The 144179-nt window shown below is 43.2% G+C and overlaps 1 protein-coding gene across 2 annotated transcripts; it reads left to right on the top strand.

The window, feature by feature from the left end:
- Positions 1-25946: 25946 nt before the first annotated feature.
- Positions 25947-121675, top strand: LOC147429057 (Formyl transferase). 2 transcript variants are annotated; one of them, XR_015185792.1, is made up of 5 exons: positions 25947-26582; positions 76453-76564; positions 105197-105366; positions 120642-120768; positions 121014-121675. XR_015185792.1 is itself a non-coding variant. In XM_086494924.1 (5 exons), exons 1-5 carry the CDS (start codon positions 26195-26197, stop codon positions 121125-121127), a joined length of 918 nt encoding a protein of 305 aa, XP_086351050.1. In that variant the 5' UTR covers positions 25950-26194; the 3' UTR covers positions 121128-121675. The 2 variants fall into 2 exon arrangements, 1 of the variants encoding a protein (XP_086351050.1); XM_086494924.1 differs by having other exon boundaries at positions 25950-26582; positions 105197-105373.
- Positions 121676-144179: the final 22504 nt, after the last annotated feature.

The following is a 144179-nucleotide window of genomic DNA, read 5'->3' as shown; positions in this document are numbered from 1 at the left end:
AAATTGAAAGGATTGCTTCACTCAATCACGCATTTCTCTCTCAATCTATCAACAATTGTCCTATAGTCAAAATTGGAATTATACTCTTACTCCACCTAGGTATCATTTCTAAGTTAAAGAGATATTCATATGGCAAGTCATCTTCAACTTCTTTTGGGTTCTCTCCGTTTACTAGCCGAGCAAGGTGATCAACCCGTTGATGGGTTGTCCCCTTCTTTTCCACAACTCTAAAATCAAATTCAAGCAAGATGATGAACCATCTCATAATTTGGCATGTGTTGCATGGATTGTTAACAAGATACAACAGTGCTTGATGATCCACAAAGAAAATGAATTGATTGGCTAGAAGATAATTCCTAAATTTCTTCACAACATCAACCATTTTGAATACTTCCCTTTCCGTACATGTGTAATTTCATTCAGCATTGTTCAATTGAAGGCTGGCATAGCATATGGGAAAGTCCATAGTCCCTCCACCAAGTTGTGCCAGGATAATGGCAAAAGCAAAGGTATCCACATGTACATGAAAGATCTTGCTCCAATCTGGTGCTTTAAGGATTGGCGCCAACACCAATGCTTGCTTTAATTTTGAAATGATTCCTCACAATCTTCTGTCCAATCAAAGGTCACAATCAAACCATAAAGAGGCTTATCAATGACTGCATACATGTAGATAAACTTCCTATAATATCCATAATGTCCCATGAATGATTGAACCTCTCTCATTGTGTTTGGGCATGGCATGCTACAATCACCTTGATTTTATCCATTACTGTGGATATCCCGTTGGTGAGTCCCATGATTTTTCCCTCTCTAACCATGAAAACACATTTTTCTGGATTAAGGTAAATCTGGTAGGTGCAATATTTCCCGAATACTTTTTTTAAATGTGGTCTTTGTGTAACACTGAGTGCACACATAGATCATCCATATATATTTCTAAAAATATACACAAGTATTTCCAGAAAGCATGAGCCATGCGTCTTTTGAAGGTGGCAGATGCATTCATTAGCCCAAAAGGCATCACACAATATGCAAAAATGTCCCATTTAGTAGCAAAGGTGGTTTTGTGTTGATCTTCAGGTTTAATAGCCAATTAATTATAACCTAAAAACCCATCCAAAAATCTATGTGAGCACTTCCCTGCTACTCTTTCTAGGGCACAGTCTTTAATAAGAAGAGGATAATTGTCAAGGTGATCGCTATGTTCACTTTTTTTAGACTGATGCACACTCTTAACTTTCCATTATTCTCCGGTATCACCACAATTAGGGACACCCAAACTGTGTTTTCAATTTTGTAAATGAATTTAGCTTCCTTTAGCTTATCGATATCCTCTTTGATTTTCTTTACAAAACATTCATTGTAAGTATAAGGGCGTTGTCTTCTTGGCTAAGCATCAGATTTTAAGGAATTGTATGTTGACAGATGGTACAACCCCCTTCAAGTCCTTATAAGACAAAGCAAACACATCCTTATACTCTTTTGGCATTTGAATCAATAATTCATCTTCATTTGGAGATGATGCATAGCAATATAAGCAGGTTTGGGCTTTTCTCCTAGCTCTGCTAGATCTATTCTCTTAGCATCCTCAGGTACATCATAAAGTTTCCTTGGTTCAGCCTTCTTCCTTATTGGTTGTTCAATAACGAGTTTACAATCCTAAATAGTGTACTTCTTGTAATGAGATAGTACACTTATTTCGTCCCTTTCTGAATCTTCCCCGTTTTTGTTTTCACTCTCCATTTTTTTCATCCATACAACTCTTTCAACGTCCAGTTCAATTCTCAATATTTCTTTTTTCACTCCACCTTTGTCCATCAAGGCTTGCTAGAAACATCCTTGAGAGGTATTGTCGTTTGTCCTTTTGTTGGTTTCAATTTACTTGGTTGAGGAGGTATTGTGGGTTTTCCAATTGCTTTTTCCTTTATGCAATGAAGGGCTTCCACAAATCTCAAGTACGAATGTTTCTCGTCAATACGTTGGCGTTGGGTTGTTCTTTACTCCCCCCCCAGTTTATGCATTTGTTCTTGTAACATTGTTGTCTCCTGGGTTTTTGATTTGGGAAATCAAAAAAAAAAATCAATTTTTGTTTCAGGATCACTGTCATGATCTTCTAATTTTTCATCATCATCTGCACCAAGGTCTAAGTATCCCCAAGTGGTAAGGGTGTCATGGTAACATTCATTACTTGACTCCCTATGCTCCTTTAGGATATTTCTCAAATCATTTTTCATGGTAAGATCTTGAATAGAAATCTCATCTTGGATACACAAGCACTGTATTTCAATCTCTAATTCTGGTGTCTCTTTATTATACCCGGTTGTTTTTTTATTATCTCTTTCTAGGTTCACCCTGATCATGCGAAGAGGAACCAAGTCTAGGCCATTCTCATTGCAAAAACTGGTAGGTGTGATCTCATTGGCACACATATCTAAGGTGGCCAAAATTTGAGTCCACTCCAAGGGTTCCATTCTTTCTTCAAGAAAACGTTCAGGTATATAGTTGAAATCTTCAAATGATCTATCTTGCTTGCACCCGTCTTGTACAGAGCTGTCACAATCTGAAGCTTCACACATCCACATGTGAGCTTTAGAGTTCAACCATGCAGGTAATTCAGAATCTGTAGTAGTTTTTGAATCAAAATCCTCTACAGGCATTCTTTGTAAATCTTTGTAGTCGTGGTTTCTTAAATTGATGCAGGTACTGGTCTCCATGTGGTGCAAGGAGAGATAATTATAGCCCCAATCCTGAACCATCTTTAATTGGTCCATGAACAACCTTCCTTGAATAACATCATAGTTATTCTTAGCACCAAAATCTAACTATCGCCAACGTATCTTCATACTCAATTGCATAAAAAGTCATTACCACCTGTTCCACTATACCAATAGGCTTTGCAATATAGCCATCAGCTAACTGTAATTCCATCCATGTCCTTTGAAGGAAAAAAATTTCTCATTTTTCCCAAATCAGTTTAGTAGAAATGGCAACCCACGCTCCACTGTTCTCAGTATAGAAATGGTTTCTATTCCTTTGTACTCTATGGGCAATGTGGTGTTTCCCTCTTTGCCCTCGCAATAATCACCAACTTTGTTTATTGGAACTAGTTTTGCATCCTTTTTGGCTTAATTCCAATCCTCCAATTCTTGATTTAGGGTTTTAAGTGACTATCAAAGCCCATCAAATGGCAACCCTCTTCATTTCACAAATCTTCAAGTACCATGGCTTGCCTATGTCCATAGTGTCGGAAAGAGATCCTAGAATGACCAGTAATTTTTGGAAGGGTCTCGTTGAGAATTTAGGGACAAGGCTAAATTTCTCTTCGGCCTATCACCCGCAAACGGATGGCCAAAGTGAAATAGCTAACCTAACAATTCTTGATGTACTAAAAGCCTATGTAATGGAAGTAAATCAAATGTCCCAATGGGAGAAGTACTTACCCTTAGTGGAGTATGCCTACAATAACATTGTAATACTTCCACAGAAAAATCACCTTTTGAGGTAATTGAGGGAAGATCAAAAAGTCCCCTGCTACTTAAGGTACACGGGAAGATCTTCGTTGCAGATGAGTATAGCCGAGACCTACAAGAATCTTTCTAGAAGATTAAGGATGTTATCTCTATCTCACAGCAAAGGCAAAAGGCTACTGCTAATAAACACAAAAGAGCCCAAGACTTTAAAGAAAATGATTGGGTCTTACTTAAATTTCCCAAGGCTCGATTAAGGCTCACAATAGGCAAGAATCCTATGGGACACAAAAAGTACTATGCTAAGTTAGCAAAAAGGTACTATGGTCCCTTCTAGATTTTTAGGCCAATCAATGAGATGGCCTATCAACTCAAGTTTCCCAGCCATTGGCTCATACACAATGCTTTCCATGTGAGCCTACTAAAGCCTTACAAAGGAGAGCCGCCTCAAGAACCTACTATTGAAGACCCACCGGAGATCGGGGACCAAGAAGAGGTGTTGCAGCCCGCGTCCATTCTCTGACATGAAGACAAGGTATTAAGAGGCGGTAAGACTATCCAACGATATCTTATTAAGTTTAAGAATTATTCTTTTGAAGATGCTAGATGGATGCAAGGCATACAATTAAAGGTTAACCTAAACCTGGTCAATGCTTACAATGCTTCCCTAGAGTAAGCAAATGTACAAATGTTAAAAATGAAAGTTTTTGTCTTATAAGACTCTCTTTTTCTTTATTGTGCATAAAAATGAAGTAGTATGCATGCTTAGATCAAGTTTGCGAAGACAACGTCTCCCAAACACCAAGTAGAGCTTGTCACTCTACTATGGAAGATTGATAGGACTAATATGCAGACATGCTTGCGGAAGCTTAGGCTCTCAAGCGCCAAATGGACTAGTCATCCATTTTGGAACGATGTCGTATGGTAACATAGGGATCCTCTACCCGCTAGAAAAAGGACTAATGAATTCTTTATCTTCTCTACCCCATAGTCGAGGACGACTATGATTTCAAGAGAGAGGTAATGTCATAATAACTAATATCTAGTTCTCCTAAATGATTTTCTCATGTTAAACTGATCATTTAATATGGGGAAGTGCCAGGGGGAAAAATCTAGAATATTGGTTAAGCTGGCGGACCGGCCACATTAGGGATCCAAAGGAGGGAAAATAGGGATCCAAAGGGGGTTCCATCTGCAAAAGAGCAATGTGCAACAATGGGCTTTAAAGACCCTAAGGTTCAGCCCATTAAGACTTCCAAAATGCTAAGGTTCCAAAATTCAAAGGTTATGTCCAAAGGTCAAACACTAGGAAAATTGGATGCTTTGTGTGTGTTCAAAAAGACTTCATAGTTCCTAGATAGGAGGGGGCAAGCCCTGGAAGTAGGGAATGAGAGAGAAACACACACACACACACACACACACAAGCCTCCTTTACACAAAGGGAATGAGGGACACATGTCAGCTCCCTAGCCCAGATGCCCACAAGGTGTACTCAAATCCTATTGGATGGCCATGGAGGTGGACCAATGAGAATTAGGCTAGAGTAAATCTAGTTTAATAATTTAAAAACACTTAAAAAAATAACCAATAAGAATTAAGCTCTATAGAAGACTATTGGATAGTCTCCCAAAGGGTCCAATGAGCATTCAACAGTCCAATGGCTTGCCTGATTCCTATTGGCCAGGAGACAAAGGGATCCAATGAGAGTTTAGTTGCATTAATTAATTACCTAAATCTCTCACAAAAGGGGAAAGGGTGACACATGTCAGAAGGCCATCACTTATTCTCCTTAAATCCTATTGGCTAAGCCTGGAGAGGTCCAATGGGGTGGTAGCATGAGCAAAGAGCAAGAGGGTCGACCAAGAGAGAGGGGGCTGAATTTGCAAAGGCATTATTGCATACACACTCACACTAACTCATGTGTGAAGCAAGAAGACTCTCTCTCCTTCTCAAGCTTTAATGGAAAGCTTATCACCTACTCCAAGCTTGTGAGAAGGGAGGCCTACACCAACAACTCTTGGCTTTGTGATGTAAATCCAACCAAGAGCCAAGCTTATCACCTACTCTCTCTCTCTCTCTCTCTCTCTCTCTCTCTCTCTCTCTCTCTCTCTCTCTCTCTCTCTCTCTCTCAAGCTTTAATGGAAAGCTTATCACCTACTCCAAGCTTGTGAGAAGGGAGGCCTACACCAACAACTCTTGATTTTGTGATGCAAATCCAACTAAGAGCCAAGCTTCAATGCATGCTCATCTCCTCTACCATGCTAATTACTAAGCTATGCTATGCTTATATGAGTGATTATGTGAGGAGATGTACATCTTTCTCATAAGACTACTCCTTTTTCCTCTCAATCTACTCTCATACCCCGCTAGCTCTCACCATCTTCAAAGGTGTGTGAGGTCTTGGGTCTGAGATCGTGAGGGAATTGATGTTGTGTTTGATAAGTGTTTTGCTTAGTGCTTGAAGTTTCCATCTTCATTGCACTAGCTAGTATTGAAGGAACACAAAGAATTGTATTGTAAAATGTCTCTCTTGTTGGGAGAAACCATAATACAAAGGCTTTTGGAGGGGGGACCGGCTCCATGTAAATCCGGTCCTCAACTGTTGTCAATAGAGTAATTTCTCTCTCTTTTGAAGTATTGTTCATGCTATCTAACTAGGTGTTATGCTTTTTGTTTCTCTCTCCACCCAAGCACTCTTGTTATTCTCATTAGGAATCTATTCTAATGAAATGCTCACTATGTTCATGCTATTTTCCGCTACACACAAGTTACTAGGCCATTAAATGTGACATTGGTATCAAAGCACAAGGTTTCTCTTTTCTTGCTCAAGAAGGGAGGTCCTCAAGTTAGCTATAAATGATTGTTATTATTAATTGCAAATGAGTAAGTAGAATAGGGATTTTTTAGCCTTGTAGTGCCCCTGTCTTCATGCAGATAACGGGGCATCACCATCGAGAGCTATGGTCTTAATAGTGGAGTTCTACGGGGCTTGCCTACGGCTTAACCACTATTGAGCTATTAGAAGCTTGACAGGAGCTGGTGTTGTTTTGGTGTTGAAAGACCCTCTCTTCTATTCCTCACAATTAATGGTATTCGAGCCACAGGTACAGTAGCTTGAGTGCTTTTTTAAAGGGGTAAAGAGGAGTAGCAACTATGCTTGAAGTGCCAAAGTACACCTTAAAATTTTACACATAAAAGTTGTTAGAATGGCTGACAATAGTAAAGAGAGTGAAATTAATGTTGATAGCTTTGATTTTGCTAATGAGTAGGCTACTAATGATGCCCCTATGCTTGTTAACTACCTTGTTTCTGGGCTTCAACAAGCCATGGGCAATCCATCCCTCCAAAGTGAAGTGCAACGGCAGCTTTGTGCTCATGGGATTCTCCAAGCTCCTCACCATGACGAGAGAGTACCTAGGAAGCCTCCTTATGAGACTCCCAAAAGAGGCCTCTCTCCGATTCGGGAAGAAGAAGAGGATAAATACAAAGGGCTCAAAAATTTGCTTCTTGATGATGCATCTCCTTCTCAAAGGAGAACTCAAGAGCCCCCATCGAAGGAATGAGAAAGAAGTGAGTCTCCTGCCACCTTGATGGAGATGGCTCCACAAAGACAACAGACTAAACGCTCTCCATCACTCCCTAAATGCAGAAGACCATAGCACACTTCTCCACACCATAATTCAAAGAGGGATGAAAAAAAGCAAGAGAAGAAAAAGGCGAGAAAGAGGACACCCTCTTCTCCATCTTCTTCATCCTCTTCCTCTTATGAAAGTGATGGTGCTGACAAAGAGGATCAAGGCAAGAAAAAGGCGAGAAAGAGGTCACCCTCTTCTCCATCTTCTGAAGAAAGTGATGGATCAACTTTTGAACCATAAAAAAGAAGAGGCCATAGGAAATCGTATGCCGTGTGGAAGAGGTCATCCAAGCTCAAGAAGTTCAAAGAGGGAGGGAAGAGCATCTCTTTCCTTACCTATGATGGCACCTTTGGTGCTACGGACAAAGTCTTGGCCTTTATCCAACAATCCGATGCAGTGTTTGGAGATGAGGGCTTCACGGAGTCCTCTAAGCTACACCATGTAGCTATGCACTTTCAAAAGTCCGCTAGGCAATGGTGGTCTAACCTATGGTCCAACAGTGAAGCTCCACAAACATGGAAAGATTTAAGAGCTTCCATTATGAAGCAATTTTTGGCCACTGATGCCAAAGACAAAGTACTCACCGAATGGCGAATCTTGAAGCTCTCTCCCTATCCATTCACAAATATGTAGACAAGTTTTGGGACCTATATCTCAAAGCCACTATCTTCAAAAAGTTGGATTTTGGAGAGCAAAAGCAACAATGCGGGCTTAATTGAAGAAATGGCGGAGTATGTCAACTCCCAAAGGCCACGCACCATATTTGCAGTCATACACCATACTATGGTGGCTTCTCGAATCAATTTCCAAACAAGGGCTAAAAGAAATTGTAAGCCCACGGAAAACAAGGGTTCTAATGAGCCTAAGGGGAAGGACAATGTCCAAAAGTCTCCTAAGGGCAATTCCAACAAAGCTAAGGAGAAGGGAGTTTACAAAGGCAAGAACAAACTCTCTCTTGAAGAGCTCGAGCGTAATCGCAAGGATAACCGTTGTTTCAAGTGCGGCGAGCAAGGGCATGCGTACCACGCTTGTCCCCAAAAGAACACCCACCATGAGCCTCCTAGAGCTACCTTGGTCGAAATCCAAGAGGAGGAGACTCACCACAAAGGATCTCCTCTATGCCATGCTTTGGGAAAGGTAAGAGAACATGATGCTTTTATTCTCTTTGACCCTGGTTCTACTCACAATTTTATATCCACAAAGTTGGCCACCAAGCTAGGCATCCAAGCTTATGAGATGGGAGATGCCCTACCTGCCCCCGCAGATGGTGCTTTCAAGGGGCAAGAAGCTTCAGTCACTCCCTTAATCGGGAAATTGAGGCTCCATGTCCAAAGCTATGTGTACAAAGAGGACTTCTTTATCTCTCCTTTCAAGCATGAGGATGTAATCCTAGGGGCACCATGGTTTGATTGCATGGCTACCAATGCTAAATTCCCTGAAAGGAGAATCTACTTTAAGTTCAAGGAAAAAGATATGTACATAGATGCTAAGCAAATGGGTAACACCATACCCATTGTACATACAAAATAAGTCAAAACAGAGCTCTATTTGTGTGTACATGATTTTTGTTAAAGATTCTCAAAAATGAACCTAATGCTTTAGCAAAAGAAAATATAAACAATCACAAGGAATTAGAGTTATCCAATTTTCTCAAGGGGTTTCAAGATGTCTTTATTGATGACATCCCTTGTGAGCTACCTCCTAAACGAGGAAATGATGACCATGCAATTGAACTTCTTCCAGGAATTTCACCACCTAATAACCTCCTTATAGAGTTTCTCAAGCTGGACAAGAGGAGATTATGTGGCAAGTGCATGAGTTAGTTGAGAAGGGCATGGTTAGGCCTAGCTCATCTCCATTTTGTTCACATGTGCTATTAGTGCAAAAGAAAGACGGCACATATTGTATGTGTGTTGACTATAGAGCACTAAATAGGATCACTATCAAGAATAGGTTTCCCGTTCCACGGGTAGAAGACCTATTTGATAAGCTACAAGGGTCCACCCACTTCAGTAGGATTGACCTAAAAAGTGGCTATCATCAAATAAGGATAGTTGATCAAGACATTGTAAAGACCCCATTTCACACTACATTTGGTCTTTACAAATATATTTTCATGCCTTTTGGCTTGATCAATGCACTAGCCACATTCAATCACTTGATGGAGAAGCTATTCAGGCCTCATCGAACCTTTACTGGAGTATTCTTTGATGATATCATCATCTACTCTAATTCACTAGATGAACACAAGCAACACCTCCAAATAATATTTCCAAGCTCTAAGAGAGAATAAAATTCTTGCAAGAGATTCAGTATTTAGGTCATATTATCTCTCAAGATGGCATCCAAATGGATCCATCAAAGTTAGAGGTAATAAAAGGATGGCATAAACCAAGGAATCTTCGTGAACTAAAAAGCTTTATAGGTATGTGTGCATACTATAGATACTTCATAGAAAAGTTCTCACAAATTGCAGGACCATTACATGACCTCACAAAGAAAAACGTTAGGTATACATGGTCTGCCAAGGAGAACAATGCTTTCAAAAAGCTTAAAGGAAAGCTTATCTCTCAACCTATGCTTACACTACCGGATCTCTCAAATCCATTTGAGGTCCAATGTGACGCTTGTGGTGATTGCCTTGGAGCTGTCTTGCTCCAAGAAGGGCACGCCATAGCCTATGAAAGTTGAAGGCTCGGCCCTATTGAGCAAGCTCTAGGCATATATGAAAAAGAACTCCTCACAGTTCTACATGCCTTAGACTCATGGAAGCATTATTTATTGGGGACTCCTTTCATTCTGCGAACGCATCACCAAGTCTTAAGTACTTCATGACGCAGACCAAGCTCTTGGACAAACAAATGAGGTGGGTAAATTTCCTTTCGTAATTTCATTTTCATATTGATCACGTTGTTGGCAAGCATAGTCAAGTAGCCAATGCACTCTCAAGACGGCCGAGAGTGAATGCGGTTTCCATAGCAACTCACAATGATCTATCTTCTATGATAGATGAGTATGCTATTAATCTCAATTTTAAAGATGTCATTTCAGCCCTTGCACTAGGGAAGAAAGAGGAACCATTTACTTTACAAGATGGTTATCTTCTCTATGGCAATAGACTATTCGTTACTAACTCACTACGTGAGAAAGTAATGTATGAATCTCATGCTCCACCTTATGCAGGGCATAGAGGGATTCAGTCTACCCTAAAACGGATTGAAACATATTTCTATTGGCCTACCATAAAAGAAAACATACAAGAGTATGTTTCTAAATGTGTGATATGCCAAAAGACGAAGTTTAATAGAGGGAAGCAACGTGGATTTCTTCAACCTTTGTCAATCCCTAATTCACCATGGGAGAGCATATCCATGGATTTTATCTTTGGATTGCCTAAGTCTATCCATGAGAATACAGGAATATGGACGATAGTGGACAAGTTCAACAAACAAGCTCATTTTATACATGTCAAAAAGACTATCAAATCCCATCAAATGGCAACCCTCTTCATTTCACAAATCTTCAAGTACCATGGCTTGCCAACGTCCATAGTGTCGGATAGAGATCCTAGAATGACCAGTAATTTCTGGAAGGGTCTCTTTGAGAATTTAGGGACAAGGCTAAATTTCTCTTTGGCCTATCACCCGCAAATGAATGGCCAAAGTGAAATAGCTAACCTACCAATTCTTGATCTACTAAAACCCTATGTGACGGAAGTAGATCAGAGGTCCCAATGGGAGAAGTACTTACCCTTAGTGGAGTATGCCTACAATAACACTGTACATACTTCCACGGGAAAAGCATCTTTTGAGTAATTGAGGGAAGATCAAAAAGTACCCTACTACTTCAGGTACAGGGGAAGATCTTCGCTGCAGATGAGTATAGCCGAGACCTACAAGAATATTTCCAAAAGATTAAGGATTCTATCTCTATCTCACAACAAAGGCAAAAGGCTGCTGCTGATAAGCACATAAGAGCCCAAGCCTTTAAAGCAAATGATTGGGTCTTACTTAATTTTCCCAAGGCTCAATTAAGGCACAGGACGGGCAAGAATCCTATGGGACACCAAAAGTACTATGCTAAGTTAGCAAAAAGGTACTATGTTCCCTTCTAGATTCTTAGGCCAATCAATGAGATGGCCTATCAACTCAAGTTGCCCAGCCATTGGCTCATACACAATGCTTTCCATGTGAGCCTACTAAAGCCTTACAAAGGAGAGCCACTCTCAAGAACCTACTATTGAAGACCCACCGGAGATCGGGGACCAAGAAGAGGTGCTGCAGGACGAGTCTATTCTCCGACATGAAGACAAGGTATTAAGAGGCGGTAAGACTACCCGACGATATCTTATTAAGTTTAAGAATTATCCTTTTGAAGATGCTAGATGGATGCAAGGCATACAATTAAAGGCATACAGTTAAAATGTTAAAAATAAACAAAGTTTTTGTCTTATAAGACTCTCTTTTTCTTAATTGTGCACAAAAATGAAGTAGTATTCATGCTTAGATCAAGTTTGCGGAGACGACGTCTCGCAAACACCAAGTAGAGCTTGTCACTCTACTATGGAAGATTGATTGGACTAATGTGCAGACATGCTTGCGGCAGCTTAGGCTCTCGAGCGCCAAATGGACTAGTCATCCATCCTGGAACGATGTCATAGGGTAACATAGGGATCCTCTACCCGCTAGAAAAAGGACTAATGAATAGGCTTTATCTTCTCTACCCCATAGTCGAGGACGACTATGATTTCAAGAGAGAGGTAATGTCATATAACTAATATCTAATTCTCCTAAATGATTTTCTCATGTTAAACTGATCATTTGATATGGAGAAGTGCCAGGGGAGAAAAAGCTAGAATATTGGTTAAGCTGGCAAACCAGCCACAGTAGGGATCCAAAGGAGGGAAAATAGGGATCCAAAGGGGGAGCCATCTGCAAAAGAGCAATGTGCAACAATGGGCTTTAAAGACCCTAAGGTTCAGTCCAGTAAGACTTCTAAAATGCTAAGGTTCCAAAATTCAAAGGTTATGTCCAAAGGTCAAACACTAGGAAAATTGAATGCTTTGTGTGTATTCAAAAAGTCTTCATAGTTCCTACATAGGAGGGGGCGAGCCCTAGAAGTAGGGAATGAGAGAGAAACACACACACACACACACACACACCCACTCATAAGCCTCCTTTACACAAAGGGAATGAGGGACACATGTCAACTCCCTAGCCTAGATGCCCACAAGGATGGCCATGGAGGTGGACCATGAGAATTAGGCTAGAGTAAATCTAGTTTAATTAATTTAAAAACACTTAATAAAAGAACCAATAAGAATTAAGATCTCTAGAAAACTATTGGACAATCTCCCAAGGGGTCCAATGAGCATTCAGCAGTCCAATGGCTTGCCTGATTCCTATTGGCCAGGAGACAAAGGGATCCAATGAGAGTTTAGTTACATTCATTAATTACCTAAATCTCTCACAAAAGGGGAAAGGGTGACACATGTCAGAAGCCCATCACTTATTCTCCTTAAATCCTATTGGCTAAGCCTGGAGAGGTCCAATGGGGTGGTAGCATGAGCAAAGAGCAAGAGGGTCGACCAAGAGAGAGGGGGCTGAATTTGCAAAGGCATTATTGCATACACACTCACACTAACTCATGTGTGAAGCAAGAAGACTCTCTCTCCTTCTCAAGCTTTAATGGAAAGCTTATCACCTACTCCAAGCTTGTGAGAAGGGAGGCCTACACCAACAACTCTTGGCTTTGTGATGTAAATCCAACCAAAGCCAAGCTTCAATGCATGCTCATCTCCTCTACCATGCTAATTACTAAGCTATGCTATGCTAATATGAGTGATGATGTGAGGAGATGTACATCTTTCTCATACCCCGCTAGCTTTCACCATCTTCAAAGGTGTGTGAGGTCTTGGGATTGAGACCGTGAGGGAATTGATGTTGTGTTTGATAAGTGTTTTGCTTAGTGCTTGAAGTTTCCATCTTCATTGTACTAGCTAGTATTGAAGGAACACAAAGAATTGTATTGTAAAATGTCTCTCTTGATGGGAGAAACCATAATACAAAGGCTTTTGGAGGGGGGACCGGCTCCATGTAAATCCGGTCCTCAATTGTTGTCAATAGCTTAATTTTTCTCTCTTTTGAAGTGTTGTTCATGCTATCTAACTGGGTGTTATGCTTTTTGTTGCTCTCTCCACCTAAGCACTCTTGTTATTCTCATTAGGAATCTATTCTAATGAAATGCTCACTATGCTCATGCTATTTTCTGCTACACACAAGTTACTAGGCCATTAAATGTTACAAGAGTAATATCTTCTTGATATCAATCTGGATATATGTCATAAAATATAATATCTAACTTTACCAAATTATTTTCTCATATTATATTGGTCATTTAATATGGGAAGATAAAAGGGGAATACGAGTTAGGATATAGATATATGCTTCTAGACCTATCTGAATAGGGGACCAAAAGGAGAAATGGTTGCATCTCAATAGGGGTCCAAAAGGAGACGGTCTACCAAAGAGCAATGTGTACTAACTGCTTCTAAATTTACCACAGCAAGGGACCAAGAGGAGAGACGATTATATGTCAATAGGGGTTCAAAAGGAGGTAGTCTATCAAAGAGCAACGTGCATCTAACGGAGCTTAAAAGACCTTAGGGTTAGCTTCATTAAAGACCTCCAAAAGGTAGTGTTAAGAAGTCCTTTGACCTTAGGCACGCTAGGCTGACCTTGAGGTGGGATTCCTACCCAAGCATGAGGTGCTTGTTGGCTTGCTAAGTGTTTGTGGGAACCTTGCCCAAAAGCTTGAGGTGATTTTTATGCTTAAATGACTAAGGTTCTTGAAGTGTTCAATTCAAAGATAAACTCTCAAGAGGCATAAACGGTTTCAATGCTTGAAAGACTAGGTACTTGAAGTGTTCAAGTCAAACAAAATGACTTAAGAAACATAAAAGACACATGCTAAGATATCCTCCACATGTGGCCCTCATGATGTGGTTAAATCCTATTGGATAGGCTTTAAAGGGGTCCAATGAGAATTTAGATGCATAAAAATAAAAAGTTAAGTTCTTTCTCTCAAAGAAAAAAAAGAGGACACATGTCCAAATGATATAATTAAAAAATACGAGAGAGAGAGAGAGAGAGAGGTGGACCAAACTTAAGAGGGGTTATACTCTCCCACACACACACACACATTCTCTCATTGTGTGGAGTGCAAAGTGCAAGAGCTCCATCTCCTTCTCCAAGCTTGTTGAGAAGTGGAGAGCCTACACCAACACTCTTGGCTATGGAATGCAAATCTAACAAAGAGCCATGCTTCAATGCTTAAGCTTGCTATCTTCTTCATCTTCATTACTATGCTATTATGATATGCTAAGCAAGAAGAGTGATGATAAGTAAGGAGCTATTTCTTTCTCCTATGAATGATTCTTCTTCCTCTTTTCTACCCTCATTCCCCCGCTAGCTCTCTCCACCTTCGAATGTGTTTGAGGCCTTAGAACTGAGGCTTGAGATAGTTAATGCTTTGTTTATGTTATGCTCGTGATGCGTGAAGCTTTCCATCTTCATAGCATCACCAAGGTCACAAGTAACAAAAAGATTGTATTGTACCAAGTCTCTCTTGATGGGAGAATCTATAATACAAACGCCTTTTGGAGGGGGGACTGGCTCCAAGTAAATCCGATCCTCAACTATTGTTATGTTCTCTAATACTCTCTCTCTTGCAAAAGTATTTTCATGCCAAGTTAATTAAGCAGCATGTTCATGTTGTTACCATCATTTAAGTTCACCCTCTATGTTCTCAAAGCAATCTCACAAAAATACTCACTCTAATTCTCTTAATTCCGCTATCCTCAAAGTTCATAGGCCATTCCCATCACATTGGTATCAAAGCATTTGGTTTCTCTTTTTTTTCTTAGGAAGAAAGGTCCTTAAGTAGCCTATTAATGGTTGATTTTGTTAATTATATTAGGGTAAGTGGGTTTGGGATCTATTATTGGTTTTATTGAGCCCACTATGTGAAATATGGTGCACACCTCGGGAGCTTCGGTCTTAATAATGGGGTCTTTCTAAACTTGACTACGGCTTTACCATTTTTGATCCATAAGAAGTCCAAAAGGAGCTATCTCTCGGCATTCTGCTATGTTAGACCCACCCCACTACTCTCTATAATTAACCAATTCGAGCCGTGGGTGTAGATACTTAAGTGCTTATTTTCAAAGGCTAAGAGGAGTAGCAACTAAGGTTTTGAATTGCCAAAGGATACACTAAGTAAACACATAAGTATAATTAGCATGGCTGGCAATAACCAAGAGTAGAATAAACTTTGATAACTTTGATTTTGCACATGAAGGTGCTAATGATGATGCCCCATGTTTATCAATTATCTTATTCCTAGGTTGCTTCAAGCTAAGGGCAACCCTACTTTGCAAGCCGAAGTTACTCAACAAATTCGTGCTTATGGGATTTCATTTCCTCTCCAAGAGAGGAGAGAGCTTAGGAGGCCTCTTGATGATACCCCCAAAAGAAGCCTCTCTCCCATACGAGAGGAGCAATTCAAAGAACAAGAAAGTAATGAATCCCTAAGTTCCTCTGAAGATGTGGCTCCACGAAGACAACGATCTAGACTGTCGCCAACTCCTCCCAAGAGGAAACAGTCAACCCATAGTCCTTCTCCTCGTCATTCCAAAAGGGTAGAGAGGAAACAAAAGAAGAAAAAGGCAAGAAAGAGGTCACCCTCTTCTCCTTCTTCTTCACCTTCCTCCTCTTCCAACGAAAGCAATAGTTATTCTCCTAGAGAATACAAAAGGAGAGGACATCACAAAACTTACCCTGCATGGCGAACATCCCAAAAGCTCAAGAAATTCAAAGAGAGAGGAAAGAGTATCTCTTTTCTCACCTATGATGGCAGATTTGGTGCCACAAACAAAGTATTGGCCTTCATCCAACAATTTGATGCGGCCTTTGGAGACGAGGGCTTCATGGAGTCCTCCAAGCTACACCATGTAGCTATGCACTTCCAAAACTCTGCTCGTCAATGGTGGGCTAGCCTTCGTGGCAATGGCGAGGCCCCAAAGACATGGAAAACTCTATAAGTTTCCATCATGAAGCAATTCTTTGTAAGCGATGCAAAGGACAAAGTGCTTACCGAATGGTGGAGCTTGAAGCTACTCTTCAATGAGTCTAGCCACAAATATGTAGACAAGTTTTGGGATTTACATCTCAAATCTACAGTCTTTCAAATGATAGACTTCACCGAACAAAAACAATAATTTTGTGTGGGACTACCTAAAGAAATGGCCAAGTATGTCAACTCACAACGGCCTAGCGCTACACTATGATTGCTTCAAGGATCAATTTCCAACAAGGGGCATGAAGAAATTTCAAGCCCATGGAAAACAAGGATCAAAATGAAGCTAAAGGAAGAGCAATGCTCAAAACTCTTCCCAAAGCAACACCAACACCAACAACAACAATCGATCCAAGGAGAAGGGAGTTTACAACGGTAAAAACAAACTCTCTCATGAAGAGCTTGAAGCTTTTTGCAAGGACCATAAGTGTTTTAAGTGTTGGAAGCAAGGACATGGCTATCGTTCTTGCCCCAAGAGAAATGCCCACAGCAAGACTCCTAGAGCTTCCACCATCGAAGCTCCAAAAGAGGATGCTCATTGCAAAGTATCATCTCTCTCCTATGCTTGGGAAAAAGTAAGGGAGCATGATGCCCTTATTCTCTTTGACCCTGGTTCTACCACAACTTCATATCAACGGAGTTGGCCACTAAGTTGGGCATTCAAGCTTTTGAGATGGGAGATACTGAAACTGCTGACACAGCTTTCATGAGACAACGAGCCTCCGTTACTTCCTTGATTGGAAAGTTGAGATTTCATGTCCAAAGCTATGTCGACAAAGAAGACTTTTTTTTATCTCTCCTCTCCAACATGAGGATGTTATCCCAGGGGCACCATGGTTCAACTGCATGGCTGTCAACTTGAAATTCCTTGAAAGGAGAATCTATTTCACCTACTACAGGGAAAAGAGTATGTACATAGATGCTAATGAGTCGAGGAACACCATATCCCTGTTAAATACGCTTGCTTTTGATAAGTCAACGAAAAGCTCTATTTTTACGTATATGATTTTTGTTAGAGAATTTGTAAATGATTCTAATGTATTCACAAGTAGCAATAAAGGGAATCAAGAGGGTTTAGAGTTGTCTAATTTCCTAAATGGATTCTAAGACGTTTTCATTGATGCAATCCCTACTGAGCCACCTCCAAAACGAGGGGATGATGACCATGCAATAGAGCTTCTACTAGGAAGCTCAACACGAGGAGATCATGAGGCAAGTGCATGAATCGGTGAAAAAAGGGATGGTGAGGCCTAGCTCCTCTCCATTTTGTTCTTAATACTTTTAGTGCAAAAGAAAGGGCACATATCACGTGTGTGTCAACTATAGAGCACTAAATAGGATCACTATAAAAAAAAATTTCCCATGCCGCGGGTAGAAGATCTATTTGATAAGTTATAAGTTTTGGCCTGACAAATGCTCCGGCCACATTCAAACTCACGATGGGCAAAAATATTCAGGCCACTCAAATTCTCTTGAGGAGTACAAGTGACACCTCCAGGTAATCTTTCAAGTTATGAGAGAGAATAAGCTTTTCATAATCAAAAGAAAAGTGAATTTTTTTTACAAGAGATTCAATATTCATGTCACATTATCTCTCAAGATGGTATCCGTAAGGATCCATCAAAGTTGGAGGCAATAAAAGCATGGCCTAATCCAAGGAATCTACATGAGCTAAGAAGCTTTATTGGTATGTCTGCATACTATAGACGCTTCATAGCAAAATTCTCTCAAATAGCAGGACCATTGCATGACTTAACGAAGAAGAATGTTAAGTACTCATGAACTGCTAAAGGACAAAATGCTTTTGACAAGCTCAAAGGGAAGCTTACCTCTCAACCAACCCTCGTGCGTCTGGATCTCTCAAAGCCATTTGAGGTCCAATGTGATGCTTGTGGTGATTGCCTTGGAGCAGTTTTGCTTCAATAAGGGCATGCCATAGCATATGAGAGCCGAAGGCTCAATGCCGATGAACGGGTCTTGGGCATATACGTAAAAGAGCTTTTAGCTAGTCTACATGTCCTAGACATGTGGAAGCACTATCTCTTGGAGGCTCCATTCATCCAATGAATGGATCACATAGCCTCAAGAAATTCATGACGCAAACAAGCTATCCGACAAACAAATGAGGTGGGCAAATTTTCTTTCACAATTTAAATTTCATATTGCTCACGTTGCTGGCAAGCACAATCAAGTGGTCGATGCACTTTCACAATGGCTAAGGGTAAATGTGGTGTCTATAGCAACTCACAATCATCTATCTTTTATGATAGATGAGTATGCTACTGACCAAGACTTTAAGTGGGTAATTACATCTTTTGCATTAGGGAAGAAAAAAAGAACCATTCACCTTGAAGGATGGTTATCTTCCAAACGGCAATAGGCTATGTGTTACTCACCAATACAACAAAAAACTCATGTATGAATCCCATGCTTCTCCTTATGCGGGGCAAAGAGGGATTCCATAATCTACTCTTTGAGGAGTAGAAATGTATTTTTGTTGGTTTACCATGAAAAGTAAACATACAAGAGTATGTTTCAAAATGCGTGGTATACCAAAAATTGAAATTTGATCGAGGGAAGCAACTTGGATTGTTTCAGTCAACAGGCTTAGCAAGAAAACATGATCTATGCCTATCAAAAAGACTATTAAGGCACATCAAATGGCAACTCTCTTTAGATCCCAAATTTTCAAGTAATGGCTTGACAACAACCATAGTGTCGGACAAAGATCCTAGAATGACCAGTAATTTCTAGAAGGGTCTCTTTGAGAATCTAGGAAGCAGATTAAAATTCTCTTTTGGCCTATCATCCACAAACGGATGACCAAAGTGAAATAACTAATCTAACGATTCTTGAATCTACTAAAAGCCTATGTCGTGGAAGTAGATCAACGTTCTCAATGAGAGAAGTACTTACCTCTTATAGAGTATGCGTACAATGACATTGTACATACTTCTATGGGGAAAGCAGGTACCTTTTGAGGTTAAAGATGGAAGATCCAAAAGTCCCTTACTACTTAAAGTACATGGAAAGATCTTCACTCTGCTGATGAATATAGCTAAGACTCACAAGAATCTTTTCCAAAGATTAAAAGAGGCTATATTCATCTCAAAGCAAGCAAAACAGCATGCTTCTAATAAGCACAGAAGAGCCTTAGCCTTTAAGAAAAATGATTGGTTCTTGCTAAAGTTTCTCAAGGCTCATCTAAGGCATACTACATGCAAGAATCCTATGGGCCACCAAGAGTATTATGCTAAACTAGCATAATACTCTTGGTGGCCCATAGGATGGCTTTCTTTTAAAATTCTTAAGCCAATCAATGAGATGGATTATTAGTTAAAGTTGCCCAACCATTGGCTCATTCACAATGCTAACCATGTGAGCCTACTCAAGCCTTACAAAGAAGAGCCACCAAGAGAACCAATAATGGTGGACCCGCCAGAGATCGAAGATCAAGGTGTTGCAGTCCGAATTGATTCTTCAACACGAAGACAAGGTACTAAGAAACAGTAATGTTATCCAATGATATCTTGCTAAGTTTAAGGATTATCCTTTTAAATATGTTAGATGGATGCAAGAAACCTAGCTTAAGGATAATATGAACCTTGTCAATGCTTACAATGCTACACTGGAGTAAGCAAATGAAAATGCATTTTAAATGAACACTGTTTTTGTTTTATAAAACTCGTTCTCTTTCTTATATTGTGCACAAGATTTAAGAATTATGCATGCTTAGGATCATGTTTGTGTTGATGACGCCTCCTAAACACCAAGTAGAACTTGTCACTCTACTTTAGAAGTATGATATAGACTAAAGAGCAGACATGCTTGCGGCAGCTAAGTCTCATGAGCACCAAATGGATTAGTCATCCATTCTGGAATGATCACTTAAGAAGCATAAAAGACACATGTTAAGATATCCTCCACATGTGGCTCTCGTGATGTGTTTAAATCCTATTGGATAGAATTTAAAAGGGTCCATTGAGAATTTAGATGCATAAAAATAAATAATTAAGTTCCTTCTCTCAAAGAGAAAAAAGAGGACACATGTCCAAATGATATAATTAAATAATATGAGAGAGAGAGAGAGAGGTGGACCAAACTTGAGAGGGGGTATACTCTCTCACACACACACACATTCTCTCGTTGTGTGGAGTGCAAAGTGCAAGAGCTCCATCTCCTTCTCCAAGCTTGTTGAGAAGTGGAGAGCCTACATCGACACTTTTGGCTATGGAATGAAAATCCAGCCAAGAGCCATGATTCAATGCTTAATCTTGCCATCTTCTTCATCTTCATTACTATGCAATTATGCTATGCTAAGCAAGAAGAGTGATGATAAGTGAGAAACTATTTCTTTCTCCTATGAATGATTCTTCTTCCTCTTCCCTATCCTCATTCTCCGCTAGATCTCTCCACCTGTGAAGGTGTTTGAGGCCTCGGGATAGTTAATGTTTTTTGCAAAGTTTATGTTATGCTCGTGAGGCATGAAGCTTTCGATATTCATAGCATCACCAAGGTCACAAGGAGCACAAAAATTGTATTGTACCGTCTCTCTTGATGGGAGAATCTATATTACAAACGCCTTTCGGAGGGGGGACCGGCTCCTAGTAAAACCGGTCCTCAACTACTGTCATGTTCTTTAATACTCTCTCTCTTGCAAAAGTATTGTTCATGCCAAGTTAATTAAGTACTATGTTCATGTTGCTACCATCAATTAAGTTCACCCTCTAGGTTCAAAAAGTAACCTCACAAAAATGCTCACTATAATTCTCTTAATTCTGCTATTGTCAAAGTTTATAGGTCATTTCCATTACACACATATCTTATTGCATCATGATCTTCTCCAGGTAGTGGCGGTTGATGGCCTAACATTGGTCTTGGAATTTCTACTCCTATTTGTGGGTTTTACTGGTCCTAATGCTACCTCGGTAATGGTGGTGTCTGTTTGTTTGGTTGATAGTGAGGATTTACAAGCATGTTCTAATATTACTGAGGGTTAGGATCATAGTGAGACTAATTAATTAGACAACAATCGAGTAAAAAAGAGATCTATGTCAAATAACATGCCAAGTGCTGAGCAAAAAATCCAAAAGCATTTGGAAATTGAGAAGAAGTGCACAACAATTACATACCCACAAGCATGGCACGATAAACTCGGGCAAACCAACAAGGAGAAGGTGAGTGATGGTAAAAATTACATGGGTACAAATATATGGGTTGATGCCAAGACATCGGACATGCATTGCCCACCAATGAATCTCAAGACAAGAGAACGTTCATCATCTCATTTGGGCCACATACCATAGACTTAATGATGCATTGATAAGCATTGGATCCATCAAATATGGTGGCTTGTCGGCCTTTCAATGCATCCAACGTATCTTGCACAACCCATCATTGAGTAAGTGGAAACAATGTAGAAAAGCTTTACATGTTTCAACACCCTCATCCACCAAGAGAGTCCTTGTGCAACAATGATGACAGTAAACCCACTTTTGCACTGCAAACCAAACTCGCTTACGAGCACTTTGATGCTTCCTTTGTACCACACCCGTTTGCATTGTAGCTAAGCAAGCACTCTGTTTTGGGTGTTTACCTCTTGTGCCTTAGTACGGCCATGCCCTAGTGGTCACATGTGCTTAAACTTGTGCTACATTTCCCTTTTTTGGCAAAGAGATCTCTGCAGGTGCTCTTCCATCACAAAGACCAACATATGCTGCTTGTACTTGCCTTGTCAATGATATGATTTGTGACTCATTATAGGATGTCATGTCCTCTTCAATATTTTGCAAGAGGATTATTAACTTGCTGATGCATTGGGTTAAGGCTTGACTTGGTGCCGACTCTTGCACATCGACATGAGGGATAGGATCCACCTCCAAGGAAGGAGGGTCAAAGATGTCATCTTGTCATGTCCATACATATTGTGCTTCCTAGAGTCAACTACAAAAAAAATTACACTCCCATATCAAGAAATGCATGATAATTTTACATAGGTAAACCCAAACACTCACAAGTAAACCCATATCCACACACACGTAAACCCAAACACACACATATAAACCCAAACACAATAAGCTAGATTGAAGTAAACACATTAGGATGTACCAATCTCTTGCTTTGCCTGAAGAACTTGATTGCCACCCATCCATGGCCATGTGCTCGAGTCACCCATAAGTGCATGCAACATATCCAAGGATGATTGATTGATATGTCCATCTAGGAGCCTACATTTCACATATTGTCATAGTCTCTCTATTATTGGTTGTATCTACATGCTTGTGTGGAAAGAGTCATCTATGTTTTGGCGACATGTGGCGCCATTCACATGTCTTTGCAGCCCAACCATTACTAATGTACCTAATAATATTACTATGGCATGCGTAGTCCATGAGCAAGTGAACATATCTAGCTTCAAACTCCTCCTCATAAACCACATTGCATTAGATTCTTCATTGATGTATACACACCGTCAGGTGATTCCTTAAGAACATGTAGACACAAGTCCAAAATATATCAGATAATCTGAACCATATTAATGTACTTTGCTTCCCAGATCCAACTTAATCAGTTAATTTACGTTACAAACTTGCGAAAGAAAATGCTGTACCCATGCTTTCTTGGTGTGGAACTGTCATACAAAGACACTACATGCAACTTATTGTATTGTCCCTTCTTAACCCACATCCCAACAAAACTGATCGCTCTTGATGACTTTATTAATGGCTTGCAATGAAGTGATGCACTTGTCAATCACCATTTCTCAAGGGAGAATTTTGTTCATTCTTTGAAAAGCTTGCCTCAATGTGACTGGCAAGGCAATGCTTTCTATGCTTGTTCCTACATCGTGGGTACATAGCATGAACCACAATGGTAAGCCAACTCCATGTTGATTTGGCAACACTGATGCGCATAATGGCATCCCAAAACATTGGTTTTGAACGTGGAGTCTATTGCCCAAGCATTGTTTCTTGAGAAACGCATGCACATGTTGTGCATCCAACAATCTTGGATAATGAGGATGAATGGTTTATCCTTCTCATCTAAGGTGTCAAGGTTGTAGCGTTGACAATATAGCACCTTCCTTTGTTCTTTCAATTTAAGTGCTTCATGTTCATTAAGGACCAATCATCACTTCTTAGTTGCTTGTAGAGTAAACAATAAGTCAACCACAAGGCAATCAAAGCATCTTAGTAAAAGTGGGCTCACAGACATTAACCTAGACATATGTAAACCCTGACATCACTGGCACCAAAAATATAATCCTCATGGATTGAATGGATATACTTATGGTCAAAGAGTACCTTTAACATGAAGCTGATATGAAATTATTCAAATTTCCTTTGGTATCATTAAGAATCTATACGACACAATCTGTCGGTAATGCCATCTTGATATGGAACGGTTCCTTAGAAACACTTATCTTGGCAACAAGGCAACACGTACTAGCATCGAACAAATCCGCTATGCATCGTTTCTTCATAGTAGAATGCACTGGCAAGTGATAAAGATCCTCCCATGATTCTGGCATGTGACCCTTGTGACCAACATGCACTCTTATTCTTATGCTATTCATGGTGTTTCAGGGATATTGAATCACAATCATAGAGGGACAATCACACTTCTTGAACATACATAGTCTTCTATGATCATGACTTGCTCTTCGTGTCGCTTTCCATTCTCAACAGCAAGAAACATGGAGCCACCTTCTTTCATTTTTACCAACTTCCTCAACTCCAATAAGCCTTGCTTGTCCCCAGCTTTGAGAGCACCTATGGTAATTGCTTGCCCATACTGGATGCATGCTATGATGAGGTTGTATATTAACCTATCAAACACGAAATACCTACACGATGCAAAAGAAAAGACATCCAATCATGAATGCTGAGTTTCTTCAAAGAACTCCTCCATCTCGTGGATGTCACATGAGTCATCATCTGCCTTTTGAGGATCATCTCCATTAGCCTCCGAGTTGTTAAAAGCATAATCCAGCACGTAGTCATTTTCCTGCAGTAGTTGCTCCAAAGGAGTCATTCAAATCTTGCTGGATGTTTCTCCTCCCCCATCCCTTTCAATAGCCTCCATTTTCGCCTTCAAATCTATGCTCGGCTTTATCCTCCTACGTAGACCTATGTCCCTTCGAGAAAAACAATCACAAGCCCTCTTAGCTAACCGCTCTTCCATTTTTGTATGCATGTGGCACATTTTCAAATTTGAAATCGCCAAAAATAATTTATTGCAGGGTTAATTCCCTTCCAATCACGCACAAGGCCAACCATTGTCCGAATAAATGATAACGTGACAATTCCCTTCACGTGGTGTAACCATTCCCCGACAACACTACGACATCAATGCCCCTCTACCAGTGACAAAATTGTCACGTCGATGCTCCTCAATCTTATGATTTTTTCAGAGTTTATGTTTGGGTAAACCCTAAACACGATCCTTGTCATGTGGATGTTCGCAATGCGCTCCTTCTAAAATGATATAGGTCGAGTAGGTGCTACGATTTTTGCAAAAAAAGTCGGAGGCGAATCTCGAGAGATGCGCAGGAAAGCGAGACTGGCGTCATGATGTCCCGATTGCAGCGCGTAAAGGGGAGAGAGAGAGAGAGAGAGAGAGAGAGAGAGAGAGAGAGAGAGAGAGAGAGAGAGAGAGAGAGAGAGAGAGAGAGAGAGAGAGAGAGAGAGAGAGAGAGAGAGAGAGAGAGAGAGAGGACGCAACACAAAGCAAGCAACTATGGGTGGGGCGATGCAACAGGCGGTGCATGCTTAGGCAAGGCGATGGGCAAGCACAATTTTTTATTTTTTAATAAAAAAATGGCTCAAGGGAGCAAGTTGACTTGCTCGTTGAAGTAGTTACGGGAGCACACATAAGGTATTTCTTGGTTAGATGGAGGTTCAAATCCGTATTACCCTTTTGTAAAGGTAGTGAATCATTGTGACTTGTGAGGAGAGAGTAGAAGAATCAAAGAATCTCAACAATTAATTGAGTAGAATAAAAGAAAAGCGAGTAGGGGGCCCCAACTGACGTAAAATCATTAAAAAAACCGAGTTTGAGTCGATACCCTCTGGCAGCAAACATGATTGGTGCACTCACCAAAGAGGCACTGATGACGGACGTATGTGCGACATCTAATTCCATGCGAACAAGACAAAGGGAGCAATAGCGTGTGTGCTGAATCTGTACATGCAGCAGAAGAAGAAGAAGAAGAAGAAGAAAGGGGGGGGGGGGTATGTTCAACAATAAAAAGCACAGGAGGGTAGCACCGTGAGCATTCGTGTGCATGGTGTAGTGCAACAGCACTGGGTTAAAATTTGAGTTGGCGAGAGTTCAAATAGCAATCCCCCTTTTGAGTTGGTCATGACTTCTCCTGCTGGTTGATTAGCTTAGGAATAAAGGTGAGGAAGGGGGATCTCTTGGAGATTCCTCGTGATATCTAGAGTACGAGTATGTGCTAACGATTTAAAAAAAATGCCTATTGATATGAATCTTAGGAGATCCTTTGAGACTGCAGGGTTGCGATGCGATGGTAGGAGGGAAGAATAAAGCCAAGTGCGACACGAGCAAGGAATGGCGATGGCGGCAGGAGCAACAGGGGTTGGAGTAAGTCGCAACAGGAGTGAGCACGGGATGGCGACAGGCGAGGAGGGACTCTGGTGTTCTTTTTGTGTTTTATAAAATACATGTCTGGTATCAGCGTTTCAGGAAAGTGTAGTGGCTAGGCAAGCTGCTCTCTACATCCCCGTCTGTCCTGCCCGTGCTCGATCACTGGTTTTGGAATGTGCAGATGGGATTTTAGAGCGCGCAATAGGATTTAGGTATTGGCGAAGATTCTGCTAATAAAATAAGAACCGAGCTTCAGAGGCTTCAGGAATTAAACAAGTCCCAAGTTCCCGGTTGGAAAGCAATGGCGCGGGAATTATAATCTCTCTCTCCCCCTCTGCTGTGAGCATGACAGGACATATGCTACGAGCAAATGAGTTCTCAGCTGCAGATTCACCTCGTCCTCTATCTCCCCTAGCCATCAAGCTGCACCCACCTGGGTACCTGAGTGCGGTCAAGACTCTGCACACACCTCCTTCTCGAGGCTTTCCTTCGGTTGCATTAGACTGCAAGCTCGTATGTCTTCCAAGGCTGGCAGAAGAATCGTGGGCTCCTGCAGGTGTTTGTGTAAGCGCTTTCAGTAGTGAGAGCGGGCAAGCTAAAGATACGGGTTTCCAGAGAAAGAGGCTCGCGGTCTTTGTCTCGGGAGGTGGCTCCAACTTCCGGAGTCTTCACGAAGCCACTTTGCAAAACAAGGTTTTTGGAGACTTTGAACTGGTGGTCTCAGACAAGCCCGGTACTCTTGTTTGGTATACTTTCATAATTGCCTGTACACACCCCCCCCCCCCCCCCCCCCCCCCCCCCCCCCCCCCACCCCAAACCACCACCACCACCACCACACGCACGTACATATAACAATGCCAATGCCTCCATAAATATTGAAATTTTTTCTTTTTTGAGCCTTTGATCGGTTGAGACCTCAAGATTGACTAAAGCAACAACAATTCTAACACAGAGATCGTCACATAAAGTGAGTGATCATCTTTACTCTTGTCAGAGTTTCATCTTATGTCCGGTGGTGGCTCTGACAACTCTTAGGAGCAGCTTAAGGAGTGAGGGCTGCTTTATAGCTATGCCCGGCCATAACTTGCACGATGCCTGTTTAACCATGTATGCCCCCTGGTAAGTTGGGCTAGAGGCAATGAGTCTCATTGTCCGCATATGGATGACATTTGGCATTTTTGCCGATGTGGCATGGCACATTTCAAATGTGGCATTTTTATGAGGGTGTCCCCCCTTCTTCTATGGTCACACAACCATATTTTTGTTTTCCTTAAAAGCTTTTGAGCCTATGATCGGTTGAGAGCTCAAGATTGACTAGAGCAACAACAATTCTAACACAGAGATTGTCACATAAAGTGAGTGATCATCTTTACTCTTGTCAGAGTTTCATCTTATGTCCGGTGGTGGCTCTGACAACTCTTAGGAGCAGCTTAAGGAGTGAGGGCTGTTTTATAGCTATGCCCGGCCATAACCTGCATGATGCCTATTTAACCATGTATGCCCCCTGGTAAGTTGGGCTAGAGGCAAGATTACTGTTCCTTGGTCTCTATGGGGTTTTAGTCTCATTGTCCGCATATGGATGACATTTGGCATTTTTGCCGATGTGGCATGGCACATTTCAAATGTGGCATTTTGTGGCATTTTTATGAGGGTGTCCCCCCTCCTCTATGGTCATGGGTGTAGATGTGTGAGTCAAGCAGCCAGGGGGATCTCCTGTATTGGGACCCCCTGCCCACTCTTTAGAGTAGTTTCACATGCAAGCGCAATGGGGTAGAGGTGACGCCAGTTGAATGGGCTGCTCCTTTTAAAGGCTCATTTTGTCCTCTTCCTCTAAAGGCTATGGGTAGAGGAGTGAGTTTCCCAACTCTGCCAAAATCAGTAGAGTTGAAAGGGCAGGCAGGGGTACATGTGATGATAGCCGAGCGGACTGCTACCCCCACGTGCAAAACTCCCATCATTGTAGTATAGGTTTTGAGGTATCAATGTTCTTGGACTGTCACCCTTCACACACTCTCTCCCTTTGGCATTTTCTTTCTCCTCTGTGTTGTGATTGCGTCCTCTCTCTACCTTTTTGCGATATCCTTCTGCACAAGAGGGAGATCCTTCCGCACGCCCTCTCGTGTCTCTCCATAGAAACATGATGTCAAAGGCGACGATGCACAAGCGTAGAGCAATGGAGAGAATACACAAGAGAGAGAAAGAGAGAGACTTTACTGAACTAACCAACCTTGGCAATGAATTGATACAATGTACAATGGGGGCAAGGGGTCACATATATACGCACCTCAATAAATTGCCCTACCCAGACTTTGACAAATAAGTAAAATAAATACCTAAAAGCAAAAATAAATAATGGGATCACTTTGGGTAGTTCACTCGAGATGCCAAAACTCTAACACCCTCTCTGCAGCTCATAGTGGATATAAATAGTGAGACCAAGTCGATGTAGAAGATACCATGGACACCCTAGAAGCGGCCGACTACTAGGTACACGTCGGTTTTTCTACCCTCAACTTTTTACCTTAGAAGAATGCCATCTTGAGCATCAATTCCCTTTAGAAAATTGAATTGTAGACCACACTACGTCCAAGAATCCCCATTCGTGAACTGCAAACACATCACCTCCATACTCTCCAGACAATGAACTTCGAAACACATCCTGTCCACAATCTGACCAATAACTATGGATTGGTGCGCACTCATCCATAGTGTTTTAGATACTTTTGATTGGTTCCCCGCCAAGGTGGAAAGGTACGTAGTGTACAACATGTTCTAGGTACGTACGAAACGTACTATCATGATGAACCACCTTTCAAGTATGTAATAAGTACGTACCATTTGTAAAAAACCCATTTTTAGTGAAAAACCCAAAGTGTACTAGCGTTATGGTACTAGTGTGCTAGACCCCGCAATACTTGCATTGCCATAAGCGTGTGTCGGAACCTTGCTGGGAAGCAGTCGTGATTACTCTCAACACATTAGTGTGGAGCTGCGAGTTGGGGTTGGTCTTGCGTGGCATGATGATTCCTACGAAGAGTGCAAACACATGAGGAGTATGCGAAGAGGGGGGTCGCGAAGAGTACACCCAACGTACGAAGAAAGAGTGGAAGGAGCATACGAGAGAGTGGAGCTTACCTTTCTATGCGGGAAAGTCTCAGGTAGAAGTCTCTGTGTGACTGTCTATGAAGTTCTCTGCAGAAACTTGCTTTCTGGAAATCAAGAAATTGTAAGGTGGAGTAACCCTTGGCAATTTACTCTCCAGACCACACAAAAGGCCCAAAACGGCTTGCGTTATATGTCCGCTCCTGAATGTTGAAATTTCGCCTAAATTGAAGCCCACTGACCGTACGGTACATACGGTACTGTACGTACGGAAAGGTACCGTACGTACATATAGATGCAACCTTGTTCCCTACCAGGTGCATGTGCCTTGACCTCTGACCCATTGGTTCAAACACCGATAACTTGAACTCCAACACAAGGGTCCAAATTGATTATAGGGAGCATTGTTTGTCCCTCTGCAACTCACAAGCCTCTCTTTGGCTGAAGCTAGTGGTGGCAACTGCCCCTTGACTAGAAGGCTGCTGTCGTGGCCACTGTGGTCGCCACCACCTGTGCCATGCCGATCTCCTCTGTCAAATCTTTATCATCGTTATCTTTGTCCAGCTTGCCTTTGCCGTTGTCTCTTTGTGAGTTCTTGCTTTTGTCTTTGGCTTCAAACTCCCGAGCCAAACAAAACGCCGTGTCACATTTATAACGATTGTTGTCGGACCTCGTGGGTAACGAGGCAGCTAATTGAGTATTGGTATTGTCGACCTTGTCAAGCGCCTTTGTCTCTGTCCTCTAGCGAACTCGTCCATTTGCTTTTGGCTTCACAATCCCGAGCCAAACAAGTTGACGGTTTCCTTGAGAGCTTTGGTCGAGCATAGGCCGCTAATTGGGTGACGATTGATGACCTTTCTAGAGCCGTGTCACGCGACACATCCAACCCTATGTGTCCGTGGACAAGCTACAGCTCGACAAGGGTTCAGTCAGTCCAGTCAGTCTAGATTTAGAAGCGTTCTGGCACTTTTGTGAGTCTGTTCGCAGACCGTGCATGCCCAGACACTTAGTATAGATGCATATCCTCTGGTTCACAGCATGATCATAAGCATTCCCATCAGAATCCTTCAGGGGAATTTTCCAGTGCATTTAGCCTATTTTCCCTATTTTTGACATTTTTCACTTATTATTTTTAAGTGACTTTTGTTGGAAAGTAGGTAGGGCAAATTGAGTAAGTTTGTATATAAGCAAACCTAGACTAGCACTATTTGGCAGAAGAGGCAACAGGAGCACCTTGCTCAACAGGCAACTTCTCAGCATGACCCACCCTCGTGACTACTCTGGCGTTTTCTTTTCTCCACAGAAGACCTAGCGTTTTTGCATCAGATCAGCCTTGGCGATTTGTGCACAGCAGGTCAGCCTCGGCGTCGTCAAGACACAGCAGATCAGCCTAGCGTTTTGCATTTGCAGAACAACCGGCGACGGCAGCAGATTTTCAGGCCTACCGTTTTTGGTTTGCATCACAACCTCAGCGTTTTTGCAGATCACCGCGACGGAACCTCAAGCAACACCAGTGTTTTCAGTTTTCAGCCCTTAGCACTCGTAGAAGAACCCCCGAACTTCGCAGATCTCACCTTCCCGCAGTCGATCCTCGCCGCACGGTCAGTTTCCGCAAGGTTTACAGTTTCAGCCCGGAAAACGCAGATTTCAGCATCTGCGTTTTCAGCGCCTCGTCGTCGCATCGTCGCCATCGACATTGTAGAGTCAGAATTCAGCAGATACCAGATTTGCTGATTTCAGCCCTTAGAGTTTTTAGATATTTCAGCCTGTCTCGTGGTCGTCTTCATCGTCGGCAAGTCCAAGCATTGTAGAGATTTGTGCAATCATAAGTAGACCACTCTCGCCATAGAGAGTGGGGCCTTCGGAGGAGGGTTTTACAATGTCTCTGGTGTCGTATTCCCTTCTCTATCTCTCAGTCTCATACACTTCCATTCACAGTGTCCATTCACTTTGTTTGTGTCCATTGCACTCTCTCACTAAAGGAACGAAAGGCTCTCCCTTCCGTAAGTAAAAGGAACCTTGTAAAAGGAACCTTGAGCACAGTTTGGAGCACTCATCTTGAGAAAAGTTCAAACATTCATTTCCGTTGCACCTTACAAGCCGTGTGTTGGTTTTGGTTTATCTTTGTTTCTCGAGACCGCCTCAGGATCAGCCGCTTTGTCTCGCCTCAGGATCAGCCTCTTGCCAAGCCGAAGACTTGCTTAGAGTCCGTAGCATAAGACTTCCTACACGACTAGCCATTTCAATATGCATACAAAAATCAGCTTTGAAGGGTCTAGATTCCCTACAACGTTTCAAAACTCTGTCTGAAATTGCAGCCTTGAAGCTTGTTTTCCCTAGCATATCAAAACGCCATGGGAAAACTGTCCTTGGAGCCTTCAATTGACCGGCTTCTTAAAACATTGCGTCACAAAGCTGTTGGAGAAGCACTGCCTGTAAGAGCCTCTGCAATGGATTCAAAACACTACCTTGCAAGGTGCCACACTACCTGTCCACTGCAGCCGGTGCCCAATGTTGCTAAGGGAGCCGATAGACGACGTGGGTCAAAAACGCCACCAAAAAACATTGCCTTTTGAAATGCTACCAAAAATGCCAATGTTTTTGACGGTGGCCGGCTTCTCTTCTTTGTGCCGATTCCCTCTCGCGATCAAGGAGGACGAGGCTTTGATACCATGTCAAAGTCGACGAGGTGGAAGCGTAGAGCAATGGGGAGAATACGAGCGAGAGAGAGAGAGAGAGAGAGAGAGAGAGAGAGAGAGAGAGAGAGAGAGAGAGAGAGAGAGAGAGAGAGAGAGAGAAGAAGAAGAAGAAGAAGAGAGTTTTAACGTCGTAGGAAACTATCCCAAGAGACCTTAAAGATCTAGCCGACGAGGAGTTGAACTCAAGACCTGTTATTCAAGAGGGAAATGGCATAACCAATCTACCACACTTGGGTGATAGAAAGGTTATACCATTTTCCTCTTTTTATTAGCACACACACCCACACCCACACCCATACACACACCTGAGAAGAAGAGAGTTTTAACGTCGTAGGAAACTATCCCAAGAGACCTTAAAGATCTAGCCGACGAGGAGTTGAACTCAAGACCTGTTATTCAAGAGGGAAATGGCATAACCAATCTACCACACTTGGGTGATAGAAAGGTTATACCATTTTCCTCTGAACCAACCAACCTTGGCAATGAATTGATACAATGTACAATGGGGGCAAGGGGTCACATATATACTCACCTCAGTAAATTGCTCTGCCTAGACTTTGAGAAATAAGTAAAATAAATACCTAAAAGCCAAAATAAATAATGGGATCACTTTGGGCAGTTCACTTGAGATGCCAAAACTCTATGAAACACGAAACGGAAACGGGAATGGCCAAGGGGAGGGGGGAATGGGGGACCTCGAAATAGAAATAGAAATGTTGTATCAATGTTTGCAAAAGGCCATGTTGGCCTATGAGACAAACAATATACAATGATGTCCATGTCCATGGAATATCATGCATGAACTACAAAGAAAGAAAGTCGGTAGATGGCGGCATTGAACAAAATTGGAAGTTGGGGCATATACAATTGTGGTGTCCTCCGCTAAAGCCGTGTATATAGGGGCTCCAAAAATGCATTCTAACCCTAGCATGGTATAGGTGTACAATATGCTCTCTATGAAAGAAAAGTTAAAACTACTCCCATCCCAAGGATATGGGATTAAGGATAAAATACATGTGAGATGGCCGCTTTGAGTAGAGCTAAGAAAGGGGTCTAGTGATGCCTATTCTCTTTCTCCGTGTTGTCTATCTGGTATGAATCTTTGTTGCCTGCATGAGAGTCCAATGTTGACGCAGAGGGCGAGGCAAGCGTCTCCATAGACACATGTAGCGGGAAATGGGAACAGGGGACTGCATGAAGTGCCATTCCTTGTGATTATATAGTCACATGGAATGGGGACTATAACGGAAAATAGGGAACGGATGTGGTAGACCAAAAATGGTAATTCCCTCTGACTATGGTAGTCTCCGTCGGGCTTGGGCCTCCAATACTTCTTTGATCTTGTGGTAGATGCCTGGATTTGCGAGGCTAAGGCTGAAGACTGAAAATGCTGGGCTGCTTTGACTTGGATCTGCAAACTGACGACGAGGCTAGGGCTGAAATCTGAAAACGCTGGGCTGATTCTGTTGACGAAGCTGGTGATGGGCTGATGGCTGAAAACCCTTGAAGGTGCTTGTGCTGCGAGTACTGGATGTGTTTGGAGAGGTGACCCCCGGGGTCACCTATATAGGGATTTTAAGCTGGGTAGAGCAGGCTGATTTGACATCACACGACTTACAAATGCAGATAAAAGTCACTTATTAGTAAGTTAAAAACCTACTAATAAGAGGTGCATTGTATGTAGTAAACTGCCTAGGCTTGGTACTAATGATTTGTATGGGAACACTCCCCAATGCCTACACCTAGCAAACACTGGCTGTGCTCATGTGCAATATGAGGGTATGCAACTACTTTAGGGTGCTTGGACATGCACGTCTTGTGTACAGGCTCACAATGGTATCAAAACACTTCCTAGGTTGTCCTAAACCCTAGAAGTAGGAGTTATAGTTTGTCCACATGCACATAGGGTTAGATGTGCACGTGACACTTCACTTTAGCATGGTTAACGAAAGAATATGAAGAAGATGTCATCACAACTTGGCATCATCGGAGGATGAAAAAGGAAGACACTAGATCTAGTTGCCTATTTCTAGAGGTTTTGGGATACCTTTTTGCTAGTGTTCTCGTTTTGGAGTGTCACAAACTGTTGACGTGGCAAACCTTGAAGATTTGACCAACTTAGTCCGAGGGGCCTAACCGTAACAGATGAAGAAGAAGACCAAACCCACTTACTGAATCCTGTTGAGGGGCCTAATACTAAACAGAATTAGGACTTTAAAATCGCAATAAACTTGGACACTTATCACATGTATTTGGCTCTGTGTGCCACATGGATATGCTTCATCAACTTACCGAGAAATTCTGTACCTATCCTTGGATAGGAGTGTTTAGAATCCTAGGAGGATTAGTACCGGCAATTTTGTGAGCCTGCTCGCAGGACCTGCATGTCCGACGAGTCCATTTTGACAGATGTTATTACAGGCATCTTACATGATGTGTATGTTGGTCTAGGTTAGAGCAACGTGTTGGTCTAGTTTGTTCATCAAATGGGTTACAAAATAGCGAGTTATTGTCATAAGCTCTCGTGTGCACACATTTGCACATTTTTCTTGACTTGGACCTAAAATTCCCGACCTGGCACTTAGCCAATGTTTTTGCATAGTCTGGGAGCGCAAGCATAAATCCAGCCCTAGTGTTTTGCATCCATATGCTCTGGCGTTTTTGCTCCTCATCGCAGATCAGCCCTAGCAGCTCTACGTATTTAGTTTTCAGTTTGTGCCATCGCCGGAAAGTAGTGGATTTGCGGATGCTATCTTCCTTGCTGCAGCCCGGACCTTCGGCAGCCAATTGAGCCTCTTCTCGGCCATTTCCTCATTACATCGAGTGCTCCCATTGCTGTCCATCATCGGCTCCATCATCATGTGTGTTTTCAGCCCTGCTTTGCGGACGGATCGGCTGCATTTTTGCAGCCAGCTCTCAGCCCTTCATTCTTCTCACATCGGGAGCGCAAATCAGTCCCAGATCTACCCCTTGGTGGCCATCAACAACCCCTCATCGAGACGGATCCAAAGGTGTATCAAATTAGCCCGGGAGGTGCTTCATTTCAAAGAGTTACCGCGGCGACATTTCCCATTTAAGTCAGTAGAGTGTGCATTGAGGTATTGCATGTGTGTACATTCCATCTACGCATTCAAAAGCAAATACCACATCGGCAATGGTGTGAGGGGACCCTTGAGAGGGTTGGTTGGGACCCCATCAGGTGTCATTCTCCTCTCTCTCTTTACACATCTCTACCTTTCTCTCTCTACAAGGAAATGAAAGGAACCATCTTTTGTATTAAGTAGCATACATTCAAGCAAGGAAAGTGTCACGTGCACATGTCACCCTATGTGCATGTGGACAAGCTACTTCATGACAAGGGTTTAGTCAGCCTAGCTTAGGACTCATCAACTCCTGAATGAAAGCTGACTTGAAGTGTTCTGGGCCCTGGCACTTTTGTGAGTTTGTTCGCAGACTGTGCATGTCCAGACACTTAGAGTAGATGCATATCCTCTGGTAGCACACATCATGATCATGAGCAATACCATCAGATTCCATCAGGAGCATTTTACAGTGCAGAAAACCTATTTTCCCTATTTTAGCAATTTGTCACTTATTATTAATAAGTGACTTTGTTGGGAAACTGGGTAGGGCAAATTGGCTAAGCCAATATATAAGAAAACCTAGCGCCAACACTTTTTGGCAGACGAGGCAGCAGCCACCCACTTAAATGCACCTTCTCAGCAAGACCGGCAAGAGGACCTAGCGTTTTCAGCCACCAAAGACCAGCTAGTGTTTTTCATCAATAGCAGAAGAAGCCTAGCGTTTTCAGCAATTGCAGATCAACTTGGTGATAGCAGATTCAAAAGCGTTTTTGCAGCGGATACTCAATTCAGCCTAGCGTTTTTGCACCAGCAATTCAACCTAGCGTTTTGCAGTTTCTTTGCGTCAGTTCAGCCTTAGCACCAACGTTTTGCATTTCCAGCAGATAGACTCCGTACTGCAGCCCCCAAACCTCGCAGATCTCACCGTCCCGCAGTAGATCCTCGCCGCACGGTCAGATCAGCCAGCGTTTGTAGATTCAGCCTTCTATTTTTAGCATCTGCGTTTTCAGTACGTCGTCGTCATCGCCGTCGTCACCGACATAGAGTCAGAATTGAGCAGATACAAGATTTGCAGATTTTTCAGCCCTTCGCGTTTTCAGATTTCAGCCCGTCTCGTCACTGTCCTCATCGTCGTCGACAGCGTCGGCAAGTCCATTGCATTGTAGAGATTTGTGCAATCAATAGTAGACCGCTCTCGCCGTAGAGAGTGGGGCCCTTGGAGGAGGGTTTGACAACATTCTGGTGTTGTATTCTTCTCTCTCTATCTCTCAGTCTCAGCACCTTCATTCACAATGTTTAGCACTTTTTTTTGATCATTTACACTCTCACTAAAGGAACGGAAGGCTCTCCCTTCCGTAAGTAAAAGGAACCCTTGAGCACAGTTTGGAGCACTCATCTTGAGCAAAGTTCAACATTCACTTCCGCTGCACCTTACATTTGTATCAGAGCTTTGGTAGTGTTCTGTATCACTCAAGGAAAGAACCACAAGAATTTTTTTTGCTTGTTGCGATTGCACGTAGCCCAAGTCCAGTTGGGCATGTCGATTCCTAATCGTGTTTTTGAAGAGTGACAAGAAACCCAAGAACGAAGGGCTTGTCCAACCTCCCCTTGTGTCTCTTTTCGCTCATTGAGAGCGGACTGTGCACTTAGCGGCCGGCCAATCGATGTGAGGTGGGAAAAAGCAACCTTGGTGTGAGCGCAAGGCCGCCAAGGGGTGCGCCCTCAAGAAAGAGAAGAGCTCGGGTAAGAGAAGATTCTTCTCTAACAGAGATTGCAAGCGAAAGAAGAACCTCAAGAACCCAAGAACCACAAGAACCCAAGTTCCTCGTGAACTTAAGAACCAAAGACTTCAGTGTATGGTCATCACCCGAAGCGAAATGGATACTTCGCGTGGAGGTGATGAGCATGGAAGTGGCGAAGAAGAATTTTCCCCACTAGGAGGTTTGTTCGACCCTCCCCCCTCCCCATCTACGCCAAGGATTGCACCAGAGGCTTTGGTCAAGACGATGTTGGACATGATGATACGACAAAAAGCGCAACGCGTCGCCTTGGAGCGCGAGCACGAAGAAAGAACGGTAGCCTTGAAGCGTGAGCGTGAGCAAGCGCGCTTGGCGGCCGAAGAAAGAACGACAGCCTTAGAGCGTGAGCGCGAGCAAGTGCGCTTGGCGGCCGAAGAAAGAAAGGCAGAACTGGATTGCAAGCGCAAAGAAAGGCAGAATTGGATCGCGAATGCGAAGAAAGACGAGCAGCCTTGGAGTTAGAGTGTGAGGCGCAGAGAGACCAACGCATTCAAGAGTTGGTCCTACAGGTACTCACCTCGAAACCCGAGCCGGCCAAAGATGTTGGTGGTTCATCAAGTGGTACAAGCCGAGACTCGGACTCCAACAACCCCTTCACCGAGAAGTTGACATTCAGTAAGTATGACGGTAAGATGGATGCTAATGCTATTTATTCTTGGTTGCATCAATTTAATGCTTATTTTGCGACAACTAAGAAGATAGGAAATAGTAAAGTTTTGACGGCAGCCGTGTATCTTGCCGGTGATGTCATTAATTGGTATCAAGTGTGGCAAGAGGAGCAATTGGCCGCGCACCTAGAGGAAGCCAAGGTAGGCGTGCCCCTTTCTTTCAGTTGGGCCGACTTCCAAGACAAGCTCAAGGCGCGGTTCTTGCCACCTCAGTACCTACTGCGGTTAAAGGAAGATTGGCGCAATCTTAAGTATAATGGTACTGTTATGTCTTTTTCTAACCGTGTTTTGCAGCTTGGTACCCAATTACGCAAATCGGATGTGAAGCGCTAAGAGGCTTTCATTTTCGGGTTGGACGACTATATCAGGTTTGATGTGGAAGTCTTCGATCCCGTAGATCTCAACAAGGCGGTAGTGATTGCTCTCGCACAAGAGATGAAGCACAATAAGGGAAAGCCTAAGGAAAACAAGACTTCTCCAAGTACCACTCAAACTTCTCAGAACCCTTTGAATAATAAGAACGGTAAGACAGTAACTCTTCTAACCAATCTTCCTCTGGTCTTTGAGAAAAGATTTCACAAAATGAATCTAAGGGTAAAGCTAACACAATTGCTAAACCTAAGCTCACCCCAAATGAAAAAGTAGCACAAGGAATTTTAGGAGGATAGATCACGTCAGGAGAACAAAGCATTTATTCTAAGGAAGGTCGATCTTATCATTGTCACATCAAGGGTCACATAAAAAGAACATGTCCTAAGATTGAATCTAACAAATCTAAAGAACCTACAGAACCCACATTCTCTGTTAATGCCATAAATGAGAACACTAGGGTGTCCCATGTTTCTCATGATCCTCCCATTGATGAGTCTCTCATGAAGTGCTATGGTCATGTGAATGGTCAACACATGGTGGTCTTGTTTGATTATGGTAGTATGCATGATGTGATTAGTTCCTCTCTTGTCGAAAGAGCCCGCTTGGAGGTTAGCAAGACATCTCCTTTCGAGGCATCTCCTTTCGAGGTGTCGGGCTTCGCTCCCGGTATGGACTCTGTCATTACATGAGAGTGTCTTAATGTGTTGTTTACTGTTCAACAAGCGTCCTTCCGCAAAAAATTTGTAGTATCTTCTCTTTCAAGATGTGGTATGCTTTTAGGCATTCGATGGTTTCGTGAGCATAACCCTCTCATTGATTGGGTGGAATATACTCACTTTCAATACCAAAAGTGACTCTCCCATTGTCATTCGTGGGGAGGGAGGAAGTTCATTCTTCATCTCTCTTTCCTAATGTGTAGACGAAGCTCAAAAAGAAAAAGGAGAAGGAGACTCTCTCAGTTTTTTCTTCTCCAAAGCACGACACACATGATTTGCATGATATAAATGTGATTATTGACAAGCATGATGATTTGCAGGATAAAGATGTGAGTGTTCAAAAGGGTGATGGTTTAGTTGATGCTTTTTCTAGTGAAGCTAACCTCATTGCAGATTCGATCAATCACGAAGAACCGATCGTGTCACAAATTGGTGACGTGGCTGCTCGGTACACACAACAGACAAGCCGGAAATGCTGACGTGGCTGGCTGTACGACAATCCCGAAAATTGCGGCGCCAATTGCGGAAAAGCTGACACGTGGCAGCATGTACGGACCTCTGGTTTTACGGAAAGGTGAGGGCTGCTTTTGGCTACGCAATACTAGCTGAAAACTTATGTTGGCAGTTTTTTGGGAATTGATTTATTTTCCATAGTTTGAGAGAGCTCTTTTGCTTTATTTTTCAGAGCTTTTAACTTTGAATGCTTTTGGGGCTCTGCTTTTGGCATCCCTTGTAAGATCTATAAATTAGTGGCGTGGCCACTCACTTCTTAGAGCATCTGGACGTAGAGTCTGAGAGTGAGCGCTCGGCTACTCGCTTGTACTTTGAGTTGCAGATTAATACAAAAAGAAATACCGAAAGGGGCACCAGTCTTTGGGGCCAATATCTCTAGGCACGGAACTCCGCCGGGCTAGTGTCGAATCAATTGTGAACTGTGAACTGTTTTGAAGTGATTATTTGTGGTGTCGTGGTAGATTCTCTACTTGGAGTGTCCAAGTCTGTTACAATGGTATCAGAGCACAACCGATTTCTCTCCTACGGGAAATCCGATCCTTTTTACGCGGCACTTATGGCTTCAGGCAGAGATCAGTCGACTTCCTCTGCATCCGGAGATGTGGGAAGGCATCACAATGAAGATTCATGCGAGGAGTACGGTCAGGCGGAGCTCGAAGAGATGGAGCGTCGACGATTGATCGGTGATGCAGCAAAGATGATGCTTAATTTTGCGAAGGACCCAAAATTTGCAAAATATATGAGCTAGACTTCTTTCGATGAGGTGCACACACAGTGGCAGCAGACCACAGAGCCACCCCTCAAACCGGCTCTCAAGAAACCTCCTACTCCCAGGATGTACACAGAGCAAGAATTAGAAGAGGTGGTTGATGCACGAATTGCTTAGCTTTTTGAAGCGCAGAACAAAGCTTAAAAGCATGACAAAAAGCAAAAGAAAGGCACTGACTTCCCGGGTTATTTGGGTCGTCAGTCTACTTTTGAATCGGCAAGAAAGCAGAAGAAGCGTGTTCGTTTTGAAGGAGTACCCAGTTCTTCTTCTTCTTCTTCTTCTTCTTCTTCTCTGAGAGCTCTTCTAGCTCCTTTCACTCGAGCGAAGAAGACAGAAAAGGCAAAAAGCGAAGCAAAAAAGACAAAGAAGCCTAAATCTCACCCTGTGGTTGACAGTTCTACAGAGGACTCGTCTTCAGATAGTTCGGACTCTGACGACAACAGCTTTTACGCAAAGAAGAGGAATTTTTATAAAGCCAACCAATATGACTTTTTGGAAGACAAAAGTAAGAAAGTCCGAGAGTTTAAGGAAGGTGGATAGTCAATAAAATTTGACACATATTCTGGTTATAGAGATGCCATACTTTGGAAGAGAAAAGTAAGAAAGTCCGAGAGTTTAAGGAAGGTGGACAGTCAATAAAATTTGACACATATTCTGGTTATAGAGATGCTTCGAAGGCTTTGTCTTTTATACAACAGTTTGACATTGCTTTCTCAAGAGGGCGTTACTCAGAGCACTCTAAGATTTGGAGGGTTGCCTCTTACTTTAAGGGGAATGTGGAACTTGGTGGTCCTCGCTTCTATTAAACAAGACAGCGCCAGTTAAATGGCTGAAATTCAAAAGGCTTTTTATTTCTTCTTGGTTGACTCGAGAGTATGAACGCGATATGCGAACGGCTTGGAACCATCTTCGGATGACCAAGAAGGATACAATAGACACTTATTGCGAGAGATTTTGGAGCTCTTTTCTACCCAAGGTAAACCACTCAATTTGTTCAAGGAACAAATTGAGTGGTTTACCTTGGGTCTTCCTAGAGAGATCCGAGATCATTGCTTGGAACAAAAGTCAGCTTCCTTTAGGAGTTGATGAGTCATGCGAAACGGGGTTTTGCCATTCACTTAGGCAGTTTGACCTACCCCACAGATGAACAAGGGCCGAATAGACTTCGAAAAATGAAAGTAGAAAGAGGAAGAGCAACCCAAAAAAGAAAGAAAAGGATGCACGACCCAAACTCACTTCTCAAGAGAGAGCTCTCTACATCAAGAAGGGGAAGTGCTTTGGATGCGGGCAAACTAGGCATATCTCCGCGAAGTGCCCTAAAAAGGCACAGAAAAAACAGAACGACAAGGACGACGAAAGGCCCGAGTGTTCGGGAGCAGCTGAGGACCGTGGAAGAAAAGGCAAGATGAAAACAGGACTTGTTCCAGATTGCATGGGTACTGATCCCAGCACGATGGATGAGAGTACAGAACTTTGCCGAGCTTGGGGCAAAGTAAAAGACCAAGAAGCCCCGATCTTCTTTGATGGAGGAGCCAAGCCCAACTTCATTTCACCGGAATTGGCGGCGCGGCTCGAGAGCACTCGCGATTGGATGGGACCATTTGCAGAGGCAGTTCTAGGGGCACCCGGCAAGGACGTAGCCATTATACCTGTCATTGGCAAACTTCGGTTGCATTGTCAGTGGTATTTGGGGCATGAGGACTTTTATATAATGCCTTTGGAAGGTTGTGATGTCCTCTTGGGAATTCCTTGGTACCACAAGAACAACGCCGTGGTCGACTATCGGGCGAGGAAAGCGACTTTGACCATAGAGAAGGGTAGAACCATTGTACTCGATGTAAAACTTAAGGGCGAGTCTGTCCCTATTGTATCGGCTTTGGCCATTTCTAAATTAATGAAATCCAGTCTGTTTGTTTACTCGATCTTTTTGAAAGAGTTAGAGTGATGAGGATAGGACAAATATGTCTGAACTTGATAAAGAACGCCAAGATTTTCTCCACACTCATGCCGATTGCTTCTCAGAGGGCGTGCCAAGCGAGTTACCACCCGCTCGTCTTGAAGATGTCACGTGACACATCCAACCCTATGTGTCTGTGGACAAGCTACAACATGATCATGGTTCAGTCAGTCCAGTCAGTCTAGATTTAGAAGTGATCTGGCACTTTTGTGAGTCTATTCGTAGACCGTGCATGCCTAGTCACTTAGTGTAGATGCATATCCTCTGGTTGCACACAACATGATCATCAGTATTCCCATTAGAATCTATCAGATTCCATCAAGGGAATTTTCTACTGCATTTAGCCTATTTTACCTATTTTTGGCATTTTTCACTTATTAATTTAAGTGACTTTCCAACAAAAGTAGGTAGGGCAATTGTGCTAAGTTTGTATATAAGCAAACTAAGAGCTGGCACTATTTGGCAGAAGAGGCAGCAGGAGCACCTTGCTCAACAGGCAACTTCTCAGCAAGACCAACCCCCGCGACTACTCTTGCGTTTTCTACACAGAAGACCTAGCGTTTTTGCATCAGATCAGCCTTGGCGATTTGTGCACAGCAGATCAGGCCCGACGTCGTCAAGACACAACAGATCAGCCTAGCGTTTTGCATTTGCAGAACAACTGGCGACAGAAAGACCAATTTCAGCCCCTAGCGTTTTTGATTTGCAGCACCACCTCAGCGTTTTTGCAGATCATCGCGACGGAAAGTCAAGGATCATCAGTGTTTTTAGTGTTCAGCAGTTAGCACCCGCAGATCAAGTCCTGAACCTCTCAGATCTCACCTTCCTGCAGCAGTTCCTCGCCGCACGGTCAATTTCTGCCAGGTTTATAGTTTCAGCCTGGAAAACGCAGATTTCAACATCTGCTTTTTCAGCGCGTCGTCGTCGCATCGTCGCCATCGACATTATCATCGACATAAGAGTTAGAATTCAGCAGATAGAAGATTTGTAGATTTCAGCCCATAGCGATTTTGGACAGCAGTAGAAAGATTGCAGATTTCAGCCCTTAGGTCGACTTCGTCATCACCGTCGTCATCATTGACATAGCCTAGACTTGCATCAGTCTCATCCATTCCATTTGTACCAGATTGTGTAATCAATAAGTAGACCACTCTCGCCTACGAGAGTGGGGCCTTCGGAGGAGGGTTTTACTACGTCTCTGGTGTCGTATCTCTCTTCTCTCTCTATCTCTCAGTCTCATACACTTGCACGCACAGTGTCTGTTCAGTTTGTTTGTGATCATAGCATTCTCTCATTAAGAACGGAAGGCTCTCTCTGCCACAAGAATCACAAGAATTTTTTTTGCTTTTTGCGGTCGCACGAACCTAAGTTCGCTTGGGCGTGTCGATTCCTAATCGTGTTTTGAAGAGTGACAAGAATCCCAGGAAAGAAGGGCTTGTCCAACCTCCCCTTGTGTCTCTTTTCACTCATTGAGAGCGGACCGTGCACTTAGCGGCCGGCCAATCGACGTGAGGTGGGAAAAAGCAACCTTGGTGTGAGCGCAAGGCCGCCAAGTGGTGCGCCCACGGAAAGGAGTAGAACTCGGGTGAAGAGAAGATCCTTCTCAAACGCGGTTTGCAAGCGAAAGAAACCTCAAGACCCTCAAGAACCTCAAGACCCTCAAGAACCCATGACCCCCAAGAACCCAAGTTCCTCGTGAACTTAAGAACCCACTACTTTAGAATGGTCATCACTCGAAGCGGAATGGATACTTCGCTTGGAGGTGATGAGCATGAGAGAGGCGAAAAAGAATTTTCCCCACGAGGAGGTTTTTTTGACCCTTCCCCATCTACGTCAAGGATTGCACTAACTCCTATGGAGGCTTTGAACCTGATGTTTATGGAAAGGAAGTTAGAATGCGAAGCAAGAAATGCAGAAAGAAAAGCAGAAATGGATGGTCGAAATGCAGAAAGAATGGCAGAAATGGAACGCAGACACGCAGAAAGAAGAGCAGAACGAGAAGTAGCAAGGAAGGAAGCCAAAGCAATACAAGAACAGAGCGATCGGCAAAACAAAGTGTTCTGGCAACTCTATTCTCAAGTTAAGGCACAGATGCAAGAGATTTGGGGAAAGGAGACTCTCAGTCTCTTCTTCTCCCAAGCATGACACACAGGATTTGCATGATTATGAGAAGCATGATGAATTGAATGATAATGATGAGCATGATGACAAGCATGATGAGGATTGGAATGACGATGATTTGCATGATGATTTGGATGACAATGATAAGCATGATGATTTGCATGATCAAGATGTGATTTTTCACAAGCATGATGAGTTGCATGAAGATGATGTGATTGTTCACAAGGATGATGTGTTAGTGGATGCTTTTTTTAGCGAAGCTAACCTCGTTGTAGATTCGATCAATCACGAAGAACCGATCTTGGCTTTTGAGTCGAGGTCCAAAGAACCCCCACAGGACGATTCGATCATTCAAGAAGGACCGATCTTGGCTCTTGAGCCTAGGTCTAAAGAACCCTCACAAGAAGTATTATGTGTTCGCATGATTGGTCAACATGCATTGTTTGAGTGTTTCATTCATGAACGTTTCTTGTATTTTAGTCAGCGTCTTTATGTGATCCCTTTTCCTAGGCATGACATATTGTACGTTGAGCACGTTTCACTCATGAATGAGCACGAATGTACGCGGATTGTTCATGAAAAGCTGAAAAGTATGCATGTAAGGAAGTCACATTGCATGTCTTTTCCTTGGCATGACACATTTGTAGAAAGAGCACATGAACGTATGAGCACCAAGCATGGGCATTTTTGTTGTGAATTGCCACAGTTGATGCATTTAAATCATAAGAGAAAGATTCGATCTCATTGTTTGCGTGTGTGTGGTGAACGGTTTGGCACTCCGTCTATTTGTTCATCTACATTGCATGCACAGTCTGTGAGTTAAACAAGATTTTTTCCATTCACTTTACATGGAATAGATATGTTCATGGTTTTGTGTTGGAAATGGTTTCAGGAATTTTCAGCCATGGAGATTCTTGAAGACGAAAGAAGCATGACTCTCGACAAAGTTGAAGCATTGAAGGAGCCATAGAAGACTTTGTGTCGCTTTCGGCGCGGCCCAAAGAAGAAGGTATTGCAGACCTTTATGAAGTTCAAGCACCGCACGACCCACACATCAGAGTGGGCCGGCGAAGAGTCCCTTCCAGGATTCCGGATGCTATTGGCGATCTCCCTCGACGCCATACAGTTCGGTATCAGTACCTCACTTTGAAAAGGAGGAGATGCCATGTGACACATCCAACCCTATGTGTTCGTGGACAAGCTACAACATGATCAGGGTTCAGTCAGTCTAGTCAGTCTAGATTTAGAAGTGATCTGGCACTTTTGTGAGTCTATTTGTAGACCGTGCATGCCCAGTCACTTAGTGTAGATGCATATCTTCTGGTTGCACACAACATGATCATCAATATTCCCATTAAAATCCATCAGATTCCATCAAGGGAATTTTCTAGTGCATTTAGCCTATTTTACCTATTTTTGGCATTTTTTACTTATTAATTTAAGTGACTTCAACAAAAGTAGGTAGGGCAATTTTGCTAAGTTTGTATATAAGCAAACTAGAGCTAGCACTATTTGGCAAAAGAGGAAGCAGGAGCACCTTGCTCAACAGGCAACTTCTCAGCAAGACCAACCCCTGCGACTACTCTGGCGTTTTCTCCACAGAAGACCTGAATTGCCACAGTTGATGCATTTAAATCATAAGAGAAAGATTCGATCTCATTGTTTGTGTGTGTGTGGTGAACGGTTTGGCACTCCGTCTATTTGTTCATCTACATTGCATGCATAGTCTGTGAGTTAAACAAGATTTTTTCCATTCACTTTACATGGAATAGATATGTTCATGGTTTTGTGTTGGAAATGGTTTTAGGAATTTTCAGCCATGGAGATTCTTGAAGACGAAAGAAGCATGACTCTCGACAAAGTTGAAGCATTGAAGGAGCCATAGAAGACTTTGTGTCGCTTTCGGCGCGGCCCAAAGAAGAAGGTATTGCAGATTTTTATGAAGTTCAAGCACCGCACGACCCACACATCAGAGTGGGCCGGCGAAGAGTCCCTTCCAGGATTCCGGATGCTATTGGCGATCTCCCTCGACGCCATACAGTTCGGTATCAGTACCTCACTTTGAAAAGGAAGAGATGCCATGTGACACATCCAACCCTATGTGTTCGTGGACAAGCTACAACATGATCAGGGTTCAGTTAGTCTAGTCAGTCTAGATTTAGAAGTGATCTGGCACTTTTGTGAGTCTATTTGTAGACCGTGCATGCCCAGTCACTTAGTGTAGATGCATATCCTCTGGTTGCACACAGCATGATCATCAGTATTCCCATTAGAATCCATCAGATTCCATCAAGGGAATTTTCTAGTGCATTTAGCCTATTTTACCTATTTTTGGCAATTTTCACTTATTAATTTAAGTGACTTCAACAAAAGTAGGTAGGGCAATTTTGCTAAGTTTGTATATAAGCAAACTAGAGCTAGCACTATTTGGCAAAAGAGGAAGCAGGAGCACCTTGCTCAATAGGCAACTTCTCAGCAAGACCAACCCTCGCGACTACTCTGGCGTTTTCTCCACAGAAGACCTAGCGTTTTTGCATTAGATCAGCCTTGGCGATTTGTGCACAGCAGATCAGCCTCGGCGTCGTCAAGACACAACAAATCAGCGTAGCATTTTGCATTTGCAGAACAACTGGCGACAGAAAGACCAATTTCAGCCCCTAGCGTTTTTGATTTGCAACACCACCTCAGCGTTTTTGCAGATCATCGCGATGGAAAGTCAAGGATCATCAGTGTTTTCAGTTTTCAGCAGTTAGCACCCGCAGATCAAGTCCCAAACCTTGTAGATCTCACCTTCCCGCAGCAGTTCCTCGCCGCACGGTCAGTTTTCGCCATATTTACAGTTTCAGCCCGGAAAACGCAGATTTCAGCATCTGCGTTTTCAGCGCGTCGTCGTCGCATCGTCGCCATCGACATCGTCATCGACATAGAGTTAGAATTCAACAGATAGAAGATTTGCAGATTTCAGCCCATAGCGATTTTGGACAGCAGTAGAAAGATTGCAGATTTCAGCCCTTAGGTCGACTTCGTCATCACCGTCGTCATCAACGACATAGCCTAGACTTGCATCAGTCTCATGCATTCCATTTGTACCAGATTGTGCAATCAATAAGTAGACCACTCTCGCCGACGAGAGTGGGGCCTTCGGAGGAGGGTTTTACTACGTCTCTGGTGTCGTATCTCTCTTCTCTCTCTATCTCTCAGTCTCATACACTTGCACGCACAGTTTCCATTCACTTTGTTTGAGATCATAGCATTCTCTCATTAAGAACGGAAGGCTCTCTCTTTCATAAGAACAAAAGGAACCTTGAGCACAGTTCGGAGTACTCATCTTGAGCAAAGCGCAAACATTCATTCCGTTGCATCTAACAGAAGATCATACTAGTGATCTGATACCTGGAAGCACAACACCGAATCGGCCACCTTATCGTGTGAGCCGAGCCTAGAACGAAGAGATTATGAACAAAGTGAAAGACCTCTTGGAAAAGGGTCTTGTCCATCTTAGTACTTCACCGTACTGCTCTCTTGGTGTTGTTGGTTTTGAAGAAAGACGGATCTTGGAGAATGTGCATCGATTATAGAGCTCTCAACAAAATCACCATCAAGAACAGATTTCCGATTCCTAGAATCGATGATATACTTGACTGACTTCAGGGATCCTCGTGCTTTAGCATAATCGACTTGAAAAGTGGATATCATCAGATCCGAATCACGCCGAGAGACGTCTACAAGACAGTCTTTCGGACGACTTTTGTGTTATTTAAGTTTTTGGTGATGCCTTTTGGCCTAACCAATGCTCCTGCGACATTTAACCGGATGATGGACACGATTTTTCGAGAGTACAGACTATTCATTGGCACTTTCTTTGACGACATCATTGTTTTCTCCAAGGATGAGGCACAACATAGAGATCATCTGCTTTAAGTCTTTCAGGCATTACGAGATCACAAGTTAGTGATTAACACGAAGAAAAGTGAAATTTTTCTACCAGAAATACACTTTTTGGGACACATTGTGTCAGCAGCAAGAGTGCAAATGGATCCGGCCAAGATAGAGACGTGATTGGCCCGATTCAAAGAATGTCCATGAAGTTAGAAGCTTCTTTTGATTGTGTTTGTACTATAGGCGGTTCATTCGAAAGTTTGCAGAGGTTGCTTCCCCTATGTATATCTTGACACAAAAAGGAGTCCCTTTCTCGTTGGGACCCACAGAGGTGAGTGCCTTTCAGACTTTGAAAGAGAAATTGACTACGGGACCAGTTTTGACTTTCTCGGACTTGCAGAAGTTATTTCAAGTATATTATGATGCTTGTGGTTGTAGTCTGGCTGCGGTCTTAATGCAAGAAGGGCATGTCATTGCTTACGAGAGCCGGTTGTTCTCGAGGCCGGAATTGACAGCACAGATTTATGAGAAAGAGCTTTTGGCGGTTATCCATGCTCTTACTCAGTGGCGGCACTACCTACTCGGAGTGGATTTTACTGTCTTTACAGACCATCAAAGTTTACGCTACTTCTTGTCAGAGAAGCAGCTATCGGAAAAGCAGATGCGGTGGGCGAACATCTTGTCACAGTTTCACTTCCAGATTATCCTTGTTCAGGGACATAAGAATTTGCTAGCAGATCCTTTGTCTCGGAAGCCGTTGGTTCTGGCTATTTCCGCGATACACCATAGGAGCTTCGAGGATATGGTCGACCAATATGCCATAGATACGGATTTTGTAGACGTTTTCATACGGACACGGGATGGGGAGACAGTAGCAGGATATTCCATTCGGGAGGGCTACTGGATGAGGAAAACCATGTTGGGTGTTACACAGCCGTTGGGGGAAAAGGTTATGACTGAATGCCACTGTCCGCCTTCTACGGGTCGCCGCGACATTGCTATCACCATGAAAGGGGTAGAGAGATATTTCTTTTGGCCGAGACTCAAGAAGGATGTGTACGAGTTTGTGCGCAGGTGCTTGGTATGCCAGAAGGTCAAGTTTGACAGGCATAAAGCATAGGGATTGTTACAGCCTTTGCCCATACCCACTCGTCCTTGGGAAAGTATTGCAATGGATTTCATTTTTGATCTCCTGAGAACACAGAGTGGTCACGATGGTATCTGGACTGTTATTGACAGACTTAGCAAGCAGGCTCATTTCATTCTAGTGAAGAAAACAGTCAAGCCGGATCACTTAGCGAGACTGTTTGTGGCCCAGATTTTCAGATTACATGGCATGCCTAAGACGATTGTCTCCGACAGGGGCTGTAGATTTACGAGTTTGTTTTGGAAGGCAATTTGGGAGAACATTGGCATGCGGTTGCAGTTCTCGTCATCTTTCCACCTGCACACCTACGGGCAATCTGAGATTGCCAAAGCAAGAATCCCACCGGGCCCGTCGTGTACCCCCTCCATATTTGGCGGCTCTATATAACCCTTCACATCACATCACCTCTTCCTCGGGTAGACAATGGTAGTTACTTGGTCAAATACCCATTGGTTTTGTGACACTAGAATACCATCTACTACCAAGGTATCATTTGGATCCTCTATTCCTATGAAAAAGTACACTTCAATTACTCGAAGCTCCTTAGCCCACTTAAGTCTTTTGAGATTAAAAGCAAAACCTTCCAACTCTTCCGCATCTATGAGAAAGACTCCACAGATCCTCCCCAGCTAATTCCCCAAGTGGGTGGGGAAAACATGTATAGCTTCATTACACTCTTTTGTATTGTGTATCTTCGAGCCGTACATGCTCCCATATGATGTTGCCATCGAAAAACATTAAACCCACGATATGTCGTAGATGAGGGGTGTACATTCAAGGTCCACCACTTGTCCAAGCTATTATTGCTAGTAGCATGAGTGGTTTGGTTTCAAGATTCACCACTTTTCCACTCTATGTCATTATATTAAGAATATGTGCGTGTTAAGGTCCACCACTTGTCCAACCTATAAGGCCCCTCATAGATTGTGATTGTGATTTTATGGTGGAAGTCGATGTGCCTCCTGGTTTTGTTTTTTGGATAAAGTCTTATATCTCGTATTAGAAGACTCAATGGGAAAAGTATCTACCTTTGGTGGAATTTGCCTACAACAACACGATGGACCTAGCAGATGCTCCTCAGATTGTGAACCTTTACCTTGAAGCTTTTGGTTTAGCATATTCTACTCCAAATGGAACCCCGAATTCAACTTGGCCGGAGATCTGGTGCACTGGGTATGCACAAGAGGGGAGTTACTTCGCTCCTTTGTCAACAAATGCCTCGATTTTTGAATACTAGAGTCACTGATGTCTCTTTGAGCTTCAGGGATATTGAGAGCTGATAGTATTCTGCTGTATGACTTTGTGAAATGGCATTTCGGAAAATATGAAACTGATTTGTTCTTGACTTGTTTAAGTGCAGGAACTGATAGACGAAATGACTGCAGCATTTGGTTTGAATGATCTCGATAGACATGGTTGCAATAGGGATTAGTCAATCGGGCATCTATGAGGTCTTGAGTGGATCTATATGCGATTGCTAATTGCATGGCCGACAAATCACGGTTTAAGATCCGAATGAATGTTGAATGTGATTTGTCATGTGATGTCGTGTGATGTGACTGTCGATTGGTACATGTGCTAGATGTGTGTTCCTAGTGTGTTGGTACTAACAATCGGTGTCTGTTAAGACAATTTATGGCTGCTGTCTATTTTGCAGGCGTAATCGAGGGCGATTACAATGCTTTCAAGAGAGAGGTATGTCACAAATTGGTGACGTGGCTTCCCGGTACACACAACAGACAAGCCGGAAATGTTGACGTGGTTGGTTGTACGGCAGCCCCAAAAATTGCGGCGCCAATTGCGGAAAAGCTGACACGTGGCAGCATGTACGGACCTCCGCGTTTTACGGAAAGGTGAGGGTTGCTTTTGGCTATGCAATACTGGCTGAAAACTTACGTTGATAGTTTTTTGGGAATTGCCTTATTTTCCACTTAGAGAGCTCTTTTGCTTTATTTTTAAGAGCTTTTAACTTTGAATGATTTTGGGGCTCTGCTTTTGGCATCCCTTGTAAGATCTATAAATTAGTGGCTTGGCCACTCACTTCTCATAGCATTTGGACGCAGAGTCTGAGAGTGAGCGCCCGGCCACTCGCTTGTACTTTGAGTTGCAGATTAATACAAAAAGAAATACCGAAAGGGGCGCAAGTCTTTGGGGCCAATATCTCTAGGCACGGAACTCCGCCGGGCCAGTGTCGAATCAACTTTGAATTGTTTTGAAGTGATTATTTGTGGTGTCGCGGTAGATTCTTGACTTGGAGTGTCCAAGTCTGTTACATCTTGGCTCTCGAGTCAAGATCTAAGGAACCCCCACAGGAAGTATTGTGTATGCGCATGATTAGTCAGTACGCATTGTTCGAGTGTTTCATTCGTGACGGTTTCCAGTATTTTAGTCACCGTCTTTATGTGTTCCCTTTTCATAGGCTGCCATATTGTACGATGAACACGATTCACTCATGAATGAGCACGGATGTATGCGGATTACTCATGAAAAGAAGAAATGTTTGCATTCAAGGAATTCACATTCCATGTCTCTTCCTTGGCATGACACAGTCTTAGAAAGAGCACAAGAAATTTTTTCCATCACGCATTGGCATTTTTATTGTGATTTGTCACAGTTGATAGATTTAGATCAAAAAGACAAGTTTTGATTCCAATTTTTGCGTGTGTTTGATGAACGGTTTGGCACTCCGTCTCCTTGTTCACATCTACATCGCATGCATAGTCTTTAACGATGACTATAATTTTTCCAGTCACTTTACATGGAATGGGTATGTTCATGTTTTTGTGTTGGAAGTGGTTTCATGAATTTTCCTCCTCGGAGATTCTTGAAGAAGGAAGATTCACGACTATAGCCGAAGTTGGAGCTTTAACGCAGTCACAGATGACTTTGTGTCGCTTTTGGCGCGGCCCAAAGAAGCAAGCGTTGTAGACCTTTATGAAGTTCAAGTATCGCACGACCCACACATCCGGCGAAGAGTCTTTCCCAGGATTCATCCAGACGTTGTTGGCGATCTCCCTCGATACCATACAGTTCGGTAACCAATACCTCACTTTAAAAAGGAGGGGATGTCACGTGCACATTTAACCCTATGTGCATGTGGACAAGCTACTTCATGACAAGGGTTCAGTCAGCCTAGCCTAGGAAGTGTTTTGGCACTTTTGTGAGTCTGTTTGCAGACCGTGCATGTCCAGGCACTTAGAGTAGATGCATATCCTCTGGTTGCACACAACATGATCATGAGCAGTACCATTAGATTCCATCAGGAGCATTTTACAGTGCAAAAAACCTATTTTCCCTATTTTGGCCATTTTTCACTTATTATTGATAAGTGACTTTGTTGGGAAACAGGGTAGGGCAAATTGGCTAAGCCAATATATAAGAAAACCTAGCACTAGCACTTTCGGTATTGAGCAAGATCTTTCGTGACAATACAAGATCAGGTGGCTGTTTATAAATAGAGGGACTCATCATTGCATTGATTGCTATCCAATTCATCATTTGCGACCACTTTGACAGATTTCGTGCGTGGGCACAAGCTTCTCCATGCACATTCTCACCATTCAACCCTTCGTCAACCCTGGTGAAACCTCTCCAAAAGTAGTCAAACATCCTTCATACTCTTTCCTTTCATCATTTGCTATCATATGTATATTAAAAATTCATAATTCTTTGTAGAAACCTCTTGATTGTTTTGCTTCTCTCTGTGTATGACACATAGCGATTAGTCTTTATCTTCTTCGTCCACCTTTCTTTGTATTATCTTTGTCTTATGCAAGATGATGATTCGCTTTGATGTCAAAAGTATGTGTGAAATAGTGCACAAGAGAACAATTGCAAGAGACACATTAGAGGCATAGTTCCTTTGGAAGATGATTTGCTTGTAGAGTATAGGTGCCTCTTGTTGTATTGCTTCATTCGATTTCAAGCGAACATAGTACAATTGCTCTCTGCTTGGAGAGGCCATGGTCTCAGGATTTGGCTACATGAGGCTTAACTTAGGGACATGAAATGAAACTTTGTATTGTTTCTCCTCTCCCTGGGCTGTTGTAAATGTTGCAAAGAGGTAAATTATGACACACTGGCCTCTCATTTATAAGTTTTGGGTGAACATTTTAGCATTTTTGCATGGTGCTTTTTAAGCAGATGCGTTTGGGATGTAGTGCTTTTGGATCTGATGCTTTTGGGGCTCCGGTTTTGGTATCCCTTGTATTGTTTATAAGTGCCCTAGGGGCCACTCCTTGAGAGAATCTGGATGCAAAGTCTTGGAGAGAGTTGGACCCTCAGGAGTTGTACTTGTGCGAAGTATTGATAAAGAAATACTGAAAGGGGTGCCAGTCTTTGGGGCTAGTGTGTCTTGGCTTGGAACCCCGTCGTGTCATGTCGTATCTTCTTCTCTCTCTCTCTCTCTCTCTCTAATTTCGACGATTTTTTGCAGTTTCTGTTGTTGCTATTGGTTTCTCGCTTGGAGTGGCCAAGCTTTTAACAGCTCAGAATGATTCTTCTCCTATGGAGGATCCGATCCTTTCTGCAACACACATGGGTTCTCGCGGAGAATCCGATAGAGATGACACTCCTTTGCGGGGAGATGAAGAAAAGCTGAAACCCAGTGTGGGAACTGAAGAAACCAACGGAGATTTAAGCGAATTTCCGGCACGGAATTTTACCAGAGTAGAGTACAAACGTCAGCTGCATGTTTGATATGTTGTAAAAAGATCGATCAAGTACTCCAGAAACCCGAAATTTGTGAAGCATCTGAAGGATTATTTGATTGATGAGATTCACTCGAGATGGCGAGGGGCCATCGATTCTCCTCTCAAGGTGGGTGCTCAGCGGCGCTGTTTGTTGTGTCTGTAACATGCATATGTGAGCATTTGTGTTGCATTGTGATTGTTTGGGTATGTAATTTTAGTGCATCAAGACACTCATGGAAGATCAGTGCGGTCTGGGTGTGATGGCTAATTTTACTACGCCGGAATATCAAGAGTTCTGATTTGGACGAAGGGAGAAGCCAACTCCTTAACAAAAGAGCCGAAAGGAGAAGCCAACTCCTTAACAAAAAAAAGAGCAAACTGAGTCCCTCAGAAATTCTTGAGCAAACTTGAGTTGTTTTGCAGATATGTTGTAATCGCGGACTTTAAGAAGGGGGGATGTCACAAACTGCTGACGTGTCAAGCCACTGAAGAACGGAGCCAACCTTCAAATCCCAACCAAGGGCCAAAACCCTAAGAAGAAGCAATAGCAAAAGAAGAAGAAGTTTTACAGACTTACAAAGTCTTGACGAGTGGCCTATTTTTAAAGAAGAGTTCCCACCAACTTACAGGATGGGGCCCAAGTGACATAAAGGCATTAAAAATAAAGTAGAACACATTCAGAAGACTTTGCACAACAAAATATGATGACGTGGCACCTATACGGACGCTCCGCAATTCGTGGCGGATTTTTAGAAAAATCCCGAAATTTTAGGAAAGCATATTTTTGGGGTCAACTTTTCATATGATGCTTTTAGCCTTTGGGCCTTCAAATATGAACCTTGGGGGCCCTTTTGGCACTCTTCAGTGCGCAGATTGCAGAGGAGGTGCTCCTTGACTGTTGTACTTTGTGAATTAGTAATAATAAAGAAATACCGAAAGGGACGCCAGTGTTTGGGGCCAGTGCTCTCTTGGGGTAGAACTTCACCACTCCCCATCTGGTGTCGTGCATTTCTTTTAGTTTAGTTGTTATTGAAGTGCTAAAAGTTTGTTCAGGCTGTTCTTTTCTATTGGCACGTGGTGCACGTCTTGTGACAAGAAGCGGAGAAAAAGCTAGAAAAGCAGATTTTTGAAAAACTCTAGAAGACATAGAAGGCCATCTAGCAGGTTAGAGGGGAAGAGTTCGTCCTCTTTTGATAGTGAGAAAAAGAACACGAAGATCAAGGAGTTCAAGGATGGGGGTGTGAGGATTCTAGGTGCTAATCCTTAATTAAGTACTTAAACTCATGATTAAGACTTAAGAAATTGAAACTGAACTTAGAACAAGACTTAGAAGACTCTGTGTTTGATTGATTGAATGTGTGATACAAGGGCTCCTTATATAGGAGACGAAGAGACATAAATGAAAAGACACGTTTCTTGGTGAAGAGACACGACTTTAGACGTAAAGACACATCCTTTCGGTGAAGAGTTGCAACCATTGGGCGAAGAGTCGCACTCGTAGAGCGAAGGGGTGTGACCAGTCGTCGAAGGAGTGTGGCTTTTGGCGAAGAGACACGTCCTTTGGGCGAAGGGGTGTGACCATCCAAGCGCAGGGGTCCTCCTTGGCATGGCACTTCGCGTATCTACAACTAGGAGTAGATGTATTGCTGTTAACATAGTCACAATCGTGACATTCCCTCCCATTTAAAATGAGAGCCCGTGTCAAAGAAATGACTTTTGATGTTGATAGAACTCTGGAAAAGCATTGAATCTTCGAAAATCTTCAGTCTTTGAGTTATCTGAAGTCTTTGTTTTGAACCTTTGCTTCTTGCGAAACCTTTTTGCTTTGACTGCTAAATCCCATGTCATTGCATTATTCAAAGACTTTTTAGAGGAATTTGGCATAATCAGGTTGACTGCAACAAGAGGTTGATCTTCAAAATCCTTCATGTGATGTAAGATTTCTAGTTCAAAATCTTCCAATAACTGTGAAATATTTGGGGAAGAGGAAATCTTCTCAAGGTACTCTTCAGATGAGATGACTTCAACTTTAGTAATCTTTGGAGAGGATTTTGGTTTGAGACTGTAATTATCTTCCAATAATGAATCCCAAAATTCTTCAGAATCATCTTCTGGAACTGTAACTTCATGACTTTTAATTGGCATATCATCATCCAATAAAGAATCAAAGAAAGCATTGTCGTCTTCAGACTCGGAATCTGCAACTATATTTTTATCTTTGTCCTCATCAATTGATTCAGGAGAAGTTAATGAATTCAAAAATTCATCAATAATAATATCTGCATCTGCATCGGAAATCATATTCTCTTCATAATCCACTTTATCATGCTGTTTGACTAGTACACGTGAGGCTTGAATCACTCTTTCCGCATGAGAAAGCGCGTGTAAAGTCAATTCACGTCCATCTTTGAACAAATTGATAGTATGTCCTTGAAAGCTAATTGCTGGATCATATTGAAATAACCAATGCTGACCAAGAATCATGTCGTAATAAGATAAAGGCATGACTTCAAAATCCAGTTGATCTGCATAAGTTTGAATCTCGAACTGCAACTGTCGAACTGTCTGATCACAAGTCAAAATTGATCCATCTGCTAATTCCACATCATATAAGTGAGATGTCTTCTGAGTTGGTAAGCCGAGCTGTTGAACTATGTGAGTGCTGACGAAATTATTTGAGCATCCGCTGTCCACCAAAATATTGATGGAGCGACCATTGAGTAGTCCAAGAAGGCTCAAAACTTGCTTTGAGAGAGGCTCCAAAATTGAAGAATTGCACTGAGCATGCTTCATAAGAATACTCGTATCCTCTGAGACACGAATGATATTGACCACAGATTTTCCTTCATCCTTAGCAGATTCTGGTTGTTCAAGATTCGATGATGTTTCCGCGTTGGAATTTCTTTTCGAATTAGACGGATTTGGTCTCTTTGGACATTGATACCATCTATGGTCACCACTGCAAATTGTACATAATCCTTCCTTCTTTGAAGTCGAAGATCCATTTGACGAAGAGCCTTGCTGAGTATTGGAATGTCCATCTTGAGAAAAATCACATCCTTTACCACGATCAAGTGGAGGAACATGTGAAGAAGATCTGCTTTGAGATTGTCGATCTTGATAATAGAACTTTGAAGTTGAATAAGGTTGCGTTGCGTGCTGTCTGAACTGAGACTGATGTTGCTGACTTTGGCTATAGTTGTCTCTGCGATCGCGCTTTGAAAAGCGAGCGCTATTTGAAGATTTGTTACCAGGGAGAAAATTCCGTGTAGGGCGTCGATTATCGCCAAGACGCTCCACATAGGCAATTGCAGTATCCAAGTTGGTAGGGTTGTATTTGTGCACATCATCCTTCAGGTTGAGTTCGAGTCCATCGATAAAGCTGTGAAGTTTATCAGAGGAACTAAGGGTCTCTATCTCCAAAGTTAGCCTTTGGAACTCTGTGATGTACGCGGCCAAGGAACCTGTCTGGCTCAGGCGGCGAAGAGAGGACCGGGCATGAAAATCCGCATTGGCAGGTTCGAACGCCTTGCGAATAGCACGCCGAAATTTATCCCAAGAAGGTGTGTGTTTACCATCAGCAACCCGTCGTTGCCACCAAAGAAATACTGTGTCCTTGAGCAAAGAACTAGCAAGTGTAACTTTTTTACTCTCGACCAAGTCTGTGTTTGATAAGTAAATCTCCATTTTGAACAGCCATTGGTCCAGCACGTGCTTGTCGTGGCGACCATTATACAGTTCCGGCAGTTTAGCATCAAGCTTCTTCTTTTGTGCAACATTAAAAATTTTATAAAGTAATTGAAGTTCGCGATTGTCTACCTCTTCAGTTGGATCTGGTTCGTTGGGTTCATCCAGTGAAGCTTCGGAAGAATGTGTTGAAGATGCTGCATTAGTAGTTCGAGAAACGGTAGGTCCACTTCGAGAAGTGTTTTCCGTGTGCATCTCATCCAAGCGAGTGTGAAGTGATGCGAGGCTTATGGAAAGTGTGGTCATTTGCTCCTTGATAAGAGTAAGGGCATCGTCAGATTGACCACCTCCATCTTGAGAATTTGGCATGGTGCTCGAAACGAGTTCCAGCTCTAGAGTATCCGGGATAATGATCTATTCACGTTCCTACAGAACCTCTTCAGGAATCTCGTTCAAGTACGAGAGGTAGGAACCTGTCTGTGGCGTCCGTCAACCATAGAGCGCGTGGGGGAATGCGTGTGCGAGTGCCGGCGCGAAGGGGAGGAGCGTAAGAAGAAACCTCCAAGAATCTCAATACCGGGAACAAGTTGCCTGATGGCTGAAGACTTTGGCTGGGCCTTATTTGTTTTAATGTAAGTTTCTTTTAATGTATTTGTTTTAGTGTGGTTTCACATGGGGCTTAATTTAGGGGCTGGTCGGTCATTGTAAATTATTAAAATTGAGGTTTATGTATAATTGAAATGCCTTGCGCTGCTGGTCTTTCTTACGTAAAAACATAATCCAGCGAAGAAGTGCAGCGTTTCAGCCAGCGCTTCAGCCCAGCGATTCCAGAAATTCAGTCATGTGCAAAGAGGCAGATCACGGGGGGAAGGGATGTGGCGTGAGTGAAGGGGTGCCCGTGCCCTTTCATGAAGAGGGGCGTCCGTTGAGGTGCAGCAGCCAGCAAAATTTCAGCATACTGAGCCCAGCGTTTGCAGCATAAGCATACTCAGCCTTGGCAGGAATTGGAAAAAGGATGCTCAAACGGGCATTTCCAAGGGGTGCGAGCATTGGGAAGAGGTGGCAGCCTGTCGGCGTGGTACCCTTTCGCATGAAGGGGTGCGACCACGGGTTCGAAGGGGTACTACCCGAGGAAAGGGCGCTCGAAGAGGCTCCAACAGAAGTTGTCCCGAAAGTCACCGGGTACGCCACACTCGCACACACTGCTGTCCCGTTGTGTTTATGCTGCTTTTATATGTGTAGAGTTCAGCAGTTACCTCAGACCATCGGCGAAGAAGTTGAATTCCATCTTTCTTCTGCTTCCATACAACTCCGGGAAAGGGGGGGGGAGAGGGTAGCGGCGAGGGTGAGAGGCTCACAACCTTCGGGTCTCGGAAAAAATTTGCTTTGATACCACTGTGAGGATTCTAGGTGCTAATCCTTAATTAAGTGCCTAAACTCATGATTAAGACTTAAGAAACTGAAACTGAACTTAGAACAAGACTTAGAAGACTCTGTGTTTGATTGATTGAATGTGTGATACAAGGGCTCCTTATATAGGAGACGAAGAGACATAAATGAAAAGACACGTCTCTTGGTGAAGAGACACGACTTTAGACGTAAAGACACATCCTTTCGGTGAAGAGCTGCAACCATTGGGCGAAGAGTCGCACCCGTAGAGCGAAGGGGTGTGACCAGTCGTCGAAGGAGTGTGGCTTTTGGCGAAGAGACACGTCCTTTGGGCGAAGGGGTGTGACCATCCAAGCGCAGGGGTCCTCCTTGGCATGGCACTTCGCGTATCTGCAACTAGGAGTAGATGTATTGTTGTTAACATAGTCACAATTGTGACAGGGGGGTCAAGCCGTCAGGTTTGACATGTTTTCAGGCTACGAGGACACTCATCGAGCCCTTGAGTTCATACAATAGTTTGACGTTGCCTTTTTGAGAGGTCGGTTCTCGGAACGCTCCAAGGTGCGAAGGGCGTCATCTTAGTTGAAAGGAAATGCATAGACATGGTGGTCTACTTTGTTGTTACGTAGAGAAGCACCTACTACGAAGTGGGTAAAATTCAAGAGAATTTTCACTTCAACTTGGATATCAGAAGAATATGAAGAAGATTTTATCACGGATTTGCATCATTTGAGAATGACGAAGAAAGACACATTGGATGACTACTGCAACAGGTTTTGGGATACTTTTTTGCGAGTGCTCGTTTCGGAGGGTCACTTTGAGGGATTAGATTGAGCGGTTTTGTTGTGGTTTGCCAAAAGAGATTTGATAGTGTTATCTGCAACGTAAGTGACTCTATTCAGAGACTTATGGGACATGCCAAGCAAGGTTTTGGAATGCATGCTGGCTCCTTGACTTAACCTATGGACAAGCTAGTGTCCACCTCAACAAGGCGAGAGTCTTCAAGTGAAGAGAATGAACCAGGGGAACTGGATGAAAGTTCATCAAAGGATTCCGGAGAAGTAAGGGAATGAGATGATAGTGCATCCAAGGGTTCCGACGAACGAAGGGAACCAAATGCAAGTTCATCAGAGAATTTCGGAGAAGAAAGGGATTCAGATGAGAGTGCATTTGAGGGTCGACGAAACAAGGGAATCAGCTGATGGTTCATCAGAGAATTTTGATGACTTAGAGTGAGGTGCCAAATGACAAAGGAGGCCAGTATTGCTACCAATAGGTCATAGGGCACAAGAAAAGAACAGAAAGGTAAGCTAGGTCCACTAGATAATTTGGTCAAGGGTACTTTTTGGCCCTCGATGCAAAGTGGATGGAGGAGGAGAACATCACAAATTCTTTTTAGAGAAAGCTTTACCTTGAAGCTTTGGGATTATTAGCAGTGTTTATGCCAAAAGTTATCGATGAATCAACAGGTTGAATCTGGTGCGGTGCGGACTGCCCAAGAGGGGAGCCACTCCACTCCTTTGTCACATATTGCCTAGATTGAATAAAGTCACTAATTTCTCTTTGAGCTTTTATGGATATTGACGGGCTTGCAGTATTTTGTGGAACAACTTTATGAAAATATGTGATCGAGAACCTCATGTTGAGAGGGAGGCGGGCTATAGCCACTGGGGAGGCCATGTGAAAGGGGTCAATGGGTAGCCCTATGGAGGGCCATGTAATGGGTAGCCCAAAGTACCTAAACTATGGTGTGCGAGAGAGAGAAAGAGAGAACTATAGTGTAACCCAATCTACTGCTGTGAAACCCTAACGACCGTTTCTTGCTATCGTGAAACCCTAAAAAAGCCCTATCTCTTGTTGGCGCGCAACCCTAACGCACTGTTTCTACCATCGTGAAACCCTAAAAACGCGTTGATCTTGTTGGCGTGCAACCCTTATGGGACCTATTGTAGGTGTTGTGCACTGCCTTGGCGCTTGTTGCTGCTGCGCATTGCCTGTTGTGGATGAGGCTGCACCCTTTGTTGTATGAGTTGCGCGGCCAGTTGCTGTTGCTGCACGCCTTTTGGCCCTGCACACACACACACACACACATAGAGAGAGAGAGAGAGAGAGAGAGAGAGAGAGAGAGAGAGAGAGAGAGAGAGAGAGAGAGAGAGAGAGAGAGAGAGAGAGAGAGAGAGAGAGAGAGAGAGAGAGAGAGAGAGAGAGTCACGAGGACGTGGCAATTGCTAACTTGAGGAGTTGGTTTCTTTCTGATCATTTTTGTTTAATTTTTGGGACCCTCTTTTTGAAGTTGCAAATGGCCGGACATTGTATGGCCAGCGTGAAACGACCGATGACCGAGAGTTTCACGCGCAATCGAGAAGGGCAGGTCACCACGAGTTGGTCGGGCCAATCGGCACTGGAATCCGAGCAGTAAAAGGGTATCTAGGCTCAGTTTGAAGTCATTTAGGCCCCTTGCTACACATATAAGTTGGTGGGTACTAGGAAATTAACTCAAAAGAGGCAAACTGGACACATGGTGGCTCCAAATGCATCTGCGAGAAGCATCAGCAAGAGGGGGCGCCCATTTCAAGAGGGGGCTGATTTGACTTGAGAAGTGTGCTATGGTGTGTGTGAGTAGTGGGTACAGGTGATCACAACTTTAATGGAAAGCTTGCCTTCTCCCTTGCTCTAGGTAGCGCAACGATTTGCTCTCGCGCATCTCTCCCCTCTTTTGCACATATACCCCACTAGTTGGGCTTCTCAGATGACCATGTACAGTTCTGGGGGTTTTATGCGCGTTTGCCAAGGCAAGAGCCTTCTGTACAGGAGCCGGATTAGTTAATTGCTAATCCCTTTCGGGTGTGCACAGTTCCATCGCGAAGGAATGTGAAAACAGAGGGTTTTCTCGCGTGAAAACTTGTCCGATTTACAGGGGAACTGTCCCATTGCGTGCAGGAGCAGTTGAGACACGCGTAGGCGTGCTCGCTCCGTTGGAAACGTTCCAAAACAGAGAATTACAGCCTGTTGTGTTTTTCTGCAGGTTTAGGGTTTCGCACCTAAACTGCAGGGATTCGCCAAGGGAGCCTCAGAAAGGCCTTGGGATGCGTGTACAGGGCAATAGGCACCTAACAATGGAAAAACAGAAAATTACAGCATGCTGAAATTGACCTGCAGCTCACTAGAAAGCTTCCATACCGCAAGGGAAAGTGTCCTTGACGTGTACTTTTGACCTACAGGGATATTTGCGTTGTTATGTTGGCGAAATTGGGTCAAAAACCTGCAATTACAGCCATGGACAGGTTTTGATAGCTTGGTGAGGGTTAGGTTGAAGTGTTCAGATTGTTTATTTGACAGGGGAGCCTCGGGAAAGCATTGGGTGCTTGTACAAGACAATTTAGAGAGATTTCCCGTGAGGAATCTCGACTAATTCAAGGAGCAAGTGACCCTATAGGTGTGAGAGCTCGAGGGCTATCCACAGAAGTGATCGGCACACAAATCGGAGCGCAAAAAAGAGAATTCAGCGTGCTGCAATTTTTTGCCAGGTTTTGCAAAGTGCTCTAAAGTGCGTGGAAAGTCAATGTTTACTTGGGATTTTGTCCGTGGAGAATACTACTGTGGTTATGTTGCCGAAATTGGGTTAGAGTAGAGGAATTTCAGCTCGATAAAAGTGGGACAGCTTGTAGAAGTTTACAGGTTTTTCTCAAGTATAATAATAATAAAGAGATACCGAAAGGGGTGCTAGTCTTTGGGGCTAACAGGGTGTCGTTGTTTGCTTGGTAGCGCTCTAGTTGCCAAGATGTGGTTTGTCTTGAAGTGTTGAATTCCATTCACAGGCTTATTCATGAAGTTCCTTTGTGTTGTAGAGTTAAAGTAGAGTTATCGGTTGAAAGTCAAAGTCCACTGTCCTACGGGCCGGTTTCAGAGAGAGAGAAGATCGACACCAGATGGGGTCCCAAACTCTCCTCCAAAGGCCCTCCTCTCTATTGCTAGAGAGGTATTTGCTTTAGATTGCACAAAGTCTAGTACAATGGTTCTAGATCCTGAGATGCTCGACGACGACGACGATGCTTGCGGTAAGTGTTGAGACTGCGAGGCTAATGGACTGAAATCTGGAAACACTATGGCTATTGAATGAGATCTGCTACCCCGGCGAGGCGAAGGGCTGATCTGCTATTGTCGTACCTACAATGGCTGGAAACTGAAAAACGCTGGCTGTTTTGAGGGCTGAAAACTGGAAAGGCTGAGGCGACTATGGGCTGAAATCTGACCGTTGGTGAACTGCTGCAGTGACGGGGTATTGACGGCGATGACTTGGCTGAAAACGCTGATCAAGGCTGAGGTGAATGCTGGTGTTTTGTTGGCTGAAAACGCTGATGCTATGGCTGAGAAAATGTTGATGTTGATGACCATCACCAGGTGAATTGGTACTGTTGGTACCGAGAGGTTCTGGTACCGAGAGGTTCTGCTTCTCTGATCCTGTGCTCTAATCTAGCGCTCAAGAGCTCCTTTTGAATCTGTAGCTGGGTTGAGCAGCCTCCAATAAGCCCCCACGATTTGGGAATTCCAAGGGTCATTTATTAATTAAATGCTCTGTAAGAGGTGGTTCACGCACAGTTGGGAAAATGGTTCCATGCGGTGAAAATGCTTATGGTTGGTGCTAGGTACTGATGCTAATGCTAATGGGTTGTGCAATCAGAGGGTATGCAACTACTCTTAAGTGGCTGGACATGCATGTCCTGCGTACAGGCTCACAAAGGTGCCAGAACACTTCCTATGCCGACCTAAACCCTAGAAATAGGAGTTACAACTTGTCCACATGCACATAGGGTTAGATGTGGACGTGACAGTAATGCCATGTGACCTCTAACAAAACTGAAAAACATCTGGGAGTGAGCCTATCATTTGAGAAAAACAAGCCCGTGCTCTCTGGCTGCCCTCGAGGAACTTGTTGTTGAATCCCATTGGCTATGTAGAGTGTGGATAATATCCACCCAAATGTTTGTGAGGATGTCCACAGTAGGACTGAGCAACACTACAAACGTGACGGCAACAAGCTCGCCAAAACATACTAGAAATGTAATGGCAACTACCAGCATGCAAAACACCTCATGTAGGAACCGAGGAGCAGCATGCTGTGCATCCCTCTGGGTATCATACTCAAGGTACCCCTGAGATACCCTGAGGTTGTCAGCATAAAAACCGGATCTGTGGCAACACTCTCAAAAAACAAATGATTGCCACGACAATGCATCAACCATGAGACTATTCCCCTTGTAAGAAAGCCAAAGTGGACTCCTACTTTGGAAAGAAGTAATGCAAGAGCTCTCCAAACAAGGAGTGATGGGAAGCATCCCCAAAGGCAATGGTTGGGAGTCTCCACAATCCTACCTATACAATGTCTACATAGAGGATTGAAGCCTAGCTGATCACTCCAAGAGCCAATTGGAAGACCACCATGAGTAAGCAAGCAACCAATGGAAATAAGGAATCCTCTGTGCCACTTGCAAAGCCCACAATGCAAACCAAAACTAATATATGAAAGCATGCGATAAACCTGAATGTAACCACACTCAATGTCGTTTAGGCATCTGAGAATTCTTATCCACAAGTAATGTGCAACTAATCCTGAAAAAATACTCAAAAAAGGTGATTAGAGCATGTCTCTATTCCCTTGACGCTGTACTAGAGTCACATATGGATGTGATCTTTTGGTATTGTATGTGATTTTGGCCTTTTGAACATGTTAATATAACATCCATCTCGTCCATCTCTCTCTCTCTCTCTCTCTCTCTCTCTCTCTCTCTCTCTCTCTCTCTCTCAGATTATGCACAGATAGAGTGATAGAGGTGCCCAGCTGGCGGGGACGTGGATCCCATTGCTATTATATGTTGATGTTTATCTCAGATTCTCCAGAGGGGACGCAACGTCATTTGGATGCATTGTATGTATTTGCACATGACAGTGGATTGTCTGTGAACCTTAGTAAGACCAAGGTAATGGTGTTCAAAACTACGGCGCAGTGGGTAAGGAGGTCCGCCCCCACCTTTACATATGGTCGAGAGACTATGGAGTATGCAAATGCATATACTTAAGTTGGGGCGGTTTTCAGTGGTCCAATATTTTCCCTGAGGCGGGCATCATTTACGAGATTGACCAGAGCCTATGAAGCATTGAGGAGACTTGAGAGGATATGTTCGCAGGTTCAGTTCCAAGAACCTCAGACAAAGCTTTGGCTCTTTTGACACTTTGGTCACTTCGGCCATGCTGTATGGAGTGGAGATATGGGGTCCCTCAATTGATCATCATAGTAGAGCTGACAATATTGATGGATGGAGATGTATGGAGAGGCCCTTGGTGTTTATGATTTCTTGGATGATTAGGGCCAAGGCCTTAGTACCACATAACATTGTTAGGGTGGAGCTCGCTACTCCTCCATTGGTAGTGGAGGCAGTCACTCCATCAGTTTCATTTATGCATAGCACCTGGGCTCTCCCTAGAGACAAATATGCTCGATTAGCACTAGAGTCTTCACGACAGTTGGCTTGCAGGGAGATAGATCATGTTGGTATGCAGAGATGGCATCTTGGTTTCAGTTACATGGCTTTAGTATGGATCGGCTACCCCCATTTCAGTACTCTCTAGATACACCCTCCATCCCCCTCACTAGGACAGAGATTACCAGGCTCATCAGACAAGACTTGATTTAGCTGGATATGAAGAGGGCATGGATACAACCTACACATGAGTTGGGTACGAAGATGGCTTTCTATAGAGAGCATCTTCTCCAGCTTATAGAGGATGGTTTTGTGATCAGACCAGGATACATGGATACTCATCTATCCCATGGGATACATTGTGCTATCGGTCATATACACACATCCACATATCAGCTAGAGATCGAGGCAAGCAGATTTAGAGGAGTATCCGCTGAGTCCAGGATTTGTTAAGTGTGCCAAATAGAGCCCGAGACAGAGCTACATTGCATATGTCACTACCCAATATACTATGAGATACGAGGCCGCTTTCACTGTCTATTTAGAGAGGGTTTTGGACGAGTTTCTAGAGTCATGAGATACAAGGATCAGATATGCCTCAGATTATACTTACTGGAGATTCTTAGACACAAAGAGGATATCACGAGGACGTGGCAACTACTAACCTTAGTTGTTGGTTTCTTTCCAATGATTTTTGTTTAATTTTGTCAGGTGCAACGAAATGAATGTTTGCGCTTTGCTCAAGATGAGTGCTCTGAATTGTGCTCAAGGTTCCTTTTAGTTCTTATGGAAGGGAGAGCCTTCCGTTCTTTATGGAGAGTGCTATGATCACGAACAAAGTGAGTGGATATTGTGTGTGCAAGTGTATGAGACTGAGAGAAAGAGAGAAGAGAGATACGACACCAGAGACGACGTAAAACCCTCCTCCGAAGGCCCCACTCTCGTCGGCGAGAGTGGTCTACTTATGATTGCACAAAGTGGTACACTGATGATGCATGGAAACTGATGCAACTTGTGACTATGTGGGTGACGACGACGGCGACTTGAGGGCTGAAGTCTGCGACCTTCTAATGGCTGAAAATCTGCTGAATTTGGGGCTGTTTTGGGTGGCTGAAAAATGCAGGTTTTAGGGCTGTAAACGCTGATCTCTTGCATGCATCTAGGGCTGAATCTGCTGGTTTCCTAATGGCTGAAAACGCTGTTCCATCTGCTGCCAATGAGGCTGAAAATGAAAAACGCTGATGTTCCTTGTAGCGTTAGTGAGAACGCTGGTACCTGGGGGATCTTGGCGATGATAGCAAGGCTGAAAAATGCCAGGCTAGGGGACTGTGAGGCAGGCTTGCGGTGGCAATCTGCTGGAAACAGAAAATGCTAGGCTTGGAGGAAACGCCAAGGCAAGGAGTTCTTGATGAGAAGGTGCTTGTTGAGCGGGGAGCTCCTGCTGCCTCTTCTGCCATTGAGTGCTAACTTGGGTTTGCTTATATACAAATTTAGCAAAATTGCCCTACCTACTTTTGTTGGGAAGTCACTTAAATTTTTTGAGTGAAAAATGTCAAAAATAGGGAAAATAGGCTAAAATCACTGGAAAATTCCCCTAACTGATTCTAATGGATTCTGATGAGAATATTGATGATCATGCTGTGTGCAACCAGAGGATATGCATCTATGCTAAGTGACTGGGCATGCACGATCTGCGAATAGACTCACAAAAGTGCCAGATCATTGCTAAATCTAGATTTATTGGATTGACTGAACCCTGATCATGTTGTAGCTTGTCCACGGACACATAGGGTTGGATGTGTCACGTGATATCCCCTCCTTTTCAAAGTGAGGTACTGGTACCGAAGTGTATGGCGTCGAGCGAGATCGCCAATAACATCCGGAATCCTGGAAGGGACTCTTCGTCGGCCCACTCTGATGTGTGGGTCGTGCGGTACTTGAACTTCATAAAGGTCTGCAACGCTTGCTTCTCTGGGCCGCGCCGAAAGCTACACAAAGTCTTCTTTGGCTCCTTCGATGCTTCAACCTCGTCTAGAGTCGTGCTTCTTCCAAGAATCTCCATGGCTGAAAGTTCCTGAAACCATTTCCAACACAAAAACATGAACATACCCATTCCATGTAAAGTGAGTGGAAAAAATCTTGTCTTCTCTAATGACTGTGTATGCAATGTAGATGAACATAGAGATGGAGTACCAAACCGTTCATCCAACACATGCAAACAATGAGATCGAATCTTTCTCTTATGATCTAGGGCAATCAACTATGGCAAAACACAATGGACATGCCAACGCTTGGTGCTCATACTTCCATGTGCTCGTTCGGAAACTGTGTCATGCCAAGGAAGAGACATGGAATGTGAGTTCCTGACATATATACTTTTCAGCTTTTCATGAGAAATCCGCATACATTCGTGCTCATCCATGAGAGAAACGTGCTCAACATACAATATGTCATGCCTAGGAAAAGGGATCACATAACGATACTGACTAAAATACAGGAAACGATCACGAATGAAACACTCGAACAATGCGTGCGTATCAATCATGCGAACATATAATACTTCCTGTGAGGGTTCTTTGGACCTAGGCTCGAGAACCAAGATCAATCCTTCGTGATTGATCGAATCTGCAACGAGGATGGCTTCGCTAGGAAAAGCATCAACTAACACATCATCCTTGTGAACAATCACATCTTCTTCATGCAACTCATCATGCTTGTGAGAAATCACATCTTGATCATCCAAATCATCATGCTTGTCTTTATCATCCAAATCATGATGCTCATCACAATCATGCAAACCCTGTGTGTCATGCTTTGGAGAAAAAGAGATTGAGAGAGTCTCCTTCTCCTGAATCCTTTCAATCTTGTCTTGTATATTAGCAATGAGAGATGGAGAATGAACAATGTCCTCTCCATGAATGACAATGGGAGAATCACTTTTGGCATTGAGAGTGAAAATGTTAGCCTCCCTATCAATGAGAGGGTTAGCATCTCGAAACCATCGAATGCCCAAAATCATATCACATCCTGAGAGAGGAGAGAGAACAAATCTTGTAGTGAAGGCAGCTTGTTGAATTGCAAACAACACATCAAGGCACTTCTTCGTGATGGGAGCGTCCTTAGCGGGAAGAAAACCAGAGACCTCAATAGGAGATCTCTGACTAACTTCGAGGCAGACTCTCTCAACAAGAGAGAGACTGATCACATCAAACATACTACCTGGGTCAAACAATATGACAAAACGCTGTCCCGACGTACGACCATAACATTTAATGAGAGAATCATCAATGGGAGGGTCATGAGAGACTTGGGACACACGTGTTATCATTAATTGCATTGACAGAGGAAGTGGGTTCTGTGGATTCTTTAGATTCATTTGATTCAAGCTTAGGACATGTTCTTTTTATGTGACTCTTAATGTGACAATGAAAACACGACCTTCCTTAGAATAAGTGCTTTGCTCTTCCGACGTGATGTATCCTCCTACAATTCCTTGTGCTATCTTTTCATCTGGAGTAAGCTTAGGTTTAGCAATTGTGTTAGCCTTACCCTTAGATTCATTGGAAGAATGCTTTTCTGAGAGACTGTTGGAAGATTGGTTAGAAGAGTTACCATTCTTACCGTTCTTACCGTTCTGAGGGTTCTGAGAAGTTTGCGAGGTACTTGCGGACGTCTTGTTCTCCTTAGGCTTTCCCTTGTTGTGCTTCATCTCTTGTGCGAGAGCAATCGCTACCGCCTTGTTGAGATCGATTGGATCGAAGACTTCTACATCAAACTTGATATAGTCGTCTAATCCAAAAAAGGAATGCCTCTTTGTGTTCATCATCCGACTTGCGTAATTGGGTACCTAGCTGCAAAACACGATAAAAAAAAGACATAACTGGCATACCATTTTTCTTGAGAGCGCGCCAATCGTCCTTCAATCATGCGAGGTACTGAGGTGGCTTAAACTGCGCCTTGAGCTTGTCTTGGAAATCAACCCAATTAAAAGAGGGGGGCGTGAATTCGTCGGCTTCCTCTAGGTGCGCGGCTAGCTGTGCCTCTTGCCATGCGTGGTACCAATTTATGGCATCATCGGCAAGGTACATAGTTGTCGTCAAAACTTTGCTATTTCTTGTCTTGTTAGTTGTCGCAAAATAAGCATTAAATTGATGCAACCAAGAATGAATAACCGTAGCATCCATCTTACCATCATACTTACTCAAAGTCAATTTCTCTGTGACTGGATGGTTGGAATCCGCATCGTGGCTTGCGTCACTTGATGAACTCCCACGATCCTTGGGTGGTTCAGATTTTGAGGCAAGTACCTGTCGAACCAATTCTTGAGTTCGTAGTTCTCTTTGAGCCTCGCGCTCGATCTCCAAGGCTGCGCTTCGTGCTGCCGCTTCCTCCTTTCTTAGTTCTTTTCTTTCTTTTGGTGCGTCGCGTTTGCGTTCTAAAGCAAGGCGATTTTCTTCTTGTTCTGCGGCAAGTCTTGCGTTTCTTTCATCGCGCTCACGGTCCTTAGCTGCTTGTTCTGCGACAAGTCTTACGTGTTTTTCGTCGCACTCAAGGTCCTTAGCTGCTTGTTTTGGGGCAAGTCTTGCGTGTATTTCGTCACGCTCACGGTCCTTAGCTTCTTGTTGTTCTACTTTGCTTGCGAGTTGTGCCAATGCAACTCGATTCGTTTCTTGTTGTTGTGCCATCATGTCCAAGATCGACTTGACCATCGCTTCCATAGACGTGGGTCCAACTCGTGGTGTAGATGGCGAAGGGGGAGGGTTGGAAAAATCTCCTGGTGGGGAGAATCCTTCATCGCCTCTCTCATGCTCATCACCTGTATGCGAAGTATCCATTCCGCTTCGGGTGACGACCATGCACTATGATCTTCGGTTCTTAAGTTCACGAGGAACTTGGGTACTTGAGGTTCTTGAGGTTTTCTTTCGCTTGCAAACCGTGTTGAGAAGGATCTTCTCTTCACGTGAGTTCTACTCCTTTCCGCGGGCGCACCCCTTAGCGGCCGGCCACTCGACGTGAGGTGGGAAAAAGCAACCTTGGTGTGAGCTGGACAAGCCCGTATTTCTTGGGATTCCTGTCACTTTTCAACAAACACGATTAGGAATCGACACACCCAAGCGAACTTGGGTTCGTGCGACCGCAACAAGCAAAAAAAATTCTTGTGATTCTTTCCTTGAGTGATACAGAACACCGCCAAAGCTCTGATACCAATGTCACGTGCAGCGGAATGAATGTTTGCGCTTTGCTCAAGATGAGTGCTCCGACCTGTGCTCAAGGTTCCTTTTAGTTCTTATGGAAGAGAGAGCCTTCCGTTCTTTATGGAGAGTGCTATGATCAGGAACAAAGTTAGTGGATATTGTGCATGCAAATGTATGAGACTGAGAGAAAGAGAGAAGAGAGATACGACACTAGAGACGTTGTAAAACCCTCCTCCGAAGGCCCCACTCTCGTGGGCGAGAGTGGTCTACTTATGATTGCACAAAGTGGTACAATGATGATGCATGGAAACTGATGCAACTTGTGACTATGTCGGTGACGACGACGGCGACTTAAGGGCTGAAATTTGTGACCTTCTAATGGCTGAAAATCTGCTGAATCTGGGGCTGTTTTGGGTGGCTGAAAAACGCAGGTTTTAGGGCTGCAAACGCTGATCTCTTGCATGCATCTAGGGCCGAATCTGTTGGTTTCCTAATGGCTGAAAACACTGGTCTATCTGCTGCCAATGAGGCTGAAAATGAAAAACGCTGATGTTCCTTGTAGCGTTAGTGAAAATTTTGGTGCCTGGGGGATCTTGGCGACGATAGCAAGGCTGAAAAACGCCAAGCTAGGGGACTGTGAGGCAGGCTTGCGGTGGCAATTTGCTGGAAACAGAAAACGCTTGGAGGAAACGCCAAGGTAAGGGAGAGGGAAATCGCCAAGGCAAGGAGTTCTTGCTGAGAAGGTGCCTGTTGACCGGGGAGCTCTTGCTGCCTCTTCTGCCATTGAGTGCTAACTTGGGTTTGCTTATATACAAATTTAGCAAAATTGCCCTACCTACTTTTGTTGGGAAGTCACTTAAGTTTTTTGAGTGAAAAATGTCAAAAATAGGGAAAATAGGCTAAAATCACTCGAAAATTCCCCTAATTGATTCGAATGAGAATACTGATGATTGTGTGCAACCAGAGGATATTCATCTATGCTAAGTGACTGGGCATGCACGATCTACGAATAGACTCACAAAAGTGCCAGATCATTGCTAAATCTAGACTGACTGGACTGATTGAACCTTGATCATGCTGTAGCTTGTCCACGGACACATAGGGTTGGATGTGTCACGTGACAAATTTTTGAGACCCTCTTTTTGAAGTTGCAAATGGTCGGACATTCTATGGTCAATGTGAACGGTAGTTTTGCCCGCAGATGGAAAGTTGGTCGGCACTGGAACTCGTAAAAAGTAAAAGGATGTCTAGGCTCAGTTCAAGATCATGTAGGTCCCCCCGTCGCACTTAGCAAGTTGGTGGATACTAGGAAGTGAACCTATGGATGCAAAGTGGATGGAAGAGCATGAACTGTCTGAGTCACCAAATGTATTGCAGCTTTATCTTGAGGCCTTTGGGTTACAGCCTACGTATGCCCCAACCCAATGTCTGCAAAGGAGGGATAATGATAGAGCTAGCACATCAAATGTACTCATGGATTCAGTGCAATAGCAGTGTACACTTTGACAAAAGTATGAAGGTCTCATTAAGTCATTTGTACACATGTTTTGACAGTCTTTCTTGCGGATACATGCGATGATAAAAGGGTGCTTACCACACAAGATCATCTATGGCATGTATTTATGGTATGCAATCGAGGACGTTTGCGATTTCAAGAGGGGGGTATGTCACGAGGACGTAGCAACTGCTAACCTTAGTTTTTGGTTTCTTTTCAATGATTTTTGTTTAAACTTTTTGACACCCTCTTTTTGAAGTTGCAAATGGTCGGACATTGTATGGCCAATGTGAACGGTAGTTTCACCCGCAGACGGAAAGTTTGTCGGCAGTGGAACTCGTAAAGTAAAAGGATGTCTAGGCTCAGTTCAAGATCATGTAGGTCCCCCCGTCACAGTTAGCAAGTTGGTGGATACTAGGAAGTAAACTCAATAAAGACATAAAGTCAAGGTGAGATCACCAACGGAAAGTATCCGACAGTTGGGCCACATTGCACTTTTGGACGCGGTCCCAATGAGGATAGATGGTCAGATGACCAGTGGGAGCCCAACGAAAACATCTCCTAAAATTTAGGGAACTGCTATTTTGGGCCGTGAAATGTGTTTGTGTCATTACCTTCGGTATGACAAGGGGAACATTTTATTACTTTGCTGCAAAGTCAACTGATGCACCAGTTGAGAGATTTTTAAGCAGGAAGCCCAATACGGGGAAATTGCATGCATGAGTGCCAAGTGGCACTTTTTGGTCAATTTACCAAGTTTGGGAGAACAGAACTCGTAACTGACTTTTTGGAGCAGTTTTGGAGGCTGTTCACTCTGATTTTCAGCCATTTCTCTCCATTTTTGAGCTTCCCATGACTTTGCCTAGGTCCAAGGAGCTCATTTTCAGCATTGGAAGGCATCAGATGCGTGTTTACAGGGCTGTTTTGCTGCGTTTTCAGTGATACGTAGGTTTTGGCACCATGGAAATCTTCCTCTTTTTGCATCTATTTGTTGACAGATGCATTACAGGTCGAGGGCAGCAGAGGGGGCGCTCGATTTATACTGGGGTGATGCTTCATTGAGAACCGGCCCAGGTTAAGAGCTATGGAGTGCTTTCTTTCCCTCCCATGTACAGTGTGGTGCTAGGAGTGATGCCCTGCACACTACACACTGCTCTCTCTCTCCCCTACATGCTGTTATGTGATGCCTCACAAGAGGGCTCTTCATTTGACTGATGTACAACTGTGTGGGTTCATGCTTTTGTGCTGAGGCAAGAGCCTCCTTGAGCAGGAACAGGGGTAGCTAGCTGCTACTCCAAAGTAGGCACCGGTGAGGGTCATAACCTCACCGTACAGGTGCAAATTCAGCGGTGTGTATGCGCTGTAAATTGACTGTTTTTCAGCCATACGGACGCCAGACTCATTGGAAATAGTATCCCACTGGCAAAGGACAGTTAGGGGACTGTTTGGGTCTGAAAACAAGGCAAAAACGAGTAAATACAGCGTGTTGAATTTACTATTTTTGAGCAGGAATCAGAGGGTTTATGCCAGTGCAAGAGAGTTCCAGCAGGGGAATTGGTTTCGCGCAAGTTTTGGGGTTGTTATGCTATCCAAATTTGGCCAAAAGAGGTGGTTTCTAGCTCGATACAGATAAAGGATTCCCAGGACGCTTCTTTGTAATTTACCCTCCTAAAGAATAAAGAAATACCGAAAGGGGGCGCCAATTTTGGGGCCTACAGGTTCTCGGCATCTGCTCGGAGCATTCTAGCTTCCGAGCCGTGTGTGTACATAGGTGTTAATCCCCGTTATAGGTTACCTTTGCAAAGTACTTTGTGTGTGTCTAAAGTAAAGAATTTCGGGTGAAAGCCAACGCCTACCGCCCCACCACGGGCCGGTTTTAGAGGACCTCTTGAAGAGGGGCACAATGAGAGAGAACCAGCGACAATTGCAGATTATAGATTTCTTTCAATGACAGACAGACAGGAGTTCGAGAAGCCCCCACAACATAGCAACACGAAAGGCATACTGCTTGAATCGGCGATAGAGTTTGGGCGGTCCCGTCGCCCATAGATGAGGGGACCCTCTCGACATCGACGCAGATTGTGAGGGAGGATCTATACAAAATTGGCAAGACATAGGAGCTGTCTCGACAGAGTGCTTACCATGGAGGACATTGAACCTCTACAGCCTTTTGGATATCGGTGTCTCTACTGTTAGAGAGCTCCACTGTATTAGCCCCCCCCCCCCCCCCCTCTTGTATTAGCTTTCACCCTACCCCTATCCACTATTTTCTTTTCTTTTCAGTTCTTTGTACTTTTTGTACCCAGACCTGGTATTAGATTCACCACATGTAACTTTTTGGTCTCATAGGTCATTTTTGCCTTTCGAAGACGTTAATATTACATTTCATTTTATTACATTCTCTCTCTCTCTCTTTCTCATTGCGGCATGTTCGACATGGTTCACTCCACCATTGGGGTGAAGCAGGGTTGTCCTCTATCTCCGACTCTCTTTGGGGTATATGTAGATGATTTTTCAGATTATGTACAGGCAGAGGGTGATAGAGGTGATCAGCTTGCAGGGACATGGATTCCGTTGCTATTATATGCTAATGATATTGTTTTGATCTCAGATTCTCAAGAGGGGATGCAACATGCATTGCATGTATTTGCATGGGACAGTGGATTGTCTGTGAACCTTGGTAAGCCCAAGGTAATGGTGTTTAACACCACGGTGCAGTGGGTAAGGAGGTCCGTCCCACTTTTACATATGGTCGAGAGACTGTGGAGTATGCAGAAACATACACTTATCTTGGGGCGGTTTTTAGTGGTCCAATATTTTCCATGAGGCGTGCAACAGATACGCGATTGAACAGAGCCTATGCAACATTGGGGAGACTTGAGAGGATATGTTCGCAGGTTCAGTTCCAGGAACCTCGGACAAAGCTTTGGCTCTTTGACACTTTGGTCACTTCGGCCATGCTGTACGGAGTGGAGATATGGGGCCCCTTAGTTGATCATCATAACAGAGCTGGCAGTACTGATGGATGGAGATGTGAGAAGCCCTTGGTGTCTATGATTTCTTGGATGATTAGAGCCAAGGCCTCAATACCACATGACATTGTTAGGGCAGAGCTCGTTGCTCCTCCATTGGTAGTGGAGGCAGTCACTCCATCAGTTTCATTTATGCATAGCACCTGGGCCCTCGCACTAGAGTCTTTGCGACATCTGGCATTGCAGGGAGATAGATCATGTTGGTATGCAGAGATGGCATCTTGGTTTCAGTTACATGTCTTTAGTATGGATCGGCTACCCCCATTTCAGTACTCTCTGGATGCACCCTCCATCCCCCTCACTAGGACAGAGATTACCAGGCTCATCAGATAGGACTTGATTCAGCTGGATACGAAGAGGGCATGGATACAGCCTACACATGAGTTGGGTTCGAAGATGGCTTTCTATAGAGAGCATCTTCTCCAGCTTATGAAGGATGGTTTTGTGATCAGGCCAGGATACATGGATACTCACTCATCCCACGGGATACGATGCGCTATCGGTCAGATACGCACATCCTCACATCAGCTAGAAATCGAGACAAGCAGATTTAGAGGAGTACCCGTTGAGTCTAGGATTTATCTGGTGTGCCAGATAGAGCGAGACACAGAGCTACATTACATACGTCACTGCCCAATATACTATGAGATACGAGGCCGCTTTCACTATCTATTCAGAGAGGGTTTTGGGCCATTTTCTAGAGTCATGAGATACCAGGATCAGAGATGCCTCTGATTATACTTACTGGAGATTCGCAGACACAGAGAGGACCTCTTGAAGAGGGGCACAATGAGGGGGGAACAATGAGAGAGATCCAACAACAGTGGAAGATTATAGATTTCTTTCAGTCACAGGCAGAGGAGTTCGAGCAGCCCCAATAGCATAACAACGCCAGAGGCACCAGAGGCATACTGCTTGATCGGGCGATAGAGTTGGGGCAGTCTCGTCGCCCACGGATGAGGGGGCCCTCTCGACATTGAGCAGACTGCGATCCATACTGGCGCGACATAGGAGCCATCCTGACAGAGTGCCTACCTTGGAGGACATAGCCTTTTGGATACTAATGTATATGTATATGATGCCTCGAGTGGCAGAGAGCTCCACTGTATCAGCTCACCCTTTGTATTCCCCTTGTATCAGCTTTCACCCCACCCCTACCCACTATTTTCTTTTCAGCTCTTTGTACTTTTTGTACCCAGACCTGGTATTAGATTCACCACATGTAACCTTTTGGTCTCATAGATCATTTTGGCATTTTGAAGACGTTAATATTACATTTCATTTTCATTTCTCTGTGTGTGTGTGTGTGTGTGTGTGTGTGTCTCATATAAAGCTCTAGTCACACATAACTAGAGCCTAACTATCTAGTATGTCCCACCTTTCACGGTGCGGGAATAATGAGCTTGGGAATCGTGTGTCATTGTGCCCCAGGTTTGTATGCAGGACTTTGTAATGTGAAGTTTTAACGTATCTTGTGTAAAGGCGATGGCTTAGTCTAGAAGAAAAGTCAAGAAAAAAATGTATTTTAGTGGCATTCAAGTTTGTTTTGTTCTTGTATTATGATTATTTAATGAGCCATTGGACATTTCAAAGGTTAGTAAGAGATTTAAAAAATGTTTTTGTGAATACTGAGTTTTTCTGGATTACAATTTGGAGAAGAGGAGACTTCCATTTAGTTGCAGTGTGTAGTACTAGAATCTCATCTCATTACAAAATAGGGCCTTCCTTTTAATTTGGATTCCAACAATAATAGAATCAATTCTCTCATTGCAAAGATTTACTATTACCTGAAAGGCTTTTCTTTTTGCAGCTTGCAAGGCCTGTGACTATGCAAAAAACAACAATATTCCAGTTGCTCAGTATCCTCACAGTAAAGTGTTGGACTCTGGACTGTCTGCAGCGGAACTTGTGGCTTTGCTCAGGTTCATTTTTAATAACAGCTGTCTTTGACACTTTTACTTCAGCATTGCTGTCTATCAATTCTAGTTTTCATTGTCCATCTTGCAGAACTTGCTAGTCTGTAGAAATGTTTTTTTAACAAGTTATAGTTTCTGTTATGTTAATTCTGAACTTGCTCATGTATCTAATTTTTGGATACTTTTAGGATATTTGCTTCAAATATGCATCTGATTGTCTCTAAGTTAAACACAAAAATCTCTTATGTTTGCAGTGTTTTCTCTCAAATAGCTTTACCTGAGAAGTGACTCTTATGCTAGTCATGCTACAATGTGTCATCGAACGATTTAAGGCACCATGTTCTTGGCAACAGCTGTAGAACTATGGTTGTCCGGAAGGAAGAAGTGTAAATGGAAGAGCTCGCTGCTGCTGTACGACGATCGCTGATCACCCCCCCCTGCTTCGCCCTCGCCCTCGCGCGCAGCCCGTTTCCCCCCTCGCTCCTCTGCCCCCGCGCGCCAGCCTCCAGATCGCTGCCTCCAGCTTCCCCCCCCCTCCGCCATCGCTGATCACCCCCACTCGTTGCCTCCAGCTCCCCCTCCCGCTCCCCCCTTGCCCCCCCCCCCCCCCCCCCCCGGGCCGTCGGTTTCTCTTGCGCCTCGTCCTTGAGGGCTTGTCCTTCACCGTCGGAGGTCCGCGAAGTCGTCTGGTTCTTGTCATTTGCCGCACTCACAGCAGTAGACACAGATGGAGGCTCATGCTCCGCCCCAGAGGGACTCTCTAGAAGCCCCCTTGCCCGACCCTGCAGAGCCCACCGTCCACCTTGCTCTCTCGCCGACGGCCAGGGGGCTCATCTCAATGACCTTGGACGCCATTTCGGGAGTCTCAAACTCTATCTAGTATTAGCCACGCGCGAGAAACTGAACATTGAGAATCTTGCCCACCTCTACTAAAAGGCGGGCCTGGAGGAGATCACGCACCTCAAAAATCAAAACAAGAAAAAACAAAAGACCCAGAGTGGACCAAATTGGAGCGTAAAAAGAAATACCAAGAACTAAAACGGTTTTTAAGAGAGGTATGGACTACTGGGGGAGAAAGTGATGGTAAGGACGAGTCCAAAAAAGGAAACATGAATGTACCATCGCACCATCGAAAATTCACCATCCAGGACAGAAAAATCATAATGACACCACCAGTCAGGGAAAGAACAAACCAAGAATCGTACGATGGGTCGAAAAATGCAAAACGGATAGACCTCGCTGAGCCAGGTGAAAAGCCTCCGCCGGTCTATATCGCAATTGATTTAGAGCCTGAAGAAGAAGGACTGCTAACACAACTTCTCAAAAAGTATAAAGATGTGTTTGCATGGTCTTACAAAGACCTCAAAGGAGTTGATCCATCGATATGTCAACATACAATTCCTTTGAAATCAGATGCCAAACCTAGCAAACAACGTCCTTATACATATAATGACACATTTGCTAATGGAATCAAAGAGGAAATTGACAAGCTGATGGATGCTGATTGGGTGTCACCCATTGTGGTTGTCCCCAAAAAGAACGGAAAGCTGCGAGTGTGTGTGAACCTCAAAAAGGTAAATGTAGCCACCATAAGGGATAATTATCCCTTGCCGATCACAGAACATGTACTTGAGAGGGTGGTCGGGAAACGAGCTTATTGCTTTCTAGATGGGTTTTCAAGGTATAACCAACTGACAATTGCAATAGAGGATCAACACAAAACAACGTTTGCCACAGAATGGGGAATATATGCGTATCGAGTTATGCCTTTCGGTTTAACTAATGCCCCAGCTACCTTTCAAAGGTTAATGACTCATGCGTTCAAAGAATACCTGAGAATATTCTTAGAAATATATATGGATGATCTTTGTGTACCCTCTCTTCTACGAGAAGAACATATTGACCATTTACAAAAGGTATTTGAGAAGTGCAGAACATATCGAAGCTGTCTTAACCCGAAAAAGTGCATTTTTATGGTTAAGCAAGGCCGCATCTTAGGACACATTGTCTCAAGCAATGGCATAACCACTGACTTAGACAAAATCAAAGTCATAGTAGACCTGCCCAGGTCTACTAACGCGAAACAAGTGCAATCCTTCACGGGACACTGCGGATATTATCAAAGATTCATATACATGTATGCAGTCATCGCACAACCTCTGTATCGTTTGTTAGTCAGTTTCGACTGGACTGAGGAGTGTGAAACTTCATTCCAAAAGCTTAAGAAAAACCTTGTATCAACATCTGTACTTAAGGCACCAGATTAGGAAAAGATATTCCATGTTCACATTGATGCATCTGCATATGCAATTGGGAGTATTCTTGCTCAACCTGGAGACGGAACAATGGATTTCCCAGTTTGTTATGCAAGCCGACAGTTAAACAGTGTAGGAAAGAACTACACAACCATTGAAAGAGAGGTGTTAGGAATGATTTATGCTGTAAAGAAATTTTGGCATTATTTGCTCGCAAACAAATTTGTGTTCTTCACAGATCATCAAGCTCTTTTGTATTTGGTAAATAAACCATGCAATACCGGGAGAATTGTACGCTAGTTTATTATATTGCTAGAGTTTGATTTCACAATGGTGGTCAAAAAGGGTAAAACTTATCTACGGGCGGATCATCTTTCAAGGTTACAAAATGGAGAAGCTCTTGAAGGAGTAGATGATGACATACCTGATACGTATCTTTTCAATATTGAAATGATACCCAAATGGTCTCAGGAAATTGTTAGCATTCTTTCCTTTGGAGGTAGGTTTGATAACAAAGAAGACAGATCCAAACAACAAACAATTCGACAAACAAAAAACTTCCAGTTGATTGCAGGTTGACTGTATCACCTAAGCTCGGACCAAATTCTACGATTGTGTATAAATCCGAAGGAATTCGAGTGTTATCTTGAAGAAGCACACGTCCAGGATTGTGCATTTCATTGTTCAACAACGAAAACACACTAGAGATTGAAACAATTAGGGATTTATTGGCTAACTATGTATGCTGACACACATGCTTATGTTAACAATTGTACTACATGTAGTGCCAAACGACCAGTGGATCACGCAACATTGTTTCAGGTAAACATTGCACCTGCATGGAGTCAATATATCATTGATTTCTTAACCACAAGAACGTTTTTTGAAAACATAACAAAAGCACGGAAAAGGGCTATAGAGCTGGAGGCTCGCGACTATAATTTAATTGGGAACCAACTCTATAAGCGAGGAAAGGACAATCAACTTAGAATCTGTGCAAGTGAAAGTGTATACCTGCTGATTCTAGAACACGCACATGGAGGCATAAGTGGAGGTCATTTTTCAGGCGATAAGACGGCAAAAATTGTCTTAATTGCAGGAATATAGCGGCCTACATTGCATATGGATGCTGAGGAATTTGTAAAGCGTTGTGATGCATGTCAGCGCACCAAGGTGCCGATAAAGAGAGATGAGATGCCACTACGGCCAATGATGGGAGCAAGGGCATTTGCAAAATGGGGCATTGATTTTGTGGTGCCTATTTCACCCCCTGCATATCGTACCCATACCCAATATATCATTGTGGCTACGGACTATCTCACAAAATGGGCGGAAGCTAAGGCAACACAAAAAGCAGATGCACGAACCACTGCACAATTTTTGTATGAGAATGTCTTTGTACGATATGGATTACCAATAGAAATTGTCAGTGATCGAGGAACACATTTTCTTAATGAAGTCATTGAATATCTGTTAGAGGAATTCATGGTCATACATAAAAAATCTACTCCATATCATCCACAGGCAAATGGACAAGCTGAGGCCACAAATAAAACACTATGCACGGTTCTCACTAAAATTGTATTAGAGTTAAGAACAAATTGGGATCAGCAGCTACACTCAACACTATGGGCATACAAGGTAGCGTACAAAACATCAATAGGAACAACACCGTATAACATGGTGTTTGGCCTAAATGCTATATTACCCATAGAGTTTTTAATTCCAACTCTACGAGTAGCGAGACGCTCAGAATGGATAGAGCATGAGCTCTCTTCAAGAATAGATGATCTTGAAAGCTAGATGAACTTCACTTGAGAGCTGTAGCTTCAATCTATGCTAAAAAGAGAAGACAAAAAGAGTTTTTTGACAAGCATGTGCGCACAAAAGAGTTCAACAGGTGATTATGTATTTGTTTATACCTTGAAACAACATGCCAAGAAACTTAAAAAGCGGGGGATGGGACCCTTTGTGATTAGTGACCTATCACAAAGTGGAGCTGTCAAGCTTGCTACATTAGCAGGTGAAGAAATGCGAAATTGGATTAGTGGGTGTCGATTAAAAAAATATCATTTACCACTAACACAGGATATGCTTCAACAAATCCATCAAGAAAAACAACGGATGAAGGAGAAACAGAGGATACGCTAAGAGGTCCAAGCAGAAGCAAAAGAATGCATCGCAAAAAGAAGACTTCTACAACAACAACAACAATGTGGCTCACCTTTTCGAATAAATGCTATTCGACTAAAGAATTTTGATGAAGACATAGTGGAGCCAATAATTGCAGTCAAAGTGGGTAGCAATCAAGTTGAATTGACGGCATTGCTTGATTCTGGAGCTCAAGCAAATCTAATCTCATACAGATTATACAAACAGCTCGAGCCCAACGGTCAACTACATCCTACTCCACAAGTGCTGGAAAGTAGTACATCACATTCACTGAAAACATTGGGCTGGATTATATTGCATGTACAAGTACATCAATATATTTACCCACACAAGTTTTATGTGGTTGAAGATGAAAGTACACAACACCCCATGTTGTTGGGACAACCTTGGTAAAAAGAATATAAAGTACAGATAGATTGGAATGCGGATGCAGTCAAAATTCAGCATGCACAAGAACAACAGGTGATAGCCTTTGCTCAGCAACCACGGAAGAACCAGATGGCAGCAACACAATCACTGGAGAAAGAGCCAAAAGGATGGGTACCACTAAAGAAGAACATGGCGAACAAACAGGGAACTGCAACCCATGTTCAATCCAACCATAAAACAACATCGACCGCAATCAAAAGATCAAGGTTAGCAACCCGTGAAAAACAAGTATGGGCGCGGAAGGATAGATGTGACATGGCAAACAAACCACAATACAACCAAAGAAGTCAACAGAAGCATACAGTTCAACCAAAAACCAAGGGAATAAAACAGATATGGATCTCAAAGAAAATGCTCAGCAACAACTTAAATGCGACTCGCATTTGGATCCCAAAACCGAAGCAAAAGGAACTCCCTTCAGTACAAGCAAAATTGGCATATAGACATACACTACATTTGAAACCGACAAACCGATGTATGTGGGTGGCAATCAGCAGCAAAACAATGACAACTGCAGAAGTAGCAATAAACCTACAAAAACCTCCAAAGCAAAGCTACAAGTGGAAAGCAAAAGAGACAAAGTCTATGGCCAATTCCGCTACGAAAATTCTCTCCAAGGAGACGACTACGGCCATATCGACACTAGCGGCAAACCAAGCAACTTTTGCAAGAAAGACGATCAAACAGAGAGCGATAGAGTTACAACTTTTACTTGCAAAGAAAAGCTACCGACCAAATCAACAACAAACTCTGCTAGGTCGGATGCAGATGATCTTGCAGATGACAGAGGTCGCTTGGAGGCGCTCCACCTCTGCGGATCAGCTCGCTTCCCACCCTTTTTACCATTTCCCTTTTAATACTTTACTCTCTTTCTTATGTCATTCTGTGTGTCTCATTGGCAAAAAAATTCGTATGAGTATGTTATATGGTTGTTTCTTGTTTTCTTTTATCTCCTTTTCATTGTGCTAGCTTTGGTTGTAGAATGTGTATGGATCTTCACATGGATCTCTCATAGTGTCAAAACTACAAGTGGAGGTCTCGATTCAAAATTTTTCCTTGGAGAAAAGGTCCCTTCATAAATGCTGAGAAAGGGGAGGGCCTCGAGGTATCACTCATTGGTTCACCTCAAGGAAAACCTTAGAAAACATCTATCTAAAATGAAACAATGAAGGGTAAGATTTAAAATTCAAAAGTGAAGGCTAAGATTGTAGGAAATGAAAAGCTTTTTGACAATGTAAAGTCAGAAGACTTTCTACTCTACATAAATAATGTACCAATTTAAATGCACATAAAAAAAAGAGATAATTTTAGTGGAGATTTTGTTATTTAATGAAAATTTGGTTTCTACAAATATATTGGTTTTATCTTTTCAAAAGGCTTTTTCAAAACCAATATTGATATTTTTCAGAAATTTGTGCAAGTTTGTATTTCTTTAAAGGTTCACCTCAAGGAAAACCTTAGAAAACATCTATCTAAAATGAAACAATGAAGGGTAAGATTTAAAATTCAAAAGTGAAGGCTAAGATTGTAGGAAATGAAAAGCTTTTTGACAATGTAAAGTCAGAAGACTTTCTACTCTACATAAATAATGTACCAATTTAAATGCACATAAAAAAAAGAGATAATTTTAGTGGAGATTTTGTTATTTAATGAAAATTTGGTTTCTACAAATATATTGGTTTTATCTTTTCAAAAGGCTTTTTCAAAACCAATATTGATATTTTTCAGAAATTTGTGCAAGTTTGTATTTCTTTAAAGAGATAAAGAAAAAAAAGAGCTCTCATATCCATGTGTCGACTTAGGGTCGTCTTGGTTTGAGGACATGCATGCAAATGAAGGGGTTGTTATTCACATTATTGAACATGAGAGAGAGAGAGAGAGAGAGAGAGAGAGAGAGAGAGAGAGAGAGAGATCATTGCCTATGTGTGTGCACCTCTGTGTGTGTGTGTGTATGTATGTGTGTGGACGCGCACCCGTATGTGTGTGTGTGAGAGAGAGAGAGAGAGAGAGAGAGAGAGAGAGAGAGAGAGAGAGAGAGAGAGAGAGAGAGAGAGAGAGAGAGAGAGAGAGAGAGAGAGAGAGAGATGAAATGAAATGAAATGTTATATTAACGTCTTCAAAAGACCAAAGTGACCTATGAGACCAGAAAGTTACAATGTGGTGGATCTGATAAAAAGTCAGAGTAACAAGATGACAAAATGACAAAATAAAATACTATGGAATCCTAAACTGCTAGGTGTGGACTAAGCAGCTAAACAACTAGCTGGGATAGCTAGATCACACGAGATCTAGCATCGATCGTTGGCGGATCTCATCAATCTCCTCCATGGTCAGTAGTCTGACCGGGCGTCGTGCATGTCGAGCCAAAGTGACCCGAATCCTCTGATGCAGCCTCCGTCGATGCTGTGTAGTCCTCCGCAGTCGTGTGCGTCTGGATCTCCCCAGCTTAGTCGCTCGGTTGATCAGTATGCCTCTGGTGTAAAGCGACGAGCTTTGCTGTGGTAGTAACTCCTCCGTGTGTCCAGTGGCAGCTCTAAAGAAGTCTGTGAGATCTGTCTCTGAGACTGGCTAGCCTCTCCTCCCATCAGGCTCTCTCTGTGTCTGCGTAGCTCGAGCAAGAACAAACCCAGGCATCTCTGATCCTCGTACCGCATGACTCTAGAGAATGGTTCAAAGTCCTCTCTGAACAAGCAATGGAGGCTGCCTCGTATCTCGTAGTAGACGGGGCAGTGGCATGTGTAGTGCAACTGTGTCTCAGGCTCGATGTCACATAGGGGGCATGTCCTGGCTTCTGCTCGTGCTCCGCTCGATCTTCCAGTCTCGATCCGCAGCTGGTGTGAAGATGTGCGTATCTGGCCAATAGCACATCGTATCCCATGAGACAAGTCGGTGTCCATGTATCTAGGCCTCGTCACAAAACCATCCTCCGTAAGCTGGAGGAGATGCTCTCTCTAGAAAGCCATCTTCGTGCCCAGCTCCTGTGCTGACTGTATCCATGTCCTCTTGGTGTCTAGCTGAGTCAAGTCCTGGCGAATGAGCCTGTTGATCTCGGACTGTGTAAGAGTCAGAGAGGGCGCATCCAGTGAGTATTGGAAGGGAGGCAATCTGTCTATGCTGAACCCATGCGCCTGAAACCATGATGTCATCTCCCCATACCAGCATGCTGTATCTCCCTGCATGGCTAACTGTCGAGAGGACTCAAGTGCAAGGCATGCATATCTGTCTCTGGGAAGTTCCCACATGCAGTGTATGAAGGAGACAGATCTGGTGAGCTCCTCAACCACCAGTAGGGGGGCAGCTAGCTCTGCTCGTATAATAGCATGTGGTACTGAAGCCTTGGCTCTAATGAGGTGCGGGATCATAGAGACTAGAGGCTTCTCCATGTCCCCCCATCCATCACTACGGCTTGTCCTCCCGTGATGATCCAGTGAAGGTCCCCAAATCTCAGCTCCATAAAGCAATGCAGAAGCCGCTAAAGTGTCAAAGAGCCAGAGCTTCGTTCGAGGCTCTTGAAATTGAACCTGTGAGATCCTTTCCAATCTACCCAATGTTGCATGTGCTTTGGTCAATCTAGTCTCTGCTGCCCTCCTCAATGAAAATGCCGGCCCACTAAAAACCACTCCAAGGTAAGTGTAAGCATCTGTATACTCCACCTTCTCCTGGCCGTATGTGAAGGTGGGTGCTGACCTCCTGATCCACTGTGGTGGTATTAAATACCATGACCTTGGTTTTACCAAGGTTGACGGACAAACCACTTTCCTGGGCAAACCTATGCAAAGCATCCAAGTGACGTTGCATCCCCTCCGGAGAGTCGGAGCTCAACACAATATCATCAGCATATAACAATAGTGGAATGCATGTCCCTGCCAGCTGTGCACCTCTATCACCATCTCTCTCAATGTAGTCAGAAACCTCATCTACATACATACCAAATAGAGTAGGAGAGAGCGGGCAGCCCTGCTTCACCCCAATAGTGGAGTAAACCGGTGTGGATAGATCCTCTGGGGTGTGTACATGCCCCACTACTGACCTGTATAATGCCATGACCCCCCAAATGAGCTCTGTGGGTACTCCCATCTGTTGTAATGTGCGCATCAATCTAGCTCTGGGCACTGTGTCAAACGCTTTGCGGAAATCCACAAAGCTACAATAGATCCGTCTCCCACGCGATCTGCCCTCCTCAATGATGGCTCTGAGTGTCAAGATATGGTCAAGAGTAGAAAAACCCCTCCTGAAACCTGCCTGCCCGGCTGCACGTATCCCCTCCCTCTCTGCCCATCTACTCAGCTGCTGCTCAAGAATAGATGCGTACAACCGTGCCAATGTGTGTCCAATCATGATAGTGCGATAGTTCCCATGCTCCATAGGGTCTCCGGACTTGAAGATAGATACAATAGTAGATAGGCTCCAAGTATCAGGCAAGCCCTCACACATGGCACGGTTAAACATAAGTGCTAGAAGCTCTGCTAGTAAATCTCTGGCATGCGTGAAATGCTCAGCCACTAAGCCATCATGATCATATGCTCTCCAAGTCCTCATCCTGTCAATGGCCTTCCTCACCATCTCAGCGGTGAAAGAAGCACATATGTGTGGGCATGGATCAAGGGGGTGGGGAAAGGGGGGCTGCTCAGGAACTGTGTACAGAGATGATGCATACTGGCCCTAGGCCTTTGTAGAAGTGATGGCAAGGGGGGGCGGGGAGGGAGTGCTCATAAGAGCCTCCATGCCTCATGTGAGTCCTGACTCAAGAATAGCTGGTATGGATCCTGCTCTAGGCGAGCCAAAAATGCCCTCTTCTTCCGCCGCACTAGGCGTCGGAAGTCAATTTGTGACTGCCTGTGAGTGATGTCCCCCAAAAGCACCTCCCTCTGAAGTCTAGCTCTAGTATCCCAGCATTCCTTATCATATGGACTCTGTCTCACCAGGGCACCCTTACCCTTACCCTTGCCCTTGCTAACATTTTTCACACGTAGAAAACAAGTAAAATTTCTTGAAATAGATAAAATGCCTAGCAAAAACCAACCTTGACATTGACACCTCAAATGGGGAGAGAGATTGCCTAGTTGATGTTTGACGGACCTTTTACTAGTTTTGGGATATTTTGTTATTTTTATTTTTAAGAGTTTAACATATGGGCCGCACTTAAAAATCTATAAACTCTCTGAATTTGGACACCCACGAACGGGTTTCTGTCAAAAATCAAAGAGAGAAAGAGAGAGAGTGAAACCGGCCCATGGGGCGGTAGGCTTTGGCTTTCACCCGAAATTCTTTACTATAGACACACACAGAGAGAACGTGCGAAGGACGGGAATTAACACTTAAGTACACACATGGCTCGGAAGCTAGAATGCCCGGAGCACTTGCCGACAACCTGTAGGCCCCAAAATTGGCGCCCCTTTTGGTTTTTCTTTATTCTTTGAGAGGGTAAATTACAAAGTAGAGTCGTGGGAATCCTTTACTTGTATCCCGTTAGATACTACCTGATTTGGCCAAATTTCGGCAGCATAACAGCCCCAAAACTTGCGGGAAACCAATTCCCCTGCTAGAACTCACTTCCACTGGCGTATACCCTCTGATTCTTGCCCAAAAACAGTAAATTCAGCTCGCTGTATTTACTGGTTTTGCCCTGTTTTCAGCTTCAAACAGTCCCTTAGTTGTTTTCTGCCAGTGGGGCACTAGGTTTTTGGTGCCTCCTCTGCGCTACACATTGCTGAATTTGCACCTGTACGGTGAGGTTATGACCCTCACCGGTGCCTGCTTTGGAGTAGCAGCTAGCTACCCCTGTTCTTGCTTAAGGAGGCTCTTGCCTCAGCACAAAAGCATGAACCCACATAGCTGTACATCAGTCAAATGAAGAGCCCTCTTGTGGGGCATCACATAACTGCACGTAGGGGAGAGAGAGCAATGTGTAGTGTGCAGGGCATCACTCCTAGCACCACACTATACATGAGAGGGAAAGAAAGCACTCCATAGCTCTTAACCTGTGACAAATGCAAAAATGAAGCTCCTCTCAGCTTAAAATTCAGTGCCAACTTTTCTGTATGAGGCAAGTACATGAAATTCTGCTACTTGGCGCATTTACAAGCATTTGCCTGTTTCGGGGTTGCCGCCTAAAAATCTCCCAACTGGTTGCCCAGTTGACTTCGCGGCAGGATTGTAAAGTTTTCCCCTGGTGATACTGAAGGTAATGACGCGAACACATTTCATGGCTTAAAATAGCAATTCCCTAAATTTTAGGAGATGCTTCCGTTGGGTTTCTACTGGTCATCTGACCATCTATCCTCATTGGGACCGCATCCAAAAGTGCAATGTGGCCCAACTGTCAGATACTTTTTGTTGGTGGTCCCACCTTGACTTTATGCCTTTATTAAGTTCACTTCCTAGTATCCACCAACTTGCTAAGTGCGATGGGGAGATCTACATGATCTTGCTCTGAGCCTAGACATCCTCTTACTATACGAATTCCAGTGCCGACCACTTCCCGTCTGCGGGTGAAACTACCGTTCACATTGGCCATACAATGTCCGACCGTTTGCTACTTCAAAAAGAGGGTCTCAAAAATAAAACAAAAATCGTTGGAAAGAAGCCAACAACTAAGGTTAGCAGTTGCCACGTAAGATAGTTAACAGTTGCCATGTCCCCATGAGAGAGAGAGAGAGAGAGAGAGAGAGAGAGAGAGAGAGAGAGAGAGAGAGAGAGAGAGAGAGAGAGAGAGAGAGAGAGAGGCACCCTTTCGACAGTGGCTCCACGGTTTTGACCCAGCTACCGACGTTCTTGTCGAGGAGGCAGACTTGCCCATCTCAGTTTGTTTTCCCGGCCTCAGAAGAGAGTACCTTCCGTTGCTTTCTAGGATAGGCTCAGAGATTGGGATTGTCCTGGAGACTCCTCGCAAGGCAGCCGGCATTCCCACAGTACGTGTTCTGGTTCGGGACACCCATCCTCTCCCCATTGGTTCCGTCAAAGCATGGAGTATTCGGGCCTCTCGAATTAGTGTTTTATTTGTCGTCAGATGGGCCATCTTGCGGAGGCGTGTCCACGGAGGAGACCCCGACCTTCACCTCAGGCTCAACCCCAACCTCCAAGGGCTGGCCAGCAGCAGCAGACAGAGTCACAGGGTACGTAGGCAGAGCCACCCTCCGAGCTTGGGGTTGAGGCACAGGAGGGCTGGTAGCAGGTTCGTGGTCGACGTCGACAGGGGCCACCTCGTAAGCCTGTCGCTCAGAGTGGTCCCCAGGATTGATGCTAGCAGCAGTGGGTTCCCACAGGGAACCGTTTCGACCCTCTTTAGCAGGAAGAGGTCCCAGCTCCACCTCAACCTCACCTCTGACAGCCCCTCCCACCCCCGAGTTCCCTTCCGCCCCTCCCCGCCTCCTTTCTCCTCCACCCCACCTCGCCCTTCCCCCCCCGCCGTCAACCCCCCCCCCCCCCCCCCTCCCCAACTCCTTCTCCCACTAGCCCCCTTGCTTCCACATCTCCTCTTGCTCCTACTCTGCAGCTGACCCAGGGGGCAGGACCATCCTCGGCTGTTAGGAGATCTCTTGGCAACGCTTTTTCCACGAGTCGCTTGGCGAGAGAGGGATAGCCTTTCTTGGGGAACCCCCCCCCCCCCCCCCCCCCCCCCTCCTCCCCCCTTCTGGTGCAGACGTCTCCCTTTGCAGTAGTTCCTCGTGGACTGACGAGCTTCGACATTCGTCGTTGGAGGGACTTTTTTGCCTACGACTTCACATGTTTTCTCCGCGACCCTTCACCAGACTTTGAGGCAGCTTGCTTGAGAGTTCATGTATTGTTCTTTGCAGCTAGAGAGATAGAGACCCTGGACTCAGCAGTTGGCTTCTCTTTTTCCCTATGTGGCAGGGACCAGCCTGAGTGGACTTTGGACTTAGTGTTGGAGTGGCTGTAGGCACAAGCCCACGAGTTCTCTCACCACATGGGAGACCTAGGGGTTACAGACTTGGTTCAGACTGAATGGCCGTTGGCCAAGTTCTCAATGACACCTCTATACTTGGCAGGATGTAGACACATTGTGGTACACTTCTTTGCTGACACGCAGAGCCGTGTCTGAGTGTGTGTCACCAGCGTGTGACTACTGTCTATCCTTTTTGTTGATTTCTTTCTTATTATTTATTCATTTTCACTTTTTGGAAACATCCCTCGGGAAATCTAACTGCCCTGCATTGCATAGCTAGTGTGGAACTGTTCAGAGGGAGTCTAGGCCTGAGGGCAAGAGAGCACTAAGGTTGGACAAGGACTATGGTTAGCCAAAGTGGGGTCGTTGACTAGCCAAAGTGGAATTCTTTGCTACAGAGGCTACATTTCAGTTCTTGGTGTGGTTGCAGTGTACAAAGAGGGTCGGATGACCTAGAAAGATACAATGGTAGCATCTCCTACAATTTAAGGAACTGCTATTTTTGGACCTGAAAATGTGTTTGCGTCATTACCTTTGGAATGACAAGGGGAACATTTTATTACTCTGCCGTGAAGTCAACTGGGCAACCGATCGGGAGATTTTTAGGCGGCAACCCCGAAATAGGAAATAGTCTGTAAATGTGCCAAGTGGCACATTTCTGTGCACTTTCCTCATGCAAGAGAAGGTAGCGCTGAATTTATAGCTGGGAGGCTTATTTTGGAGCTCCCTGTCACAGGTTAAGAGCTATGGAGTGCTTCCTTTCCCTCTTATGTACAGTGCGGTGCCAGGAGTGATGCCCTGCATGCTACGCACTGCTCTCTCTTCCCTATGGCAGTATGTTATGCCCCTCTAGTGGGCTTTTCAATTGACCAATGTACAGTTGTGTGGGTTCATGCACGATTGCCGAGGCAAGAGCCTCTTGCACAGGTACTAGATTAGCTAGCGGCTAATCCCCCGCAGGTACAGGTGATTCGGAGAGGTTTCACGTGCGAAATCTCGTCCGATTCAAAGGGCAAGTAGCCCTACAGGTGCGAGAGCTCGAGGACTTGCTACGGATGTGACCGGCACGCAAAACGGAGCCCGAAACAGTGAATTACAGCCTGCTGTGTATTTTTGCAGGTTTAGGGTTTTGGCCCTAAACGGACCCTAATACCCCCAGGAGGTTCGGGGACGCGAGGGAACCGCTGTACAGGTGATCTGACACATTTTCGGTGCAGAAAACAGAGAATTCAGTGTGCTGCAGATTCTCGCCAGGTTTTGCAAAGTGTCCGTATGTGTCAGGAAAGTCATCCAATGCTTGGGAATATTGACTGTGAAGGGTCCTAGTACAGTTATGCTGCCGAAATGGGACCAAAACAGTTGAAATTCAGCCAAGGTTGTGCGGGGCAGCTTGTAGGGAACCACAACGTTTATTCCCACTTTTAAAGAATAAAGAAACACCGAAAGGGGCGCCTATTTAGGGGCCAATCTGGTGTCGGTCTTCTCATACAAGTGCAGTCTAGCAGCCTGTATCCCTTCCCCCTTTGTTGTGTCTTGAAAGTACAGGTAAAGTGGGCGACAAATTAAATGGGTGAAAGCAAACAAGGTTTAAGTCTAAGGTCTACCGCCCTTTTTGAAAGTACAGACCGGTTTCATGGTTCCATCGCCGGGATTAAATCACTTTTTCCTATAGAAGTGAGCCTTGGTCAGTTTGGGCTTGAAGACACAGGGGATCATAGACCAGACACAGGAAATTGCAATTATGGCTGATAGACCAGATGATGTGACTGAAGAGGTTTCCTCGTCGTAGGGTCAACGGACACATGAAGTGGGTGAGTCTTCAAGACCACCACAGACGGATGATGATATATTCAGGACCCAGTTGGCTATTGCTGTGGCTATGTTTACACAAGTAATGCAGAACCCGAGGTTTTTAGCCTTTCTGTAACCTCCTCTTCCGTCTCAGCAAGTTGGGTCACTGGATCATATTCAAAAGCCTGTTAAGACTCAAGCACAGGTGATTCATACTGCAGACACAATGGAAACACCTGTACACTTGACGGAGAATATGCAGTCTCCACAACCTGTGCCTAAGGTGTAAGAAAAGGTGGCTGAGATGCCAGTCTTTCAAGCTGTACCAATTCAGCCAGCCACTTTTCAGCAGCCTATAGCTGGTTCTAATGGGCAGGGAAGCAACCTACAGGCTATGCAACAAGTTTTCCCACCACCTTCAGTACACCCTGGCTATTTTGGAGGTGGATCGGTATTCCAGAGCATGGCTGGTCATGCACCTGGTAATCAGTTTTACATGCTAGGAACAGTGTTCGGGGGTGCTCAAACAATGATGCCTAACCCCGTGTATGGTGTCACGGGCATGCTACCAGGGTTTCAAAGCATTTAGGCCAATTTGGGATGCCACAGGCAAATTTTGGTATGGCTGGAATTACAAATCAACAACCAAATATGGCATTTCTAGGTCAACTTAATAGCGGTCAAGGAACACAGACGAACCCTAACAGTGTTCCCATGTTTTAGTCACTTCCATATGACAACTTAACGCCGCTGGAGAGGCCAACTCCGTACAAAGAAGGTGACAAAGGTGTGACATTCACGACCTTCACAAGGTTTGATGACATGAAGAAGGCTCTCTCATTCCTCCAGCAGTTTGATAAGGTCTATGCAGGGGGAAACTTTACAGAGGCTTCAAAGGTCCGCAAGGCAGCCACTTTCTTGACAAGGAATGCGGGACAATGGTGGACGACTTTATTGCTTCAAGGGCAAGCTCCATCCACATGGATTTACTTCAAGCAGATTTTTGCAGCAGCATGGTTATCTGATGACTTTGAAGCAGATGTCATGACAGAATGGCACCAGCTTAATGCTGCCACTTGCAAGAATTTGGATGACTACAATCGGAAGTTTTGGAAAGCTCTACTTCCAGTAACTTCCTATAGGTTTGTGCCATTGACAAAACAGATTGAAAAATACTGTTGTGGCCTACCCAAAGGATTGAGAAAGTACTGCATGAAGACCAAAGTAACTACTTTGACGCAGCTCATCAAGGTAGCAAACACTGGCAATGGTTTGCTCAAGGGAGAAGATTGTAAATTTAATACTGGCATCAAAGAAGGATCAGCCAAGAAAAATTAGCGAAGAAGTACGTTCCCAAGGAGGTTCTTAAAGGGACTCAGGAGCTAGCCAACGCAGGGAAAGATAAAGCTACGGCTGAATCAGAAAAGGGACCAGCAAAGAAATGGAAAAGACGTTTTCCTCGCAAGTCGGAAGAGCAAAAGAAGTTCCTGAGGTCAAAAAACAAATGCTTTATCTGTGAGCAGCCTGGCCACATTGCGTACAATTGTCCTCAAAAGAAAAGGTCAGCTGATTCTAAAGACAAGGAGGACAGGAAAGGAAAGAGGCCCATGGCTGGTCTAGTGCCAGATATGGTGGGCGACAAGCCAAATTCAGATGCAAGTGAGCGTTGCAGAGCATGGGGAAAGGTCAGGGATCAAACAGTGCTTATCTTCTCTGATCCAGGTGCCAAAGCCAACTTCATTTCCCCAGAATTGGCTTCAAAGTTGGGAATCAGACCTGAAGAGATGGGGTATACAGCAGAGGCAGGTTTGGCATGTCATGGCCATACAGAGGTTGTGACACCCAGCATCAGAAAGTTGCGCCTACATATCCAGTCCTATGTAGATGCTGAAGAATTTTACATCATGCCACTGGACGGATGTGATGTGTTGCTAGGTATTCCTTGGTTGTTTCGTGTACAGGGAATCATGGATGCCTACATCAAAAAGATCACTGTACAGAACAGGGGAAAGACTCAGATTCTAGATGTAAAGCTTAAAGGGGAGTCTATTCCCACTGTATTAGCTTCTGCTATTACTTCTGTAATGAAAAAGCATCTTTCTGCGTACTTGGTTTTTGCACGTGAAGTGTCAGATTGCGATGAATCAAATTTATCTGTGCTAGATAAGGAAAGGTCAATGTTTTTACAACAGTATAGTGACTGTTTTTCCGATTCATTACCGTCTCAATTACCGCCAGAGACACCCGATGACCATGCGATAGATTTGGTGCCAGGTAGTAGCCCACCAAATAAGCCTCCGTACAGGGTTAGTGCGGCTCAGCAGAAAGAGATAGTGAGCCAAGTACAGGAGCTGTTAGAAAAGGGACTGATTCAGCCCAATTAATCTCCATTCTGTTCTCCAGTGTTGTTGGTGCAGAAAAAGGATGGCTCATGGCGTATGTGCATCGACATACCGTGCACTGAACAAGAATACCATCAAGAATAGGTTCCCTATACCTAGAATTGATGATATTGTGGACAAATTAGAAGGAGCAGCTATGTTTAGCAGGATAGATCTAAAGAGTGGGTACCATCAGATCCGCATTAGATCAAAGGATGTGCACAAGACTGCTTTTAGAACAACGTTTGGCCTTTACGAATTTTTAGTGATGCCCTTTGGTCTCACAAATGCTCCTGCTACGCTCAATAGGATGATGGACAGAATTTTCCGTCCACACCAGCAGTTTGTTGGTACATTCTTTGATGACATGATAGTCTACTCAAAGAATGAAGAGGAGCATAGGCATCACTCGGCCATTATGTTCAAAGAGCTACGCAGCCATAGGTTGCTCATCAATGCAAAGAAAAGTGAATTTTTCTTGGAAGAGATTCACTTTCTGGGACACATTGTCTCAAAGGATGGTGTCAGAATGGATCCTGCAAAAGTTGAAGCGATCAAGTTATGGCAAGATTTGAAGACGGTGCTCGATGTCCGAAGATTCTTGGGACTATGCTCCTATTACAGAAAGTTTATCCGAAATTTCGCTGAGATTGCTTCACCTTTACATGCTCTTCAAAAGAAGACAGTTACCTTTAGATGGACACAGAAAGAGATTTTAACATTTAATCTCTCAAAGGAAAAGATGACTTCAGATCCAGTCATTGTGTTGCCAGATCTTAGGAAGTCATTTGTGGTCCAGTGTGACGCCTGTGGTAGTAGCATTGGTGCAGTGCTAATGCAAGATGGCAGGGTAGTACTATGAGAGTAGAATCTTGCAAGGGCCAGAAAAGACTATGTAAGTCTATGAAAAAGAACTGCAGGCCGTCATTCATGCGCTCTTAAGTTGGAAACACTACCTGCTAGGTGCAGATTTCGTTGTCCAAACGGATCACCAGACTTTGCGATACTTCTTAACACAAGCAAAGTTATCTGAGAAGCATATGCGATGGGCAAATATCTTGTCCATGTTCCATTTTCAGATTGTGCATGTGGAAGGCAAGAAGAATGTTGTGGCTGATGCCTTGTCAAGGAAGCCACAAATTTCAGCTGTGTCAATTCCTTATCATCATGAACTTGATGATATGAGGGAACAATATGCAAATGATGAAGATTTTGCAAGGGTCTTCGAGCAGCTAATGGATGGACAATGTCATGAACACTATCTTCTCAAAGATGGGTTCATGATGATGCATGGCAGATTGTGTCACAAAGCCATTGCGACGCAAAGTTATGGAAGAGAGTCATGTCCCACCGTATGCAGGGCATCGTGGTATCGATGCTACAGTTGAAGCGGTTGAGACATTCTTCTACTGGCCTACATTGAGAAGAGATGTTGATGCCTTTGTGCGAGAATGCCTAATATGCCAAAAGGTCAAGTTTGACAGGCAAAAGGCACCAGGGTTATTGCAACCACTACCTATTCCAGATAAACCATGGGAAAGTATTGCTATGGATTTTATCTTTGATCTTCCGAGAACGCAGACAGGAAACGATGGTATTTGGACCATCATTTGCAGATTCAGCAAGCAGGCTCATTTTATTCTTGTCAGGAAGAAGATAAAGCCAGATCAGATGGCACGCTTGTTTATGAGCAATATTTTCAAGTATCATGGCATGCCACAGTCGATTGTTAGCGACCGTGATCCACGCATGACAAGTTTGTTCTGGAGAGGCTTGTTTGAGAATATGGGCACCACGCTCAAATTCTCTTCGTCATTTCATCCTCAAACAGATGGGCAATCAAAAGAGGCAAATTCTACTGTCCTAGATCTGTTGAAGTGCTATGTATCAGAGCTTAAAGGAAAGTGGGAGTAGTATTTGCCATTGGTGGAGTATGTATACAATAATACAGTGCATTCATCAAGTGGCAAGGCACCTTTTGAGATAGTTGAAGGTGGCAAGAAAGTTCCTCCCATATTGCATACAAAGGACAAGATATTTGAAGCAGATAAGTATGTTCAGGACATGGATGAAATGTACAAGAAGGTCAAAGTGGCCTTAGAAAAGACTCAGGCAAAGCAAAAGAAAGCAGCTGATCGTCACCGTCGTGAAGTGGTATTTTCACTTGGTGATTGGGTGCTTCTACGCTTTGAAAAGGCAAGGTTAAAGAAGATGAAGGGCAAGGAAAGACTGTTTCCAAAGCTCAACATGCGTTACTATGGGCCTTTTCAAGTATGCAACATAATCAATGATGTTGCATATAAGCTGAAATTGCCTGAGAGTTGGCAGATTCACAATGCGTTTCATGTGAGTCTTCTCAGACCCTATGTGGGTGATGTGCCAGAGGATATGCCAGCTGAAGATCAATCGGAAGTTGAGGAACTTGACGAGATCTTGGTCCCGGAACAGATTTTGGCACATAAAGAAAGAAAAGTGAAAGGCAAGGTTGCTAGGCGTTACTTGGTGAAGTTTAGAAACTATCCACCAATGGATGCTAAGTGGATGGAAGAAGGTGAACTTGCAGAGTCACCAACTGTGTTATCACTTTACCTTGAAGCCTTCGATTTGCAACCTACCTTGACCCCTTGAGTTTCAAAGCTACATGGATTGTCAGTGTGACAATGGCTTCTGAAAGAAATGATGTACATGTTATTACAAGTGAGCTCAAATCAAGTACATGTTACATGAATGTTAGAGCTGTACAGATTTTCAGTTTTACAATTGCTCTTACAGAATGTCCAAAAGTGTGCTTAGTGCTGTAGAAGTGAGTATTTCCTGTCAGTTTGTCAAGGATACAGTAATTGCTTCTATTAAAGGGTACATGTGTAACAACATTCTTAAACTGTCGGTTTGTGTATGCTCGAAAGTGTTACTGGATCCAACGTGTACTAAAAGACAGTGGCAAAATGCGTAACTACCATTTTGTCATTGGAAAGTTAATGACTCAAAGCAATGGCAGAGTGCTAAGCTACCACTATGTCATTGGGACAGGGTTCACACGCAGGTAATACATGTGTCGACGAGGTGTTGAATACACCAAGGTTGACAATGAGCATGTATGTGTCGTACATGTGTCGACAGGTGTTGAATACACCAGTGTTGATTGTGAGCATGTACAACATAGATGCAAACGAGGACGTTTGAGATTTCAAGAGGGGGGTATGTCACCAGCGTGTGACTACTGTCTATCCTTTTTGTTGATTTCTTTCTTATTATTTATTCATTTTCACTTTTTGGAAACATCCCTCGGGAAATCTAACTGCCCTGCATTGCATAGCTAGTGTGGAACTGTTCAGAGGGAGTCTAGGCCTGAGGGCAAGAGAGCACTAAGGTTGGACAAGGACTATGGTTAGCCAAAGTGGGGTCGTTGACTAGCCAAAGTGGAATTCTTTGCTACAGAGGCTACATTTCAGTTCTTGGTGTGGTTGCAGTGTACAAAGAGGGTCGGATGACCTAGAAAGATACAATGGTAGCATCTCCTACAATTTAAGGAACTGCTATTTTTGGACCTGAAAATGTGTTTGCGTCATTACCTTTGGAATGACAAGGGGAACATTTTATTACTCTGCCGTGAAGTCAACTGGGCAACCGATCGGGAGATTTTTAGGCGGCAACCCCGAAATAGGAAATAGCCTGTAAATGTGCCAAGTGACACATTTCTGTGCACTTTCCTCATGCAAGAGAAGGTAGCGCTGAATTTATAGCTGGGAGGCTTATTTTGGAGCTCCCTGTCACAGGTTAAGAGCTATGGAGTGCTTCCTTTCCCTCTTATGTACAGTGCGGTGCCAGGAGTGATGCCCTGCACGCTACGCACTGCTCTCTCTTCCCTATGGCAGTATGTTATGCCCCTCTAGTGGGCTTTTCAATTGACCAATGTACAGTTGTGTGGGTTCATGCACGATTGCCGAGGCAAGAGCCTCTTGCACAGGTATTGGATTAGCTAGTGGCTAATCCCCCGCAGGTACAGGTGATTCGGAGAGGTTTCACGTGCGAAATCTCGTCCGATTCAAAGGGCAAGTAGCCCTACAGGTGCGGGAGCTTGAGGACTTGCTACGGATGTGACCGGCACGCAAAACGGAGCCCGAAACAGTGAGTTACAGCCTGCTGTGTATTTTTGCAGGTTTAGGGTTTTGGCCCTAAACGGACCCTAATACCCCCAGGAGGTTCGGGGACGCGAGGGAACCGCTGTACAGGTGATCTGGCGCATTTTCGGGGCAGAAAACAGAGAATTCAGCGTGCTGCAGATTCTCACCAGGTTTTGCAAAGTGTCCGTATGTGTCGGGAAAGTCAATGCGTGGGAATATTGACTGTGAAGGGTCCTAGTACAATTATGTTGCCGAAATCGGGCCAGAACAGTTGAAATTCAGCCAAGGTTGTGCGGGCAGCTTGTAGGGAACCACAACGTTTATTCCCTCTTTTAAAGAATAAAGAAATACCGAAAGGAGGGCCTATTTAGGGGCCAATCTGGTGTCGGTCTTCTCATACAGGTGCAATCTAGCAGCCTGTATTCCTTCCCCCTTTGTTGTGTCTTGAAAGTATAGGTAAAGTTGGCGACAAATTAAATGGGTGAAAGCAAATAAGGTTTAAGTCTAAGGTCTACCGCCCTTTTTGAAAGTACAGGCTGGTTTCAGTGTGCAGCGGAAGGTGAGAGAGAGAAAGAGACAATGGCACGAGAGAGAGAGAAGAGACATGACAGGAGACAGATATGGTGGAAAGGTTGGCAGCCCAATAACTCAAGATGGCTACATGGTGTGAGACAATACAATGAGGGTGCTCCCCCTCCTATATATAGGAGAATAGGGCTGGTCGGGCAATAATCCTCAATATGGCCCAATGACCTAAAAATATGACCCTGGGGGAATATGTGATCAAAACAGGTCTAAAGTGGGAAATGCGCTGAACAACCCTAAGTGTGCCTGAGATCCCTGTCCAAGAGGTGTACGGGTAGCCAACCCACAACCAAGGGGGAGTGCACGTGATGAGTGTGAAGCGTGTACAGTGTAGACAATGTGCGAAGCATTTGGAGATGAAGAATCTAACACCTCCCCTCAACAACAGATGCGGAGAAGCTGTCGAGGAGAATGCAACACGCTTGGTAAATTTGGAGAAGATGTAAATCCCGGGAGAAAAGAATGAGGAGCGCCAGCTTAACAACACGACAATCCGTACAACACCAATGTGATGATGACCAAGGGTGAGGAAACTCCGATCAAATGGCACAAGGAAGCTGATGGATTGGCAAGCTACGGAATAAATCGCTGAAGAGGATTTATAAGAGGAAGTAACCTAAGATGAGCGTCCAATAGCCCATCGGTGATGATCACCACTAGGATGGAGGGACCCAACGTAGCAGCATGAGACAAGACATGGGGACCCCCCCTGAAGAGGAGCACTCTGACCAAGAGGAGAGGAAAACTGTCGAGGTGGAAAGCCGGTAGCATATCGAAGTCAAAGAAGCTCTAGCAAAAGAGGGAGGAAGAGCAAGAAGAAGAGGCTCAATAGGGAAGGCATCGTCCACCATAGTAGACAAGATGACAGGATAAGCAATCCATCCAAGTAGAGACCGCAATACCTGCAATCTTCCGGCAAAAAGAGTCATAGGAGATCTTGGGGAAAGTCAACCTGTGGGAGCACATCCATTGCCGGGGTTTGGACAAAAATCCAAGAGAGTCTGCAAGTGCAAGTCTGAAGACACACTACATAGGAGAACTCTCCCCCAGGGAAAGTAATGGAATGTGGTGAGGTTAAGGACGGCTGAGAGGATGCATCGGGAAGAATGACCGGTGTTGTAGAAGTCACAGCCTCGGAGTAGACCAGCAAAGCAAGTAACATCCAGGAGGTCTTCACCGTCTAAGTAGTGCATAGGTACATCCAAACTGCAAGTGGAGGAGCCACAAAACTAAGCAAAAGCAAGGAAGAAGCTCTACCAAGTAGAGTCAAGGCAAAAGAGCCACCATGGAGTAGTGTGTCGGAAGAGACCCTGCAGGCATCCAGATGCCAAAGGATACTCACATCGAGGAGTACATGTCCAAAAGAAGTGTCTGACGTGCCAAGAGGCACGGGTCTGTCATACAGAGAACAATGAAGGAGGTGGATAGGGCAATCCCAAATAGAGAGACAACAATCGAGGGAGAGGGAGGGACGATTACTGAGGAAGAAGTAGCAGTGGAAAACACAAGCCACGTCTACATAAGTACCTGTACCAATCCAATCCCCGGCATCTTCCTGAGGGCAAGAGAACCTCGAGGAGGGACGACAATGAGAAGTGTTTTGCGTCTGCATATGATCCAAGGAAGTGCGAAGTGATGCGAGGCTTGTGGAAAGTGTGACCATCTGCTCCTTGATAAGAGCGAGGGCATCCTTTGATTGACCTTCTCCGTCCTGAGAATTCAGCATGGTTACTCAAAAGGAATAACGAAGGGTTAGGAACTTGAACATGTGCACGTTCTGGTTCAAGAAGAGGTTCTGGGACGGGTGCTCCGAGAGCGGAAAGTTCCTCTGGAATAAGTTCGCGCTCTGGAGTCGGGGAATCGGGAATAATTATCACGTCCAGCTCTGAGCAAGAGAATCCGGAATCACAGTCACTGCATGTGGAGTGAAATTTTTTGGGCAAGATTTTGTCGGGGATTTTTTTAAAATTTTTTCTGACAGGTTATCCAATTGCTCTTGTCGGCGAAGGATAATGTGCGTAGAGTGTGCACACCAAGTCAGCACTCGGAGGAGAAGCTGGAGGAGAACCTTCGAATAAAATGGCCCATCGTTGGCTTTCTTGGCACTTTTTTTATGTAAGTTTAATTGAAAGGTTCAAGTGAAAAGGGGCTTTCACATGGTCTTCAAAAAATATGGGGTTGGCAGGCCACTTAAGGCATATAAAGTGGGTTTTAATTGAATTCTGTAGTTCTGGTGGTTTTAATACATTGCGGGCTGCTGAGGTTTGACGAAAAATAAAGGCCAGCGAAGAGGTTTGTTAGCGAAGAGGCAGCCCAACATGGGGATTCAGCCCAGTGCATGGGGAAGGGAGGGGTGCAAACCTCTGGGAAGGGGTGCGAACCGCTGGAAGGTTGGTGTCTGCACACATGGTCAATTCAGCCCAGCAGTCAGCCAGCGCAGAATTTCAGCCAGCACCTCAGTGATTCAGCGATTTGAAAGTTGCGCAAAGGGGCTGCCCTGGGAAGGGGTGCGAGCAAGAGACTTAGCAGAGGAAGAGGCACGTTGCCTTCTGCTAGGTCAATGGTCTTCACATGAAAGGGTGCAAGCACACAGGTGCGAAGGAGTGCAATTGGATGAAGGGTACGCAGGGTTCTTAGGGTACGCCGCACAAACACATCTCGCTTCTTTTTTCTTTACTTTATATACGTGAAATAGAAAGATACTTGTTACCTCATGCTCGCGTGGGTGCATGTACCACCTTTCTTCTGCTTCCATACAACTCCGGGAAAGGGTTAACACGTAGCGACGAGGGTGAGAGGCTCACGACCTTCGGGCCTGGGATAAAAATTGCTATGATACCATTGTGAGGATTAGTGGTGCTAATTCTATAATTAAGACTTAAAACTTCGTACTTAAGATCAAACGGAGTCTCAAGAGACTGAATGTGTGTTTGATTGATTGAATGAATGCTTGAAAATTGAGTACAATAGGCTCCTTGTATAGGACGAAGAGGCACAAATGAAAGATTCGTCTCATGGTGAAGAGACATGACTTCAGACGTATTGACACATCCTTTCGGCAAAGAGCTGCAACCATTGGACGAAGTTTCGACACCGTAGAGCAAAGGGGTGTGACCAGTCGTCGAAGGAGTGTGGCTTTTGGTGAAGAGGCACGTCCTCTTGAGCGAAAGGTCATGACCATCCAAGCGTAGGGGTCTTTCTTGGCTTGTCACTTTGCGTATCTGCAACTAGGAGTAGATGTAATACTGTAACATAGTCACAATCGTGACACCACCGGCGACGGATGTCGAAACTAGTCAATCCTCAGGGAACTGTTGCGAAAGGTGACGACTACATCAACAGGGGCGTTCACAGGAATGGCCTCTCCTCTCTTTCCAGGCGGATCGTGGCAAAAGCGTTGCCAAGAGATCTCCTAGCTAACGATGTAGGTCCTGTTCCCTGAGTCAGCTGCGAGGTATGAGTGAGAGTGGATGATTGAGCAAGGGGTCTAATTGGTGGATTGGGAGGAGAGAGGATGGTAATTGGGGGAATGTGGGATGTGGAGGTGGCGGTGGTAGGGGCGGTAGGCAGAGTGGGAGGGGGAGAGGCTATCGGTGGCAAAGCTGAGGTGGAAGATGTATTTGAGGGTTTATCTTGCTTCCCTTAAGCAATTAATAGCAAGTTACAAATGGCCAGATTGGAGCACAAATCACCACTAATAAAACCCTACAGGACTAGAGAATTCCTGCTCAGAAAAACTAATCTCTCTCTCAAACCTGTCACTGTAAATGATGATAAATCAAGATAGTAGGGGGTTGTTCTGAAGAGTGTGACATCAATAACAAGTGGCGAAGGTCACTTGGTACGTGTCTACCCATTCATTGTAGCCTATTCTAATAAGCTTTGATGTTTGGATGGTGGCAGGTACCGACCTCTCTTTCACCTACTAGGAGACGCCCTTACTTCTCATAGATTGCGAGTTGTACTTTGTATACTTGATGAATCAATTTATTAATTTATAGTGTTCGTTCGATTTTTCATATCTTTTGAAGTCTACTGGTTAAGTTTGATAAAAATTCACTGTATGGTTGTGTAAAGATGGAAAAATAAAGCAAACACACACACTATGTTCCAGACAGGACTGTCACTATATAGTGAATTGTACCAAGCCATCAACATGTACTTACTTTTTTGTTCCTTCATATCAGGTTGGATGGATTTCATCCTTGACTAAGCTTGGCTATGCAGGCATTAAGGACCTTTCGATTCCACCTTTGGACACTCCATGTATACTGTCTTGTTTTAAAGGCTCGATTTCCATAAAAAGCTTTTGTACTTCGAAAAGGAGGCCATTTCAAATCATTCTTTATTTGCTCTCAGCATAGCCTCTGTCAATGACTGGATTGCCCTCTTGGTTGTAGCTAGGAAGGAACTTCCTAAGCTTCTCTCTTCTTAGATAATTTTCTTCTCTATGTTTAATAATCTCTATCTCATTAACAATCTTCCTGCTGCTCCTCTTGAAATCAAGCATAATAAGAAAGTTGTAACCCCTTACTTGACCTTGATCTTCTTGATCCCGAGGAAAGAGAAGCCATAGCATCTCTAAATATCTCGAACTCTGATAAGGCTGAGAAATCCATCTCGAAGGCTTCTCACTCCTAGGCAAGTTGAGCTTGATGCCATTCATCTTGATAATAAACTTTGGAATTTCGAGCTTATTAGCCATAGTGCCCCTTTTACTATCTCTGCTCTAGCTCTCCATTGTAGCCTTACCTCTGAGGTAGTGGATCAATGTCAGACTTTAGCTCTGCAAGCCAAGCACCTCTTCTCTTCTGATCTACCTTTTGATCTCCTTCAAGTCAAGCTTTCAGATGTGGATTTTAACAAATGCTCCAACTCAAAGCTCATTGCTAGGACCAATGGATTGGCATTGATTGACAAACTCAAGGACCACAAGAGATTGCTGAAGAGCTGTTGGAACACATATCGACCTTTTGTCAAGTGCCAATGCCGAAAATTGGATGCTAATTCGTGTTGCTCGGCTTCGATCATATGGTTTGACTGGCTGCTCTGGTAGTTTTTCAAAATCTTCTTAAGTTCTTCCAACTCTCTCGAGGACCAACACAGATCTATGCATTTATTGCTTGGGTCACTTCTTTTCCGTTGGAGCTTCGTGATGCAGCCATTGTTTATTATGCTTTTCACGAGCAGCTAATTGAGATTGTCAAAGGGCAGTTCTTTATTCCCTTGGAATGCCTCTTCTTCCCAAGATTTAGTCCACTTCCATTGCCCTAACCATTGAAAGCATCCTCATGCCTATGGAAGGAAAAGACGAAGAGAATTACCAATACTCCTGGTAGTTTAGCCTCTTCATCTACAAAGAGACCACGTCAATTTCGTGGCTTCGAAGATCTGGGAGACACTTCCAAAACACTGGAATACAATGTCCAAGAGGATGAGGTACGCATATTGTGCTTCAAAAATAATGGTTTACAATCATTAATGAAAAAGCCTAAAATGCATGGTAGATTTGTGCACTTGCTTTTTTGCAATAAATTCATGGATTTTATTCACCCTACCTCATTTTTTAGTAAGGTTCTCACTCATTTTCGTATCCCGAAATCCTTATCATAAAATTGTTTTTGGTTGGAAACACGCTAGAAGCATAGCTCACTATCTCTATAAGCCAAGATCCACCTTTGTTGAGTTCACTAATGAAAACGAAGAATGTGGATGTCTTTCTCATAATAGGTTTGCTTACCACTTAGTGAATTTCGGGATTATTTGGAAGCATGTGTTATCTACTTCACCCAATTTATTCAGACACCCTCTTCCTAGGGAATTTGTCCTTAAAGGTCTTAACCATATACCTCATGTACCGACTAATCCTAGTCGTGTAATTAAAGAAATATGCCTTGCATGGGATACAATATGCGCCATCATACACTTGTCTAGTACTCTTGAACACCATGATTTTATCAAACACACGGTTCTACAGCTTTTTCATGAGACTTTTCCTAACTTCATGAATAATCAAACACCATGGTCTATGAACCAGGATCTATTGAGCAAACTAAATTACGTTATGCAGTTCATATATATTTGTGATATTGACAAGTCTACACAAACTCCAGTCTTTATTTGCAAGAAATTAGCTAGAGTTAAAGCCAAAGCTAGACTTCTTTCCAAGGAGTTTATCCTGGCTCCTCTATCAGAACCGGAGTTAGTAGAGAAAGTTAGTTAATATATTTTGCAAAAGTATGGACCTTGAGACACCTAAAATTGCTACATTACCTTACCTAATGGGAAACTAGAAGCTCCAGAAAAATCAGTTTCGTTAGATTACAAATGCGCACAATTGTTTGTTCTCACAAATCACAGCTAGAATTTCATCTATGTTGTCTGTTATAAACACTAGCTTCATTGAAATTACTGAGCACTTACATCTTAAATATAAATCTTTCGCTCACACACACTGTTATTGGTTAATCAATAATTAGTTTGAATTCCTTATAAATTTACCTACACAATTATTTTCTATGTATTCGTCTGACATCAAAGCTTGTTATGAAGCCATTCCTCATGATGGAGTCAATGGCTTGATCATTGTTATGAATGACATATTGAAAATCATTTTATCTGTAGGATACGTAGGTTTCAAGCAATCCAAAAAACATATTACTCTAGCAAAGAAATTTAAGGATGTCCGTTGGTCTTTTGAGTATGTTAGGGAATCAAATCAATTTGTATTGGATCATTGTTACACACAACTTGGGTTGAGCATATACAAACAACACAAAGGCATACCAATGGGGTACTCTTGCTCACCTACCTGGTGTACGTTCCTTTAAGGGTGAATCTGGGCTTATCTTGGATTCATCTAGGTATTTGTATTGTGATTTTTGGTTTTGTTTGGATAAGTTTTGGCTGTGCTATGTTTACGCTAGACAATAGACCTAGCAGAATGGAGGTGCCTTTTGTTTAACATAAATTTTTATTGTGATACTCTTGTGCAGGCAGTTTGAAGTAGACATTGTGTTATTAGCAGGCTATTTAAAGCTATTGCCGAATGAAGTTGTGCAAGCTTTTCCCCGGGCCATCTTGAATATACACCCGGCTCTTCTTCCTGCCTTTGGTGGCAAAGGTTACTTTGGGAGAAAGGTTCATGAAGCTGTTATTAAGTCAGGTGCTAGGTTAGTCTCAGTTTCTTGTTCTTTGAACATCACTCATCCTCCTCTTGGCATTTATATGAAGGTTGTAATTGCTTTCTGCTGTCATATTTAAAGGTATGAAATTCAACATATTTTCTAGTCTGAGTTTGTAAGCAGCTGTGTTTTTTCTATGGCCGAGAAGAATGCTTCTAATCAACAAAGAATTCATCCCTTATGTCGGGACTCCAGGTCTATATACGTCTATATGGTAGGCATAGAAAAAGGGTTTTTTTGAATAAAAACTAAAAACTTTTAAAATATTCATGCATTGTCATCATCTAAGTATTGCATTTGGAATATGAGCGAGAGAATATTTCTAGAATGAGAAAGCATATTGTGCATTAAATTTGAACTGCCTTTCATAGTTCCCCGACAAAGATCACGTGGGAAAAGTCTGATAGAAGATGTTGTGCTTGGAGAGCGGTTTTCAGGCTTGATAAGCTGAGTTTTTATTGACGTGTGAGACCTTCCCTTTTATGTTGTGTTGAGGGTATGGTATGCGCCATTGATGAGATGGATACACCATAAATAGATTGCCACCCACTCATATAATTTGATTGCCCCGCATATCTCCCTCTCTCCACGATGAGAGGACAAGAGCCAAGAGCTCAGACAGAGACACATAAAGAGGACATGGGCGTGTCGGACACAGCCGTTGCCCACCAAGGTGGCCAATTAAAGATATCGGTTTCTCCAGATGACAAATTGTTTGTTACATGCATCCTTGTGACAACATACTCACAACTGTCATGAAACGAGGATTGGAACCGCATGTGGGACGTGGAATGGGGAGCTTGAAAGATGCCCATTTCCTATGACTATGCTAGTCCTTGGTTAGATTATAACACTCTAAAATGACAGCAAAATGGCTAGAACAACGATTGCACCTCTTGCAATCAATTATGTAGAGAGGATAGTAGAAGGTCTGTTTAGTGTACTAGATTTGTCGTGACATGTAGATCTTGCGAATAGGGTCACAATGGTGTTGATATGAAATTCCCTAGGCTTTCCTTGTTGATCTTGCACTTTCCGTGAAGGGTGAATCTGAGCTTGACTTTAGTCCATTTGATGGTTTAAGCTGTGGTCACAAATATATACTAGCCTTCGTTGGGCTGGGTAAGAGGAGTGATGGGACCAATGAAACTAGTCCCCACCTCTAAGAAGTATGCAAGGCTATAGATAAATGTGGGTAAGGGTTTCTACCTCAAGGTCGTAGACGCATTTGATCATTGTGTTCATTTTGTTCGAGTTCAGATTCTTGTCTGGTGGTGGTTGTAATATCTCCCAGGAGTAGATGAGGGAGTGAGGGCTTTTTTGTGGTTGTGCCCGACCCAAAAGGAGAAGGGGGGAGGGGGGGTGGAGGTAACTCTAGCTAAACCCCACGATCCCATAAATGGCCTAATAAATGCTAATAAATATGTAAACTCATTGAAAGTGACCTTTACACATATATTTAGTAGCACAAGTGCAGAAGCCTTGAGAGTTGACTCTCACAATGCAGAGATCCAACGTTTGGGCACACTACCTCTCTTTAGCGTTTTCTCACTTGCTAGCGTTTTGCAATTATGCGACCACTTTCTCTCTTTAGCGATTTTCTCTCCCCACATTGATGTCTCTCTCTTGGCGTTTTCCTTTAGCGATCTCTCCCTTGGTGCTAGCGCTTCCTCTCCCTTGCAATGCACACACCCTCTCGGTGTGACATTGTGTGCGGCGAGGTCCCGTGCCCATTCGTTGGTCGATACGCGCTAGAAGGACGACGAGGAGGAGATCCATCGCGGTCGATCTAAGATCTATTGGTTGGCCGGTACAGAGAGGTGGTTTGCTCGCGGTTGGAGACAAGTTCATCACGATGCACAACACAGTTTACACGTCCAATGAACTCGGAATCGCATCAAACTTACTAGGCACCATCCTCTCACTAGGACATACTTACCTATAAATCTAATCTCACCAGATTAGAACCCTAGCTATCTCGAATATTGTCGCGATAGACCAACAGTTCATAATCCAAAAGTGGGCAAAACTTAAGTTTATCAGTATCTATGTGTAGCTAATCTCTTTCTCATTCCATGAAGCACTTGATTATTGAAAACAGACACCGTTTGTGCTACTTACAAGCAAAACAAGCTCGAGGAAGAATCGATCGTGATCAACTCGAAACGGCAAATGCGTGGCGTGGGCGCGTAGCTCTCGGAGATATTACCGCGATGGTGTGGTCGCGTCGTGAATCCAGTGAGGGAGAAGCATGTAGCGAAGAGGATAAGACTCTCTCTCTCTCTCTCTCTCTCTCTCTCTCTCTCAGACTCGTACGACACAGGATTAATTCAAATGTTATTCAAAAATGGTTCTAAGGTGACTTTTACACTTTAGTCACCTTAGCTCAAAAATGTACATGGGGTTCTCTTGCTCATGATTACAAAGTGGGGATAAATCTGAGTCCTGACTAACTGACTAATATTTACATAATCCAGACGAATGGATCAAAATGATAAGACGTCTTTGACATAAAAAATGGAATTTGATATGCTTTACAAGATGGGCTCATTACAACAGTTGGACCAATCAATTTTCCTTTCGTAAGCTTGTAGCTGTCCAAAGCATGGTCCATAAGCTCTTGGATGGTAGACACTTACTTGGACAAACATTATTCCTGTAGAGGTGATGACAATCCACTGGTATAGCGTTTGCAGTGGTCTTCCAAGGTTGTCAGCTTGAAGAAAGACACCGGAAGATAGACATCTAGGAACTTTTGGTTGTAGTCTTCCATGGTTTCCGTGGCCAACATTTTCAAGATTCCCCGTTTTGCTAGAAGCTGCACTTCAAAGAGGGATGTCATGTAACTCTAGGCAAAGATATTCTTGACAGCTTGCCAAGTCCTTGGAGCATGCAGCTTGGTTGCGATAGAACTCCACCAGTGCATAGCATTATCTTTGAGAAAAGCGGCGGCTCGAGAGATCTTTGATACTTTAGTGTAGTTCCTTGAGGCCTGTATATTGTTAAATTGCTACAAGAACTGTCACAAGGACGTGGCAATTGCTAACCTTAGTTGTTGGTTTCTTTCCAATGATTTTTGTTTAATTTTTGAGACCCTCTTTTTGGAGTTGCAAATGGTCGGACATTGTATGACCAATGTAAACGGTAGTTCACCCGCAGACGGGAAGTGGGTCGGCAATGGAATTCGTATAGTAAGAGGATGTCTAGGCTCAGTGCAAGGTCATGTAGGTCCCCCCGTCGCACTTAGCAAGTTGGTGGATACTAGGAAGTGAACTCAATAAAGGCATAAAGTCAAGGTGGGATCACCAACAGAAAGTATCCGATAGTTGGGCCACATTGCACTTTTGGATGCGGTCCCAATGAGGTTAGATGGTCGGATGACTAGTGGGAGCCCTACGGAAGCATCTCCTAAAATTTAGGGAGTTGCTATTTTGGGCCATGAAATCTGTTCGCGTCATTAGCTTCAGAATGACAAGGGGAACATTTCACAACTCTACTGCAAAGTCAACTGATGCACCAGTTGAGAGATTTTTAAGCAAGAAGCCCAATGCGGGGAAATTGCATGCATGAGTACCAAGTGACACTTTTTGGTCTATTTACCAAGTTTGGGAGAACAGAACTCGTAACTGACTTTTTGGAGCAGTTTTGGAGGTTGTTAACTCTGATTTTCAGCCATTTCTCTCCATTTTTGAGCTTCCCATGACTTTGCCTAGGTCTAAGGAGCTCATTTTTAGCATTGGAAGGCATCAGATGCGTCTTTGTAGGGCTGTTTTGTTGCGTTTTCAGCGATACGCAGGTTTTGGCAGCCATGGAAATCTTCCTCTTTTTGCATCTGTTTGTTCACAGATGCATTACAGGTTAAGGGCAGAAGAGGGAGCGCTCGATTTATGCTGGGGGATGCTTCATTGAGAACCTGTCACAGGTTAAGAGCTATGGAGTGCTTTCTTTCCCTCCCATGTACAGTGTGGTGCTAGGAGTGATGCCCTGCACGCTACACACTGCTCTCTCTCTCTCCCCTACGTGCAGTTATGTGATGCCCCACAAGAGGGCTCTTCATTTGACTGATGTACAGCTGTGTGGGTTCATGCTTTTGTGCTGAGGCAAGAGCCTCCTTGAGCAGGAACAGGGGTAGCTAGCTACTACTCCAAAGCAGGCACCGGTGAGGGTCATAACCTCACCGTATAGGTGTGTTTTCAGCACTGCGTATGCGCTGTAAATTGACTGTTTTTCAGCCATACAGACGCCAGAACCATTGGGAATAGTTTCCCACTGGCGGAGGACAGTTAGGGGACTGTTTGGGACTGAAAACATGGCAAAAACCAGTAAATACAGCGTGCTGAATTTACTGTTTTTGGGTAGGAATCAGAGGGTTTATGCCGGTGGAAGTGAGTTCTAGCGGGGGAATTGGTTTCGCGCAAGTTTTGGGATTGTTGTGCTGCCGGAATTTGGCCAAAACAGGTGGTATCTAGCTAGATACAGGTAAAAAATTCCCAGGACCCTTCTTTGTAATTTACCCTCCTAAAGAATAAAGAAATACCGAAAGGGGCGCCAATTTTGGGGCCTACAAGTTGTCGGCGTCTGCTCGGGGCATTCTAGCTTCCGAGACGTGTGTGTATTCAAGTATTAATTCCCGTCGCATGTTCTCTTTGCAAAGTGCTCTGCGTGCGTGTCTAAAGTAAAAATTTCGGGTGAAAGGCAACGCCACGGGCCGGTTTCAAGGTTTCGGTCTCGCGAACCTTGGCAAAAGCCGTATCCAAATCTCGCGAATATTCATCCGCTTCAAATATCTAATCTTTCGTGCTTAGGAAGGATGGAACCTTTGCAGCACTTTCAACAATCTCACATGGCGTCTTCCTCGTCGAAGAGTGTATCATGTTATTGTAGGAAAATTCCACCAAAGGTAAGTTCTTTTCTCATTGAGTCTTTTGATCCGAGATACAAGACTTCAGTAAATCTAAAATAACTGAATTGGCAATCTCAAATTGCCCGTCAGTCTGCAAGTGGAACGATGACGAGAACTGCAACTGCGTGCCAATGTTCTCCCAAATTGCCTTTCAAAACAAACTCATAAATCTGGGGTCTCTGTCGGAGACAATCGTCTCAGACGTGCCATGTAATCGGAAAATCATCGTGATCATTCTGTGTTCTCGGGAGATCAAAAATGAAATCCATTTCAATACTTTTCCAGGGGTGGGTGGGTATGGGTAAAGGCTTTAACAATCCTTGTGCCTTATGCGTGTCAAAATTGACCTTCTTGCATACTAAGCAATTGCGCACAAACTCTTCCACATCCTTTTTGAGTCTCGGCCCAAAGAAGTATCTCTCTACCCCCTTCATGGTGGTAGCAATGCCGCGGTGACTCGTAAAAGGTGGACAGTGGCATTCAATCATAACCTTTTTCCTCAACGGTTGTGTAACGCACAACATAGTCTTTTTCATCAAGTAGCCTTCCCGAAGGGAGTATCCAGCTACTGTCTCCCCATCCTGTATCCGTGTGAAAATATCTGCAAAATTTGAATCTGTGGTATACTGATCGACCATATCCTCGAAGCTCCTATGATGTATCGCGGAAATAGCGAGATCCAACGGCCTCCGAGACAAAGCATTTGCCACCACATTCTTTTGTCCCTGCTCATGGACAATCTGGAAGTGAAACTGTGACAAGATGTTCGCCCACCGCATCTGCTTTTCCGAAAGATGCTTGTGTGACAAGAAGTAGCGCAAACTCGGATGGTTTGTAAAGACAGTAAAATCCGCTCCGCGTAGGTAGCTCTTTCTCATATATCTGTGTTGTCATCTCCGGCCTAGAGAACAATCGGCTCTCGTAAGCAATGACATGGCCTTATTGCATCAAGACCGCACCCACACTACGACCACAAGCATCACAATATACTTCAAATGACTTTTGCAAGTCCGGCAAAGTCAAAACCGGTCTCGTAGTCAATTTCTCCTTCAATGTCTGAAAGGCAGTCACTTCTGTGGATCCCCACGAGAAAGGGACTCCTTTTTGTGTCAAGATATGCAAAGAGGAAGCAACCTCTGCAAACTTTCGTATGAATTGCCTACGAACACAGTCCCAAGAAGCTTCCAACTTCATGGACATTCTTCCAATCGGGCCAATCACGTATAGTCTCTATCTTGGCCGAATCCACTTGCACTCTTGTTGCTGAGACAAAGTGTCCCAAAAAGTGTTATCTTTGAAGCAGATGATCTCTGTGTTCTCCCTCATTCTTGGAGAAAACAATGATATCATGAAAGAAAGTGGCAACAAATAGCCTGTGCTCTCGAAAAATCCTGTCCATCATCCGGTTAAATGTCGCAAGAGCATTGGTTAAACCAAAAGGCATCACCAAAAAACTCAAATAACCCAAAAGTCGTCCAAAAAGCTGTCTTATAGACATCTTCCGGCGCGATTCGGATCTGATGATATCCACTCTTCAAGTCAATCCTGCCAAAGCACGAGGATCCCTGTAACCTGTCGAGCATATCATGGATCCTAGGAATCGGAAATCTGTTCTTGATGGTGATTTTGTTGAGAGCTCTATAATCAATGCACATTCTCCAAGATCCGTCTTTCTTCAAATCCAACAACAGTGGAGAGCAATACGGTGAAGTACCAAGCTGGACAAGACCCTTTTCCAAGAGGTCTTTGACTTGGTTCATAATCTTTTCAATCTGTACTCGGCTCAGAATGGCCGGTTCGGTGACGTGCTTCCAGGTATCAGGTCAATGGTCTGATCTTCAGGCCCTCTAAAAAGCAATTGGCATGAGTGTGGAGAAAAATCTTGGCGTTCTTTTGTTCAGGTCAAAACATATTCAATCTTTATCCATCGTTCAGTTCTCTCCCAAAAGAATGAGTAAGAAGCTGAAGTTCATCAAGTACAATCTCTAAGCCTTTCCTTTGTCAAAGTCGCTTTCTCGGCCCCGTAGTCAACCACGGCGTAGTTTTGGTGGTACCAAGGGATTCCGAGTAGAACGTCACTCGCGTGCCCTGAAGACCCCTGTCATTGCAAACAAAGTTTGCCAATGCTCGGTGTAATGGCAACATCCCATCCGGGTGCTAGTCGAACTACCTTCGCCTGTGGCGTGAGTCTGTCGGGCGTAATTCCAAATCGAGTTGCCAATTCCAAGTGAAAAGAAGTTGGCCTTGGCTCCTTCAAAAGAGCTTCCTGATCCTTCACTTTGCCCCAAAAAGCGGCAAAGTTTGTACTTTCATTCATTTGATTCGGTGCAAGTTCCACGCCATGTGGTACCAGTTCTGCTTTTCTATCTGCCTTTTCTGCCACGCTCCTCAACTGCTCTCGAACTCTCAGGCCTGTCGTCGTTCTTATCATTCTGTTCTTTCTGTGCCTTTTTAGGGCACTTCGGGGAGATATGTCCATGTTCCCCGCATCCAAAGCACTTCCCCTTTCTAATGAAGCGAGCTTTCTCCTGAGGAGTAAGCTTGGGTCATGCATCCTTCTTCTCTGGGTTGCTCTTTTTCCTTCTATTGTCATTCCCAGAAGTCTGTTCGACTCATTGTGTCATGGCCTCATCTGTTGGGAAGGTCAGACTGCCAGAGTGAATGGCAAAGCCCCGCTTCGCTTGACTCATCAATTCCTAAATAGAAGTTGACTTCTGTTCCAAGGAGTGATCTCGGATCTCTGTAGGTAGACCCAAGGTAAACCGCTCAATCTGTTCTCTGAACGAGATCTTCTTGAATGAAGAGGCGGGTAGAAAAGAGCTCCAGAATCTTTCACAATAAGCATTGATTGTATCTTTCTTGGTCATCCGAAGATGGTTCCAAGCAGCTCGTACATCTCGTTCATATTCTTGCGTCAACCAAGAAGAAATAAAAAGCTTCTTAAATTTCAGCCATTTAACTGGCGCAGTCTTGTTTAAAAGAAGAGTGGACCACCAAGTACGAGCATTCCCCTTAAAGTAAGAGGTAGCTCTCCGAATCTTGGAGTGCTCTGAATAGCGTCCTCCCGCGAAAGCGATGTCAAACTGCTGTATAAAAGACAAAGCCTTCGAAACATCTGAGTATCCTGAGAAAGTATCAAACTTGATCGAGTGGCACCTTCCTTAAACTCTCGGACTTTCTTGCTTTTATCTTCGAGAAAGTCATACTGGTTGGCTTTGTAAACATTCTTCTTGTTCGCATAAAAGTTTTCGTCATCGGAATCTGAGCTGTCTGTAGACGAGTCCTCAGTAGAACTGTCAGTCTTTGGGCGAGATTTAGCCTTCTTTGCCTTTCTCTTGCCCTTTCCGAAGCGTTGCTTCTTGCTTCGCTTTTTACCTTTTCTGTCTTCTTCGCTCGAATCCGAGGAGCTAGAAGAACTGTCAGAAGAAGAAGAAGAAGAAGAACTGGGTACTCCTTCAAATCGAACACGCTTCTTCTGTTTCTTTACCTTGTCAAAAGTCGACTGACGACCCAAATAACTTGGAAAGGCAGTGCTTTTCTTTTGCTTTTTGCCATGCTTTTTGGCTTTCTTCTGTGCGTGAAAAAGCTGAGCAATCTGTGCATCAATCACCTCTTCTAGTTCCTTCTCTGAATATTGTTTGGGACCAGAAGGTTTCTTGCAAGCAGATTTCGGGGGTGGTGTAGGGGTTTTCTGCCACTGTGCATGCACTTCTTGTCTCGGTCATATATTTTGCCAATTTCGGATCCTTTGCAAAACTGAGCATTATCTTTGTTGCATCGCCGATCAATTGACGACGCTTCATCTCTCTTTGCTCCGCCTGACTAGGCCGAGGCGGGCCATACTCTCTGTTTGAATCTTCGTTGTGATCCCAGCCCCCATCTCCAGATTCAGAGGGAGTCGACTGATCCTTGCGTGAAGCCATAGGTGCCGCGGAAAAAAAATTGGGGATCGGATTTCCCGTAGAAGAGAAATCGGCCGTGCTCTGATACCACTGTAACAGACTTGGACACTCCAAGTCAAGAATCAATCACGACAGCACCAAATAACCACTTCAAACAATTAACAGATCACAATAGATTTGCACTGGCCCCACGGAGTTCCGTGCCTAGAGATATTGGCCCCAAAGACTGGTGCCCCTTTCGGTATTTCTTTTTGTATTAATCAATCATCAAAGTACAAGAGAGCGGTTAGGGTTTCACTCTCAGACTCTGCGTCCAGATGCTCTGAGAAGTGAGGCCCTCACCACTAATTTAAAGATTACAAGGGATGCCCAAAAGCCTAGAGCCCCAAAAGCTTGAAAGCAAAAGCAGATTCTCTCTCTCTCTCTCTCTCTCTCTCTCTCTCTCTCTCTCTCTCTCTCTCTCTCTCTCTCTCTCTCTCTCTCTCTCTCTCTCTCAATGAGAGTCAAGAAAAAGCAAGTTCTCTTTTTCTCTCTCTTCATCCCAAATCATAGCAAAAAGCTGAGATTTGCGTCGCTCAAATTTTATTTTTATTTTTTTCATTTCCACCTTCGCGATTTTCGGAAATTAGGGTTTTTGATAGAAATTAGGGTTTGCATGAATTTTAGGGTTTTTGGCAAAAATTAGGGTTTCTGTTGTCCGTAGCCACGTCATCACTTTGTGACATCTTGAAAGCTTCCCATTTAGTTTCCCATTTGAAGCTTTGTCATCCCTAATTTTTTCTCAACCATTTCAATATACATTTGTGTCGGTTTGAAATCCATACAAAGTGATAACTTCTCTTTCCTTTGACTGAGAATATCATGCTTAGGTCAATATATAAGGTCTGATGGTTTGATTCCGGGGTGCATTGGCCAAGCATAAAACTCTTTATGCGATACATATAATCAATCACACTATCCCCATTGTGTTTTCTACATGTAAATCCATCGGGTTCACTCCACAAAGAAACACCTTTGGCAATGAGCATACCCGTGCTATTGCACTTGTGTAAAAGTAACTTTCCATAGAGATCCGACTCTTTCTCATCCATTGAAGTACGATCATACAAGTGAAATTCCTCCAATTCTCTTGAAATGTATGTCATATCAAATTGTTGACACAAAGAATCCATGCAAGAGACACAGAGTGGCGGAGTTCCAATCCCAAATCATTGGCCCCAAAACCTTGGTCTCCCTCCTGGTATTTATTTTATATTGCTTGACAAAAGGTACAATTGTGGGTTGGTCCTCTACCCCTGCACACTAGAATGCTAGAGAGACTTCCCTCCTCCATAGTTACATGGGACGGCGGGTCGGGGTCGGGAACGGGGACGGGACGGCAAAAGTCAAGAAACAGGGACTGGGTCGGAAGGGCAAAAAAAAAAGAGAGTTTTTTTGACATTTTTTGACTTACACACATGCCACACACATAGAGCATCACTTTGACCATAAATTTACACTAAATAGACCAAAGAACACGAGTCATATAGGTTGAAATGTGCTAATAAAACATCGATGATCGGTGGATACAAAATGAGAAGTGCATGCCACAAGGGCTCAAAAGTCAAAAAGCCTAAAGGACTTAGGACAAGCCTGAGGCCTCAAGGATAACAAAAAGTACAAAGGGCTATGTAGTAGGTAGAGTCGTAGACTCAAGAGTCTAGACTTGAGAGTTGAGTGATCAATGATCATCAAACTCAAGAATCGGCCATAGATGGATTCTCTTGTGCCATCTCCCACTCAGTGAAAGGATCTGCCTTGTGTGTGACGCTCTTGGCAAGCATGCGCAAGTTAGCGCTCACAAACACCAAATCATTGGCCCTCTGAATCCCAAGGCGATTCCTCTTCTTAGAGGCAATGTGGCTGTACACACTCCATAGTTGCTCCAAGCAACTAGTGGTACATGCTTGGCTAAGGACACGAACAGCCAAGCGCTGTAAATGTGGGCCATCTCCTCCATAGTCCTCCCACCACAAAACCGAGCCAATCTTGTTGCGATCAAGTTGTGCATCTATACATCCATAGGAGCTCCATCCATCTACAAGGAGAGAGACGCCATTGGTCTCCCACAAATCCTTTGTTGCTTGGGCCGCTTGCTCCACGGCAAGCTTCTCTTTGTCAAGGAGGGTGGTGCGAAGCCTCTCCGATGAAGGTGGCACATAAGAGGAGCCATATTCCCCTATTTTCGTAACCATGGTTCGAAAGTATGGAGACCTATCGACACAAAATAGAGCATGTTGTGTTAGTATGGAGAGTCGAGAGTCGAGAAGTTATAACCCATTATGAATACAAAATGGAAGATTACAATGTGCATATGCCAAGGGAAACTCACCGCGAAGCATGGAAGGCAATGTGGTCGTGGAAGAAGAATCGGGCAACCGACCTATCCACCTCTTCTTTCAATTTAGGATTCCAATTTTCGTTGAGAGTGGTTTGGCGATGCGGAACGGAAGAGGACGGTGTAGATGCATGGCTCTTGAAGCTTTGAGAGATGTAGTCAAGGTTGGCTTCCCTTTGCTCTCGCGGTGTCGCCGTGGCAGAGGGATCAACGGCAACAAAACGGCCCCTCTTGGCCGCTTCCGCAACCTCATAGACCGTGAGCTTCTCAAGAAGATCCAACCACTTCTCGGGAGCTACATGAGGGCAAAACTTCACCTCGTGACCGGGTTCATGAAGAAGATGGGCTCGCACTTTGTTTGAACCACCCGTTCTCTTGTATGAGCATAGCTTGCACGTCCATGGTCTTGCACCGCCACCTTTGCCACGCGAGCTAAAGTCGACTTCATCCCACCACGACCACGTTTGCACGGCGGGCCTCCTTCGAGAAGAACCGGCTTGAGAAGTGGAGTTGGCTTGAGATGACATGATGGTGGAGAGACTCGAGAGAGTAGAGCTTAGAAGTTAGAGGAGAGCTTGTGTGGAGAGAGAGTAGAGGAGAGTATGAGTGCCCCCACGACTCCACATTACAATGGTCACTTATTAATAAATCCCTTATTATTAATAAGAGGTGCTTCACATGCTTCTAACTACGTAGGAACATTCTAAAAACTAATGTCCTAAATGTGAACACTCCCTAATGCCTACACCTAGTAGACATTGGCAGATGCTCTTGTGCAATCAGAGGTGTATGCATCCAACTAAAGGTGCCTGGGCATGAGAGGCGCACAAGGTTGCTAGAACACTTCCTTCGCTTTCCTAAACCCTAGAAGTAGGAGTTACAGCTTGTCCACAAGCACATAGGGTTAGATGTGCAACTGACATCGACATATCAAGTCGATGCCAAGCACAAGAGAGTATCCACCTTTGACAAGTGCAAACAGGGATCCAAAGCTGAAAACAACCTCCCGTCAAAAGGGATCTCCGATCTCCTCAGCAAGGGCAGGTACATGGGCTGAAATCAGTCCAAAGTCAGTCCACTCTGTTGCACAAGACCCTCCAATTGGCTGGCTGAAAATCTGCGGAGGTACCCAACAAAAACCATCGCACTCGAATGACTTTCTGATCCTCAAAACGCAGCCCAGGTCTCGTCCGACTCCTTGCTGAAAAGCAGCCACACTCGGAAAACAGGCTGATAAGGTGCAGGTAACGAGGGAAGTAAACACTTTCTTGAACTTCACCCACGTTTTGGGACCTTTAATGTAATGAAGCATGGTCGACCACCATGAGCATTTCCCTTTAGCAAAGCTGCCACCTTTCGTACTTTGGAGGCTTCAGAGAAGTTGTTGCTAGAGAAGTGGTGTCAGACTACTGGATGTAAGAAAGGGCTCAATGGGAATTTTTGTAGCCCGAAAAAGTGTCAAACCTTATTGTTTGACCCACCCTTGGACTCTTTAGTCTTCTTTTTCTTCTTTCCAAGGTTATCGTACTGAGTAGCTCTCAACAATGATTTTGCTTCCTAACACAGATGGTACCAAAAGTGTGGGTATCACTGTCTGAAGTGTCGGAAGAGGACGAGGTCTCCTCTGATGAACTGCTAGATTGCTTTTTAGACTTCTTCTTTGATTTGCTTTTTTTGTTCTTTTCGTTCTTTCTTCGCTTCTTCCACCTCATCCTCAATGGTATTAGAGGAAGAGGAGTTGTTTGAAGATGAAGAGGATTTGGGATCATCCTTGAAGCTAACACGCTTCTTGGTTCCACTAGCCGCCTCGATAGTAGATTTTTGGCCTCAGTAACCAGCATCAGCTTTTGACTTGCTTTTCTTCCAAGAATGCTAGAACTGCTAGAACTTGTGTGTGCTGTAGAAAAAGGATCATATCCTTTGTAGGAGAAGAATCGTCTGAGCTTTGATACCAGTGTAATAGGCTTGGACACCCAAGTGAGAAATCAATAGCAACACACAAACAAACACTGCAAACAGAGAGAGAGAGAGAGAGAGAGAGAGAGTCAACACGGAGCTGAGGAGTTGTGCTTCCAGATGCACTGGCCCCAAAGACTTGTGTCCCTTTTGGTATTTCTTTCTTGATTGATCACAAAAGCCGAGGGTCTCCTTTCTGCAGTGCTCCCAAGCTAAGCTGCTAGAGAGGGAGCCTTGGGCACACTTGTAAAGGTTTACATGGGGCCCCTAAACGGGGCGCCCCCCAAAAGCACTACGTGCTAAAAGTTGGGAGTCCAAAAGCTGTCGCCCAAAAACTACCAAAGCTGTCCGTATGGATGCCGTGTTAGCAGTCCATGATTTGTGGCAGTTTTTGCAAAATTAGCAGCCACGTTATTAGTTGCGCAGGTTTTATTTTTCTGCTTTTCGACCCGTTTGTCCATTTGCAGGGGTCCATTGTAAGGGCCTAATCCCTTTTAGAGCTATGCCATGTCATCAACTTGTGAGAGTGAATGGTTGTAAAAAAAAGAAAAAAAAAAGTCAGCCACATGGAGATGGTTGTTGCTTGGATAACCTCAACCATCATCAGTAAAAAAACGTAGCAAAGCTCACACATGACGGGCGCAAATGTAGGAAAGTAGAAAAACGCAACCAGAGGCAGCTAGCTGCCAGAGGTATGTAGCGTAGGGTAAACACTTGTAAAACGTTGGAGGTTGCAGAGGCCAAATCTTGTGGGTTGAGAGCCGGGAGAGCCTCCCACAAGGAGAGATCTGCGGACTAAAAAATACTGCCTCTTGGTTTGAGGAGAACATGGTAGGAAGAAAGCTGCCTATTTTGATTGTGGCTAACTTGGGCTATAGCCGGTTGGAGAGCCACGGTTAGGAAGGTTAAAAAAACGCGGCTACTGCTCATGGCAAAGAGGAGAGCCTGGAAGAGAAAAAATTGCTTGAAAGCCGATCAGGGGTTGAAGCTCTGCGGCTTCTTCAGAAGATGTAGACAACATTAACAAAAAATGCAAGTTTATTTTAAACTTGCAAAAAAATTACGCAAGAACTTGGTCCTGTGTTGAATCTCTCTAAAAAACCACAAGTCATGAGTCTCTTACCGTCTTCAACCTTCTTTATGCTTTGATACCATGAAGGAGTGAGGAGAGCAACATGAGACAAACACCGAGAGGAGCGGAGAGACGAGAGAATATAAGACAAGAGCAATAAATCAATAATGGATGAGATGCTAACACAATTGGATAAATGAGAATGAGGAGCAAGGGCCACCTATATACTTGGTATTGACCTAAGAGAGTTGCAAATTAGGGGAAGGACCAAAAAAAGGGGCAAATGGACCGAAAAAAGGCCAGAAGACTGAAAATGGAGGAAAATGCATATGCAAGGCCAATGTGGCCATACAACTATGCTATGTTACGTGGGCTACCACCATTTGGTGATGACATATCTCCAACATGTATGTAGGCTTAGAGACCAGTCCCTACAAGTGCACATGTTGAAGAATAGTGTATTTAGTATCCTCATTACATGTATGAACTTGCCAAACGTTTTAGGCAAACTTACTATCAAATAATCATATATCAAAACAATGTTATGCGAGGGGATTTGTACGCATGACCTGGTTGACGATGCATTTGTGCGCTACTAAGGTGACCAACAATGGGCTTGACACTAAAAAATATCTAAATTTTTTGTTCATTCTAGACAATTTGAAGGTTGTTTTTTTTACATTCAACTGTAAGGCTTTTGAACCCTTAAGCTCTCCTGATCTTACGAGAATTGCACCATTCGAATACAAAAGAGTTGGAAATATTATTTGTCCATGTTGTGAGCTATATATTATTTAAGTGTGATAATAAAGGCCAGATTGATTATCGGTGCTATATATTATTTTAGCACACACTCATGTGCTACTGCTAACTTTTAGAGATAGTCCTTATTTTAGTGAGACGTCTCTAAATATTAGGTTTTCATCTCTCTCTGTTTGATAACTTGTTCACTGATGCCAAAATTTCTGTTCATCTTTATGAGATTTCCCCCCCCTTCATAACGAGCACATGTACTTGGAACTCACTTTTTACTCTCTGAACTGCAGATATTCTGGTCCAACCATCCACTTTGTTGATGAAAAGTATGATCATGGCTCAATTGTTGCACAAAGAGTAGTTCCGGTGCTACCACACGATACACCAGAAGATCTTTCCGCTCGTGTCATGAAGGAGGTAGTATATACTACCATGTTTCATGAGATGTGTCTCACCTCATCATGTTCTTTGCCATAGTGATCTTACATCCAGACCGAAGCGTATGTATTGATGCATTTTTAAGCTTTTATGCTTAGGTCACCATTTAATGTGTTGCTTATGAGTTTACCATGATTGATAAGTTTTGTTTTGGCCTTAAAGAAACATCTTGCTTTACCCCTAGTTATAACCATGTAGAGCTTTCATGTTGTATGGTTATGCAGGAACACAAGCTTTATCCAGAGGTTGTGGCGGCAATTTGTGAAGATCGAGTTTTTTGGAGAGAAGATGGTGTGCCTTTGATTCGTCGTTCATGGGATGAGGCTGAATATTATTGAGTTTAGAGCTACATAAAGAGTCCTGAGTGTCTGCTTTTGAAAACGGAGCGGTTTTATATAGTTTCTTATGCTTCATCATAGTGTTGGGTCTTTGTTGTACCGATTCGTTTCTTGCATGCCAGTTGCAACCTTGGACCCTTGCTAAAGATAGAGAGGTGAATAATACAATTAGTACTTTCAATGGACTAGGGCGGGTTTTTGGCTCTCTTATTGATGTGTGGGTATATTGGGGAGATGGACATGCACATTGTTCAATTAAAAAAAAAAAGTTTAGGAAATAAGGATAGGTGACGTGGAATTCAATTTTTCATGAACAAATCCATCTTTCTTGGTATCAGTTAACCAAATTGCTTAGTTGCCATACTAAGAAAATTTGTGCATCCAAAATGCCATCTTTCATAGAGGGAGAGGAAAAAAAAGGCTTTATCAATATGTTCTCCACCTTTTTGTTGCTGGCAAGGCAATTTCATGTGCAAATCATTGCCTTGTCTGTCATGATCGATAATTTGTAGTGTTTATTCATACTAAGCAAATTTGTGCATCCAAAATGCTATCTTTCATAGAGGGAGAGGTAAAAGAAAGATATGCTTTATCAGTATGTGCTTCACCTTTTGCTTGTTGGCATTGCAATTCTATGTGCAAATCATTGCCTTGTCTGTCATGATCCGAATTGGGTGCCAGAATTATATACGCACATCCAAGAGAGCATTGTGCAGATGCAAGTGCAAACTCTCAAAGCATTTCTTGCTGATTATGGGAAAGGAGAACAAGTGAAGTTGATTGAATGCACAAAAATAATTGCCTTGAAGCATTGCACCAAGTAATTGATAGCAATATGGGTATTCAATTCAAAATGGTTGAAATCAAGAGGCTTGTCAATTTTTGCATGCGTCAGATAGCTCTCAACATGCTTGGGTTCTTAGTGGTTAAGAAGAACCATTTTCAGCATGCTTGAAAGCACTCAGAATAAGTAGTACTCCCATTCAACACCTAGACGGGCAATGTCATGAAGTTCGAAACTGAGAAATAATGTGTACTTTAACAAAAGCCACTATCTTATAGGAAAGTATGCTTGTCATTGCACATGCTTGTGTGAAGGAGAATTTTCATATTAAATAGTTTGGTTGTTTAAATTTTGAAAAGGAAACTTTCCCTCTTTTTTAATTCAAAGAGGTTGAGTAGAAACGAATAAGTGGCAAGGCTCACGAAGGCCTCGGTCACCTTGATGCCATTGCATTGTCAAACACCTTGCAAAAGAGCTTTATGCATAGGCTCCAAAAATGATGTGTTTAACATGCTGTCAAAGAAGTGTTATGCATTGAAGCAGTTATTGCATAGGGTTGCTAATTGCCTCAATAAGTTGTACCATAGTGCTAGGATAATTTGTAGTGTTTATTCATAGAGGCTTTGGCCAAGGCATAAAAACATACACAACAGGATGATGATTCATTCACAACCTAGTGAAAAGCGCAATGAATAGGCTTTAGCACACCCTCATGTGCTATTGCTAACTTTTAGAGATAGTCCTTATTTTAGTGAGACGTCTCTAAATATTAAGGTTTCATCTCTCTGTGTTTGATAACTTGTTCCTTGATGCCGAAATTTCTGTTCATCTTTATGAGATTTCCCCCCCCTTCATAACGAGCACATGTACTTGGAACTCACTCTTCCAATTTTTACTCTCTGAACTGCAGATATTCTGGTCCAACCATCCACTTTGTTGATGAGAAGTATGATCATGGCTCAATTGTTGAACAAAGAGTAGGTCCGGTGCTACCACACGATACACCAGAAGATCTTTTCCACTTGTGGCTTGAAGGAGATAGTTATACTAGCATCTTTCATGAGATGTGTGTCACCTCATCATGTTCTTTGCCATAGTGATCTTACATCAAGACCGAAGCGTACGTATTGATGCATTTTTTGGGCTTTTATGCTTAGGTCACCATTTAATGCGTTTCTTATGAGTTTACCATGGTTGATAAGTTTTGTTTTGGCCTTAAAGAAACATCTTGCTTTACCCCTAGTTATAACCATGTAGAGCTTTCATGTTGTATGGTTATGCAGGAACACAACCTTTATCCATAGGTTGTGGCGGCAATTTGTGAAGATCAAATTTTTTGGAGAGAAGATGGTGTGCCTTTGATTCATCGTTCATGGGATGAGGCTGAATATTATTGAGTTTAGAGCTACATAAAGAGTGTTGAACGTCTGCTTTTGAAAATGGAGCGTTTTTGTATAGTTTATTATTCTTCATCGTAGTGTTGGGTCTTTGTTGTACCGATCGGTTTCTTGGAAGCCAGTTGCAACCTTGGACCCTTGCTAATGATAGAGAGGTAAATAATACAATTAGTACTTTCAATGGACTAGGGCGGAGTTTTGGCTCTCTTATTGTTGTGTGGGTATATTGGGGAGATGGACACACACATTGTTCAATTAAAAAAAAAGGTGTGGGAAATAAGGATAAGTCAGGTGGAATTCTATTTTTCATGAGAATCCATCTTCCTTGTTATCAGTTAACCAAATTGCTTAGTTGCCATACTAAGCAAATTTGTGCATCCAAAATGCTATCTTTCATAGAGGGAGAGGTAAAAGAAAGATATGCTTTATCAGTATGTGCTTCACCTTTTGCTTGCTGGCATTGCAATTCTATGTGCAAATCATTGCCTTGTCTGTCATGATCCGAATTGGGTGCCAGAATTATATACGCACATCCAAGAGAGCATTGTGCAGATGCAAGTGCAAACTCTCAAAGCATTTCTTGCTGATTATGGGAGAGGAGAACAAGTGAAGTTGATTGAATGCACAAAAATAATTGCCTTGCAGCATTGCACCAAGTAATTGATAGCAATATGGGTATCCAATTCAAAATGGTTGAAATCAAGAGGCTTGTCAATTTTTGCATGCGTCAGATAGCTCTCAACATGCTTGGGTTCTTAGTGGTTAAGAAGAACCATTTTCAGCATGCTTGAAAGCACTCAGAATAAGTAGTACTCCCATTCAACACCTAGACGGGCAATGTCATGAAGTTCGAAACTGAGAAATAATGTGTACTTTAACAAAAGCCACTATCTTATAGGAAAGTATGCTTGTCATTGCACATGCTTGTGTGAAGGAGAATTTTCATATTAAATAGTTTGGTTATTTAAATTTTGAAAAGGAAACTTTCCCTCTTTTTTAATTCAAAGAGGTTGAGTAGAAACGAATAAGTGGCAAGGCTCACGAAGGCCTCGGTCACCTTGATGCCATTGCATTGTCAAACACCTTGCAAAAGAGCTTTATGCATAGGCTCCAAAAATGATGTGTTTAACATGCTGTCAAAGAAGTGTTATGCATTGAAGCAGTTATTGCATAGGGTTGCTAATTGCCTCAATAAGTTGTACCATAGTGCTAGGATAATTTGTAGTGTTTATTCATAGAGGCTTTGGCCAAGGCATAAAAACATACACAACAGGATGATGATTCATTCACAACCTAGTGAAAAGCGCAATGAATAGGCTTTAGCACACCCTCATGTGCTATTGCTAACTTTTAGAGATAGTCCTTATTTTAGTGAGACGTCTCTAAATATTAAGGTTTCATCTCTCTGTGTTTGATAACTTGTTCCTTGATGCCGAAATTTCTGTTCATCTTTATGAGATTTTCCCCCCCTTCATAACGAGCACATGTACTTGGAACTCACTCTTCCAATTTTTACTCTCTGAACTGCAGATATTCTGGTCCAACCATCCACTTTGTTGATGAGAAGTATGATCATGGCTCAATTGTTGAACAAAGAGTAGTTCCGGTGCTACCACATGATACACCAGAAGATCTTTTCCACTTGTGGCTTGAAGGAGATAGTTATACTAGCATCTTTCATGAGATGTGTGTCACCTCATCATGTTCTTTGCCATAGTGATCTTACATCAAGACCGAAGCGTACGTATTGATGCATTTTTTGGGCTTTTATGCTTAGGTCACCATTTAATGCGTTTCTTATGAGTTTACCATGGTTGATAAGTTTTGTTTTGGCCTTAAAGAAACATCTTGCTTTACCCCTAGTTATAACCATGTAGAGCTTTCATGTTGTATGGTTATGCAGGAACACAACCTTTATCCATAGGTTGTGGCGGCAATTTGTGAAGATCAAATTTTTTGGAGAGAAGATGGTGTGGCTTTGATTCATCGTTCATGGGATGAGGCTGAATATTATTGAGTTTAGAGCTACATAAAGAGTGTTGAACGTGTGCTTTTGAAAATGGAGTGTTTTTGTATAGTTTGTTATTCTTCATCGTAGTGTTGGGTCTTTGTTGTACCGATCGGTTTCTTGGAAGCCAGTTGCAACCTTGGACCCTTGCTAATGATAGAGAGGTAAATAATACAATTAGTACTTTCAATGGACTAGGGCGGAGTTTTGGCTCTCTTATTGTTGTGTGGGTAAACGCTTGTAAAACGTTGGAGGTTGCAGAGGCCAAATCTTGTGGGTGGAGTGCCGGGAGAGCCTCCAACAAGGAGAGATCTACAGACTAAAAAACAGTGCCTCTTGGTTTGAGGAGAACCGGGTAGGAAGAAAGCTGCCTATTTTGATTGTGGCTAACTCGGGCTATAGCCGGCTGGAGAGCCACGCTTAGCAAGGTTAAAAAAACGCAGCTACTGCTCATGGCAAAGAGGAGAGTCCGAAAGAGAAAAAATTGCTTGAAAGTCGATCAGGGGTTGAAGGTCTGTCGCTTCTTCAGAAGATGTAGACAACGTTAACAAAAAATGCAAGTTGATTTTAAACTTGCAAAAAAATTAACGCAAGAACTTGGTCCTATGCTGAATCTCTTTAAAAACCCACAGGTCATGAGTCTCTTACCGTCTTCAACCTTCTTTATGCTTTGATACCATGAAGGAGTGAGGAGAGCAGCATGAGACAAACAACGAGAGGAGCGGAGAGACGAGAGAGAATAAGACAAGAGTAATAAATCAATAATGGATGAGATGCTAACACAATTGGATAAATGAGAATGAGGAGCAAGGGCCACCTATATACTTGGTATTGACCTAAGAGAGATGCAAATTAGGGGAAGGACCAAAAAATGGGACAAATGGACCGGAAAAAGGCCAGAAGATTGAAAATGGAGGAAAATGCATATGCAAGGCCAATGTGGCCATACAACTATGCTATGTTACGTGGGATGCCACCATCTGGTGATGACATATCTCCAACATGTATGTAGGCTTAGAGACCAGTCCCTACAAGTGCACATGTTGAAGAATAGTGTATTTAGTATCCTCATTACATGTATGAACTTGCCAAATGTTTTAGGAAAACTTACTATCAAATAATCATATATCAAAACAATGTTATGCGAGGGGATTTGTACAAATGACTTGGTTCACGATGCATTTGTGCGTTACTAAGGTGACCAACAATAGGCTTGACACTAAAGAATATCTAAATTTTTCGTTCATTCTAGACAATTTGAAGGTTGTTTTTTTACATTCAACTCTAAGGCTTTTGAACTCTTAAGCTCTCTTAGTCTTACGAGAATTGCACCATTCGAATACAAAAGCGTTGGAAATATTATTTGTCCATGTTGTGAGCTATATATTATTTAAGTGTGATAATAAAGGTCAGATTGATTATCCGTGCTATATATTATTTTAGCACACGCTTATGTGCTACTGCTAACTTTTAGAGATAGTCCTTATTTTAGTGAGATGTCTCTAAATATTAGGTTTTCATCTCTCTCTGTTTGATAACTTGTTCGCTGATGCCAAAATTTCTGTTCATCTTTATGAGATCCCCCCCGTCCCCCCCCCTTCATAAGTAGCACATGTACTTGGAACTCACTTTTTACTCTCTAAACTGTAGATATTCTGGTGCAACCATCCACTGTGTTGATGAAAAGTACGATCATGGCTCAATTGTTGCACAAAGAGTAGTTCCGGTGCTACCACACTATACACCAGAAGATATTTTCGCTCGTGTCTTGAAGGAGGTAGTATATACTACCATCTTTCATGAGATGTGTGTCACCTCATCATGTTCTTTTCCATAGTGATCTTACATAAAGACCGAAGCGTATGTATTGATGCATTTTTAAGCTTTTATGCTTAGGTCACCATTTAATGTGTTGTTTATGAGTTTACCATGGTTGATAAGTTTTGTTTTGGCCTTAAAGAAACATCTTGCTTTACCCCTAGTTATAACCATGTAGAGCTTTTATGTTGTATGGTTATGCAGACACACAAGCTTTATCCAGAGGTTGTGGCGGCAATTTGTGAAGATCGAATTTTTTGGAGAGAAGATGGTGTGCCTTTGATTCGTCGTTCATGGGATGAGGCAGAGTATTATTGAGTTTAGAGCTACATAAAGAGTCCTGAATGTCTGCTTTTGAAAATGGAGCGGTTTTATATAGTTTCTTATGCTTCATCGTAGTGTTGGGTCTTTGTTGTACCGATCGGTTTCTTGGAAGCCAGTTGCAACCTTGGACCCTTGCTGAAGATAGAGAGGTGAATAATACAATTAGTACTTTCAATGGACTAGGGCGGATTTTCGGCTCTCTTATTGATGCGTGGGTATATTGGGGAGATGGACACATACATTGTCAATAAAAAAAAAAATGTTTAGGAAATAAGGATAGGTGAGGTGGAATTCAATTTTTCATGAACAAATCCATCTTCCTTGTTATCAGTTAACCAAATTGCTTAGTTGCCATACTAAACAAATTTGTGCATCCAAAATGCCATCTTTCATAGAGGGAGAGGGGAAAGAAAGAAAGGCTTTATGAGTATGTGCTCCACCTTTTGCTTGCTGGCATTGCAATTCTATGTGCAAATCATTGCCTTGTCTGTCATGATCCTAATTGGGTGCCACAATTATACGCACATCCAAGAGCGTGTTGTGCAGATGCAAGTGCAAATTCTCAAAGAATTTCTTGTTGATTATGAAAAAGGAGAACAAGTGAAGTTGATTGATTGCACAAAAATAATTGCCTTGAAGCATTGCACCAAGTAATTGATAGCAATATGGGTATTCAATTCAAAATGGTTGAAATCAAGAGGCTTGTCAATTTTTGCATGCGTCAGATAGCTCTCAACATGCTTGGGTTCTTAGTGGTTAAGAAGAACCAATTTCAGCATGCTTGAAAGCACTCAGGGCAATGTCATGAAGTCCGAGCCTGAGAAATAATGTGTACTTTAAGGAAAAAGCCACTATCTTATGGCAAAGTATGCTTGTCATTGCACATGCTTGTGTGAAGGAGAATTTTCATATTGAATAGTTTGGTTATTTAAAATAAAAGAAGGAAAATTTTACTCTTTTAATTCAAAGAGGTTGAGTAGAAACGAATAAGTGGCAAGGCTCACGAAGGCCCCTGTCAACTTGATGCCATTGCATTGTGAAACACCTTGCAAAAGAGCTTTATGCATAGGCTCAAAAAATGATATGTTTTACATGCTGTCAAAGAAGTCTTATGCATTGAAGTAGTTATTGCATAGGGTTGCTAACTGCCTCAATAACTTGTACCATAGTGCTAAGATAATTTGTAGTATTTATTCATAGAGGCTTTGGCCAAGGCATAAAAACATACACAACAAGATGATGTCTCATTCACAACCTAGTGAAAAGCGCAATGAATAGGCTTTAGCACACGCTCATGTGCTACTGCTAACTTTTAGAGATAGTCCTTATTTTAGTGAGACGTCTCTAAATATTAGGTTTTCATCTCTCTCTGTTTGATAACTTGTTCCCTGATGCCAAAATTTCTATTCATCTTTATGAGATTCCCCCCCCCCCCCCCCCCTCCCCTGCATAACGAGCACATGTACTTGGAACTCACTCTTTCAATTTTTACTCTTTGAACTGCAAATATTCTGGTCCCGCCATCCACTTTGTTGATGAGAAGTATGATAATGGCTCAATTGTTGAACAAAGAGTAGTTCCGGTGCTAGCACACGATACACCACAAGATCTTTGCACTCGTGGCTTGAAGGAGGTAGTTAACTAGCATCTTTCATGCGATGTGTGTCACCTCATCATGTTCTTTGCCATAGTGATCTTACACAAGACAGAAACATATGTATTGATGCATTTTTAAGCTTTTATTCTTAGGTCACCATTTAATGTGTTGCTTATGAGTTTACATGGTTGATAAGTTTTGTTTTGGCCTTAAAGAAACGTCTTGCTTTACCCCTAGTTATAACCATGTAGAGCTTTCATGTTGTATGGTTATGCACAAACACAAGCTTTATCCAGAGGTTGTGGCGGCAATTTGTGAAGATCAAATATTTTGGAGAGAAGATGGTGTGCCTTCGATTCGTCGTTCATGTGCAAATCATTGCCCTGTCTGTCATGATCCTAATTGGGTGCCACAATTATGCGCACATCCAAGAGAGCGTTGTGCAGATGCAAGTGCAAATTCTCAAAGAATTTCTTGTTGATTATGGGAAAGGAGAACAAGTGAAGTTGATTGAATGCACTAAAATAATTGCCTCGAAGCATTGCACAAAGTAATTGATAGCAATATGGCTATTCAATTCAAAATGGTTTAAAGCAAGGTGGCTATTTTTGCATGCGCCAGATAGCTCTCAACATGCTTGGGTTCTTAGTGGTTAAGAAGAACCATTTTCAACATGCTTCAAAGCACTCAGAATAAGTAGTACTCCCATTCAACACCTAGACGGGCAATGTCATGAAGTCCGAACCTGAGAAATAATGTGTACTTTAAGGCAAAAGCCACTATCTTATCGCAAAGTATGCTTGTCATTGCACATGCTTGTGTGAAGGTGAATTTTCATAGTAAATAGTTTGGTTATTTAAACTCTGAAAAGGAAACTTTTACTCTAGTAGTTCAAAAAGGTTGAGTACAAACGAATAAGTGGCAAGGCTCACGAAGGCCCCAGTCAACTTGATGCCATTGCATTGTCAAACACCTTACAAAAGAGCTTTATGCATAGGCAGTTAGTAATAGAGATGAGAGCACAATGTTGTGATTTTGTTAAAGTAGTTGCAACTTGTCTCATTTGACTCCTAGCAATTGCAAAAACGAAGAAAAAAGATACAAAGATGATAAAGTATTTTGTAATTTAAGTGACCAACCTTTAGAAAAGCACATTGCTAGAAAGAACACATCCCCAACTAATTGATGTGCTTTCTTGTGACTTGGTTTACAAAGTTTGGGGGCTTCAAGAAACATTTTCTCAATTCTTTGAGACAAGTGACAATATGTGCCACAAATGAAAAATTCAGCCAAGTAACCATGCTCAAACGTTTTGGCCTATATTTAGAAGAAGCTTTCCTTTACTCACGTGACTATTGTGAGGTGTGAGCTTTGTCCTAGAGTCACTAGAGTATGAGTCAAGGAGAGAAAAGGTGGAATTATCCCACTGGTAGTGGTACAAGGCTGGAGAGCTACTTAAAACTCATTTCATGAATAAACAAATCCATTCCATGTTTTTATTACATCTCTCTTATTTATGGTGAGCTTTGTGATGGATTAGAAGTTACTCAAGATCGTGTTTATGAGTCCATGTTTATTCATCTTGGAACCTAATTCACTTGAGTGATAATCTAGGTTACACACACTCACTTGTGTGCACAATGTTTCTCTTTCATCCACCCTAGCTAGCACGATCCAATTCCCATCAAGTGGTATCAGAGTGCCAAGTTCTGCTAGCTAGGTTTATTATTACACTTTTGTTAGTGATTAGAATCTCTATTAGAGTGATTAGTATTTCTTAATCATCGTTATGGTCCACTGGCATTTCTCGTAACTATTTGCATCTCTCACTAATTAAGTCATAATCTAGCTATGTGGGGTATATCCTTGGCACACCCAAGAGACCACTACCTTCATGGGTAGGTAGGCTTGATTAGGGAGACAATTAGCACCCATTATTGCATTTCTAGTCATTTTTGGTGTCAATTTTTTGGTTGTTTTCATCTCTGATTAATCTCCCTGATTTTGCAATTATCGAGCATTAATCATCTCATCCAGAAGCTCTTCTCGCAAGCTCTCGATAGAGCCCTTGATTGCTCCATTCTGAGCCGGGAGCCCCCTCATCTCCAATCCCAAAAATGTCTAATTTTAGATTTGTGTGTGAGTTCTATATGTGCATTCTCTGCTCCAGTTTTCATTAGAGCCATCAAGCTCTTAATTTGGGCGCCATTAGCTAAAACACTCCCCATCTGATTTAGGTGTGTGGGCATTCATGTGTGTGTGCACTGTTGCTGAACTGAGTATAATTTTTTTTTTTGGAATAAAGCTTCATAAGCAGAGCTCATGGGCTTGTTGGCTAGCTTGATTTGGGCACACTATTCTTGGCTCTTGGGGTCTTGGGGTCAATACCCTTGCCTATTTTTGGGGGAGAGTGGATGGACGCCAAAGCCAATTCTAGAAATACCTATTGGGCTCGATCAAATCCGTAAGTAGCCAATCCTGGCACCACCACAACCAACTCTCGGACTTCAAGCATTGCAATTCAATTTGGTTATCTCAGTGGGTCCGCAAGAGAGGCTTCACACGCTCACATTTTTATGGAGCTCTTCCTGCGGCCCACACCAAGCTACAGCTCCGCCACCAAAGCACCCCTTCCTACGGTATGTTGCACCAAGGCTCCCACCGACCTGCAGCAAAGCCAAAACTACTTCAACTTCTAAAGGTTCTAAAGCTTCAAATTTTCATCTCAAAGAGGGAACCTTTCATTACTCCAAGCACTCTCTCGAGCCTCGACTTCAACCTCAAGCAAAGCAAAAGGGCATCAAAGAAGACAATTTTTGTGTGTAGGGTGACTTCACTTATGTGAAGAGATACTTCACATTGAAGGAAAATTTGAAAGCACACATTAAAATTGAAAATCTTGCAGCCAAGCACAATTTTTGCAATGTATGTCATCCATCATTAAGGAGTATAATGTCATTGTGCTATTGTATGGAGTCCAGACACTGGCCTTAGAGAGTCTCCAAGTGCTAAGACCACTCCAAGACACCATGGGAAAATTTCAAAATTCAATTTGAGGGGAGGGAAAATGGGTAATAGCATCATTAGTATCCGCATCAGTAGTTCTTTTGCATCGGTGTTTTTTTTTCCAATAAAGCAGACAAAGCTATGGTGACATCGACATCATTGGCACCAACAAGGTGCGGCTAGAAGAGATCTTAGATATAAGACCAGAGGACATGGGCTTTGAATAGGTGAGCTTTGACTCTAAGAGATTCTCTTTATGTAGCTCTCTCTCTCTCTCTCTCTCTCTCTCTCTCTCTCTACTGGCGAGACATGGGAGACACCATGTGCAGACTCTCACCATGGACATCGACACTATCATGCACCGATTGGTGCAAGTCATCTTTGAATTTTGATACACATATCCACTATTTTGCATATAATCTCTAAGATAACACCCAAGTTACCTTTTAGCCTCTTGATACCCACCTTTTATAGCTCTAGTAGTGTTTTTGCTTAGTTAGTTTCTTTCTTTTTATCTAGACCTTATATCAGATTCACTATGATGTGGAAGACACTAATATAACATCTCATTTCATCTCTCTCTCTCTCTCTCTCTCTCTCTCTCTCTCTCTCTCTCTCTCTCTCTCTCTCTCTCATTTTCTTATTTGTAGTCGATGATATTATGTTTACTTATGTGTTTGGTAATAGGCAGAGTAGTAGGTCAATTATTATAAAGAGAAATGAAAATATAGATAACTATATAAATACTCCATCATTAGGATCAAAAAATCTTGCAAGTGTGACAACTCATCCTTACTATAAATGGTCCATGAATGCATGTAAACAATGTCTCAAGCAAATCAATGAAAATATAAAGATATACAAATTTCTTTTGATGGTCATTAGTGGAGTTGATACATAGCTTTTTGAAACTTGCAAAAGGCACTACCTCTTGTCTGGTATGAGATCTATAGGCGCTTACCCCTTGCAAGTGAGCTCCAATATTTCTTGTTAGAAAAGTGAGACACTACTCTTGGAATTAAAAGAACATCATACAAAAAAAAAGTGACGCTATTAAAGGTCATGCTACCATATATGTGGTAGTGGTGTGTGTGAACACACTTAGGACCGCCAAGGCATCCCCTCACTAGGAGGATTTTCCCCTTATGCATTATATATACGCCCATCACTCTAGGGATAATTTATCTTTCTATTTGGGCACTAAGCAATACACTCTCTATTGTGTGCCTTGAGCTTCTTCATATTCTCCAAGTTGTGTGCGCATCCCTGCAACTCTAACTCAACAATTAGTATCAGAGCAGGCTGCGTCCCCCTGGGCACCCCCTTGCCAGCACCCCCTTGCTCACTTTCTTTGATTTGGATGAGATTTGGTGAGTTTCATCAGTTCGAGTAATACTGCGGGAGAGATCTTAGAGCTTGGGCTTATTTTGGCCTCCGTTTTCCACTACAAGCGGCACTATGTAGGCAATTTTTTCCTTTGGTACAGAATTTTTATCATTGCAATTTTTGCAGAATAGGTCTCTTATAGTACTCTTTGGGTTGTGCTATATAGCACATGCTAGTCCTACTTGATTTTTCCTCTTTCGGAGGAGTTTTCACATCAAGTGTAGTCACTTGCCATGGGTGACAATAATACACATGTTTTTAAGATGTTTGTTGTGTTGAGGATAAGTTCGATGGGGATAACTACGCAATGTGGGCTTACATGATGATGCATTATCTTATGTCAAAGGGAATTTGAAATGTTGTGTAGGTCATGATATACGCTCCCATTCTGTGGATATACGCTTTGTTGAGGATGCTGCATGTTCTAGTAGGTAAGTCACTATTAGAGTTGTTTTATGTATAGCGGAGCAATCTCGTTGGGATGTCAGAGATGTGCAAGTTGTTGCGTTGATTGCCTTATCTCTGAATCACAATATTACTTCTCACATTCTCTTAGCAAAATCAACAAAACACGCTTGGGATACTCTAGCTTGTCTTTACACAAGTCGCAATGAGGCTAAAATTGCATTGCTTCATAAAGAGCTAGAGTCAAAGATTATGCAAGAGAAAGGCGACATTGACACTTTTTATGATGGTATTTTTGCGGGTGAAGATATTTTTTACAGCTCACTTGTGCAGATTGTTCTTGATGCATTACCAAACTGTTTCCAAACTCTTGTTAGTACTTGGAGACTTATGACCCAAGGAAACCCTCAAGCTGTCAAGTTTGCTGCATTATGCACATTGCTATTACAAGAGTCACTTTTAAGAACGATCAGGGCTAAACAACATGCAATTCAAAAGGCTTTTGTTGTGCTCAAAGAAAAGGTGGTAATAGCAATGCATCTGCTTCTAATGGTTCTTCAGTGAGTAGTAGCAGATCACCTATATCTAATGCCTCTACTGGCACCAACTTGTCCGAGAATTGTGGTGAAAAAAAGAAGGAAATGTGTTTCCATTATTGCAAGGCTAATGATCACTTGATAAAGCAATGCCCTAAGTTGAAGGCAAAAGAGGCCAAGAATAAAGTGGTCGCATCCACTACCATTGCAACTGTTGTAGAATCCTCTCAAAATGGAGATTGTGTGTTGATGTAGATGTAGAGTGGGCATTTAGGGCAATGTACTTAAGATCCTTCTGTCTATGATGCATGTTTGTAATTTGCTGCAGAGTCACATGTTTGGTACTTTGATAGTGGTAGTACAAAGTAAAGTACTTCTCATCGTGACTTGTTTGCCTCTCTTGAGGCTATCCCTCATGGATACAGTAACTTGTGCAAACAATGCCTCTTATCCAATCAAGGGAGTCAGAAAGATTGTGCTAAATCTGCAAATGGTAGTTCTATCACACTTGTTGATCCACTTTATGCCCCCGGGATAAAAAAGAACCTTTTTTTGTATCTACACTTGCAATACTTGTTCTTGTTGTCAAATTTGTGGATGATAGATGTACATGTCATGATCTCAGTTTGGCGATGAAATTGTTGTATCTTGCATTTTGTGACATGGGCATTATAAGGTCACTTTTTATGACAAGTGTAGGCAAAATTTGCAAATGCAATTGTGGATTCAAAGGCTTTTTCAGATGCCAAACTTTGGCATGCATGTTTTGGGCATTTGAATTTTGCCCGTTTGTTGTGTGTGTTTGCCAGTTTGCTACATTTGCAAAAATCTAATATGGTTACTTCTTTGACGCCTCTTGAAGCACCTCTAAGCATGTTTTTAAAGGCTATATTTTGGGTAAGATGCACTGTTCAAAGTTTCCAAAGGATGGTTTAGTAAGGCTACATGCAGGTTGCAACTTGTGCATAGTGATGTTTGTGGGCCAATGGAAACTCCATCCTTGGGTAATCACTTGTACTTCGTGACTTAGATTGATGATTACTCCAGGTATGCAGGGGTGTATCTACTTAAAGCTATGTACAAAGTGTTCATGTGTCTCAAGAAATTTTTGGTTATGGTTGAAAATGTCTCTAAATATACTATGGGTACCCTCCGTTCATATCAAGGGGGGGAGTTTATGTCTTTTGAATTTAATGCATCTCTAGCTAGTTGTGGGATAAAATACCAATGTACTATTGCATACACCTCAACAAAATGGTATTGCTGAAAGAAAAAACAAGTCACATATGAAGATGGCACAATGTATGTCATGTGGTAAGCTTTACCACATTTGTTTTGGCTTGAGGCTGTCATGTGTGCTACTTATGTACTTAACATGTGTCCTAAAAATTCCTTGCAGTCTATGATTCCTTATGAAGCATGGCATGATAAGAAGCCATCTATTGATCACATGTACATTTTTTGTTTTTAAGCTTATGTCACAAATGCAACACAAAAAATTAGATGATAAGGCTGTCAAATTCACTTTTATTGGTTACAATCTTGTAAGGTTACATGTTATACCATCTAGAAACAACAATTATCTTGGTTTCACGAGGTGTTGTATTTGTGGAAGATTCTATTCAGCCTTTGTTATCATTTACCACAGACAATAATATAAGCTCACATGACATCTATGACACTTTTGTTGGAATTAGGGTTGCAGAGGTTTAAACACACACAGCTTGGAGAAGACGAAGGAAGCTCAAGGCACACATTAAAGAGTGTATAACTTAGTGTGCAATGGAAAGATAGATAGCCCTAGAGTGATGGGCTTATATACAATGCACAGGGGAAAAAACCTCCTAAAGAGGGAAAAAATGCCCCGACGGTCCTAGTGTGTTCACACACATCACTACCACATGTATATGGTAACAAATCCCCCCTGGAGTGATGCGGTGAACGAGAGCTAGCACATGAGTAAAGGGAAGTGCCATGCCCTACGGACAGGATCAGTCCACAAAGGGGAGTAATCCCAAAGCTTTGTGGAAAGCTTCAAGCTTCTCACGAGACAATGCCTTTGTGAAAAGATCTGCAAGGTTGTCTTGTGTTGGCACATAAGCCAAGCTAATCTCTCCTGCTGAGAGCCTCTCTCTGACATAGTGGTAATGCACCTCAATGTGCTTTGTGCGAGCATGAAAAAATGGGTTCCTCGCAACTGCCAATGCGCTCTGATTGTCAGTGTAGAGAGAGATGAAAGCAATGAACTACCAAGCATGAAACAAAAACCACGCGAAGAATATCGAGAGAGAGAGAGAGAGAGAGAGAGAGAGAGAGAGAGAGAGAGAGAGAGAGAGATACAAGATGGGGGAGAGTAAGAGAAGATTACATTTATGTTCAGGCTCAAGGTTTTTACAGGCGACGATGTGGGGCCATCCAACCGAAATGCCTATCTCTCAACAAGGATCCTATGTCCTTGTGATCAATGCAAACATGATGTGCAATAGACAAGACACATTTCTTTGTAGCACGTTTGTAAATTTGGCGAGTTTGAACCATCTATTATAGATCGAGTTGTTGACAATTACAACTCGTCGGACTCCAATGCTTGCCAACAGGCAGCAATGTTGCAAACCAATAGACGTGTTTGTGAGGTGCTTTATTCAAGCAACATACGTGAGTCCACAAGATGCAACCTCTGAGAGCTCGAAGGGTGATCATTCAGAGCACATTCCCAACAAGGCTATGTTTGAGCCCAAGATTGACAAAATAATCGAGACGATCATGGAGTTAGAAGGCTTATCTACGATGACATGAAAAGTGAGGCCGATAAGCCATTGTATGGTGGAGTATGAGTGTCTAGATTGAAGGCGCTCTTGGTATTCTCAACATGCAGGCAAAGTTTGGATGAAGTGACACTAGCATCACAACACTTTTCAGGTTATCTATTATAATGTGTCTACTTCAATAAAAAAACTCTGAATGTATAATGTACCAAATTATTTACACAAGTGTTTTGCATTTTTTGTCTGTGTAGATTGCTCAAAGAGCACATACTACCAACAAATAACGTGATGCCAGATTCCAGAGAGGAAGCAAGAAAGATCTTGCAAAACTTGGGGATGGAATACAATTTCGTTCACGTTTGTTCTAATGATTGCATTCTTTTCAAAGGGGAATACATAGACATGGACAAGTGTATGAAATGTGATTCTGAGAGATATCAAGTAGATCTCCACAAACAAAAAGTGCCGCCAAAGGTGTTGCGATAGTTTCCTCTACTGCCTCGCATCAAGCATTTCTTTGAATGTAAGTCCATGGCCACTCTAGCATCATGGCACGAGGAGAATAGATCTTTGGACGGTGTGCTACAGATCCCTGTAGATTGCGCGGCATGGAAGCATATAGACGACACATGGCCGGATTTTGTGAAGGAAGCTCAAAAGTTGCACCTCAACCTGGCTATGGATGGCATAAATCCATTTGGTCAGAGGTCGGCATCTTACAGTGTATGGCCAGTTTTCATTGTCAACTATAACATTCCCCCGTGGTTGACGACCAAGAAAGGGCACCTATTTCTAAGCTTGATTGTGTCGGGGTGGTATAAAGTGAAGAATATGGATGTGTATCTTTGTCCACTATTAGAATTGTGGATTGGCATAGAAGTGGTGGATATGAGTGTACACACAAGTCGATGAAATGCTTTGATTACTGATGTGGACCATGCATGACTATCTCAGACTAGCAGAATGCTCAGGTGACACTCAAACTCAAACACTATAATCCTTTGTTTTTCTCATGTGGATTTATTGTCATGTGTATACATGCAGGGCTCTAGAAAAAGTGAATATAGAGCATGTGTCACATGTGGCCCTAGACTTAATGCACTTACGCAATGGTTTTTTGGGAAGAGAACTGCCAAGGGTGTCTTCTCGATCATGGTTAGAGCAGGAGGAGATGTGTGATGGCAGTTTGCCCCTAGGGATAAAGATATTCTCTCTATGGTACGAGTTGCCATATTGGCCCAGACTCATGATCAATCACTTGCTTGATCCAATGCACATATTCAAGAATGTGGGTAATCTACTGTGGGACCATCTCACTGGCAAGAAAGATACTTTGGGAGCCAGAATTGGCCTTAGGAATGTGGATGGTATTGACTCAACCAAAAAGTGGACCGACCTTCAAGACATTTTGATAGTACCCGAGCATTGTGAACAGGTAAGTCTGTAAATATTTAACATCCAACTTTAGAGAACTAATCGTATGGAAGTACTCATGTAAGTTATGTGGCTCTTGCAGGTGGTATTCCATCCTACAAACCTGCACAAAACTGGTCGTATGTCATAGAGGTAGCCCCTCGTAGTGCACGGATGTATGAGGGCTACAATTTTCCAATCACCTTGTCATTTGTGGAGGAGATCGGTGGAAGCTGTTGAGGTGGTGCCAGACGAGCCTGGGACTGCTACTCTCTATGGGATGTATGTGGAGTACCTATGAAATGAAACGGAGGACATTTTCCTAGACGGAGAGCTATATATAGACATAGGGATTTATGATGAGTTATGCGAGGATGAGAGAGATATCTTAAAGCCATAGAGATTGTATCTGAGCAATTTTGCTCCCTTTTATCATATATATTGTATTCACGTAGAGTTTTGCCCATTCTTGTCTCTATGCTAAACTTGTGAAATTTAAATTGTGAATAACTTATTTGGATTTTCTTCTCCATTCATCATTAAGATTGAATGTTCATGTATTTAATGGAGGGTATGGATGATGATCAATTTCTTGCTTCCTTGGACCCCAAGCTCGGGGCATTCACTACATTGTGTAAAACTACCATATCACGTGCGTTCAAGACATGTTTGTAATACCCCTTATCTGTGAATTTTTAAAGAAATATAATATACCCTTTTCTTTTAAAATCTATATTTTTTTTTCAAATTTGAAAAAATAATGCCCTTTTGTATATATATTTCTGTACGTTTCAAGAACTTTAAATACCCTTCTGTTGAACTCACGTGATAGATTACATTTTTAGTAGGTGACCTCCCTCGGACCCCAAGTGGAGGAGGTGGTACGAGGGCCACCACAACTCTGACTCATAGTCGCATTGTTCCACTACTTCAGAGTCTCTGTTTGCTTCAGAGCGATCAACACGCTTCGAGTGTTTTGTATTGACTAGACGATCTACACACTCCTCTAGGCACTGACGCTCTAGTGGTGGTGGCGGTTGCTGTGGAGAGGCACCGATTGATGCTTCTACAGTGCCTCATAGTCGTCTAGGCTCCTTAACTCCCCCTTATTTTCCCACCCCCACACCAGCCACAATGTTGTCCTCTACTCCAGGTTTTGCACGGATATCGGGCGTTCCTCGCTACACATCACTTGCTACTCCTCCTGGACTCACCCCACTTGACACTCCTTGCTTTGGGGCCTAGACTCCAGTGGAGATACCTCTGTTAAGACACCTACATTGACACCCAAATTCACGCATCACAGGTGAGAGGGCTGTCCATATTCGTCGACATCAGAGGGGTAGCATCATCTTGGATGACGAGGACAAGAAGGTTATCTTGCACATGCGCGGCCTTTTCTCTCATGTGTTTTGACACTACATGTGGAGTGAAGTGACAAATGAATCAAAAGACAGAGTCATCAGCATGCTGCATGACGAGTTTCCTGTATCAAATCAAGATGAGTGCTTCAATGAAGACTTCATGAAGGTGCAGATACGCGAGTACTACGAGCACAAGTACCCCAAAGTGCAGAAAGAAATAAAGCATGGGTAGAACAGGCCAGTTTGGCTAGCCAAAGAAGATTGGAAGAATGTAAAGCAAGCAACACACAAGAATCCTGACAAGTGGAAGCAACAAAAGGAGGCAGCCAGAGCGTGAGTAGAAGGGGAGCTCCTACTCAGCTCGCACCACTTCGAGAGTGATGGATGGACGTCATTTGAGGCCGACTTTGTAAGTGTTTTTGTATTTCCCTTTCGGTTTGGTAGTTATGGGTATTTGTAATTCTCAATTTTAACATAACATTTTCTTTGTATGTTTTTAACAGTGGTCAATGACTGGACGTGACCCCACACCATACAAGCGCAAGTATGTGGGCACAAAGGTCTTAAATGCCCTTATGGATATTTTAAGTTCTAGCTTCGGCTTGGTTAGTATTTAACTTTACTCTCTTACATATGTTGTACTTTAATAATAACCTAGAAATTAGATTGTTTCGTAATTATATGTTCATACTTACAAAAAGTCTTTTTGTTTTTTTTGTTTTGGTGCAAAATCCGACAAATATGCTGTTGGGACACGATGACAAGACAGATTAGTCGAAGTCAATCTAGCCGTAGCTAGATAGCACTAGTTTTTTTTCCTCATAGCATGTATAAGGAGATGACACGTGTACTTCAATTTTTACTTTGTTAGCATAGGAGCCAATTTCAAATCCCTGCCCTCTCGTTAACCCACGTGGCTGCTCTCTTCTATAAAAAAACACTGCGATGAAAAGCTCTAAAAAACTACACCATCAAAAGATACCAATTGCCAAGTGAATAAAATAAAAAAAGAATTCTGCGTTGCTCTCACCAGCAATTCGCAGTTCGCAGTTCGCAGGTTCCTAGAAGCAGCTTGCAGCTTTGCCTGCAATCTGCCTCACTAGCTCATCACAAACACTTTGCCCAAGCCTCCTTCAACACTCCTTCACACATATTGCACATGAGGCACAAGGCCCCCATCATTTTTTTTGTCAAGTTCGACTCGACTCATCGCAAGAGAGCTGGCATCTCAATGATAACTATGTTAACATCAACGTTGGCGACATCATTTCCTCATACACGAAGTCATTGAATGTATCAAGGATGGTGCTCAATTTTGGCAAAGATATTGCAACAAGGGTTAAATATACACTTTTACAAGACATTGACATGGATAAAAGTATGTATTCTCCATATGTATGCCAAATGTGGTGTTGACTGTAAGATATGCTGAGCATGGCTGTGGCAAGGAAGATTTGGCTTCCTTTCACAAGATTCCAAGCAAAGACTTGCAAACACTTTGAAAGCCTTCCCCTGGGTGAGAGAATTTCCAAATATGTGCCCTCTCGTTAACCCATGTGGCTGCTCTCTTCCATTAAAAACCATTGCGATGAAAAGCTAAAAAAAAAAACTACGCCGTCAAAGGCTACTAACTGCCAAGTGAATTAAAAAAAAAAAGCATTTTGCGTTGCTCTCAGCAGCAATTCGATCTTCTTCACAAGCAGTTCACAGGTTCCTAGAAGCAGCTTGGAGCTTTGCCTGCGATCTACCTCACTAGCTTATCACAAACACTTTGCCCAAGCCTCCTTCCACACTCCTTCACACATATTGCACATGAGGCACAAGGGCCCCATCATTTTTGCTGTCAAGTTCGACTCGACTCATCGCAAGAGAGCTGGAATCTCAATGATAACTATGTTGATGGTGCTCAATTTTGGCAGAGATATTCCAACAAGGGTTAAATATATTCTTTTACAAGACATTGACATGGATAAAAGTATGTATTCTCCATATGTATGCCGAATATGGTGTTGATTTTGCAGGATATGCTCAGCATGGCTGTGGCAAGGAAGCTTTGGCTTCCTTTCACAAGATTCGAAGCAAAGACCTACAAACACTTTAAAATACTTGCCCTGGGTGAGAGAATTTCAAATCCCTGCCCTCTCGTTAACCCACATGGCTGCTCTCTTTTATAAAAAAACACTACGATGAAAATATCTAAAAAAACTACACCGTCAAAAGCTACCAACTGCCAAGTGAATAAACTAAAAAAAGGAATTTGCATTGCTCTCAATAGAAATTCGATCTTCTCCACAAGTTGTTCGTAGGTTCCCAGAAGCAGCTCAGAGCTTTGCCTGTGATCTACCTCACTAGCTCATCACAGACACTTTGCCCAAGCCTCCTTCAACACTCCTTCACACATATTGCACATGAGGCACAAGGGCTTGTGCACATCTATCGCACGTGTCAATGCAAATGGCTCCAAGCACACAACTGGACTAATCTAGCAAGCTCAAGAGAGCAAGGGCGTGTCAGTCACCGCCCTACGCTCGCCTTCGTGGAGGATTCCTCGCCACGAAGAAGAAGGAGTCGCTGCTACGTCGCGTTCAACTGCTTTGTCGACGCCGTGCCGTCGTTGAAATTCTCGATCGCACACACTCTTTCTCTCTCTCTCTCTCATGCATACATGCACGCACACACACACACACACACACACACACACACACACACACACACACACACACACACACACACACACACACACACAAGGACATGAAGAAGAAGAAGATGGAGATGGATCAAGAGCACTCTTCAATTGCACAAATGAGAGAATGAGTGTTTTTTAGGTTTAGGTGACTTTTATATGAAGTCGTCCCATTCACACTTGGGCGCCCATACTTAGCCAACTAACCCTTGATTGTTCCTGTTAGAGTGCACCTCTCATCGACGATCACTCTTACCCTTTTACCATTGGACCGATAAGCCCGGCCCACGACTCAAAACAATGTAATGTCCATGGATGTGCCGATGGATATTTGCCAAGGTTAACACCAAGCGATAGGTGGCGTTGGGTAGTCCCCAAGCCTCATATTTGCCTGGTGTTGACTTCACTGTCGCCTGTCACGTCTTCATCACCAAGGTCAACACCAAGCGATAGGTGGCGTTGGGCACTCCCGAAGCCTCCTATTCGCCTATTATTGACTCTACTGCCTCTTGTAATGTCTTTAACCCCAAGGTCAACACCAAGCGATAGGTGGCGTTGGGCAGTCCCCAAGCCTCCTATTCGCCCCATATTGACTCAAGTGTCTGACTTGTTGGTTAACATGCCCCCTTCTTGATGTAGATTCCGTCCTTGAAAGCTATTGAGTTGAAGCTTGTTCATTGAGGTGGAAGAGCATTTGAGATGAATATCCATAGCCTTCTTTAGTCACTGCAAAGTCAAACAAAAGTGGCATAGTAAGTGCATCCTTATAATCAATTAAAAAGCATATGCAGTTGTAGGCAGAAAAATTGATTGGTAACAGAATTTTAAACCATTTTTCAGCAATAAACATTAAATTGTAATATAATTAATTGCACAAACAGTTGTGAAGTTCAAAAACTAAAAAAGTCTGGGGTCGCTAATTTAACGGTCGAAAGGCACTAGAGGTCAACTATTAATACCATGGGCAAGCTTCTCAATTTTCTCCGGTCAATTAAGTTGTTTAATCACGAGAGCCAAGTATTTCATGTCCGAGGGCTGACTAGAGGCTATACCAAGAAGACCTTGTAGTTAAGCTATGATAAAAGGAATTTCTCATGAAATCATTGCCTGACTTATTTCCTTTTCTTTGACCCCCCAAAGTATTTTCACAGTGATTTAATATTGATGTGTGTGTTTATTTTGTATGCCTTGGGTTTTTTGCTTTCAAGGAAAAGCGCCCACATTGGGAACCTCTAGGGGTCTAGTACCATAGGCGATACATGTTAGTGAAGTACCAAATCAAGCTGAGATTTCTCTTCCCGCTTAAGAGTTTACATTGTGGCCCTTTGATTTTTTTGTTTATTCGTTTTCAACATTTTAATTTTGTAACTTTGGGGGGTCATATAACATAGTTACCCTCCCCATGCCCATCACACTAGTAAACTCCCTTTATCATACTTAAGCTAAAGGTCAATAGGGACTAAGCCCACTAGAAAGCCCTAGTACATTTCACACAATGCTGCCTAAATCGGATTAAGAACCTAAGTAACCATTGATTAGGAATGCATTCCCCATGGTATTAAGAGA

The sequence above is a fragment of the Adiantum capillus-veneris genome, chromosome 22 (assembly GCF_014529385.1).
Source record: "Adiantum capillus-veneris isolate H3 chromosome 22, ASM1452938v2, whole genome shotgun sequence".
NCBI lineage: Eukaryota > Viridiplantae > Streptophyta > Polypodiopsida > Polypodiales > Pteridaceae > Adiantum > Adiantum capillus-veneris.
This window is presented reverse-complemented; position numbering and strand designations above follow the sequence as displayed.

What these genes read in the sequence shown, in the direction of transcription:
- LOC147429057 (XM_086494924.1), top strand. Translation starts at nt 26,195, where the DNA reads ATGACAGGACATATGCTACGAGCAAATGAGTTCTCAGCTGCAGATTCA. An exon ending in GTTATTAAGTCAGGTGCTAG is followed by an intron (nt 105,374 to 120,641) that starts GTTAGTCTCAGT and finishes TCTGAACTGCAG; the next exon opens with ATATTCTGGTCCAACCATCC. An exon ending in CCGCTCGTGTCATGAAGGAG is followed by an intron (nt 120,769 to 121,013) that starts GTAGTATATACT and finishes ATGGTTATGCAG; the next exon opens with GAACACAAGCTTTATCCAGA.